Source organism: Blennius ocellaris (genome assembly GCF_963422515.1).
Source record: "Blennius ocellaris genome assembly, chromosome: 18".
Lineage (NCBI taxonomy): Eukaryota > Metazoa > Chordata > Actinopteri > Blenniiformes > Blenniidae > Blennius > Blennius ocellaris.
Genome location: NC_137667.1, coordinates 13,991,730 through 14,113,625, shown reverse-complemented (window position 1 = coordinate 14,113,625; position 121,896 = coordinate 13,991,730). Strand labels below are relative to the sequence as shown.

Genomic DNA, 121,896 nt, shown 5'->3' with positions numbered 1-121,896 from the left:
TGCCAATTTTAGAGAATGTGGTTGCACACATCAATCCCCCACCAGGCTGCTATCCCTCCTCATCTTTTTAAAGAAATCTTCCCCAGTATAGGGCAGCTCGTCCTCACTATTTGAAACTGCAGCCTCTCCTCTGCTGTCATTCCTGTGCATGTTAAACAAGCGGTAGTGCAACTCCTTAAGAAATGTGGCTTTGATCGGGCCGTCCTGGCTGATTTTAGGCACATCTCCAAACTGCATTTCATTTCAAAAATGTTGGAGAACATTTTCTACTTGCAGCTTGAGAATTCCAAAGAGGAACATCACATTTAGGAAGTTTTCCTGCCATTTTAAACCCCTGCACAGCTCCAAGTAAGCCTTGCTCAAGGTTTTTAATTACACCCTCCTGGCTCACAATTGTGGTGATTACGTGGTTCATGTTCGGCTGGACCCAATTGCCCCATTTGACATAGTAGATCATGGCAGCTTGATATCCTGGCTGCAGCACCTGTTGGGCATTGGCAGTCAGCCTCTTGCATGGTTTAGGTTCTATCTGGCAGACAGGACCACGTGTGTTAGACTTGCTAGCTTTGAATCCTCCTCCACTCCTCTCACATATGGTGTTCCACAGGGTGCATTTTTAGGCCCCCTGCTTTGTTCTCTTTACTTATTGCCACTGGGTTCTATTCTTAGAAGGCATCTCATAAAACACAAAGCCCTTGTTCTGGCTTCCTTCCACTGGCCACTCGTGTATTTTAAATCCCGGAATGGTCTCGCGCGTCCTTAACTCTCCTGAGCTGCTTCACTCCTCAGGCCAGCTGATCAGCTGCTTCTGGAAGTATCAAGGTCCAATCAGAAGTTTCGAGGGGACAGAGCATTTTCTGAGCATTTTCAGCTGAGGAATGAGCTACCACTGCTCGCCAGACAAACCCCTTGACTGTCCACGTTGAAAATTAATTTTCAGACCCATTTTCTTTCCTTGGTTATTAACTTTGCCTCTATTTTTACTGTTGCCTTTTTATTGTTTTTACTGTGTTTTATTATTCTATTGCTTGCACTTCAAGTTTTTAGGTTCCTACTTCTATTTTTGTACAGGACTTTGGTTTCAGGTGTAGTTGTTCTGAACAAGTGCTTATAACAAATAAAGGTGACTTGACCCGAAATGTGCTCAGAATGTGAATTAAAGAATAGTTTTCTTTTGGCTGCACATATGTGTGCTGATTGTCTTCACCACATTCATCTAAAACAATGGGCTCATTATTAATAGGCAGTGACTTCATACCAGTCTTAATAATGTTTCTATTGATACACACTGCCATTTAACTTTTTTTTTTTTTTTTTTTTGGTTAATATTTTTATTAGGAGGTAAGGCACAAATTAGAACAGAAACCAATGTTGTAATTACATTGAGTATCGCAACATAACTATCACAATTGAAAATGTAAACATATCGATACAGTAGAAATACTGTGCATCATGATGAAGAGCAAGACATACAGTCTGCCTCCTAGGGTGTTTTCTTGTTTGGTATTTATAGCCCAACAAGAACATGTTCGGGCAACAAACAAACAGTGTACAAAACAAACAACAAAAAATAATAATAGTATAATAATAAAATATATAAAATAAAATAAACAAATAAATAATAATAATGATAAGATAAGAAGAAAAAGAAAGAAAGGAGGTTGGGGTCCATCAATCAGGAGATATAGCCTGAAGAGAGCGAAAGAATGTTAAAAAGGGAAGCCACTTGTTATAAAATTTATCAGAGTTACCTTGCACTGAATATCTAATCTTCTCCAGCTTTAGAAAAGACATGGTGTCATTGAGCCACTGAGTGTTAGATGGAGCTTTAGTTGACTTCCAATGAAGAAGAAGCTGGCGCCTTGCCAGTAAGGAGGTAAAGGCTAAAATATCTAATTGGTTAACGGTAAGCCGGTTGTGGTCTTCTGGGAGCCCGAATATGGCGACATGGGGAGAGACTTTTATAGTCTTTAAAAATATTTTTGACATGGTATCAAAATAATTCTGCCAGAAACGAGAAAGTGACGAACAAGAGTAAAACATATGAGTTAAGTTGCAAGATGAAGCATGGCATTTGTCGCAATTGTCGGTGATACTGGGATAGATTTGTGACAGTCGAGTTTTGGAATAATGGACTCTAAACAATACTTTAAACTGTATAAGTGTGAGACGAGCGCAGACTGAGCTAGTGTAAATTTTCTTAAGAGCAGAGTCCCACCAGTCATCTCCCAGATGTAGACCCAGTTCTTGTTCCCAATCAGTCTTGACTTTGGTAACTGGTGAACAATCAAAAGACAGAATTTCATTATAAACTTTAGAGATGAGTGACTTCTGAAGTGGATCGTGGGATAGAAGGTCCTCCCACTGTAGACTTGGTGGTAAAGAGGGAAAAACTGGAAACAAAGCATTAGCACTGTGTCTAACTTGAAAGTAACGAAAGAGATGAGAGGGTGGGAGATGAAATTCCCCTGAGAGATCTGAAAAACTGCAAAAAATACCATCCTTGTAAAGGTCTTTAAAGCATTTCAGGCCCTTATTATGCCATGCAAAAAAGGTTGAGTCTGTAAATGCAGGTTTAAATAAATGATTTCTCAATAAAGGAGCTAAGGTAGATGCTGACTTAAACTTGAAGTGCCTTCTGAATTGATACCAAATTTTAAGCGTGGAGCGAACCACTTGGTTATTTGTAAAGCCAGAGGGGTTGGATGGAATAGAAGAGGTAAGTAAAGCAGTTAGGGAGGATGAAACACATGACTGCGCCTCCAGATCACACCATGGCAGATCCACTGATTTGAACCAAAATTAAATCTTGTGGATATGTGCTGCCCAATAATACAATTGAAAATTTGGAAGTGACAATCCACCATTGAATTTACATCTCTGAAGTGTGGATTTGGGGATCCTGGGTGCCTTTCCACACCATAGGAAGTGAGAGATAGTTTGATCAATTGTTTTAAAGAACTGCTTTGGGAGAAAAAGTGGGAGACAGTGGAACAAAAATAGAAATTTGGGCAAAATGTTCATTTTGACTGCATTAATTCTTCCGATTAATGAGAGAGGTAAGCTTCCCCATCTTTGGAGGTCAGATTTCATTTTAGACATTAAAGGCAGGAAACTAGCAGAAAAAAGAGAGTTTAGCGTTCTGGTTACATTGATCCCTAGATACTTAAAGCCAGACAGGCTAAATTTAAAAGGAATATCAGACTGTTTGAGCTGTGATGCTGAAGCATTGACAGGGTAGCATTCAGTTTTAGAGATATTTACTTTGTAGCCTGAAAATGATCCAAATCTCTGAAAGGTAGATAAAATTGTTGGGATGGAAAGAACAGGATCGGAGACATACAGCAATAAATCATCAGCATAAAGAGACAATTTAAATTCTGTGCCCAATCGTGAAATTCCAGTAAAAGTAGAAGAGGACCTCAAAAAGATTGACAAGGGCTCTATAGTTAGTGCAAACAGTAGGGGAGATAGAGGACACCCCTGCCTGGTGCCACGGGCGAGAGTGAAAAAACTGGATTGAATGTTATTGGTGGAGATACTAGCTTGTGGAGATGTATAGAGGAGACGTATCCACGAAATGAACACATTTCCCAGCCCAAACTTCTTTAGTACAGTGAATAAATAGTCCCATTCAACCCTGTCGAATGCTTTTTCAGCGTCGACCGAGATCACTACTTCAGGTGTTGCTGTGTTAGTTTTAGAGTAGACAATATTTAGGAGAGTACGGACATTAAAGAACAGCTGCCGCCCCTTAACAAATCCAGTCTGCTCAGGTGAAACAATAGTTGGTACAATATTTTCCAGGCGATAGGCCAAAGCTTTCGCAAGGATCTTAGCATCCACATTTATTAAAGAGAGAGGTCTGTAGGAGCTGCAGAGAACCGGATCTTTATCTTTTTTTAAGAGGAGACTAATGGAGGCTTGTCTTAAAGTAGGAGGGAGAGTACCCTGTTGTAGCGATTCCTTATATACAGCATGTAGTAATGGGGACAGTTTATCCTGAAATTTTTTTAAAAACTCAACTGGGAATCCGTCCAGGCCAGGAGCTTTGTTATTTTGCATGTTTCTCATAGCAAGAATAATTTCTTCTACCGTTAACGGCGAGTCAAGTTCTTTAGCAGAATCTGGGTTTATCAAAGGGAAATTGAGGTTATCTAGGAATGAGTTCATTTCAGTAGTGTCGGGTGGAGATTCAGACTTATATAAAGAGGAATAGAATGAGTGAAAAACAGAATTAATGGTGGTGGGATCTCTATGCAATATGCCTGAAGAATCTTTTACCTGGGGAATCATACGTGAGGCTTCCTGGCGACGTAGCTGATGAGCTAGAAGCCGGCTTGCCTTACCACCATGTTCATAATATGTGGCGCGTGATCGTAAGAGAAGTCGCTCTGCATCATTAGTGGTGATAAGATCAAATTCAGTCTGTAGCTCAACACGTTGTTTAAGTAAACTGGGAGAGGGGCAGGTAGCAAGTTGTTGGTCTAATTTAGTGATATTAATAGAGAGTTCTTGCAATTTGGCTTTACGGGACTTGTTCAAATGGGCAGAGTACGAGATTATTTGTCCCCGTAGGTATGCTTTTAACGTTTCCCAGAGCAATGAGCATGAGACTGGGTCTGTGTCATTTTTATTTATAGCGATAAAGTCATCAATTTTAGCTGCAATAAATTTATTAAACTTATCATCTGAAAGAAGTAGTGTATTGAACCTCCAAGGTGTAGGGTACCGGGGTTGTGATGAAAACTGAATGTCTAAAGAAAGAGGGGCATGGTCAGAAATAACAATAGGGTGGTAATTAACAGTAAGTACATTGGTAATTAGTTTAGAATCAATAAAGTAATAATCAATCCGAGAGAAAGACTAATGCATCTGTGAAAAGAAGGAATATTCCTTGGTGTTAGGGTTGTAAAATCTCCAAGGATCAATGCAACCATTTTTGGACATGAAATCAGAAAGAGACCTCGACATTAATGATGGAGTCAGAGTTCGCGGGTTAGAGCGATCTAAATTGGGATCGATTACACAATTCATGTCCCCACCAATTATAAGGAGATTGTTATTCAATGAGGGAAGACATTCAAAAAGTTTATTCATAAATTGCGGATCGTCGAAATTGGGGGCATATGTGTTAACTAATAAAATGGGAACATGGAATAATGTACCTGAAACAATTAAGTATCTGCCGTTTTTGTCTGATATAACCTTAGAAGCTGAAAACTCAATTGACTTACCAATTAAAATAGCAACCCCCCTGGCTTTAGAATTGAAATTTGAGTGAAATACCTCAGAAACCCAAGGACATTTAAGTCTGACCTGGTCTTTGGTGTGCATATGGGTTTCTTGTAGAAACACTAGATCAACTTTAAGACGCTTCAAGTGTGCAAATATCCTAGATCTCTTAATTGGACTCCCCATGCCTTTAATATTCCAGCTCAAAAATCTCACAGAAGACCCAATATATGGGATAGCAGAAGTACTAGGATTTGAGGCCATTTTTTAAGTTCTTAGACATAAAAATAAACTGAATGTGGGCCCCCAAAAAGAAGAAAAAGGAAGAAAGAGAGAAAAAAAAAAAAAAAAAAAAAAGAGACACAAAGACACTTATAGAACACAGCCCCCCCCCCCCCCCCCCCCCCCCCCCCCCACCCCACCCCATAGCACTTACCATGACCCCATCCCCAAACAATGGGGAACCCAGTGCTAACTCCACAAGGAGTTAGATCCCTAAAACAAATGCTTAAGGCTTTAAGACCAATAGTAACAGTCAGGCTTCGGTTTGAGCTCCTGCAAACCTAGCAACATTTGGTAAACAAGGCACTAATCAAGTCCAAGTTAAACTGAGAACCACTGACGAGTGAAAAGAAAGAAGATAAAAAGGAAAAGAAAAAAAAAAAAGAGAACGGGACACAGCCCGTTGAAGACGTGAAACACGTCCATATGAATTGAAAAAATTGTTACTGTCAGTATTAATTGTGAAGAGTCACTACATCAGTGTTATCTTATTTCCCTTACGTGTCCAGCGACCTGATGAATGCACTGGCTTCTTGAGGTGATTTAAACTCCTTCTCTGCACCGTTGTGCGTGACCCGGAGGCGCGCCGGGTAGAGCAGCCCATAACGTATCCCTGGTATCTCACGGAGCTGGCGCCGGACATCATTAAAGGAGTGTGGTCGGGGAAGATAGAGAAGCTCATGTCTCCAATCTTGATCCGTTGCTGAGCCCTGGCTCAGCGCAGTATGTCTACACAGTCCATATGATAGTGTAGACGAGCGACTATGGGGCGAGGGCGCTCACCAGGTTTCGGCTTCGGCTGGAGAGTGCGATGAGAGAGGCTCCTTCTCGAGCTTCAGTGCCTCCTTGAGCAGAGAGGAGATAGCTGTGGCAGTAGAAGAGGTGGAAAAATCCTCAGGAATTCCCACCAACCGTATGTTATTGCGCCGGGATCTCGCCTCCAAATCCTCGCATTTATTGTCCAATCTTGTCAGCTCTGTTGACAGATGCTCCACTTTAGCTTGTAAGGTAGTGACGTCGTCAGTGCAGGAGGAAAGCGATGTTTCCATTTCTCCAACGGTGCCCTTCAGAGCGCACACCTCCGACTGGATGTTTGTAATACTGTCAGATAACTCCGACTTCACTGCCCGTAGTTCAGTCTTGATGTTTGACAAATTCTCGGTCAAGGCCGCTTGGAGCTCGGTTTTGAAAATAGCCATCATCTCGACGCGGAGTGACGAGAGCAACTCGGCCTTAAAGTCGGGGCGAAGAGGGGTGCCGCCGCCACACGCGGCTGCGTCCGAGCAGGAGAGGGAGCCACTGCGAGGCGGGGATGCAGCGGGCGGGGTCGGCCGCTGTGGTTGTGTAGCTGGTTTGGCTTTAGGAGGCATTTTGATCAAAAAGAAGTCGCCGTTGAGTTGAGATTATGGTGGTGGGAGAAACACACACCGAAAAAAGACGGGAAAAAGATACAAAAGTGTGCCTACGATAGAATTTGCGAAAGTTGCTGCAGGAGCTCAGAGAGGCGCATCCTACTCCATTAGTCGCTACACCGGAAGTCCCCGCCATTTAACATTTTTATATGAGAAATTTAACGGTACCGTGGGGTTAATTGCACTGTGTTACACTAACGGTTTAATATAGATATTTCTGGTTATGTTTGGTTTTGCTATCTTTTGTTGCACAAATAATTTAAAGATGCCTTTCTGTTTGTAATGCTGCTTGTTGAAAGATAATTACTTTCACCCCTCACTTGCCTGAAGGGTTTTCAAGGCTCTCAAACTCCGGTCCTCGAGGGCCGCAGCCCTGAATGTTTTCCACGTCTCCTTCCCCTGAATGTCCTGATGGTTCATCACCACATTCAGCACAAAGCCAGATAACGAGCTGCTCATTGCAATGAGCTGTGTGGACGCAGGGAGACATGCAAATCGTGCAGGGATGCGGCCCTCGAGGACTGGAATTTGAAACCCCTGGTTTACACAGTACACTAAACAGGCAAATTTACACAGTCTTCATCAAATGAATTATCTGATATGTTTACAGCCGTTTAATCATGTGAGTGTTGCTGGAATGTAAACAAAGCTCTTTTCCACTTCTGCAGAAGTGGAAAAGTGGCTTCTGAAAGGGTTCAATGGAATTAAACAAGGAATGGGCTATAAAAGCAGGGAAGGTGGAAAACAATTTAGTCAGACAAGGAAGATCTGTGCCACTACAGCGAAACAGAGGTAGGTGCAGCCTCAATGCGTCTGATTGAAGTGTAAACTATCTTAACGACTTATCTCTTCTTTTGCAACGCCAGTAATTTAACTTTGGGGTTCTTATTTTTTTGTATCTTTCCAATACAGTGTCTGAGACAGCAACCATGGCTTTTCAATACATCTTAGATGTGACAACAGGGCCCATGCTTGATGCAGGGACCTACGATAACGTCTATGCCACCCTCATTGGAACTGATGGGGAAAGCGAGAAAACTAAGCTGTCAACCTTTGGACCAAACTTCATATTTGGGGTGACAAGTTGGATTTAGCATACATTTTTAATACAGAGATATTCCAAAAAGAGTGATAGATAATATTCACGCAAGGTCCCATTTGTCCCTTTGTAATTTGACATAGAAGTCATGTGATACTGTATTAAAAAAATGAGCAAAACACAGATTATGGTGATCTGTTTATTTAAGTCCTCCGATTCCCCTGTCTGGCAACGAGAACATAAAATATATCTCTTTAAACCACATTTCTGAGAAATTAATGAAGTACAGAGAAAAAAAGTATATGCCTGAAAACAAAGGTTCACAGAAAGCAGGATTTCAGTCAAAAAAGAAACGTGAATCAAAGATATTGTCACGCACTCTAATTGTGGGCATAGGAGGCAAAAGCTAAGACAGATATGCTATTGAAACAATTAATATTTTGTTACTCAAATTTGCATTTTAGCATGTGCTACCTGTGATGGGCAGATTTGAAAGAAAAATAAATGTTCATTATTCTGATTATTACTGGTTCCCAGACGAGGACCTATACCATCGATACCAACTGTTTTCTGGGGGACATCCTGCTGCTCAGACTGGAGAAAGACAAACACCGTTTCCTGCCAGATAAACAGTGGTTCTGCTCCAAGATATGGGTGACGACTCCACAGGGCGGAAAAATTCTCTTCCCCTGCTACCGATGGATTTCTCATGGAGAAGTGGTGGAACTGGAAGGAGGGAATGGTCTGTGGCTCATAGATAATGCTTTCTATTTGGAATAGTAATAATAATAATAAAAATAATAATAATAATAATAATAATAATAATGATGATTATTATTATTATTATTAGTTGTTGTTGTTGTTTTTACTAATGATTAGTTATTTTAAATTATCTTATCATTTCAATCTCAGCCAAAAGGAGTACTGAACAAACCCCTCCGCTGTTGGTTCAACACCGGATTGAGGAGCTCAAAAAAAGAAAGGAGACATTCCAGTAAGTTTGTGTGCTGTATCATACTAAGGAAGCTTTTTTGGACACATCTTTGTGATTGTTACTTTTATTTCAATTTTAGATGGGAAGAGGTCGTCAAAGGAATATGCCATATGAGCAATTTTAATGACCCGTCTCAGATCCCAGATGAACTGAAATTTTCTGATCTCAGATTACTTGATCTGGACACGGTGAAAAGGTGAGTTCGTTAATCAAATCCATGCATTAATTGTAAGTACAGAAAAAAAAATATCATCTTTTTGTTTCTTTCACAGTGCTGTTACTTCACTGGTTGATTACGTTACACCGGGTAAAGAATGGAAAGACTTTGATGACATGAAACCACTTTTCCCGACAGTCATGTCAGGTATAACAATGCTGGTATTTTTGCTGTTTGTTGTTCCTTGTTCATTTTCCACCTATTTGCTGCCCCCTGACCCCAATCATCCACACACTGTGGTGTCGTGGTTAGCACGGTCTCCTCACAGCAATAATGGGCGTGGAGGGTTTCTTTTTTCCTGGAACTCAGTTTTTTTCCTATACTGTAGTCAAGAAACATGTTTGAGGTTAATTTGCCACTAAGTGTTAATGTGAGTGTCTGTGACGGTTGGTTTGCTCTGTGATGACCTGGTGACTTGTCCTGGGTGATCCCTGCCTTTTCCTGTGATCGGGGACTAGTTCCAGAACACCACAACCATGAGTTGATAAATTGTTACACAAGACCGACCGACAGACAGATTCAGTCAATCCAGACGGGGCACTGCCCCCCAAGTCTATTTTGAGTATTTTCTTCCCTCCACTGTTGCTTATGTTTTATTATCTAGCAGAGTTTCTTTTTTCCTTATGTGATGAAAGTGCAATGTATTTGGTGCTGAATAAGTAATATTGAATTGAACAAAGCAAATCTGGCAACAAAATAACTGCAATTCTAAATGTGGTAAAGCAAAATATCACAGACAATTACATAAAAGAAAATAAAAGAAAGTACTAATTTAGCATTGTATCACTTCATGAGTAGCAATAATATTTTTTTTGCATCTTTTTATCGCAACAGATACTCATAAGAAGATTCTGTTTAGAAATGTACATTTGTATATTTCATCTCACCGATGACATATTTTATATATATTATATTTTCCATGTCTTCTCTCCCAGCCTACGTGGCAGAAAACTGGAAGAACGATGAATTCTTTGGTTACCAGATTCTGAATGGAATAAACCCCAATGTGATCAAGAAGTGCAATGAACTTCCCGATAAGTTTCCCGTCACAGACGATATGGTGAAGTCGTCCCTGGAGGGAAAGTCTCTTAAGGACGAAATGAAGGTATGAAAGTTGAAAAGCTTTTCAAATGATTAGTTATTTTTGAAATTATTATGTGAATTAGAAAACACTGTGCTCCTCTTTGAGGTTCCCTACAATCCTTCTCTCAACATGTATTCCCTAAACAGAACGGCAACATATTCCTCTGTGACCAGAAGATGATGCATGGAATAAATTCAAGGAAGTACAATGAAGATGTAGAGCTGAAGATGACTGCTGCTCTGTGCTTGTTCTACTTGAAACCCACAGACAAACTGATACCAATTGCAATACAGGTATTTGACAGAGCAAATGACAATCAATGATTTTGTGTCAATGCATATGATGAAATGTCCTGCTGCACTTCTTCTTCTCAGTTTCACTCACAAATCCCTCTTGTCAGCAGAATAAAAATTAATATTTTTATTGTTAATATTGTTACTGAGGAAGAATCACCTGAAGTCTTCATTGCCTGTGTAATTGAAGCATAATGGCAACATCCAAGACACTGAAAGGCATACAACTAAATAAATAAGTGGGAATACACTGAGATCTGATTTGAAAAAAAATCTGACCTCAGAGCACATTAAGCCTAATATAGGAGCCACATACAAATTCTTAAATGTACCAGACCAGTTAAATCATTGTCTCATAACTCTTTAGCACAAATTATTTTAAAATTTAGCGAACAGGATTATGAATTTACTTAATGAGCTTTGTTATGTTGGGGGCCGCTCAACCTCATGGAAGGGGGAGGGGAGACCACGTTTTGAGAACAAAGGACCACATGCCTACAACTGAAAAAGTCTGCCATTGGTCACGTGATCACCCCCTGGACCCCCCCTTCCAAGGTGCAATACTAGAGGCCAACGGCAGGGGGCGCACGAGAGCTCCCCCTCACCAGCTGGAAGGTCCAGGGCGGGCCCTCCGTCAGGATTGGTCCACATGACCCAGAGCCGACCGGTAACACGAAACCACAACAAGAGGTATAAAACACCCCCGCCGGGGTGATTTCTGCCTCTCCAATGTTGAAACCTGCGTAAAGACGGACGCATCCGTTTCGCACGGAGACGAAGTGCCACGTGTGCCCGCTGACCGGGCCCGGAGTTCCACACCCGGCCGGACGAGCCGAGAACCACCGTGGAACTACGTCTACTTTTCCCTTTTTCCTTTTTTCTTCTTCACCGGAGTCCGAGTGTGCAGCTGCCAGCGCACCGTCCTCCCGCCTGCAGACCTGAAGCCGCTTCTTCTCCCCCTCCTCAAAATAAGCGCTTGATCCTCCTCGGATCGTCCTGTGGACTTTTCCTGTCCACAGACCATTTGAGCTTGTTTTCCCTGGGACGCCAGAGAGAAAAACAATCTCCAGCCGGGAAATCAACGCACTTTCCCCGGCCGCCGGCAGCACGTTCACCCTCATCAAACTGAGTAAGGCTTAGAGTCTGGGCAGGCAATGAGAATAACGTGACTGTAATATTGCTGTGTGTTTTATTATTGTGTTGAAGTCAGGGACGCCGATCCCTGTTTCCACCAATCTGTGTCTGTGCGTTGGATTTACATCCACGCGAACCTCCTCTCTCTCTCTCTCTCGCTCGCTCTCTCAACCTGTACAGACCATTCCCAGACTGTGTAGTCCAAGACAGTGTGCAGAGCTGAACATATTCTGTCCACTGCCCTTCTCCCTCCCTCCTTTTCATTTTTCCTCTCCTCCTCATACACGATCGCGTAAAAGCAGCCGCGCGCTGCTGCACCCGCTTCTGTGACCGTGTGTAGTTCACTGTCCCTGGGATTTCTCAGCCACGAGCCCCCCAGGCGCGCTCCGAGCAGGCTCACGAGCCGTGCACGAGCACAGTGACGTCACGCTGTCCAGAAAGAGTACACTAAGCGCCTCTGGTGGCCGCGTTGGTGATTGCAATCTCTTGAAAGACCGCCACTCGGTGGACAAGTCGAGTCATTGCATTCTCCCTCCGTGCGCCGCCGCGCCCCTAGTGGTCGTTCCGGTTACTACCTCGAACTAGACGCCTGCCGCCATCTAGTGTCCGTTCGAGGTCATTACACCCACACACACTGACCCTCCAACGCCTGCCGCCACCTGGTGGACGTTCGTGGTCATTACACCCCACTCAGGCTTCCACACACTCACTCATACACACTCTCACACACACACACACACACACACCCTCTTTCTTTGTACATAGTGTTTGCTGTTTAATAGATTAGATCTTCGTGTTTGATTGTTTATTACGTAATTGTGTTGTTTTAATAAATGATTTATGAATTATTTTTGAATAAATACTTTTTGTTAATAAACGCATTTTAACTGAATTGATCGATTCTTGGTTATCATTGTGTATTTATTGTTGACAATTCACTGGTTTGTAACAGTCTGTGCTCGAATCTCACACCTTCCTTGTTATTTAACATTGTTATATTTACACAGAAATATTAACTTTACTTAAATAACCCTTTTTGACAAACGAGACTGAAATTTGGTATTAGCTATTTCCAGCTTAGCTGGTGGTGCCCCGATTTAATTATTATTTGATAAATAACCAATTTATGCAAATTAATAATTTTTATTAATAAATTATTTTTGATAATTTATTAACTTTTGAGTAATTACTCAATTACTCTAGGAGTTGCTGATGAGTAACTAACCGTTTACCTTATTAGTAATTCCAATTTTTCCTAAATTACTTTCAGTAATCTATTACTTTCAGTAATCCATTACTTACAGTAATTATTCATGCTAATTACCAACCATAAATCCCAACATAATGGTGCCGCCCGTGTGAGGCTGTTTTAAAACCAGTATTGTCACAATATCTGCATAATTTATCCAGAATTGTCTGTTTAGTTTTACAACCGATAACTTTGTTTTTCTCAGAACTTAGTTTTTCGAAGAACACGTTACAGCACTGCTAAGCAAAGTCAATTGTGTTTGTGAAGTGGTAAAGCCTTCTTTTTCTTGCATTTTCATGCATTCTTTTATTTCTGTCAGAGATAAATGTACACTAACCCGCTATTGCTCACCCAAGGTGCTAACACCACCCTGTTAACTTGAGAGAGGTTACAGTTAGAGCAATTAGCAACCCACAGAGTTGTAAGCTACAGGTGTAACCATCACCTGTGCATTAACAACATTTTGGCACTTTTCAAACACAGCTTTCGCGTGACTCCTACCATGAGTAGTCAGAGACACTGCGTGCTCGGAGCAGAGACTCCTCGGGAGCCACATGACCCAGCCCTGCAGACTGTGGTCGCTGGGCTCCTATGCCTCTCCACACAGGAGAGAAGAAACCTCAACAGCTACAGCTTAGAGACCTGTGAAGCAGAGATCAGGCAGCTGTTAAGCTATGTGAGGAACCCGGTTGGTCAGGTAGAGCTCACCATTCCGGATGTGTTAGGCCACATTGCACTGCTCTACCAGCGCAAGGCCGAGCTGCAAGCTCTCGAAGCTCAAGAGCAGCTCTCCCAGCTGCAACTTTACAGTTCGCAGCTGAGGATTAACACTGCCCAGCTGAAGCTGGAGAACTCCCGCCTGCGACAGGAGATCCAGGCCAGGGACGATCAGGCTCCTTATACGGAACCTATTGGGTTACTGACCCGAACTTCTGTGAAAGAAGTCAAAACAAACACATCATCTGATGATTCATCAGGCGATGAGTCAGGTTATGGCTCTCAGCACAATGAGCCAAACCACATTGGGGTAAAACCTGGTGCAGCTCTCAGCAGAGACGCAGCACATCTCCGCAGTCTGGAAAATGTCCACTTAGGTGGACAAATTACCCCAGTTATGCGCATTCTTGAAGCTGTCCAGTCAGGTGGACAGCCTCCTCCAGGTCTCTACAATCCTGAGGTGGTCCAGTCAGGTGGACCGACCACCACAGGTGAGTGTAGACTTGGACCTGTCCCGTCAGGGGGACAGACTGCATCAAGCTTCCCCGCAGCCATGGCGAGGGGGGGGCTTGACACACAGCCAGGGGGGCGTGGCACAAGACACCTGCCCAGTGTTGTGGGAGTTGACTGCATCCCACTGAACCGACACCCAGTCCCCCCAGCTTTTCACTTTAAGGACCGCAGGGTCCCGGTGTGCTATGACACACATCCATCGGTGCTTAGCCGCACCACAATGCGCTCTCACAGCTCTTTCACTCCTGTCCAGGAGAATGAAAAGAGTTATTCTCCAGCACCTCACCGTGCTATCAGCTTTGGTCCTCCACTCACTGGAGACCCTCTTGGTCAGCATGACCCTCACTCTCTCCACCGGAGAGAACCAGGGGGGTCCAGCTCAGATGACTCGGACCATTCCGGTCCCCCAAGGGAAAGTGGTCTTCGGACCCGCCAGCTTGAGTCCCTTGCAGAGGACATAGAGCAGTTCAACCCAAACAACCGGGAGGTTAGTATAGAAGACTACCTCCGGGAGGTTGAACGCTGCCTCCTCGACCTGCCTCATCCTTCGTCACGTGAGAAGCTGAAGCTTCTCTGGAAGACGACGTCCAGGAGCGTCCATGTTTACATGGAATCCCTCCCACCTGCCGTCAGAGACCATTACTCATCCCTCTGTCATGCACTTAGGGAAGAGTATTCTCTGTACAATGATCCTGCCTCTTCAACCTTTGGTGCACTTGCCATTACTCAGAAGGAGGCGGAGCCTCCCAGAGAGTACTATAGGCGCCTTAGGGCCGCCTACTTCCAAGGCCGCAGTGCACCGGGGTTGGATGAAGACCAGACTTTAAAGTCGCTCTTCATGAACAACCTCCATAACAGTGTGCGGTTCGATGTTGCTCTGTTCTGCAGGACTACAAACCCCACCATGAAAGACCTCCGCAAACACGCGCAGATGGTGTGGGAGCTGCGTCACAGTTCAGGTGAAAACCATGATGGTGACGCAGGTGTCCTGAGAACGCAGGCGACTGGAAACACGAACCTGTCACCTGTAGGTCACGAGGTCCCCTCCCCCACACCTGCTGTGGATGGGGGACCCGTTAGATGTCCACAACCTCGACCACGAGGTGGACAACGGCCTAGAGGTAAGAGATCAGGCAGACCGAGACCTCACCACTCCCAGCGGAGAGGTAAGTCTTACAACCGAGGCCGAGGTCAGACCCAAAACCACTGGGACGCAGACGTCCCACAGTGGATTAAAACCCGCCTCAAGGAGGTGATGCAGGACCTGAACCCGCCTGGTCAGAAGGGACCCGGCTCCCCTGAGGAACCGGACTCCCGGCCCCTGACCGCATGACTAGGCCGGTCGCCTCTCCCCTCCATACACAAAGTTTGCTTTGTTAGGAGGAGGAGGAGGAGATCCAGGAGGTCAAACAGGCCCTCAGAACCAATAGAGGAGCCCCCTTTGACATTCTTGGGTGATCTTGTACGCAATGGCACTGCCAACCGCGTATATACTTCAGTGATGGTAGGGGGTGTAGACACCCTCGCCCTGCTTGATACTGGGTCAGGAATCACCCTCATGTGTTCAGCCACCTTCACGCAGGTTGCTAGAACCATGCGTGCCCTAGGAAAGCCACTTCAGGTGGAAGAGTGTAGCATAAACATCAGAAGCTTCACTCAGGACGTGTCTCCCATCACTAAACGTGTCTGGGTCGACATAACTTTCCAGGACATGTCGGTGACACATCCCATCTATGTCACTGACCTGAACACAGAGGAACTTCTTATTGGTCAGGACCTCTTAAACCGACTGGCCGTGCTGATTGACTGCAACCAATGGCGCCTTTGGTCCCAAGTCACCAGCCCGACTCCCCTTGGCCCTGAACCAGGCCACCAAGCTTTAAACAGCAGAGTCGATGCCATCCAGTCCAGAGGTCCCCTACCAATACTTGGGTCTCTCCCAAAGTTTGACCCCAGCCAATCCACTTCAAGGCTCCCTGACAGTCAGCATCCGCTGCAGGTGACGAGCCGAGACCCAGTTCAAGCACACCACTCTTTACTCTTGTCACTGAAGGACGTGAGTTCTTCTTTGTACATGAGTACTTCTTTGCACGCCCACCACACCGTGGGGGGTGCACACATGGATGGAACCTCGGTTCCGGAGGCACCTTTGGCGCGCTGGTCCGAGAGATCGGCCACTGACGCCGGCCTGCTCAAAGTTCCGAGCCACCGCTCACTTTCAGCAGGGTCACTTCAGACCCTAACCAAGGTCCCTGGTTCATGTCCCTCCTCGACTCGCTGTCCAGATCCCGTGCCGGTGATCTGTGACACATCTCTTCTGGAGCTGAACAATCGTTCAGCCAACCCGCAGGTCCACAATCTGACACGCGGTCAGATTAAAGTGACCGCATTTCCACCGTTAGAGATGTCAACTGACAGTTCATTTCACAATCTTGAACTGATGGTGCATCTCACTGACAACCTGCCGTCGTCCCTCACCAGTGACGACACGCATGACACCGCTCTCCTCATTCCCACAACCAAAACCATCACCAGCGCTCACCATGTTAACCTTGAACAGGTTCTCCATGGAACAAAACCGAGCACTGAAGGTGACCTGGTTGTGCACGCTCCGATGACTCAACCAGAGAATACAGACACTTCAGGTAAACAGACCGCGTCTGTACCAGAAGAACCTTATTCAGGTTTCGAGTCAAAGACCGAGCCACACCCTGCTAAAGCTAGCGCTTTACACAGCAGAAACGAGGAGATGCATTCATTGAGGTCTTCCGCGATTATCACACGATCTTCGCGCGGGTCGCGCACGAAAGGGGGGTCACAGACCACCACCTGGCGTGCGTCCCCACTGACCTCGAGGCACCGCCATCTTCTGTACACCAGTACATACTCTTTCTAGCTGTATACGTGGTAAAGCGGCGCGGAACCACAAAGGTGGTCCCCGCTAACCAGTATCAGCTAGTTTTTTCCTTTGGCAACCGCCAGTCCGCCTGGAACCGGTGCCACTTCGGCTACTTAGACCCACCATCGGTGTCTGCCATCCTTCTCCACACCATGATGAGTAACATTGCTGCTCACGGCAACCCTCATCTATGTGGATGACTTCCTCATGCGTCACTGCACCTGTGAGGAACATTTAGCCGAGACACGACACGTCCTTTATCAACTTCTGGTAGCTCGAACCAAACTTGCTCTCAGCATAGTTTGGGAGGCCGCACCAAAGCTGAAGTCATTGGGTTCATAGGTGGCGCTGATGGGACTGAACCCCCAGCAGGGAGAGTTCACGCCAGTCAAAACCTCAGAGCCCGACTAACGTGTCATAACTTGGGAGCCTCCATCTTAACACAGCCATTCCGGCTGCTGCCCTCCTTCTGAACCAAGCGTTCAGCCACTGGAGCTTCCCATCTTTGGTCGACTCAGACAGGCACACATGCCACACGCAGTGTCATGGTTGCCCTGTACGACATTTTGGTAATGGAGGCCAACCTCCATTCACCATACCACTCCTAGTCATTTTCCCAGGTTGACCGAGTCAACCACAGCACCACCCACATACTCCGGTATGGTAACAGTGGTGGTGCAGATGGAGACGTGAGCCTCCAACGGGTGTTGGTGACCAATCGGTCCACCATACACCACTCCACAGGTTCCACTCCCTCCAAAGAATGACTGGTAGAGAAATGACCTTACACTGCACCTTCTGGACCAGCCAGAAGAGGTCAGTGTTGTCACGGCCTGCACTGCAGAGCCACTCAATCAAGTTACTCCCTCGGAGTAAGGTCAACTCCTCCCCTAGCGAGGGAGGAGAACCTCCATTCCAGGAGCAGAACAGATTTTAATCAGTAGGGTTTAGTGCCAGCATGCTCAGCTCCCAGCAGGTGCATGTACTAACCCCTGCCACCATCAGAAATCTAACCCTGCCTCCTTAGACAACGTGAGCAGTTACAAAGCTCGAGTTGAACCATTCAGGGAAATATAGTCACTGTGAACTCATATCCAGCTCTGTTAACACCACTTAGCATGCCTTAGACCAGTCAAGTATTGTTTAGGAGAAATAACCCCTGTGTATAGTCAGAAATCTCACACGAGATCGAAGGGAGATTAGCTCCTCCGTTAGCAGCTTCAGTACAGGTAGAACCACCTTACTTAGCTCCACTAACCCGAATTGAGCAATTTCTCAAGACTAACACCACCACGGTTATACAACCTTCACAGATACATCTGACAGTCTCGGCAGTGCTATTTTAACCTCTGTGAAACCACAGAGCCAAGAGTTGTGATTTCTTCAAAACTTAGCCATTATTAACAGAAATAATGTGTACAGTTTGAAGCCTCTGTAGTGAAAGTTGGGTTTTGGAAGGGAACACACACGTGCACCTCCACACACCACACTTCACTCTCACTCCAAACCGGAGCAGGTGCACCAAAAGCCCCAGACGGCTGGTGGCTTTTGGACACTTGCTCACTGGTGCAACCACATCCACAGTTTACAGGTCAGACTCTACTCCTTGTATCCGGTACCTCCGCTTTTGTAAACTTGTCCTCGAGCTGCCTACTAACCCATTTCCCTCCTGTTCTTCAACTTTCCTGCCCTTTCCTACCTCTTTCATTTTCACTGGTGATGCACTTGTAAGAAATGAAATGTATGAAGGCTTAGATAGTTAGAACAGGAATAGTAGGTCTGCCCAGACTAGCCTTACCCTGCCCAGACTAGCCTTGCCCTGCTCGGACAATAACCTCCTGTATGAACTGTTGGACAGAAAATGACCTTGTGTTCCACAGGACATTGGGACATTCACAGACTCATCGACGTTTCGGCCCAGGTTTGCTCCAAAGCCTGAGATCCGCATCCCACTCTTCGGACCAAAGGGGGGATGTTGGGGGCCGCTCAACCTCATGGAAGGGGGAGGGGAGACCACGTTTTGAGAACAAAGGACCACATGCCTACAACTGAAAAAGTCTGCCATTGGTCACGTGATCACCCCCTGGACCCCCCCTTCCAAGGTGCAATACTAGAGGCCAACGGCAGGGGGCGCACGAGAGCTCCCCCTCACCAGCTGGAAGGTCCAGGGCGGGCCCTCCGTCAGGATTGGTCCACATGACCCAGAGCCGACCGGTAACACGAAACCACAACAAGAGGTATAAAACACCCCCGCCGGGGTGATTTCTGCCTCTCCAATGTTGAAACCTGCGTAAAGACGGACGCATCCGTTTCGCACGGAGACGAAGTGCCACGTGTGCCCGCTGACCGGGCCCGGAGTTCCACACCCGGCCGGACGAGCCGAGAACCACCGTGGAACTACGTCTACTTTTCCCTTTTTCCTTTTTTCTTCTTCACCGGAGTCCGAGTGTGCAGCTGCCAGCGCACCGTCCTCCCGCCTGCAGACCTGAAGCCGCTTCTTCTCCCCCTCCTCAAAATAAGCGCTTGATCCTCCTCGGATCGTCCTGTGGACTTTTCCTGTCCACAGACCATTTGAGCTTGTTTTCCCTGGGACGCCAGAGAGAAAAACAATCTCCAGCCGGGAAATCAACGCACTTTCCCCGGCCGCCGGCAGCACGTTCACCCTCATCAAACTGAGTAAGGCTTAGAGTCTGGGCAGGCAATGAGAATAACGTGACTGTAATATTGCTGTGTGTTTTATTATTGTGTTGAAGTCAGGGACGCCGATCCCTGTTTCCACCAATCTGTGTCTGTGCGTTGGATTTACATCCACGCGAACCTCCTCTCTCTCTCTCTCTCGCTCGCTCTCTCAACCTGTACAGACCATTCCCAGACTGTGTAGTCCAAGACAGTGTGCAGAGCTGAACATATTCTGTCCACTGCCCTTCTCCCTCCCTCCTTTTCATTTTTCCTCTCCTCCTCATACACGATCGCGTAAAAGCAGCCGCGCGCTGCTGCACCCGCTTCTGTGACCGTGTGTAGTTCACTGTCCCTGGGATTTCTCAGCCACGAGCCCCCCAGGCGCGCTCCGAGCAGGCTCACGAGCCGTGCACGAGCACAGTGACGTCACGCTGTCCAGAAAGAGTACACTAAGCGCCTCTGGTGGCCGCGTTGGTGATTGCAATCTCTTGAAAGACCGCCACTCGGTGGACAAGTCGAGTCATTGCATTCTCCCTCCGTGCGCCGCCGCGCCCCTAGTGGTCGTTCCGGTTACTACCTCGAACTAGACGCCTGCCGCCATCTAGTGTCCGTTCGAGGTCATTACACCCACACACACTGACCCTCCAACGCCTGCCGCCACCTGGTGGACGTTCGTGGTCATTACACCCCACTCAGGCTTCCACACACTCACTCATACACACTCTCACACACACACACACACACACACCCTCTTTCTTTGTACATAGTGTTTGCTGTTTAATAGATTAGATCTTCGTGTTTGATTGTTTATTACGTAATTGTGTTGTTTTAATAAATGATTTATGAATTATTTTTGAATAAATACTTTTTGTTAATAAACGCATTTTAACTGAATTGATCGATTCTTGGTTATCATTGTGTATTTATTGTTGACAATTCACTGGTTTGTAACAGTCTGTGCTCGAATCTCACACCTTCCTTGTTATTTAACATTGTTATATTTACACAGAAATATTAACTTTACTTAAATAACCCTTTTTGACAAACGAGACTGAAATTTGGTATTAGCTATTTCCAGCTTAGCTGGTGGTGCCCCGATTTAATTATTATTTGATAAATAACCAATTTATGCAAATTAATAATTTTTATTAATAAATTATTTTTGATAATTTATTAACTTTTGAGTAATTACTCAATTACTCTAGGAGTTGCTGATGAGTAACTAACCGTTTACCTTATTAGTAATTCCAATTTTTCCTAAATTACTTTCAGTAATCTATTACTTTCAGTAATCCATTACTTACAGTAATTATTCATGCTAATTACCAACCATAAATCCCAACAGTTATAATACCAGGATTATCAATTTCGGAATGCAGGCTGTTTGTTTGGCACCCTCACATAAACAGCCAAACTCTACAGTACTATATGCCACCTGTATGTGGAAGATGTCAGATACAGCACATTCGTTTCAGTTTCTTAATTTAATCAATCATTCATGCAACACATTCATCCATCCATGTATTTTGTATTCCAGTTGTATCAAGAGCCTTCTGAGACGAACCCCATCTTTCTGCCCAGTGACCGGGAGGAAGACTGGCTGCTGGCCAAGATTTTCTTCAAAAATGGTCACCTAGTGCAACATGAGGCCATCTATCACCTCTTGACTACTCACTTCCTGGAAGAATCCTTTGCTGTTGCTACTTTCCGCAACCTTCCTGCAATCCATCCCATCTACAAGGTACAATTATATAATTTACTCAGCAGGACTGTTAAATTGACAATTTCTTAGGACAGAACATTTAGAAGAAGAAGAAAAAAAAAACCTCTGTGATGCCCATATCATAATAAAAAAAGGTTTATTTCTTAAATTACCAATTTATACATCAATATTCCCATTAACATTTTTTATTTCCCTCTCTTCTCTCTGTACAGCTGCTGATACCACATTTCCGTTACACTATGCATGTGAACACTATTGGCCGCACTCTACTTTTAGGACCTACAGGAATTTTCAACCAAGTATGTTTTTTTAATTCATTAATCATTTTTTTAATCATTCTTGAATGATTTTAAATATTGTAAATCACCATTTTATATGGTCTACATTGTGACAAACCTATTTTTATAAATATGTCTTTCAGAGCACAACTGGAATTTGTGGCACGCAAGCCTTGATGGCAAACGGCTTCTCTGAAATGACAAAATCTGCCATGAAACCCGAAACTTCTTGCAAATAGGTGAAATATGAGTCCACTCTGCCACAGACTGACATGGGCAGAAGCCTGTTCATTCTCAGCCTGCATGATTTCAGCATGTTTTAACAAACATTATAGATTTGATGCAAATAGAATTTGCAAGCAACAAGCTGTGTCGTGTCCCTTGACACCTCAAATTGATACCAAGATATTGATACTTCTGATATAATGTATGTTTGATTTTTTTAAGATTGATTCAAGTCTTATGATATTGACATTTGCATTGTAGTCTCTATTTCCAGTCAACTGTGTGTTTTATTTATTTATTTATTTATGACTGGTAATGCTAATACGACCCTATAAATGCCCCACGAATTCTAATGATGCCTTACCACTAACGGTCATATTTGTAGCAGAGAACAGAATAAGAAAGAACACCGTTTGCCTTGTCTTTTTTCATAATTATAATTTTTTAATGAAATACCGCTCATTCTTTCTTTTCACCATGTGAATATACACTTATACACACTCATTAGGCTTTTGCAAGTATGTGTAAAACATTAATGGTGATGCCAACTATGTTTTTACTTGAATGGTCAGTTTAGAGTCTCAATGTTGGATGATGCCTTTTTAATCTTACAAAATACAACAACCTCGAGTGAGCAAATTAGATAAAATGTACATTTAGTTCAAAATATTTGTGGAAATAATTCCATCCAATTTGTAGACCACTTTATCCAACTCCTGGTGGGTGGGTGAACTCAATCTTAGCCGACTGTCTGTGAAAGGCATCATGCAACCTGGACTATTCACCAATCCATCACAGGGCAAACACAGAAAGACATGCGGTCTCATAAATACACTTGCATTCAAACCTAACAACAATTTACGATTTTCAATTAACCCAACAAATGTTCTGGAAATGGTACTTGAAGAAAAGACGAATCAACCAGGAGAACATGAAAACGCTGCATAGAAAGGACCATAACACACAACTCCAAATCTTTGATATTCTCACCGTGAGGCAAGAATACTAATCACTATCTTGTTAGTAGTATCGCCTTTGTAAAATTTACTCTTTGCAATCTGTTTTCACCAGCTTTGTGAGGAAAGTAGTGATGCACTACTATGGCACAGACCGAGATGTGGCTGGAGACCGCGAGCTCCAACATTGGATCAAGGAGATTTTCACAAATTCCTTCTTGAGCAAACCAGGTCGGTCTTAGAAAAGTTTTGTTTTTTTCTGACAAAATCTTATCCTAATATCACTGTCTATTATCGTTCGTCCCCATCAATTGTGACCAGTGTCCTCATTTGAGACGCCGCACTCTTTAATGTAAAATACTGTTCTGTCTGCAATATACAGTGATTTATTTTGTGCAATAATAACTTCCAGTCCAATCGCAACCAACATTTTAAAAATACTTTCACTGTTATCTAACCTCTATATTATTGCTACTGTTACTGTTTTCGTATGTATTATTAGTGTTAGTATTTTTTTATTACTGTACACTGCTGGTGTAATGATCAGAATTTCCTCATTGTGGGACAAAATCTAATCTAATCTAATCTAATCTAATCTAATCTAATGTATGTGATGCTAACAGGGTTTCCAGAGAGCTTTGATCAAGTCGAGCACGTGGTCAAGTTCATCACCATGATCATCTTTACATCAACAGCTCAACATGCTGCAGTTAACAATGGGCAGGTGAGGCTGCAATAGATTATTTCAGGATGTCGGATCTTGCCAAAAAAAACAACCAAAAAAAACCAGAACACTGCCATTTTGTTTTAATATTTAAAATGCATTAAACATTCAGCAGGGTCTCTTCCTATAGCTGTGATGTTAGCTGAGCATCAAAGATAATAAAGGTTGCATTGAATTACCAGTTCAACATCACAAGTTATGATAAAAAATTATAAATTATTAATTGTTTAAACTAATGTTACTGATTATATTTTAGGCCGACTTCATCCTCTTCATCGCCAATGCCCCACTTCTGGTGCGAAAAAGTCCTCCAACCACCAAGGGGCAGTCAAGCAAGAGCACAATCTTGACAACTCTCCCAAACAAATCAGAGGCCACAGAGTTTCAAAATCTGGCTCGACTGCTGTCTGGAAAATATAGCGACATAGTAAGTTTTATTCATAAAAATTTATATAAGTCTCTAAGTAATACAAGGACAAAAACGAAAAGAAAAGAAACAACCATGTGTTTTTTCAGGAATTCGCAAGAAATGTAACTTTTTTTTCATATAATTTTACAGGTTATGGTTGGTGAAATGCCCAAAGAGCGGTTCCAGGAGGAAATTGTGAGTGTCTTCATTGAGCAATTTCAGGAAGATCTGTCCAATCTGAGTGACATCATCAATAAAAGAACACCTAATCCGTTCCCACCATACACATATATGAACCCAGCTCAGACAGAGAACAGCATAACTATCTAAGAAATCCTGATGGAGTTCAGTGATTACTGCAAAACAACATGACCTTCCTCACTGTCTTATACAGTGAAAGGAGAGCTTGTCATGTATGAAAACACAGAGTTGCTGAGGTGTTGCATGCTGGGAAAAGAAGATGATACTTTCTAACATTTTCTAGGTGGGTGTGATAAGATAACAAAAAGCCTTGTATGTCTTTTTTGTTGATTTTTTGTACCAAAGAAAATGTACCACATCCAAAGTAAACCATTTGTAAACCACCTGGCTCATTGGAAGATAGAATTTGAGAAAGATAGATTTATTTATGTTGCATTTATTACAAATACATTTGGAAGGTGGTTTATGCAACAGTTGAAAGAAAATAAAAGTGGGATCTGCATGAGTAAATGAAAAAGACACATGAAAAGAACAAAAAACTTCTGCAAGACACAGCACAATTCCAAATAACATGTCCATTATAAGAATAGATTATAAATAAATAGCATATCAATCACGTCGTGAAACACAGTTTTATTCTTTCATTTGAAGTGCTGTTTTCAGTATGCAGAACTGTTATTTAATGAAAAGGGTTTCTTTAATTAATTGGTATTTCTTCCCGCTGGTTGCCTCAGGTATTTACATGAAATCCATATGGTGTTCAGTTGTTTGGTAAACTTTGGGTCAACTTTTGTTTGGAGTGTTTGGGAAGTTTTGTTTGCAGTGCATGGGAAATAAACTATTCAAAACCAGTAAAAATAAGTGTTTGTGTTATTGCTCATATTGCCTGTCTTCTGCTTCATATTCAGGTCTGTTTGCAGTTGTTCAGCTCTGCAATGATTTTTTCCCCCCCAGAAAAAGTACAATGGAGTACTGAATCTAAATACAGTTGTACAATTTCTTTCTTATATTTCAGTACAATTATACTTTTGTTTATATTGCATAAAATATGACACAATCATCTCAAGGTACTTTTACAGAGGAAATTCCAATTCTTCCACATGAATGATCATAGGTGATATTTTCTCTCAATCTTTTTTTTTTCATTTAGCCTTTATTCTAATAACTTATGTTATATCTAAGAATAGAACCTAATACAGGATATTTTGGAACTCCGTGTTTGACCGGTTTGAGGAGCTGAAGAGTCATAATTAACATGAATAAAGTAGAATATGTCTGATAAATATGATCAAAACCAATTCAGTACCTATAATCCTGATGATGTGTTCCGGTCTCTGGAGTAGGACGTTATGATCAATAGTGTCAAATGCAGCACTGAGATCGAACAGGACAAGACCAGAGACAAGTCCTTGTTCTGAGGTCAAAAGAAGATCATTAGTAACTTTGTCCAACTTTTAGATTAACTCTAAAACCCGACTGAAAAGATGCAATTAGTCCTTAAATGGTCACATATTGACTTGCTTCAACCTTTTCTAGAATTTTAGAAAATATAAATAACATTAATTGATAGTAGGATCATTTCCCCCACACCAAGTGAGGACCGTCATTGATGCAAAAAAAAAAAAAAAACCAGCTTCACCAGAATAGGTAGAAGTATTTAGATAAGGAGCAGTATTCAGTTTTGATTATTTAGCCATATGCACTCAAACCCTCTTTTTTCAGTTAGTCATCAAAATAGTAAATAGCCAATGGTGACACCACTCTCGGCCAATATTTGATGACTTCTCAGCATAAAAGAACACTGCAGCTAGAAAAGCACATATGCTTTCTACTCTGTGAAATGGTGGACTGGCAAACTGACAAGTCAGATAGAAGTGATATAAAAGATTTATTTAAAAAATAAATTAAAAATCACATGTTTTATTTAGTAATTAACCAGGCAACAAATTATAATCTTCACACAAAAAAAATTCTAAATAAACCATTGAAAAAAAAAAACATTTCTTGGAGGTGCTTTGGCTATCACCGAGCCGCTCCCTCAAGTTAATAACACAAGGGAACGAGATCATTTAATCTGCGATCGAGGAGCCGTGGCTCTCGAGATGCTGCAGAGCTCTTCCACTGGCAGTCAGCTACATCAAAATATAATTTAGAAGCAGTTTTCCATTGTCATTTTTTTTTTCACGGTAACATCATTGTAACTAACTTCACTTTCACATCTATGAGATGCCCCACTATTATTTTCTGTCCCACAGAACTTCTTTATCATGAAGCCATACTTTTGATTCATCAGCAACTAAAAAACAAACAATACACTACTTTTAATGGCGCTTCATGTGAAAGAGAACTTTATTCAGCATGTGTTTACGCAGGTTGCCATTATAAACGGCTGTAGAGCTGCGTTCTATCATTCTACACCTCCATTCCTCCTGATGTTGAAGCATTTGATTAAGACATGTCCACAAATAGTGAAAGGAGCAGAAATTCGCAATGTAATGCCCAAATGTTGAAAAATAAGCCCAAAGCTCATTCATATGTTTCTTTTTTTCTCTCTCGGGCCTCTCCGGGGCTCCGGACAAAAACAAGACGGACATGAATGAACACCAATCGAGCGACAAGCGACAATGTTTTCTGGCTCTTTGGTCTGAATCTGACGACTCTGACGTGGCTCTCACTTGGATCCATTAATGATGGAAAAAGAACCGGTTTGGCGGTGCTCATTTAAGAACTGGTTCTGAACGAGAACCTGGTTCTTTCTGGTGGAAAAGCCCTATTAGAAGAGTTTAGTATAATGAAATTTCTCAAATTTTTTGGTTGTGAAAATATTTTTTTTCTGTCATAAGGTTTACTCTTGTGCTCATCTGGACATGGACTTGAGACTCGGACCTTTGTGACTCGGACTTGTCTTGGACTCGACAAACCCTGACTTGGACTTGTCTTGGACTCGATAGAGGTGGACTTGACTACAGCCCTGCCAGGATGTTCTGTTCACACTGACAGCTGGTGAAACCTGTCTGGCTTCACAGGCGGTTTTTAACTCCACCCTCAATGTTATCTACTCTCCCCACCTGCAGAGGTGAAACTCAGTCCTTAAATATACTGGCACATCACAGCATCTGCAACATTCCTGTTTTCTTTTCCAAAAGTATTTGAGGTCTTTGACTTTATTGTCTGTTGTCATGGCTGAATACAAACTAGAGGTGACCACAGGTGACATGAAATATGGCGGCACACTGGATTACATATACGCCACCTTGTTTGGAACAGAGGGGGAGAGCGAACGAACTGAACTGGACAACTTCGGCTTTGATGCTCTCAGAGGGATGGTAGGTTCAAGACACATTTTTAACTGTGATTTCTCAAGTTAGGTCCATAACGCTTGCTTGTGAGAGTACTATTTATCTCTGTGATGAGTCAGATAGATTTTACTATCATCACTACAGAAAGGAAATGTGAAGAAAAGTAGCAAATAACATACAGAGCTTAAAAATCAAAAATACTGTATCAAGGTAAAAAGCAGCTTTGAAAGTAACTTGCATAAGTGTTTGGATTCTATTGTAAAATTACTTCATAAGAAATTATATCCAGCTTGCACCATCTAATTTATCAGCTCTAAATGGATAAAACAAAAAAGGATTGGGTAAGTTGCTTGGCTAGCACATTGGGGATCTTTACTCATTCTGTGTGGCCAGAAAGCTAATCGAAGTCAGTAATTTTTTTAATTTTAAGTTTGATACCAATTGTGAATACTCTGTAAGTAATGAACTATTAAAACATTTTCAAGATGAAAATATCTAAAAACGTGCCTGTTGATTCATTTAACCTAATTTAGTGGCATATAGTTGTGTTTGGATTTGTTTGTTTTCCATTTCCCAAACATTCACTCAGTCACAATGTGGCCCTCTGGGGTGGACATTCAAGAGAGTTTCACAATGACCAAGGCTGCCCATCCCTTCACAGGTTAATTGCATGACTCTATCGGTGCTTTACAGGATTTCATAATTTCTGACATTAATTGATGGGTGAGCTCATCAGGGGCATCCTCTTCCTGGTGTGTTTGTCTGTGTGTTTCTCAACCCTGGTGCTCTTATTCATGTCTTCCTGCTCCAGCACTTAAGATTTAATTTGATAGGTCATTGTGAAACTCCATAGAGGCCTTACCAGCCCATTCATATGAACCATCATTACATATAATTGGACAACTTTGCATATTGTTTTGCCACACCTGTGAGGTGGGTGGATTATCTTGGCAAAGGAGGAGTGCTCACAAACACAGATTTAAACAAATTTATTAACAATTTTTGAGAGAAATTGGCTTTTTGTGCACTTAGAAAACATCCTAGCTCTTTGAATTCAGGTCAAGAAAAAACGGAGCAAAAACAACATTTCATATTTTTGTTCAGTGTAGGATGGTATCTCCCCAGAGCTTCCACTTGTAACAGACCCTTAATTCTATAACTCAACCACCTCTTTAAAAAAAAAAAAAAAAAGTTCTTATAAAGTAGCTGGGATTTTATTTTATTTTTTTATTCATATGCGTGTTAATTTTGATTTCCAGACGAGGACCTATACCATTAAAACTGCCGCGCCTCTGGGAAAACTTCTGCTGCTCAAAGTGGAAAAAGATCCTTTTTTCATTCTGCCTGAAGATCAGTGGTACTGCTCCAAAATAGTGGTGGCCACCCCAGAAGGAGAAGCCATTCTGTTCCCCTGCTACAGATGGATCTCCAGGGGGGAACTGGTGGAGCTGAGAGGAGGGAAAGGTGGGCTTCAACTTCAACATTGCATCATTTGTCTGACAATTTCAAATATTTATACATCATTTTGTTCATTTCATTCTAAATTTGGGGGGGTTGCTTCCTCTCCAGCCATTAAGGTTTTTGAGGAGGACCACCCCTTGCTGACTGACCACCGGAAAAAAGAGTTAATCACTAAAAAGAACTTGTACCAGTGAGTTTACATGTGTGCAGTGTATCACACACACACACACACACACACATCTAGCTGTGGTTGGTCTCAGACGCTCAGACGACAGATGTTCATGTGGTGTTCTTCTTTTCAGATGGGCGATTACTGATGAGAAAATACCACATCACATCCACTACACGGACATCGCTGAGCTCCCGGCAGAGGTGCAGTTCTCTCTGTCCCGAAAACATGAGTTTGACTTCGCAAAAGGCTTAGCGTGAGTCAGTAATTACAATATGACCTCTGTGTTAACTTGCAAGAGCAAAATCTTCTTCTGAACCACGATTATCTGGACTTTTGTTTTTACTGAATGTATATTTATTTGCAATGTCCTTCCTTCCTTCCTCAGCGGCGTTGAATTGCTCTTTAAAGGGATGGCTGGATCTACTGAACAATGGAGCAGCTTTGAAAACATAAAGGACATCTTCTGCTGTCAGAAGACTCCAATGTCAGGTAGAAAGCAATTAACATACGAGTGAACATATTACTGGCTGGTTTATGTTGGTTCAAGGTAGATCAGCAGCTTCTTCTCAGCCTACAGCTTCTGGATTTCTTCGTCTTCCCTTTTTGGACGGCGCTAAAGTCAAAGTCAATATCCCATTTGTATACTCACTAAAAATGTGAAGGCATGCAAACACATGTTGTAGTTTCTTTTACACCGACAAAGTAGAGAAGGAGGTTTTTACTTTGCCGACATGTTTCGGCTGCATTTTGCAGTTTTCCTCAGAACATCATCTGACATGTGATGACATCTTAATCTTTATCAGGTGAACAGCCTGACACATCGGTCAGGGAAAACAAACTATGACGTTTAATTTAGTGTTACATGCTTCTACCGATAAATCTGATTGTGATGCTGTGCAAAAGATAGTTACTGTTTTTGTCTTTTTAAACTTGGATACAGAAAATGAAATACTGTGAAAAACAGCGTTCTTAATTACTGCAATAACAGATTACAAAATCTATTGTTCTTTTTCTTCCATCCAGAGTACGTCGCAGAGCACTGGATGGAAGATGACTTTTTTGGTTACCAGTTTCTGAATGGAACGAATCCCAGGGAAATCAAGAGGTGCTCTGAGCTCCCTCCAAACTTCCCCGTCACAGAGGAGATGGTGAAGCCGTCCCTGCAGGAGGGAAGCTCCCTTAAGAAGGAAATGGAGGTATGAAAGATGAGCAGCTTTCAGTATGAAAGCTCTTTGTAGGTTTATTTTTTTTACTCCCTAACACTGAATTTTATTATCTGATAAAAGTATGTCTTATATTCTTCATAAATGACTGTTGTTCAACATTGAAATTTAAATATGCTGTTTCCTGACATCTGATTGGCTGCATTTCTCTGTGTTTTTGCAAAAAAAAATAGAAAGGAAATATATTCCTCTGTGACCAGAAGATAATGGACAAAATACTCACAAGGGAGTATGAGGGGGAACATCTGCAGACAGCTTCTGGTTTTTGTTTGTTCTACATGAACCCAGAGAACAAATTGATGCCCATCGCCATACAGGTACTTCACTGATTGTACATGTGTCCATATATTCTTCTGCTTCCTGAACTACAACTCTGCACCATTGACCTGGAAGCTTTTGCACTTGCACTGCACTTAATGCATATTTTTCTGTATTATATCTTTGTCCAGTTGCATCAACAGCCCTCAAAGCAGAACCCCATCTTCCTGCCCAGTGACTCAGAGACAGACTGGCTGCTGGCCAAGATATTTGTCAAAAGTACCGATACATTGGTATATCAGGCAGTCTGTCACCTCATGGGAACCCATTTTCTGGCAGAAGTCTTTGGTGTTGCTGCACTCCGCAGCTTTCCTGTCATCCATCCCCTCTACAAGGTACAATTATACAGGTTACAGCAGAGCTGTTTAACATACACTGAAAGAAAACCAGTTCAGGCCATTTTGAATCTTTGTCTGATTTTGGCATTTATTTGGTAACTATCTGATTCCTTCCTCTGTCCCTACAGTTCCTGATCCCACACTTTCGGTACACTCTGCACATCAACACTCTGAGTCGTACCATCCTGTTTGGACCGAAGGGAGTTTTGAATACTGTATGAACGCATGAATACATGTTGCAGAAAATGACCATTGAAACATGGATTGCATCACAGTTTTTAGCATTGTTTTTATTCATGTATTCATTTATTTTATTTTTTTCAGTCGACACTCGGATATGAGGGGATAACAGAGCTTATCCGGAGAGGTCTGTCCGAAATGACCTACAGTTCCCTCTGTCTGCCAGACAACATCACTGCACGAGGACTGGACTCAGTCGCAAACTTCTACTACAGAGATGACGGACTGAAGCTGTGGAACATCATCAAGAGGTCTCAATAATTGAATTAGCTCATTAAAATAACGTTGCCACAAAGCACCTTTGAGATACTCCACACTATTTGGCACGTGTACCAATTGTTACGGTCGCAATGAGATTATGTACTATCTTCAAAGAATTGTGTTATCCCGTTTGGGAAAAAGAAAAGACATTTGTGGAATGCCTAGAATAGTAGTCTAAAATTAAACGGATCTGTTTGTACCAGCTTCGTGAGAAAAGTAGTGGAGCACTACTATCCCGCTGACAGTGATGTGGTAAAAGACACCGAGCTGCAGGATTGGATCAATGAGATATTCACACATGGCTTCCTGGCAAATGAACTCGCAGGTCAGTTCTACAAATGGCCTCATTTTGACAATGAAACCCGAAAATGTCACTGTGGTGTTCAGTTATTTCTTGCGAAACATAATTGAATTAACGATGACTGTGCTGTCAACAGGGTTTCCAACAGCGTTTAAAACTGTTGAGGAAGTTGTCAAGTTCATCACCATGCTCCTCTTCACTGTGACGGCTCAGCATGCTGCACTCAACAATGGGCAGGTGGGAACAATAGTGGAGCAGAACTGCTTCATTCATTATCTTCTGATACACTTCTGATATACTGTACCATGCTATACTTACATGGCTCAAAAATGAATATTCAGTCTTACACACTAACAAAGGTTTAAATTATATTCTAGTTTGACTTCCTTTCCTGGATGCCCAATGGCTCGTTCCTGACACGCAAACCTCCTCCAACCACCAAGGGCCAGTCGAGCATCCAGACAATTTTGGAGACTTTCCCAAACGTCGGAGAGACCGTCACCTTTGCAGCACTGGTTGTGGTGCTCTCAGAGAAGTACTCCGACATGGTCAGTGACGGATGAACATACTTTACAAAGCTGGCTGATTATGACAGAGACAAATGCAGAATGTTGATGTGCTGCTGGGGGAAAATGCTTGTATTTGTTCTTGAATACCTTTACAGGTTCTCTTGGGTGCTTACACTGAGGACATGTTCCATGAGACGGCCCTGAAGCAGACGATCAAGGAATTTCAAGCAGATCTGTGCAGCTTGACTGACACTATCGCAGCAAGAAACACTAAACTTGAACTCCCTTACACATATCTGAGCCCAACTGAGATCGAAAATAGTGTCACTATCTAAGAAGCTTCGGAGGAGCCCACATTAACGGTTCAACCGACAGTTTACAGATTAATTTGGTTGTTGTTGTGTTTTGTTCAAAGAGGTGTGTGGACTTATTTTAGATACATGTAAAGGGCTTGAAACTCATAGTACTAGTTGAACGTAGATTAAAAGGTTGCCTGACTCATGCAGAGTGTATCTATCCATTTTCTATCCTGCATTACCCTGTTCGGAGTCGCTGGAGCCGTTCCCAGCTAACTATGGACAAGGCTATGGTTTACCCTGCAGTGGTCACCAGTCCATCACAACACATGGACTGATATCTCAGGACATTATTGAGAAATACGCTAATCTAGTTTCTTAATTAAGGTGGCATAGTGGGCTGAGGGGCCTTTCTATGTTGGAGTTTGCATATAAAGGTGAGAGTGTTCTCTGGATATTACGGCTTCCGCCTGTAGTCCATTTTGACACTCATTCTTCAACTAGGATGAAGCGGTACAAACGTTGATTGTTTCGTATCACTTGTTGGGCAATCTCTTTATAGGAGTCGTCTTTCCGGTTGCAGCTCCCTGTTGCTTCTCTGGGAACTTTCTTCTCTGTAAGGTATAATTATGCATTTAAAATGACAGAACTGATGAATCAGTAGGAATGTACCTTTTACTCATCGATTGGCTCTCTTATGTAAAACCGTTTTTTTCCCCCAGAAAGGTTGTCATACCTACAATTAAAAGATGATGCATTACTCTAATTATAACTTTGCCTTGAATTTATTGTACTTTTTACTTGTGTGTTCACTCTCTGTCAGTACAGATGCTCAGCCCACACTTCACTTATAATGCCCATAAACACTTTTATGTATTTAGATTTTTTTGTGTGTGTGAAGATTAGAATTTGTTGCATGGCTAATTAATAAATACACCAATAAAGCATGTATTTTTTAAACTAAAAAGTAGTGTGATTCAGCCAATTGCTGCATTAACCTTTTAACTTACAACTTCCTGCATCTTTCCTGGTGATTGAATAACTGACTAATAGTAATGAAACATGGAGTGCTTTTTGCCCCCCCCCCCCAAAAAAGTGACAAAATCACTGATGCCTTCACTCTCAACCACAACAATTACTTTTGCTTTTGCTTTTTAAGAAACTGTTAGCCCTCCTCACTCCTTTTAGCGGTTTTCCACCTTCAAAGCTCTCTTAGGGTTTAAGATGATTTGTGAATTACTTTTAACTTGGTAAGGGAAAATTCGAAGCGAAATGTTAAAATTCTAAGATTTTTTTAAGAGTGACGTCACTCAGAGCGACTTTTAGCCTCCGGATAATTTGTGAATACGGACATGGGACTGTAAATCTGCCACATGTGCAAATAGTTTCATGTCTCGAGTCATAATGGGAAATCTGAGATTTGGGAGGTTCACAGGAGCATTTTGTGTCGACGCCACAGCGGCGAGCGAACCCTGCAGGAGCACCGCAGACACAAGTTTGTTCCCTTAATAACATTTCATATGGAACATGCAGCTTCAGAAGGAAAACAAATATGCCTGGCTTCTCTGTACTTATCTTGTCTGCCTGCGTTCCAACTGCACGCTTCAGTGGGTCAACAGGAAATGGTCAGAGTCTTACCGAACCTTCGTAGGAATCCCAGCAAAGACGAGAAACGACTGGAGCTCCGTTAGGTCCAGAGAAGTCCAGAGGGGCCCCCGCAGACTGCTCCCACCAGGTATTATCACAAGGCACACTGGAACAATGCAGAAAATGAAGGAATTCGGCATTTAAAGAGCCATTACATTTAAAATCACCCAATTCACCTGCAGTTATATAAAGGACAAGTCCCAATGTCTATTCAGTCTTGTTAAATTGCCTTTTTAGTTTTGCCATTCATGTTTGAGGAGGCCTTCTTGTGCTCTTAACGAATTAAAATTATCCCAGTAAAAGTGGTTATCTCCTAATCTCCACTCTCATTTGCCTCACTATGGCAGCAGTGTAATGTCTCCCCAATCATCATGGAGAGACTTTCTTTTCAATCACCTCACTTTTGTTCAGCTAAAGATTACAATTAAACATGGATTAATGGGATAGCTGGGCATTCAGTTTGTCCACCAGAGTTAGAAAAAGGTTAGGTTCTGAGCTGCTTCCACAAAAAGTCCAATTCTGTAGGATCATAACAAAGTTTCACCAGACTTTGGCCAAATGGTAAATCTTTATTGGATTGAAAACTTTCACAACCAAGTTTAAAACCCATATTAAACATGTCTAACAAGATGACAAAACTAGTACCAAATATGTTGAAACCAGTCTCATTAATGTCTAAACCCAATTGTAAATATGTTTAAAACATGTTTGAAATGATACACAGGAAGGCCGCAGAGAAGAGCGCTCCAAGACCTTCCAGTGCCATAACATACGAGAAGAACAACAGCGGAGCGTTCCTCCGGCATATGTACAGAGGTACAGTTTGAGATTTATGAAGGAACAGTCTTTTCTCATTCATCAGATTATCGTTGAACACAAAAAAAAAAATGCTTGCATTATTGTCATATTAGCTTAATTTTGGCTACATAATTTGGAGCCTCTTGTGAGCCGGTTCTGGCCACAGACCTCATGTTTGGCACCCCTGGTTTGATCCATCCCATTCAAAATGACCTTTCATCACAACACTGATACCTTTATGACCCCCGATGGCATTTGTCACACGATAGACATCATTGTTAACGGCTGTTGGGATTTGGCTTTAGCTGGATTCCCATCATGGAACTGAAGGACACTCAGACCTCGGGTCGCCAACTCCATGAAAAAAAACAAAAAACAAGGGACACCTCACAGGCTGACCCGATAGCGTTCACCATCCCTGGCGTGGTGAAATTGTTTTACTATCTGACTTGAATGCGAATTTTAGTAGATGCATATTATTTGTGATATGAACACATTGCAAACAAATTGTTTAGCAATTTATTTTTATTGCAAAATACCAATATTTACAGAACAAAATCTGTAATTCTTTCTTAAATAGAAACCTGTCTTGCTTCACAGAATAAAAATATATATTTGTGTAACAGAACATCGTCCGGTGTAAATTACAACAGAATCAATAAAAATTTACTAAAAATTGTATAAATTAATAGAAAAAATAAAAAGTAGAACGTTCCTGTAATAATGCACATTTAGTGCAATAAGAAACGTGCAAACAGTCTGTGGAAAAGGTCTAACATTAAATGTCTGTCCCTCCAAGTGAACGACAATAGACTACAGTTAAAGTAACAAAGAAAACAAATATTGAACTCATGAACTCAAAACTCAATGCTGATTCATGTAAAGATGTCTATTTTTTCCATTTGTATTTCTGTTGAACTCTTGGTGCAGTGAGGAGTTGCTGGTCTGTCAGTGTTAGAGTAAAACTCTGAGCAAGACGCTTCATCATTTAAGGCTGAAAATGAGCTCACTTCTAATTAATTCAACCTTTGTTTTGCACATCAATCTACTTATTCTTCATGAAAGAAGAAATCCTGTCCGCAGACACAACAGCCTGGATGTTGCGGAGGAACTGGCATCACTTCGCTGCTGTTCTCTGGGACTGTTTCCTTCTCCTGAGGTTCTGTAGTGAGCTTGTGTAGTGAGGTTCTGCTGAAGGCTGTTTGCAGTCATACACAGCTTTTAAACACAAACTGCACTCATTTTAAAACATTTTCAATTTCAATTACCATAAATATCTTGATATTACACTTGTCTTACATATTGTCTTACTTCCCATTTCACTCTCTTGTGTTGTGATATCTTGTTAAATGCTTCTCTTTCTGGTTTTATTGATTTCTTATGTTCTGACATTTCCCTATGTTGCCGATTCCTGACAGATTGAATAAGTCATTGGTCATCACCAATGCATGGATGTGAATGTACAACTGGGAACTACAAATGAATTGCCCCTTGTGGGATAAATAAAGGTGTCTGAATCTAAATCTGAAACACTCCTCATGAAGCTCATCCATAGATATGTTTATTCGGCCAATAGAGACTCGAAGTTGACCTGAGTCATAACTAGCACAGAGGTCATTTATAGTGATGAATAAAAGGGGACAAATCATATTGGTTATTATTTATAATTTTGTATAGTATTTTGACTACCTGCATAGTTTATTTATTATTTACTTATCCATTCATATATTATGTATATGAACTGTTTGAGTTTGTAAAATGTTGTATAAAAGAATATATATATATATATATATATATACTATGTATGTGTGTGTGCATATGCTGTATAGTAAGTTTATGATTATGTATTTCTTTGTTGCATATATTATCTATCAGTTGTATTTATTAGTTTCCAACAATCAATAATGATAAACGTGATTTATCACGACCCTGGCAGTTGTTTCCTTCTTACCTGCCAACCAGGCGAAGTTGCTCAATGATCTTCTCCATGTCATTGAAGGAGATCTTCCCAGATGCAGAGAGCGGGGTGCCTGAAAAACTGCGCCGGCACAGAGTGCAGTGTTATCACGCAATTTTTCCTCCCTGATATAGAGTTTTTCTCATCCCTCCCTGTATTTCTGCAGCTTTTTTATGTTTTTACGGAGAAGCATTACTGGTCAAAGGTGTACTATGAGTCTGTCACCATGCTGCTCTGGAGGCTCGTCTGTTGTCTTCTGGTATTTTGTTCACGAGCGCCTGTACTTCAACCAATGAGATACGCGGGATTCTGTGTTGTCATACTGATGTGTGAGTATGCTGTCAGCTCATTGGTTAGAGCCGGCGGAACAAGTTTACAGTAAACTTTGGTATAAAGCGGCCTGTTTGTCTGTATATGTACCCAATTTATATAGAGTGAGATAGAGTCAATAGAGTGAGATGGTGTTTAGGGAGCCTTGGTTTGTCAAACTATAACGGGGAGATTCCTAATCCTTTAGATTTTCCTTTGATGGCTTCACATTTTAAAATTAAAAAGCTCATTTTGAGCCACTTGGCCAGTTAAACTGATGAAATAAACTATAATACATGGAAAAACAACATTCCTTCATACCTCAATAAATAAAACAGATACTGAGTGTTTTTAAGACTTTAAATCAGATGTTGCTTTTATTTTATGACAAGTATTAAAGTGCAACAATGAAAACCTGCCAACACTAAAAACCAGTCTCAAACACCATAGAACTTAATATATTTAGTCACATCATGAATAAACACATTTTCATTTAAAGTCACAATGTATTGCCTTCAAAATGTCTGCTGCCAGGCTTTTGTACTTGCAGTCATCAATGATGTCCTCATATGCCAGACATCTCATGGTTGATGCTGATTATTGCAGGTCCAGTGAAGCAACCCTGTCCCTGGATGACCTCTGACCTCTGACAGGTCCTGATGAGCTTCAGCTTTGAGAAAAAGTTGGCGCGTTTTTATTTTACTTTTTTTATTTTACCTCATACTGGTTGCACCAAAAACAGGCCACTGACCTTGTAAATCTGCAGATGAAGACGGTCCTACTGCTTCCTGGTCAGGAGAAGGTCCTGAATAATGGGATGGTCCATGAAGCTGGAAAGATCCTTCTGGTTCAATGCCTGGAGCTCCAAAATATTTAAGAATTGCTCCTGTAAAGAAAAAGTTCTTTAGGTTTTCAAGAAAAAATTGTCATCAGCACATATTCCTATTTCATAATTGCAGTGATGTTGCAGTAATACACAAAATTTTAATTAAGCCACTATTATCTTAAACATTGTAATGTCCAGTGTCCCATTTAAAGCATGTACACATTTTTTAAATTCTTGTCTTTAAGGGGTATCCTGTATTAATCAACACATTGTACAAGTTCAAATAACAAAACTAAGATAATTGAGCTACCAGAATAGTATAAAATAAACATCAATAGGCCAAATAGTTAACATTCACTTCAAAATAAAGCTTTACACTTCACACGTGTAATTGCAGATCTATATAATACACACTACAATTGTTACAGTACTACTAAATATTGACAAAATAATGTTAAGCGTCAAAATACTGAGAGACAATTTACAGTGAACAATGGAAGAGTATCAACTACCCCCCAGGCAGGCAGCCAGTCGGTCTCATGGCCACAGGCTGTCTATTCATGTGACATATTCATTTTCAATCAGCCAACTTCCATTAATCAAACCAATCCAACCATCCAGACATGTATACAAGGCAAGCAGGACAAACTAATTTGCTGAAAACTCAGTGTTAAACCTCCTCTTATCCAGCCAACATCACCAGCAACGGTCTTACCTTTGTCTGTCTTCCTTCCTCCGTTTAATTTTACTTTTGTTTTCCCACCGATAGGGATGAATAATTTTGAGCTCATTGACAGGAACAACGTGTCGCTGTAGCTGGTTCAGCCGCGCTTGTCGCCGGTGTTTCGGAATATCTGGCGTCCCTGTTAACTAGTGACCTACTACTTTTAGTCGCGATTTCTCGTAACTGCAGATGTTAAAAGAAGAGTCACTTCAAAACTTTATTGTAAATGTGGTTAAACAGTGATGGCCATGACAGTCACCAGTTTACACGGGAACCAGTAGACCCGAAACACCAGGCCGCCGCGTGGCTTTACGGGACAGAGCGATCTTGTAAATATGGCCTAATAATAATTATATACAATGAATTAACATAATAACATATTATTAATATAAATAATATAATTATCAATATAGACATATATATCAACAGACTTTTAAAAAATTGCGTTGTTTTTTTTATTGTTTCCATTTTTAAACGAACATTAAAATGGCAGAAATATAAATTATTCAAAGTGTAATTTTCCCGAAATAAGATTGACTTTGCAGTTACAGAAAACCAATGTTTTTGACACATTCACTGTCGAGACATCGTTGCTGATGGAGCTTCCGGAAGCTACCGGAAGCTGCCGCCAGGTAAGCGACAGTTACTCTGTACTTGACGTTCAAATGCGTCGCTGCTAGCCGTTAGCCCCGCTCACGTTTAGTGTCGCAGGAGCCAGCAGAGCGTGAGGTGAAGGACATTGGAGACCATCGTTTCCAGACTTTGGTTTCTCAGCACTGGTTTTTTTGCTCCATCCTTCAACAACCAAAGTAAGTGATGACCCACTGAGTTTTTCACAGTTTATTTTATATTAAATTGTCTCATTAACTTATGTCACTTATTGCAAATGTTGCTCCGTTGCCATATGAGATCGCGTTGCTTTGGAATTATGCTGCATGCTTTTGGTTAATCTTACACTTTGACTTCAGTTTACAGTTCTTTTTTAGTTGTTTTGATGGCTTAACAGTAACAAGAGTTACACTCTGGAAACACTCTAAGTACATCCAAGTTTTAACTAAGAAAGTGGGAAAAGTAACATTTCACACTATAAAACTGATGTAAGTTAAAAAGTCTTTAAAAAAACTTTAAGTCACTGGACTATCTAATAATTATTTGTTTGAGAATACAAATCCATCAATGCTTTATGCTAGCTTCTAAAGCTAACATGCTATGGGAGGCCATCTCCATGACAACGTGCATAAACACCTGTAGTTTTACGTCTACTTTCTCACTATTACTGCTATTTTTTCCACAAATATTGTTATTATTACACACATATATGTATCACCTCTCTCTCTCAGACACATACAAACAATTAAGAGATATTGCTATTTTAACTCACTGGGCAGTGTCCCTATGGAGGGTATGCTAACCAGCACCATTATGCTTAATCTCCTTTGTTATCTGTGTTTAAACACTCAGCTACATCTGTCTATTAAAAGTGGAGTACAGATTGAGTATTTTTCGAAGGTTTTGTGCTGCTGTCTGGCGTGTGACCACTTTTACAAACAATTGAGATTAGAAGTGACCCGGATGGATTGTTGACATGTTTTTGGGCCTGTGAGCAGGTTGAACTGTTATAAGGTGTCAGAGGAAGTTTATACACAAGGAGCTTTACGGAGTTTTGTTTGACTTATCTGACTAATTCTTGTCAGTTTATCTTAATGTGGCTCCATGTTTTCATGAGGTTCTGTTTTTAATTCAACACTGAAATGCCAAATACAATCTAGTTTCAACTGGCAGAGTTGGAAAAGCAACATTTCATACTGTTTTCACTCAGAAGCTTTCGACAGTTCATTTTGTTGCAATTCAGTATATTTTAAACATTTATCTTCCTGTGAATTCTCTTTAATTAGTATTAATTAAGTATACTTATTTTAGTTATCACTATACACTAGTCAAGTATTAATTAGCATTAGTCTAATTGCCATTAGTTGTTGCCACAGCTATTGAATTGTGGTTTATGTTCATTAGAAGTGTGATCAGTTGTGTTTATATACTGTATACTGCTGTGAAATAATAAATTCAGTCATTTCTGAAGTTAAAAACTATTAGTGTTCATATTATTCTTTTAACATGTTTAGCGTTAAAGTGACTGTGAAACTCATCCTAATGTTCAACTCTCTTTCCATCTCCAGAATGTACCTGAACCACACATGCACAGCTGTTGTGGAGGAACCCTTCCCGGACGAACTGCTTGACTTGGTCTTGGGTGGAGGAGGAGATCAGATGGAGGTCTGTCTCCAGCCTCCTGAGGCGACACCCGGACCATTCCCTCCAGTCGTCTTTCGTCCGGTAAGTGGCCTGATTTGACGTCCTGAGTGACATGGAGTCAAGATGAGCAGAGATCTGGGTGTAGTTCTGGACTGTAATTTCAGTTGTTAAGATGTTAAAGATGTAGAGCAATGTGGGACTGTTCAGGAGATGAAATCTAAATTAAATGTCCACAACTGATGGTTGATCATTGAGTTTTAAACGTTTATTGTGATCGATGAAATACATCTTTCAATTACACAACAAAATATGCTTTAAAAAGACACTTTTGATCCAAATTACATTGAATTTAATACAAGGGATTCTTTAACCCTTTAATCAGTCGACAAAAACTAACCTTTCCTCCTTCAATTAGCCTTTAAATATCACCTCACTACACGTGTGTGTTGCCTCATAATCAATCAAAGTGATCTGGTGTCTCCTGGTGTTGATCTTAACAGTCTCTCAACTTGTGGAACTTGTGCATTTAACACTTTTCCTTTGTCTACAGTGGATTGTGGACCTCACGCACAGCGTGGCTCCCGTCCCCCCTGCTGCTCCTCCTGCTCCTGCTGTCAGCGGCCCTTCAAGGTGAGTTCACTGTCCACTTCTGGCTCTAAATACACTTCTGGCTGTTTGTACCTACATGAACATCATGACATGTTGGGTGTGACGCCATAACATCCTATTACATGTCGATTTATGTTTGAAATCTTCCTGAATGCTTGTTTTTGGTGCCTGCAGAAAACGAAAGCGTGGCAACGACGATGGCGATGGGGGGCTGTACGCAATTAAACCATCAACTGCGTGCATGCTCTTCCTGAAAGACCAGAGGCCCGTCGTTGCCACACAGCTGGGCATGCTAAGGGTAAGTTGTCTGCTCCTACATTTTAGAGATACAAATTCATTACTCATGTTTAGAAGCTGGCTTGTCTTTGTGTGTCTGTGTGTGTGTGCTGACAATGTGTTGTCGTCTGTCCTCAGTGGAGGTTGTTGTCGCGCCGTAGGCAGAGAACATATTATGAGCGAGCCAGGGCCGATGCGTGGATCCACGAGGCCAAATCCCCGGGCTGGTCTACCGCCTACAACAACGTATGAACTCTCTCCTCACCTTAAACTCATTAATGTTCACAAGACGTCACTAAAACTGCTCAAGAGTTTGTTTTAAAAAAAAAATCAACTTAGTTATTCATGTGTTTTCTGTTTTTAGGGCAGGAAAAGACCACGGGGGCGAGGTCCGAGCAGGAGTGGGGGTCAGCACATTCCACGGGCACCAAGCCCTATGGTTGACCCCACCCGCTGTCATCGTGACCTCGTTGGCCGGATCCAACGTTACCAGCCTCAAGTCGGCTCCTGGTTCCTCAAATCGTAGTTGCCTGCTACCGTCTCATAAACCCCACCTGTAAATAAATATATATTACAAAAACAAAAATCACTCTCATGCCATCATTTTTTTTAGTTACCATATGAGTAGTAGCATTATTTTATATTTTATTGTGGTGGGCACCTGGACGGAGGTTCCTGCAATGGAGTGGGTGTGTCGGTGACGGGGAGGTGTTAAAAGAGGACGTCCAGTCACGCAGGTGAAAATGTTTGACAGGTGAACTGTCCTGCCGCTGGAGGCAATAAAGGAAAGCAGACTGGACTCCTTCCTTCCTCCTTGTTTTCTCATCTACTTTCCTATTTTAATTTGAATGCAGCATCATTTCTGCTTGGTAAACAACCTTCAATAGGTATGGGATAAACCTTGTTTCAGCAGGAAGTGAATTTGAATTCTTTGAATCTCAATTGGAATGGTCTAATTTGAAATTGAATCTATTGAATGGGTGTCACAATAAAGTCATGATGACTCCTGGTATTTGTACCGGGATGCCAGCTGGCCAGTTGACCACCGGGAACATCGTATTTCCAGTTAATATTTGCATCGGAGGAGTTTATGCCAGGTAAAAGTCGTAAGTACTGTGATAAAAGCCATTTCTTATCATCTGCGTTCGACTTGTTTAGCCTCGTGCAGAGTCCACTATGTGTGGCACAAAACATTGAATCGTAAAACTGAATTTTAATGGAGAGAAGTGAATCTGAAAAGTGAATGAATTTATTTATTTATTTAATGTAATACATATAGTTATTAGTTATTAACCTTGCTTCTGCATGCTTATAGTAAACAAATATTGTGGAGGGACAGGTTGTGGTCAGAGCTAAATGCTTCAGGTCCATGAGAAACAATGAGGAACCTCACAGACTGCAGGTTTCAAACAGTCAGAGTCTTTTGGCTCATGTTCATTAGTTTGAGTTCCTGTTGATGCAGCTGAAGAACCTTCATGTACAATGGACTACTCCTGTATGACTGAGAGCTTACTATTTCTCTTCTGCTGCGGTGGCAGTTCATCTTCAAACATGATTATATTACTTAATTAAAGCTAATTATACTTTAACAAGTATCAATTTATATACCGTATGTGCTAAAAACAGAGGAGTCTTCTGATGAGTCATCTGAAGAAGAAATGGATATTGTTAATATCCAGGAAAAGGCCAACAACTCAGCCTTGTCAACACCCAGTCAGATTAAAACAGATACCTGTGTCTGACTGGCCTTGTTCAGTGGGGGACGACAGTCGGGGTCCTCGACATCTGAGATGTCACATTCTGAGTCAATGCCTCTGATGGGCTCTTCATCCAATCTGTCCTGGATCATTTGTATGGCAAAGTCCACAGGGATCCTCACTGGTGTCCTAGCAGCCATGTTACTTTAGATAAATTAAAAAAAAAACATTAGAAAGGAAAATGAATGCACAGAAAACTATAAATTATATAGATACAGCTAACAATACTGTTGGCTACCGTTAACGAACACACTACTGAGTAGAGTAGAGAGCTTTATTCCTCCCCAGGGGGAAACACAAACTTACAACAGCTCAAGGTAAAAGGTGCAGAACTTATAAAATTAAGGAATTAAAATATGTAAACATATGTAAATATTTAAACAAGAGCAACAAAAAAAAAAGAGCACAAAAAATAGAATATGTAAAAATAACAATAAAAAATAAAACAATCCAGTACAAAGAAAAATCCTAAATTGCCAGGATTGCTATACACACAGTGTAGATAGGTAGAGAGCTGGACTCAGTGCAGGTGTAACGGTACATGTAGGACATTTACAGTGCGTTGTTAAATATCCTAACAGCTGTTGGGATGAATGACTTCCGGCAGCGTTCTGTTTTACACTGCGGGTGTCGGAGCCTGCCGCTGAAGGAGCTGCTGAGCTCCTCCACTGTCGGGTCAGTGGAGTCCAAAAGAGCCGTTCACAAGACTCCACTCGTTCACGAATCTTCCACCACCAGTATGACGAAAAGGTAAACAGCTGCGCGTGCTGCTGCGCCATTGGAGGCATAGAAGTGAGTCCTGCACGCAGCGATGTTGTTCCGATTCGGCGTCATTCTCACGCCGGAGTCCTCCGACGTGGAGGTGTTTGTTTTGGGCTCACGGGATGAAATGGGTCACTGGGACCCGAGCGGGGCGGTTCCGATGAAAGCGTCTCGGACTCTGCCGTCTGCGGAGGAGCCGTGTCTGTGGACCGGGGACGTGCGGCTGGCGGTGCCGTTCACCGACACGCTGTGGTTCAAGTTCATCCAGAGAGTCCCGGGAGGAGATTTCATCTGGGAAGGTACCCTTTTATTTTACACCCCGTGCGCGAGGGCAGTGTTTTTATTTGTTTGTTTTTGTTTTTTTAAATAGATTGGGTCCACCATGTTTGGTTTGCACAATGTACCGCGGCTCCACCGCCACACGAGGGCGCGCAAGCCACGTGGTATACTCATATAGGGACATTATCATTACAGTGACGTACCTCACATGCTTTCGTCTCTCTCTCTGTGTGTCGTCAGAAATACTAATTAACAGCACGTAAGATCACCACTACTTGTTATTGCATCTTGTTTCCCTAAACACAATATATATTTAATATATTAACTGAAATCATGACACCCCAGTCATTGAACTGCTCTGTTATTATATTTTATTTTATATTTTATTTTTTTATTCCATTTTCTTGTGTATATACTTATTTATTTATTTATGTATGTCGGCACCAGGGTAAAACCTGGCTTTTACTGTTGAAATGACAAATAAAACACCTTGAACCTTGAACCTTAAAAAAAACAAACTTTAAGCCTCAGCCAGCTGTTGTTGATAGTGGCCCTTTCTATCTATCCCCAATTTTTGAGTTTTTTTCTAATACATTTTTTTATATTTCATAAAGATTGCCATACACGTGTAATTTTTTGATATGATGCAGGTTTGGATTAATTTGAAAGACTAAGCAGATTCTAGTGTGTGTTTGATGTATGCAAGGAAGCTGAAGGAGTCGGTGTGTATATGATAGGTCGTATCAATACACACACGTACATTTAGGAAAATAGCTTCTTGTTTCTCGTGCCCACTATTTTTCATGTGGTGACAGAGGCCGTTGGCAAAAGGAAACTCTCTCTGCATGCTGTTTTCCAACATAATGTGAAATGTAAATCTGCCTACTCACCTGGAGTAAAGTTGTGTCTGCTCTCCACCATGCAGGGAGCGGTCCCAGCCATGACAGATGCTGTTCGTATGACGAGAAGAACGTGGTGGAGGGAGTTTACTGCCACCCGATCGGACACTGGATTGAAGAAAAGGGACACACGGATGAGATGAAGCACACGACCAACTTTTACTTGGGTGTGGCTGGTCAGAAGGCCATACATTTCTCCAGGTAACGCGTCGCAATCGTAACAAAAGTTGTATGGCGCGTGACGATGTTTCCAGCATTTAAATCTAAACTGCATGAAAATAACCTGGACATGATCGTCACTCAAGACATATTCAAGCCAATTAAAGTTAAACAAAGATGGCGTATTGTTATTTATGACGATATCAGGACTGAGATATATTTATTGCTCCATGGCTACAATTTTCCAAGTTGCTCCAGCAGTCTTGTTTACTACAAGCAGCAACACAAACAGATTATCCCTCTCCCTTGACGATCATGAAATGGTACATTTTGTAGACACATGTCTACAATAAAGTGTAATAATAATCATACTAAAAAATTAACAGGCTTCTGGAGCCAGTAAAGAGTCCACGTTGTAGTGAGAGGTGTGACGGGCCTCCCACCGGCAAAGCTGAACCTTGAATATTGTAATTCAGTGGCCACAGAGCAACAAAGCGCAGTTGTTTCTTGAACCTTGAACCTTCAAAATGAATGAAAGTTTTAGACTGCCATCATGGGATTCTTCCTATCATCCAATCAAGCTTTATTAATAACACTGCATAGGAATATCTACTCATCCCCACTACGAGAGGGGACATCTGCCACAATGACTTATTGGACTTACAGCAGTATGTTCTCAATTTTAATCAACTTGAAAGCTTTTGATATTTTTTTCCCTTGAAATACACACCCATACAGTGATTTCAGCCAACCATACCAATGAATACTAGCCTTTTGATTACATAGTGTATTTTCACCACTCCCAACAGTCCAAAAATTTGTTTTCCCTTCTTTCTTTATTAAGGTGTATGAATTGATCTGTGCTCCACATAAAAGGTTAATTTCCATTTTGTTGTGATGTATTTGTCAAAGATGTGCTCCTTCACACTCCTCGCTGTCCTTTTCCTGATGAAAGTCGTTCATTTTAAACCTCGCCTCTCGGACAAAGCCTCGGTCACCTCTCTTCGCTCCTTTGTTTTTCAACCTTGCAGTTCCCAGTTCAGTTGTAATTGCTCTCCGTCACTTTGAAAATGATTGTCCTTTCGAAAAAATAGACCTTCCCGACCTCCCCGAGAGAAAGGACGGGACCTCATTCAAAATTCACTCTTTATTTTACTCTTACAGTTCAAAGCTTGAGACAGTCATAGTAACCGTGTGTGAAGGAAACATTTTTTTGTTGTCCTCCATGACGGCTCATTTTCATGAACAAGTGCACCAGAAAGAATAGGGGCTATTTGTGGCAACTCGGACCATCTTTAACAGCTTCTCAGCCAAATAGCTGCAAGAAAGGTCGCCCATACCTAAATGCACATGCATTCAAGCTTTTATCATATTTTGCACCTAGTTCTGAGGTGTTTTGTCGATTTTGGTATTTACAACAGATTGTTTCAGATGGTGTGTGTAATTTCTCATTGTCTTTTTAAAATATCTATGTAGAACGACATTATTTCACCTTACTTCGATTGATGCTGTACATTCTTGTCTGGATAAAGTTGCATCTTTGACTCCTTGAAATGTTGCAGTCGTCCACTGAGACTTTATTTGTTTGGTTTATGAGCTCCTTTCAGGCAGGAGACGGTCCCCAGCAGAGGATTGTAAGAAGAGTGGAAAGGCACATCATTCTGTAACAACCCTGCCGGCCGTACAGAAGCCACGGTTAAACCTCTTCAAGCAGATCGAATCATTTAATTTTATCATTTTGGGTCGCTTTTCTTTTTTAATAGGCTATATGAAACCAGGTGACATCAGCTGTGATGTGGGATTGATCAGTATGAAACACTACTGGACATCTCCCATCTAATGCTGCTCATCTAATGTTGTGGTTTCAACTACCAAGAACTGTTGGTTTATGGAATTCATTTTATAGAAATGTGCACTTTTCTGTCCCGACAACACTCCTTCCTTTACTTCACTGACTTTTTAGTCATATCAAATTGAATTTCCCATAAATCACAACAGCTAAATGATGGTCTCATTCTTTCATCAAAACCCAGTAAAAAAAAACAACCAAAGTGGTTGTTTGAGAGAAATATATCATTTTGGTGCCCAGATGGTGACCAACTACCTTCAGATCAACCATTTACTCGGGGGGAAAAAAATAAACACAATGTTTTTGCTGTTTTCTGTAATTCTGCAATGCATTCTGATGTTCCTGTTACACTCACTTTAAATAGACATTTGACAGGACCTTTGGCAGGAGACAGCTGCAGGATGAGCAGCAGTGATGGACATGATTGATTCAAAGTAAAAGTTACCCCTGATGAAGATGATTCACACCAAATGTACCTTCATGATAGAAACTGAATCAGTCCAGGCAGCATGCTCTACCCATGCATGCCCTCCTTTTTTTTAAGGGGCAGGCTTGGTGCCATGGTATACCAGGCACAGCAGAAATTAGCCCCAGGACCCGTGAGGCAGTCGGCACATAACTTGCATGAAAATGAGCTGCTGCCACCAGGCTTTAATTTGTGTCCAAGGACCTTACAAGGCTTATGTCAAGGACCCGTGTTCAGTAGGAAGCACTGTGTCTTGTGTATTAATAGCTTTTTAAATTAGTCTACCAAACCTTGAAACCGCGTGGCCCCAAGTTTCACACAAACTCTCTGCAGTAACTCATTAAACGATTCAGAGAGACCTTTATGCCCTTACTTTCAGGTATTAAGAGGAAAAGAGGCGTGATATTTAGTTGTTTTTGTAATGCCTTTCTAAAACTGTTCGCCTTGACAAATTAAGATGTTTTAGGTTAATGTTTTTGCATGAGACTAACTCCAATGGTGGAGCAGTAACTTGGAAGTCTTATTCATGAGTGACGGGAGGTCACAGGTTCAGGCAAGCGGAGGCAATGATGCTGGCAGGTGGGATGAAAAGCCATCTGAGCTGGAAGTCGAAGCTCTCCGTTTACTGGTGGATCGACACCAATATGCAGGAGTGAATCAAACCCCCCACTGCACCACCATGTGGCCCCAAAACAAAGTATAATTTTCATTAAAACTTTTAGAATAGATTTAACTCGCTCATCAATCTGCCAGTTTAATGGGCCTGATAATAAGAACGTGTGGCGTTTAATTTTCAGGTTTTATGCAGTCCATGAAGTACATATTGACACTGGGTGAGACATTAAGATGAGACCAGAGTTTCCCTGCAGTGCCACTATGGGACAGCACAGATTTTACTGCGTTCTGTCTTTTACGTGTCACCTCCTCTGGATGGTGACTTTAAGCATACTGATGAACACCAAATTGAGTGTGCTTCAAACCATAGTGGTCAGGAAGAAAATTAAAGGAAGAGGTCAATAAAACTTTACTGCTCTGTGAGTGGAGGAGTCAGGGAAAAAAAAGACACGGCAGTGAAACCTTTTGTTTATTAGTGACCTACAAAGGTCAGATTTCCATCGCTATGTTTGCAAGACCATTTAAAAGCACCTTTCTGCACAGAGCAACCTAAAATTCTGTGATTCTGCCCATTTACCTTTTTTTTTTTCTTCTTTTTTTTTCAGCCTATATTGTTCCTGATATCATTTTTCCATTTAGGTGAGATTTAGTTCATACCTTTGAAAACATCTTTTCCCATAATACAGCTCCAATACAGTTGCAATCCATCACCACTTTCTTTTATTCCACATCTCCGCTGTGAATTCTTTTCACTTTTATCTAAACATTACTCAAATAAAACAGTCCTATTTGGACCTTGCAGAGTGTGATAGTATTCACCAGGACCTTATCAATGTTCTGAGCGGCTGACGGCCGGGCGTCACCACGTGTACAGGATAGTAAAAACGGAAGCGTACAAATAAAAGATTAATGCAGCTCCTATTTATTTCCTTCAGGGTGCTGCCGCGTGTTTGGCTGGGGAGCTGCCCTCGACAGGTGGAACATGTGACAATAAAGATGAAGCGGGAACTGGGCGTCACGGCGGTGATGAACTTCCAGACCGAGTGGGACGTGGTGAACAACTCCCATGGCTGCAGGCGCGACCCCGAGGAAGCGATGACCCCAGAGACCATGATGGATTTATACAAAGACTGTGGCCTTGTGTACGTGTGGATGCCCACGCCCGACATGAGCACCGCCGGTAATGCTTTGTGTGACAACGTCTTGACTTTTGTTTCTTGCGATAAACAAGAAGACTAACGTCTCACCTGCAGACAGGTGAAATGAATAACATTATCTGGTTAGAATTGCATCTTCTAGTGGGTGGATGTTACACGTCAAGTGAGCATTTTCTTCTGTTGATGTGTTGGAAAGAGACAAAATAGGCAGGTGTCTGACGGGTGTCGTGAAGTGATGGCTTCGGGCGTCTCCAAAATTGCAGCTCTTGTGGGATGCGTTCCTGCTCCTGCAATTGGCAGCGCGTTTCTTCAATTTGAGTGACGACATGCAATTTCTTGTAAATGGTCACAAAAGGAGCAAACATGTTAACAGCTGAAAATATTTCTATGAAAATATCCTGTTTCTTCTGCTTGACTTCCTCGTGAATAGAATACCTGGATGTGTTTTCATTGTGGAGCTGGAGAAATTTCCAAAACGCGACTGAGTGCGGCCTTGTTTTTCCAAGACAGCTTCAACTCGCCGTGCCAAATCCTGTAAGCAGCAGGAGAACTGAGTGATAATATAAACTAAAATGCCAGCAGTGGTAGATCATTAGAAATGATTCAGCTGAAATCACTCGGCTTGACTTCGTCAGTCGCAGGTAAAATACCTTAATCAGAAAGTGAGAGCTAAACTAACAAAATGTTTATTTCATAGGTAAAGCATAGCGTATCTCCTTTGTATTTATGTGTCATCTTCTGCTGCAGGTCGGACCAGGATGCTCCCGCAGGCTGTGTTCTTACTTCACGGCCTCCTGGAGAACGGGCACACCGTCTATGTCCACTGTAACGCAGGAGTCGGCCGGTCCACTGCAGCCGTGTGCGGCCTGCTCATGTACATCCATCGCTGGACCCTGAGGAAAGTGCAGTACTTCGTAGCAGCCAGGAGACCTGCAGTGTACATCGACGAGGAAGCTTTAATTCAAGCTCAAGGAGACTTCATCCAGAAGTTTGGACAGCTTCGAGCTTCCATATCCTCTCCAGAAACATGAAGCCTTTGTATTTCAAGCAGAATACTGAAAATCCAGTGGAAACTATTTCAGAGGGTGAAATGACCTGTCACTAGTAAATTACTTATTTTTTCTACTTTACTGTAATGTCTACATTAATAACCAACTTCAAAAGACTGTGGTTGGTGTCCAACTACCTGGAGAGAGTCGCGCTTGCACAAGTCTGAAAAGTAATGAATCTTACTGTGACACTTTAGCTTTCAGTTCTCTGCCATTTAGTTCAACCTGCCACTTGGAGTCAACTGAGGATACTGTGAGTAATTTTCACTGTGTGTTCATAGGGTTGTTTGAACAGACCTTTTCTTTTAGCCTTTTTAGCGTTAATCAATAAATATAGTTGACATTTTCAAAAGGCAACTTTTACTTGATGCAGTAAAGTGCAATGAATGAAGCAAAGATGCAGAAAAACAAACACCACCATGACAAAAAAAAAGCGATCGCAAGGTGAGATTTATCATTTCAAGTCATTTATCAGGAAAAGCATGAACTCTGTTTCGTGGGCTGCACAGTGGGGTAGTGCTGAGTGCTGTTGTTTTACAGCGAGGATATCCACAGGTCCAGTTTGTGCTTTGGGGCTTTAATTTCTGGTACTTGCATGTTCTAATAGAGTCATCCTCAAACTTAGACATGCCAACATTTCTGTGGCACAACATCCAGGTATACACACAAACATTTTTACATTCAAGCTCTGCTGCACTTCTTTTTACTGAACGTTTCATACAAACTGCGAATGTAACATTGAAGAGTTTTTTTGTGTGTTTTTAAATTACGTCAACAATGAAGCTCTGATGGAGGGAAAAAATATGAAACAAAACACCAAACCTGAACATTCATTTTGTGAAATCAGCTGTGTGGTCAGAGCCCATAGACAAACATTTTAACACATTTTTAATTAAGTTTACTGGAACACGAGAGTAGAATAACTTTTGATTGCTCTCATATGCAACTAATGTACAGTAAATTTTGAGAGAATGAGGTTGCTACCACATATTTATATGCGTCATGCCATTCTTCTCAATGAAAGGAAACAGGTCTTCATTGAAAGTAGACATCATGCAAGGCTAAAAATCAATTCCTAAAACCAATACATCAGCAGTGCCTCTCCTTCCCTGTCAGAGATATTTGGTTCCCGTCGAAGGATCCGGCTCCACCCCGTCTCTTCTACGGAGCCTTTTGGCGTTTTATCTTTATTTATTCATCTGACAGATGCTATTGAGATCTGTCTCCTAAATAGCAAAACATTTCTGCCAGACTGTCTGAATGCATTCATAATAACCCATTGAAGCATCAAACATTGTTATTAGTTTTCAGTTTTGAACTTTTGTATAGAAGAGAGGATATATTGTTTTCACTTTGACTTGGTTTATTGTATCTGTTCCCCTATTAGGAACATTATTGAATTCGATAATCAATCATATTGTCATAGAAATGTACCGATCTGATGAGGATGTCATTGTGAATGAGGGGCCGGTAGAACCATCTACTATGCTCATTAATAAAGTGGATTGCGAAACTGTTTGAAACAAAAGTGAGTGTGTGTATAATGTGCATATTGTGACTGACCAATGAGCTGCTTTTAAAGCTACAGTGAAGTCATTTATGTTGTGTTTTTACTCCAGTATTTTTGCACCTCATTAATTTGCACTCAAGCTGTGAATCAGAAGTTCTACAATTTAAACCTGTAACAGAGATTAAGAAGAACATCAGTAACCTCAACCCTTCCTCACAATGAGAATACACTACGTACGTGACAACTGCTACGGCCTTGCCTGTACAAACACATTCATTCTGTCATCTAGGAACTGCAGCCTCACTGCATCGAAGATGTTGTAAGGCTCTAAAATCTCATGATTGAAAATGATGTATGATGCATCTTTCTTTCGCCCACAATCAGCTGGGACGGGTCTCAGCCCCTTGCAACCCAGAATTTGATAAAGCCTTATGGATGATGGATGAATTAAGATAGTTTGCAAAATCCACATCCTCCATACGAGGTACACAGCTGTATGCAGGTTACAAACAAATAATGGCAATATAAACAACGCCACTCTTCACTTGGCATTAAGCAATGAGTACAAAAAGTCTTTAGCAAATGGATATTACCAGAAATGTTCTTAATTGTTCTAAAATGCAGTTTATAATGTTTTACCTATCAGTATATTTTCGTCACTGTTTTAGTGGCAGTGATCTTCACCTACTTTACCTTTGAAATGTAACAAGTCAACAACAAGAATGGATTTCAGTGACTGTAATGTAATCTGTGTCCTCAACCCCTTATCTGACCTGAACAAAGAAAGAAAGCTTACTTTATGAATCCTTCTGAAGTAATTTATGCATTTAACCCATTCTGTTTACAGTTAACCTTCACTATGCCCATTAGGAGCAGTGCAGCCACAGTGCAACACTTGGAGATTCAGTGGTCTTACTCACGGACTCACAGTGATGACCTGTCTGTTGTGGGATTCAGACCTGCAAAGTTACAACTCTAGGTGCACTTCTCTCGCCTTGAGGCCAACACTGAGTGTTCATGTTTAAAACTGAGAAACAAAAACAACGGAGCTACATAGCCTCAAGCCCTAAGCTTATATTTGGACAGCTTTGAAACTTTAAGAACCGTTGCATTATAACAACAAGAAATTGTTTTGGGTTGTTTTGTTTTTTTTACAGCCAATACATGAGTTCTGCACTGACAGCAGTTTTGATTTCACTGTGTCTGCAACTTTTTCACATCATAAAATCAGTCTGTTTTTTTTGTAAGTATTACTGACAATATTGAAATGGAAAGCCTGAAGCACATCATTACTACAACCAATATTGATAAAAATATCAAAGAGAGCAATTATCTCGAGCCTATGACACTACAGAATGTCATCAAACACCGACTTTAACTGCAGACGAAAACTAAAGACTGAGTTCATTTGGTAAATGAAAATGATGTGAGCTGTGCTCCTGCTGGACAATGAAATATAAATGGAAACCAAACGATTCTAGATAAACAAACTTCTCCAAAAGAATCAATGAAATCCCCTATAAAACATGTTCCTGCAAAAATTGCATTTGGATCGTCACTGCATGCAGATTATCCATATTCTATGTGACAGATCAAACTGCATTTAGGGCCTTTATTCCTCTTAGCTCAAGCTTCAGCTTAAAGACTTGTCACATAGCCCTTTCTTTCTAAACAGATCCTTCAAATGTTTTGCTATGCATATGACGATCATAGCCAGAAAAGCCATTGAAGTGCACGCAAAAGTGATCTGTTCAAATTTCACATTTGTCATAGATGCTATTATAAAAAGTCATGCGATCTGGTTCCTCTCAATTCTATTTTGTCCAATGAGACTTACATCCTTGAAGATGCATCATCGTCTGAACAGGAACTTTGGTCTTTCAAATATTTGTCATTCATCTTTAATGCAGTTTATATAGCTTTGTGCATTCGTCCAGCATTAATAGATTAAGCTTTTTCACATGCACAGGCAATCCCACAGGTCACACGGCCACAAATGATTTATATTCATCACATCAGTCTGTATTTTCTCGGTCAATTGACTTAATAGATTCTAAAACCAGCCATATCACTTGCTTCGTCTGAGTTCACAGAGCCATCGAGAGCAATGATGGTGCTGCGCTTAACTTTGTCTGAGGGCAAGACTCTGTCTTTATTGACTGTATGCATCCTGTGGCATGGAGATCACCAGAAGAGAACAGTGTTTACCTGCAGGTTGTGATGAAAGAGTAAACACAATGAAGTTTATTTGGGGGTCAGACACTTCAATTTCCGTGTGCCCTCAGCTGAACTGTCGATGGGTTTATGCTGATGAGACAGTTTAACTTTTTGAAAGTGGAAGTCATGTGAGATTTGAACCCAGCTACCAAATCCAAAAGCAAAGATCCCCCCAGTAGTTTATATCACTTCAATTGGGGTGCAAGACTGGCCATCTGAACTTTAATGCATTATTTGCAGTCTGAGTCCTTTCACAAACAGCTTGGGGCAGTACCCTACTGACATTCAGTAATATCGAGCCTTTGTCCCAGGGGGACCATAACAATGGCCGTGCTGATGTATGCAGACTCGACATTTCCCATACAGACTTGTGTGAATGCAATCTGAAAATTGTTTATTGCTTTAACGCATAAACTATGCAACCAATTAATTTTCCAATCAGTTGGTGGGCTTCTTGCCTTTGCTCAGGGTGTACTTAATTTCCTCTCTCTAGAGAACCTTGGTGAGATTTATGAGGAGCCCTCTATGCCACAGTTTCAATTATACATTTCTTTTCATAGCTGTATTATGCTACCAAAATGTGTCTTTTTACAAGCAAAGTTGGGACAATTTGTCTGTCACTCATCATAGTTTTACCTTCAATGAGGGGCTGCAGTAGTGTCGCGGTTCGTGCCGGCACCTCTTCGTAAGGAAGTCCTAGTTGACTTGAGAGTCTTTGAGTGCGGAGTTGTCACACTCTCCTGCAGTCTTTGGTCTCTCAGTCAACGGAAATCAGAAGCTGCAGGCAGCAAACACCACTAGACACATGGGCTTGCAGGAACAATGGTGCAGATTAATTTCTTAAACCAATCAGATGACCAAGACTCAGACTGCTCGTCTGTGCAAAAGAACGAACATTCTCAATGCGTCAGTTGAGAAACTGTAGCCTAGTGAGTTTTGACAACTCGTTTTGTTGCATAAATGTTACTAATTTCTGTAATCACATGCATGTCTGAGGTCATTTGAGATAATGTCAGCAGGCTGAGCCTCACTGCTGCTGTGAAGCAAAGACAATTTTTAATTTCCAGCCGCGACTGCAGTTGTAATTATTACCTCCATTATTGGAACCCAAGCACGGCTCTCAATTTAGGAATATTACTGTTCATCACAGAGGAGGGAAGAGTGTGGGATGAAGAAAAAGTGGTAGTCGTTTGCTTTGACATGTCCCCACCATCAAGTTGGTACCAACTGGCTTCCTGTAAAATCTATTCTCTCTTGTCAAGATGCCTGATCTCTCCATCTTCGCCACAGCTACTGTAATTGATCAATGTCAGCAAGGCCGACTCTGATGAGACCAAGGGAGGGGGATACATTCCTGTTGTGCCACGATGACAAACAAGTGGTGGTGTGTGACTAGAGAGAGAGAGAGAGAAAAAAAGGAGCTCTGCACAGCCCGCTAATCAAAATACTGCTGTTTTATGTATATTCTGTCAGGGAATATCACACCAGTGTGTCATATTCTGCAAGACAATATCGAAATGGTATCATTCATCATGCTCAGTGAAGACTGACAGCTCTTTGACGGCAGACACAGGCTGTGACCTTGGCTGTGGTTAATAGAGATATATCCCAAATCAATAAATCCTATCTGTTACCTGCAGCTCAGCTCGGGGTCAGACTCTGGAGTCCGTCCAAGCCTGTGAAAGAGAGCTTTCTTCTCAAAAATGAAATGACGAGCAGATATCTAGTCCTGCTGCTGTATTGCTTCATTTTGTAGGAACTGATGCTGTTTATGTTGCAATAGGTGAGGAAATCAAAACATCTGGGACATCTTTGCATTATTACGACTTTAGTTACAACTTCTTTATGACATTTGGTTTTTGCTTCTTTGGCTTCTCCTCCTATTTCAGGCTCCACCACTTCCTTCCGCTCACTGTTTGTTGGTTTGCTAAACCTTGTTCTCCATAGTATTTATATTAAATTTGAATTTATCAGTTTTGTCAGCATAGGAGGCTCAGTGGTGAGAATATGGTGAGACTGAATGAGAGACTCTCCACTGCACCTTGTAAATCTCCCTGCTGGAGGCAAATGCTGGTACATCCTTTGATCAGGGAATGAGAAGGAGGGCAGGATGATCTGTTAGCAGTTTGGATCTGCAAGGGGTCTCGTTCTCGTAAATGTTAGTTCTTCCATTAATACTAATACTAATAATGCAATGGGGTTTCTCTGTATTTAAGTTGAATGTAATATGGAATGCTATATTTTAAATGGCACGGCATGACAACACTGTTGCATTTGGATCATATACAGTCATTTCTTTATTAAAAAAAAAAGTCAATTATAATTGATCAAATCATCATAGGTACTGAAAAGTACCTATGATGATTTTAGCAATTATACGAATTATATGTATAAACAAAGGCAAAAATTTGTAAAAACGATTTCAATCTGTGTTATTGCAGAAAAAACTTTCATTTAAAAATAAGAAAGGCTTTAAAGAACTTTTGAATTTGTTGTGGTTTGCTTATCAAATACGAACCATGCATGCACCCCCCCCCCCCTCCCATTTCAATAAAACGAAAATAGTTTTTTGAATAATGAAATATGGAGCCTTGAAACTATTTTCATCTAAATGATATACGAGTCAAGCTGTGTGCAAGAAGAAAACACAGTTTTGCTTTTTCAATGCTGTGATGTAAATTTACAGCACAATAAATCTAATCCCCAGTTTTCCTGAGATAGCATCATTAAGACATTGTTGATGGTTATATTCAAGGCTCTCTCTTCATCTGATCCTTGAGCTGGATATACATGCCTGACAGCCTGACAAAACAATAACTCTATTGTTTATGCTCTTCAAATCATGTCTAATGCATTTCATTTTTTCAAATCGTGCTTCTGATCCACTGATCTATCATTCTGCTTAGCTACAATGACATGTCCCAAATATGAGCACAAGTGCGTGTGTATGTGTGTGTGCACCTTTACAAACCATACCATGCATATTTGTCATCCTGTTCCAATCAAACAAGAGTGGACAGGTATACATTACCTTGTGAAAGGAGCATGTTTGAAAACCTTTTTTTTTTTTTAAGCACATAATTAAGCTGGCCAGCCCTCACAGAAGGAGAATAGAGATTGTGTGGCCATGCATGATAAGTGGACCTGCATCCTACTTTTACTTCTCCCTGCTGAAACAGTAATGCCAGATGCTGAAGCTGACAGCTCAGTTAACGTGGCAATCATGAGATCAATGAACGCTAAAGGATCCAGTCGAAGAAGTGCCCGTCATTTGAGCATGATTGCAGGAAACAAGCCACCATGTGATATACAACCATAGGTGACTCTCTGCCTTTGAGAATGAATTCTCATTTCATGCTTTGACAACGGGAACACAAACCAGGAACTGTACAATGTAGAAAAATTAGCCTGGGTTTTTTGTAAAACATTGGCACATTCGCTCCCTTAAATTGTCTTTTGGTTTTATATTTGGACAATGATTATTTTCATCCATTGGCACACTTATTTTAAGCTCTTGTGAATTAATGTTTCACACAACGCTGTTTTGATTTGTCCCAGTGAAAATACTAGCAACCCAGGCAATATTTTGGCACTATTCTGCGGATTAAAACAATGGTGTTAGATTGCATCAGCTTTTGCAAATGTTCTGCCTCCAAAGGTAGCCTATGATAATGTTCTGACAAGGTCAGAAACATAATATACTTAGAGCAGTTTCTATCTTCGCCGACCCACAGAAACACATCGTGGAGTTATGCAACTATTAATGCTACATTGGCACTAAAACGCCAGAGTGGCTCCACATTCTACATTCAGATACTCCAGTTTCCTCCCACAGTAAAACCTCTCAATAGCCTGTAGGTGTGAATGTGAATAAGCTTGACTGTCTCTAAGTATTTGTCCTGTGATGGACTGGTGACCTGTCCAGGATGTAGCCCGTCCTGTTGGAGTCGATCCCAGCTGACGGTGGGTGAAGGAAAAGTACAACTTGTACAGGATGCAGGTCCTTTACAGAGCAAATACAGAGGGACCAAAACATTCACATGTGCAATAGAGTCAACAGTTAAACCCAAATGAATACTTTTGGCCTGTAAAAAGCAAACCAGATCATCCAAAGAAAATCCATGTGTGCACACAAGGAGAACAACCAAATTCAACACAGGAAAGCCCCAGAACCGACATGAACCAGGGACATTCTTGCTGTGAGCCAGACAGCTAACCACTGCGGCACACCAAAAGAATTCACTTTCTTTGACCAATTTGTATTTAATGTAAGCTGAGCAAAAGTGGATCTGGTACAGCAAAACTAAATACTTTCTCTAAATGACCTTTTTTTTAATAAAAGTTTAAACTTTTTTAACTGGTATGAGAGAAACTAAAACAAAGACTTACAATATTGTCAGTTGAAGCTGCCTAGTGGGATCAAAAAAGAGGAGCCAAGTTCCTCTTTTCGACCAGTACAGCAGGCAAGTCATTAGAATGGGCGCTTCTGTCCTGCAGCACCTGGGCCGTGCGTTGAAAGACAGCTTTTTGCTTCCCTGAGGCTGGCAGTATAAAATACCTTTTGTGAGTACAAAGACTCTTTTGTACCTTCTGCTATCATTCTGCAAAACAGACCATTTTAGGATTTTACTTGTTCCCATGCTGTGTTATTGGTTAAGGTAGACAAATTTAATTGTAAAAGTGTCTTTATCTATTCGCAAATTGACTATATAGAAAACCTGTACTTGATGCATCTTGCACTGACCTATGACGGTAGATTATTTCTGGGATTTAAAATTTTTTTTTAAACATCTATCATCATGTCAATGTAACGCTCATGTTTGGCTTGAGGGAATTACACCAAAAAGCTGTGAAGCAGCCTGCACATATTGGCCAATGCACAACATGCAAACAATGGTTATTTTGGGCAAAACATCAAACACTTATCCAAATCAAAAAATCACAAGTATGATATATAAATCCTTATTAAAGTTGATTTACGGTACACTATTATATTAACACAATCCTCAGGGTATCTCCTTTGTACTTCAGGTTTTACCTCAAGTACCGCAGTCACTCCTACTCTTAAAGTTATCTTAAATGGTGTGATGCTTGATTGGCTCCAAAATGTGTGCCCCACATTGTGAAAAATACAAGACGACATACACAGACGTTCTCTGATCTCTTTTCATCATGATGGCTTTTTTCAATGTGTGAGTAATTACTGAAAACGGTCTCTGGCTCAGTAACACTATCCAGTTATTTAAAAGAAAGTCTCTTCAGTGACCAGGTCTTTGAAATTAGCATTTACACTGTGGTGTCTGCACGATTTTAAGCAAATTGATTGTATATAGTACGTGGGAGGATTTGCTGTGCTGCAAGCTGATGATGTTCACCTTATCATTTACATGGTATTAAGGCACTAACCGGATAATGACTCACGCCACACAATGAGACGTCAAGTCAGATCCATCAGCTAATGGACCGTCTATAGGAGCTCTTCTATTTTCCCCTGTTCAATCTCATGCTATGCCAGCTGATTAGTAATTGAAATCGGGTAGTTTCTCTATTCAAGTCTGGCAACAACACACCCTGCAGTGCAAACCCCTTTTTTTGTTGCCTGTATCAATGTTTGCCGTTATGCTTGGTGGGCGCAGCTGGGAAGAACGGCTTTAGAGCTGTCAATACCATTAAAAGTTCACTCAGTGTGTTGATTGCATATTTGGATGATGAATCTCAGCATCATTACCAGGACAGTCCTGTGTGTGAAGGCATGAGGAGACATATGGCTGCCAGTACGCAGGATCGCCAGACGCATAAATCACCAGTGACAACAGATAATGAATGCAGACCTATCAGAGAAGATTGGTTTTCCCATCACCATATCAACTCTGCAAAGTGATGGTGGAATTTATATTAACGAGAAACCTGTGTGCAATGTGGACTATATGGGAAAACAAATAAGGTAAGAGAAAACACTTCGCCTGCACTTGACGAGGCCTTCAAACTCAAAAGAATCAAACCTGTCTTGTTTGAAATGTTCTGAAGAAGATTTATATTCAGTATCAACTCTACAAAAAATTGACATCTCAGTCTTTGCACTTTACTCACCTTTGTAGCAAACTTTGTCCCTCTCCGTCTTCTCATTATTACTGCTATTCGTCAACGCATCTGGGCCCTACAGCCTGACAGATGGAGAGTAGATGAGGCCTGCCTTCAATCAGGGGATTTAGCCAGATGTTCCATATTCACCTCAGAAATATATTAGTTTGATTAAATCCCAAAAGCATTGGGTAAGAGCCTTAGAGGCCTCAATGTGAGGTTGCTGGGGTCTAATACGGTTGAAAAGCCTTGAGGCAATATTCAAAGGAAATTTAGCCCTTCAAAAAAAGAGTCATATCATACTGTGAGTTGTCATAAACTGTTAAAATGTGCATACATTTGGAGGGAAATGTTGGTGAAGCTCATATCCTAGTTAATGAAGTGTTTGAATTTGCATCCGCTGTGAAATCAAATGCGTTGAAACTGATCTATGATGACTTTGTAAATGAAGCTGTAGCAGAAAGAAGTTTACGCTGTTGGACCTCACCTATCCATCTTTATCTCCACAAAAGAAAGTTCCATTCCCTTCAATGTCAATCTTTCAACCTGAGTAAACGAGTTATCTCTTTCTCATTCCCGCTGTCTCTCACACACATACTTGCATGCAGATGCACACACGCACACACATTTTCTCTTGAAATGCCTCCCTAAATTACCCCGCAACTCTGGGGGCCTGTGAAGCTGCCAAGTTGATGGGAGGGCAGGAGGGGATTGTGGGTAATTTCATGTCACATTTCCAGCAAACTGATGCCTCTTTGGACAGATAATAGCCTACAGCACACTGTGACAGGAAAGGCACAGTCATGGTGCACAATTTCTTCAAATACTCCACTTCTCGAGTAACCGTTATTTGCAGATTTTTCCTAAAGTGAATATACACTTTTCCCCCACATAGAATAATTTGGAGAGGCATGTGAAAACGGGTTGCTTCCATGAATATTGCCTCTGCACTTTCATCGAATTTGCTTGAACACAACACTGTCAGAATGAAGGAACACCAGAGATAATTTAAACACTTATCAGAGTAACTGTTATGTGATGTGGAGAATACATTTTACCATTAAATTTGACTTTAAAAAAGTTTTTTTTATTATTATTATTATTTTTTTTTTAAATCGTCAGTGATGAGGCTGCCCTCAAAACCCCTCAAAATTCTATTTCCTTTTAAAAATGAATTAGAATGCATAAAAGTGTCAAAATTAATCATTTGTCAACTTGTTTTTGTGATATTGAGTTGTTGGCCACATGGTGCTGGAGCGGTGAGCACTTTAACGTCACAGCAAGGCCTTTCATTGTGATGTTTTGCATATTTTCCCCGTGCATATGTGGGTCTGCTACAAGTACTTTTGTTTCCTTTCATTTCCAGTTCACATTTGACCTGCGAGTTCAGTTATAGTTCAGATATATTCATAACTATCATCTCAATTTCTCTGATTAAAACACATCATTGATTTACTGTACTTTAATTTTTGCCTCGCTGGCTTCTCAACAGTCATGTTCAGATTCAGCTTCTTTGCAAATACCTATAGGGAAAACTTTGTACATCATGTTAAAAATCTGTTATGTGTGCAACATTTTCCTCAGTGACACATTTCACCTGTCCCAGGTAAGCATGTGTATAAAAAACTTCTCCAAATATGAAATGTATTATTGTTTATTATGGCTTTATATGAGTCTGTGTCACAAAACTGGCAAAGAATACGTGTTTCATTATTCAGTGCTGCAGTAATAATAAAGGCTGTGTGCTTATGGGTACACCCATCAACAAGCACTAAAACACTGAAGATCATAATATTAATAAGGCAGGGACAAAAGTCTGTTGAATTCTCACCTGACTTCTTCAGGATATCCTCTTGATCGACAAGTAAATCAAATATCCTTTGTAATTAGGGGCTGTCCTTAAAGGTCAGTGTGAGAGAATAAATGTCAGCCTTGGCACCCCATGCAGTAACTTCTACGACCTGCACTTTGTCCTCACACAGAACTTCATTATTTTAAGTTTCCCGTTGCCCTTCATTATGCCCAATGCCTGGTTTCTGGCCTTTTGATGAAATTGCTTAGGTAAAACAGAAAGTTTGTTGTCTACATTCTGACAGGAAACCTCTTATGCTATACTATTTTTTGTTTATTTTCTCAGACTATTTTTTTTCCAAGGAGTCATCTGTCATCGCTGTTTTTAAGCTTCTTCTTTTCTTCCCCACGTCTCAGACTCACCAGTTAGTTTGCTCTTGTCATCTTTAATAGAACACTTGACTCATAAACCTTTTGAAACTGAAAATTCACAAAACCTGTGAGGAAAAACAAACACAGCATGTTAACACAATAGGATCATTGTGCTCTATTGGATGGCTTCTCATTGTTTTGTTCATTTAGTTTGATGACTCCGGGCATTGGAAAATTGGAAACATTTGAGTCTCTGCTCCAGGGGACACAGTAAAAAGCTGCATCTTCTTTCACAAGCAGATAGGGTCAAACATAAACGTTACCATCTCGCAAACACACCCAGGTTTTTCTTTGCAGGCAAACATTCACTCTTTTGCATTAAGGTTGTTGTGGTATTTACAACATTTTGTTTTGCCAAGGAAACTGGAAAGTTTTGCAATTTGCTCAACAGTGTGGAAAAGATGAAGATTAATTGTGAATTCAAAGACTTTCAAACAATGGCTAAAATCCACTTGGCAAAAAAACTAATAATCCAGGCAAAATGTAAATGCTTCGAGTTTTGAGTTTACAAAAATCTACTGTTTTGAGAAACCAACAACCATGTTAGTCTGAATATAAGACATGTATAGGATATTCTCCTCTGGGTGTTGAGCAGAGTTCTGCATACCAATACTATGGGGGATAAAATAAGATGGATAAGCTGAATGTTATCCACAGACATTCAGTGGTGTGTGCAATGAACACTGACTTGGTGAAAATATAAGGATGATAACAAACCAGCCCCAGATGCTGGACATTTTTAACAAGCAGTTATATTCTAATCTATTGCGATATTATCATTATATGACTTAGATAATCTTGTATTTTACATTTCAAGGCAGAAAGCACCATTTCTCATCCACAGTACTTGTCTTTCAAGAGATCTGCCCACACACACTTTTTGATTTGCACTCTGCAAGAGCATCACCTGTCTCATTTGTATGATTTGTTATTATGTTGGTACCAAAACAACAAGCAGGTATATATCCTGAACGCCCGCCAGTGCTGACGGATTTCAACTGACTACCAAGCATCTATCACTGTAAGGACCGATGGGCATAACACAGGGTGGGTCGACTTTTAAAAGCCTGGGGTCGCCTCCAGCCCACACATTGTGCTGTCACTTGGCCCTGGCACTCACTCTCACTAACAGCCACTGAAAAGGCAGCTTTTTGCTACTTCAGCACACGCTTTGCCTTGACATGTCCATCCCGCCACTCGTCCGTCACCCACCTCCGTGCCAAAATTCTCCCCACTTCAACAGCTTTCCTTCCACCGTGAAGAAAAATCTCTCTGGCTTGAAAATAAGAAAATAAAAGAGTTCAGTGAGCTGACAGAGCTTAGGTATTCAGTGTGGTCTTCACACTGGTGACCCTATTCATGATCCTTTGTCAGGGCATTTCCATCAATTTCCAAAACTGTCAGTTATAATAACTTGGAAACAGCACCAGACAGATGTCTGTTGCATGGCAATGTTTCACTACAATCCACTAAAAAAAACAACCCACCGTAGGCATGTAAACAGCTCCAGAGCTACACACTGTTATGCAACAATCCTCATTGGCCTCATGCTTCATTTAATAAACAGCCTTGTGTGGCTGTGCTCAAAATATCCTGCGGGCAGAATAGCAAGTTGAATGAATTTCCCTAAGTAGTTGTCGTTCTGGTATTCTCAAAGAACAACAAAGAGCTGTTCCGTGTGGTGAGGCTGGTCATTAATCAGAACGGCTCCACATCAAGTAAGACAAAGACAAGACCGCAGCGCGAGACAACAACACGACAGTTTCACACATGATGAAATGCAATAAAAGGTTGCATGAATCTGAATTAATTCACATCAAGACTTTCTTGTTTGAGTCGCAGGGTCAGGAGGAGAGATATACAGTGTAGCGGTGGTTGTGTTGACTAAATAGCTTCCATCAGCGACTGATTTTTCTCAGCAGTGACAAATAAATTGAACGCCTGTCACTCACTTTGAGAAAATGGATTACAGTGGGCAGATCCTTTCAGAGCTGCAGCTACAACACAGTGATGAATAAATCTATCCTTAAAAGCTCAGAGTAATTAAAAAACAGGACAGAACAAGAACAGATCCGTGTCAAAACTGGATTTTTGACAACAAAACTTTACACATTAGATTCTGTAATGATATTGATGTTTTAACATGCAATTTCTTTTCCTGTAATAGTTTTGTTATTCTTGGTGCACTTTTTGCCAGTTGCACTTTCTACTTTGGCAAAGTTGTGCTTGAGTAAACAATTATAAAAGCAATAATTAAAAAAAAAAAGAAATATAGCCAATAAAATATTTGCACATACATTCCGTAGACCTGTCAGTGTCATAGTTATCAAATATTTTGATTTAAATAATCTGAAATAAAATACTGGATTGATATCCTTTTTTGGGTTTCTGTTATGGTATAAATATAACTAATAAAAAAGTGCGCCTGTAACCTTTAGGTCAGTGATTCCCAACCACATTGGGTGGAACCAAAGATTATTGGTTATAAGGTGTTTAGTTTGTTTAGTTTATGTTAAAGTGTATTATTTAATTAAATATATATATTTTAAAATTACTTGAAAAATTTTTTTCATGATTCCAAAAGTATGGGCGTGTTGAACCTGAACAGCCTATCTGCGATTTACAAACAGGTGAACTCTCACAGTCATCAGCAGGAGAAAAATTATGGAGTGTCAGGCTAAAGAGGAAGATGAATCTGTAAAAAAAACCCAAAGTGAGATGGAATAGGGTTTTATTGAAGAAATGGACAAAATTAGAGCTGAATGCATCTTTTGTGCTGAAAAACTATGAAATGAAAGTTTGAAACAGTACAAGCTGAAGCAGTACCAAAACAACAAACACCCTGAAATGAGATGTGTGAACCCAAAGAGTTCATCTTCAGAAAGAGGAACTCATCGTTACAGAATATAATAAAGAAACTGAATTTCACAGTGTGTTATGAGATTCCTTTAAATTTGTTTTGTAATTGTGCAGGGTGTGGTGGAGTTGAAAAAGTTTACAATGGTAAGAATTTGGGTCCCTCAAGATTAAAGTTGTGAATCTCTGACCTACAATGTGAAAATGTCCCCTTTGGGATTAGATTTGGTTGTATGTACAGGTTGATTCACATTTTGCCACGTCCTCAAGATTGCATTCCCTCATGTCTCCTAATGTGTCTGTCTTCGGTATATTGTTCACTGCCTTCATGTCCTCCACTGTGCCGTCTCTCCTCCTCTGATTATCCTGGATCACGACTGCTGCGTCTCATCAAGCCCAGTGTTTCAATTTATGCCCTCAGTCCAGCTCAGGTTTTTTTTTTTTTTTTTTTTTTTGATCTGTCTGTATTTCTTTTTTCAGCCTCAGCTTCTCGTTCGGATCCCTTGAGTTTAATTATTTTTCCCTTGTTGACTAACAACAAACTTTGCTTTAATTTGAGGTGGTTGTGAGTTTGGGTCTTGTTTCAATGTTGTCTGACAACATGTGGCAATGGCACACACACAATTTCACGAGATGAATGACTGTTAAATAGTAATTAATGGTGTAGATGTGACATTGTTTAATAAGATCAAGATTAAAAACCAAGAAATTACACCTTCAGAAAATACCTTGATGTAACTATGATTCTCAAATCAGCACCCAGCATTCATTGATCACAACTTTTTCAAAGTACTTAATTGTGCACTCTAAAAGTTCAGTGTGCTTCTGTAGTATGAAGGACGTGCAAAGACACAAGGCCTTCAGGGAAAATTGTACAAAAGATGAGACAGACGGCTTTGATTAAAGCGAAGAGGGACAACTATCAAACACATTTCAGTGATGCTGACAAAAAGTGATTAGGAGTTGATAGCCATTAAAGAGATGGAATAGAAATTCAATACTGTTCTATAGAGGTGATGAATATAAGAGTGCTTTTATATATTTGCATGGTGCTTGAAAAGCTAAATCCACTCGGAGCTCACCACAAAAGTGTCCCTGGTGTGGTTGTAATTTGAGGAGCAGCAGAGAAGATCTTGGGCTGTGATTGCTGGGAGGCATGGAGACAAAAGAGCGAGAAGAAGGAAATGAAGAGATGAGAGAACGAGGCGAGAGGGTTGATTTAGTTGTGATTGTGCCTGGTCCCAAAGCTACTGGCCAATTCTATCAAAGAGAAGATACTGCTGACTGATGAGCCCAAGTTTTAAAACGGAAAGAGAAGAAGATGGAGATAAATTTGGGTGGCAAAGGGTAAGAAGGGACACGATCATATAAGGAGAAAGAATCTTCTCTCTTTATCAATCAGAAGACTGTGAATGCTGTCGAAACAAGGATTTTTCTAACCTATTCAGTAAAAATAAACCACGAGTTCGATGGCAGATTACGCCTGTTTTTGGAAATACAGTATCTAAACATGTTCTGAATAACAACTAAAGATCCAAATCAATGGACTGTTGGTATTTGAATGTCTCATTACAGCTTGATGGCAGAGCGAATTGTGAGAAAACAGCAGCAATAATGAACAGATAATACATAGTATATAAATAAGGCAAAACACTTTGTTTTTTTCTAAATTCCTGCTCTCACGTATGTTTAAGCTTTGGGTAATAAAAGAACTACAGATCACAGATACAAGCTGCCAAAGAGAATTTTCTTTGTGGAGTAGCAGGTCTCACTCTGTGATTGGATAAAGAGTTTGGCCGTTTGTACGGCGCGGGGAGTGGAACTGATTGAGGTGCCTGGGGAACCTGATTAGGAATCTTGGTGGTTGCTTTCAGCAGGAGGGGTGCTGGTTACAGCCAGATGAGACCAAGTCCCAGGTTTGGCTCAGGATAAGGTGGAGAGATTATATCTCTCGGTATGTCTGACAGTGATGTGTCTCTTTCCTCCATTTTGCCATTGGGCAAAGAGTTCAGCTTGCAGAAAGCAACAGAAAGTGGTATCGGGTGGGATGCCTGGGGTACCTGATTAAAAATCCTTGTTGTCCTCAGTTTGAAGTGTGCCAAGTATCAAAAACTAGAACAAGACACAGGCTTGCTTCAAAATGGTGACTTTGCTTCTTTTTTGCCCTCTAATTTTCCATTGAAACCTCTGGAGAGACTGCATATAAAACCGCCAACTAATGAACTTTTCAGACTTTTTTTTCAAACCAATTTCTTTTTCGTTGATGCTAATGAGGTAAAATACATGACTTATTGGCATCAGAGCATGGTTGCGTTGGCAGTTGCATTCTCGAGGACTGGTTGGCGGCTCATGCAGCATGAAGGACTCTCATCAGAAAACAATGGCAACATTTCTTGTCCTTCATTTATGTTGCCCCAACTTTGGCTCGAGTCACAGCTGAGAGATGTTGGAATGGGAACAAAGGTGTTATGAGCCTGTATTAAATGTAAAATATTTTCATTGGAGGATGAAACCCTTCAAATATTTCCGAGTGTTTTTGCGATCTCATCTTTCCTGGCGACCAGTGTGATTGGGCCTGTCAGTTTTGAAGCCATAATTGGCTGTATTTGTGGGACGTTTTTCACTGCAGAGGTTATTTTAACATTTTAAAAAGGCAAAGTTAGTCATTGAGATGTGAACATTTCTGTGAAATGATTGTGGTTCAGCTACAACAAAATAACTCAAGAGAAAGCTCTGTTGTTTTCACGTGATCTCCTCCAAGGCTGACTTGATGCGAGGGGGATAAAAATGTTGGTCCCACATTGTCCACATGCCAGTACAAACAGAGGAGGCTGGTTTTAATGAGTCTCTCTCTGACAAGCACCACAGTCCCTGAAAGACTGATGACTGAAAACCACCCGCCTCACGCTGCTCTTTGTAACAACTACATTATTATTCCTTTTTTTCATTATTCTTTCTACCTGTGTGGCTTTCTATGTCCAGCCCACTTAGAGTATGAGATGGCCGAGGTTCTTTATGATTGCATCAGATTTTAATATCTGTCTGGTGGTTGTTCTCACAGAGAACAACATGGATGAGAGAGGGAGAATATTGAGTGTGCTGGGAGCGGAAGCATCTGTCCCATTCGCTCCCAAAATGTCAATGCCCAGTTCCCATAACTAACACACACACACCCACAGTCCAAAATTCCCCGTATTAACTGCAAGACTGTGTTTATATGGGTTATCGATGAGCATGAGGGACAGTGAGGAGAAATGAGCCAACAGGCCCCACAGCTGATGCAATGTGAATTAGGAAGCACGATACTGGTGATACATCTTTGTCAGTTTGTGTACCAGAGCAGCTGGTGGCCCACACTGTGTTATAATGTCAATGACTTTGCACAGAAACATCCACATTGCTGCATGCTGATGTATTAAGGTGCAGACATATTGTTACTTCAATGTGTGCTTTGTTGTAAAAGGTAAATACAACATCTTCACTTCCTCCTGGAATATAAAGATGCTGTAAGTCAAACTATTCAAACTGAAAATGAGACACTCTGAAGCACTGTGGTCTCCAAGCTGACTGGCTGTTGCATGTTGGCATGAGGTCTAATCCTTAATTTATTTCAATGGAAAATGTTTTTGGGGTTAAATTTGGAATGAGAAGTGTCATGCACAGGCTACTAAGGTGAAAATTATCCCAATGATTTCTAGTTGACGATTTTATGTCAAACAGTAGGTGGTAAGAGCTGCAGTGGTGAAATCTAATCTATGGTGAATCTATTATAAAAGTATAAACTGTGATGAACAAACAGCACATATAACTGAGTCTCCAATTCAGTCATCCAATGATAAAAATTTGTCCTGTGACAAAATTGATTTTTACAAGATTTTACTTTGGCTCATTGGTCCTGAGTCCAACACGCGCGATGCAACAACAGAGAGTTAACTCATCCACTGATGCTTCCCAGAGTTTGACATGATTGCCTAATTATAATCACTATAATTAGTGGACACTGGAAGACAGAAATATGAGGAACTAATACAGAAAATTACACCTTGAGAATGAAACATTAGCCCTGTGGAGTGTGGCGTGTACCCCCAAGCACTGTTTTACAAATGATAGACCAATACTGGAAAGGGCCTCATTTTGCTGCCTGCGCCTCAAAATGCAAACTCAGAAATTGCTATTTGATTAAAAACCGAAAGAAATCCTGTCAAAACTGATGCCACTGTCAGGAGAACTCAATAAGTGCCTTTCTGCCTTGTGTGTAAAAGAAAAATCCCAGGAGAGCCACAGTCTCAGGAATACCCGGTAAGATCAGATTGTTAGCCCATGCCGATATCCGATGTGAATATTAATGGGAGTTCCAAGCCCCATATCTAAAGGATTTTATGCATTACTCTGCTGCCACAACACTGACTAATTGAATAACACCAAGAATAAGCAGGTGTGTAGGTTTTCCTAATGATAGGCTTGGTGAGTCAACACAAGACATGCTGAGAAACTACAAAGCGTGAAGCTCATTACTCAGAGGGCCCAAGGGACTAAACTTGTTATAAGCATTTATATTTAATAATCTCTTATTTTATGGGATGTTTTCAGGAAGTTAACTAACAATGATCATTAAAAAAAAAAATACAGAGGCAGATTGACTGCTCTGCATGAACATGTTAAAGATAAGAGTTGTTAATTTCCAGCAAGTAATCAATAAGAACTAAATATCATTGACACTGAATATTTTGTTTTGGATCGCTCTAATATAATTTACCTTTGGCTTGTACAGTTGGCATGTCTACAGAGGAAACCCAGTATAAAAAGTGAGAGGGGATTAGAAAGCACAGAGCTGCGTTATGACAAAGACAAAATGGATTACAATACAGGAACAGAGACTTTTTCCCCAAAAAGCTGGCACCAGAGGTTGTCTACAGCTTGGATGAAGTCTTAACCGCAAACTTGATGTCATGAGCTGCTGTGCAATGAAGCTGACATATCATCTGAGTTAGAGTGACGCAGTGAGGACGGGACACGGTGCTTGAACAATAATTGAGTCTATAGAAGAGCTAAACCACAATGGGAAAGAATTCAGGGAAACTTCCCGAGAAAATATTTAGAAATAATAAAGAAAATAAATAAATCGTTGTGCAGCAGTTCTTCATTAAAGCCCAGAGCTCAAATATTTATATACCAGCATTCTTCACAAAAAGAATGAAGGCCATCATTTCACATGGAGGTCTTGTTTTGCAAACGCCAAATGATAAGAAGGATTATCTACGGACTATTAAGATATGCTTCTGATTTGGATGTTTCCATAGTTCATATTTTCACCTGTGTCTAAAGGAGATGGCAAGGTAATGTGTTTTGGCAGGCAGTCCAAATCTTGGCATTGACAACAAATCACCCGCCGGTGCATCCTATGAGTCCGAGCTCTGCAGCAATGCATATTCCTGATGTCTTTGTCAAGCCTGATGTTTATCCCCGAGCTCCAGAAATACTCAATCATGGTCTGCAGCAACCGGGGTGGAAAAGGGAAAAAATAGATATGGGAAATCGTATTTGACGAGTTCCAGGGAGAAAATCAACCCCAATTCTGATTCTATTCCAGGAATCGACATTGGATGCTGCTGAATAACAGACAGCTATACTGGCAGCGTATCTTCCCATTTAATGAGCAGACACAAGCCCCTGCAATACAGAGAAAGCAAATACTTGTAACACCAAGAATCTTCAGTGAGGCACTGATCTGGCAATTGTGAAACTCGACTAATGGTTGCTTATCTTCACTGTCCACAAGGGTAAATTATGAAAGCTATATCAATCTCACACCATCCCTGACTCAATATAGCATTTATCACATTCTCAAGGTGTGCAAGAGCAGCGTTTGCGAAAAGTGCCGGCATTCAATGTAAACTTGAATTAAAATCAACATCAACAAGCTTGAGAAAGTCTGTCAGCTCATCGCTCCACTGTATAAAAACAATTCCTCGACAAAAGGCAGGTTGGGAAGTGACTTCGGTTCAGGTTCGACAGTTCGAATCCCACAGTAGTTCACTCCTGTGGATATGAGGATATGTGATCTCTCATGCTCATCTCTGATGCTGCATCAGGAAGGGCAATTGGCATGAAACTTGTTCCAAATCAAACATGTAGATCGCATAATCTGCTGTGGCGATGCAACCAAAACGCACCTCCCAATAAAAATCACCATCCCTTCTACCATCAAGGTCTCATATCTAGATCACACTCAGTGAATGTATCACAGCCAAGCAAATCTCCATCACTCAAGAGTATATGTGGGTTTGTGAGAAATGTCTGTTCTGGTTTAATTAATGCTCCAGAACAAAGGTGGAAAGCACACGGCTAATGCAATCTGCATTGTATGAAATTCACAAAAGCGACGTCGTCTATGGACTCTGCTATTAAACACAGAGACTGAATAAATAAACTAACAGTGGAGAAAGTCTCTTTGATGAACATGTTGATGATTAGAATAGATTATGGTAAAATTATATAATAAAGGAGTATTATGTTCACACATAATTTACAATTTTTGTCATCCTTGAACCCTCGTAAAAGTTGTTTGGATTTCAACTTTTTACTTTATTTCACCAAAATGATAAACCTATGCCTGAGTGAGTGCATTTCATCTTCAGTAAGAATGCCTAATCACAGTAGATGATTATGGTGTTAATAATTTTAAAAGAATGTACTCCAAATTCCAATAATTCAGGTGAAAAATACAAATGTTTCATGGTCTTAGAGTCAAAGTTGTTCAATGTTTACTCTCAGCGTTATATTATTCAGTTATTTTGCATGCTTAAGACGATTTTGATACTCATGCTTATAGTCATCTGTTTAATACAAGTATAATTATAGTTCCCTGTCAGGGGTGCAGCCTCCTTCTATGATATGTCAAATGTGAACTAATATGCCGACGGATGCAGTGGTTCAGCTGAGCTCATAGTAAAATACATAATGCTAAATGTCTGTGAAGTCCCCCAGCAAATTATAATTTACTTACACACTACCCTAAAGTGTCTGATGTGATTTGGGAAACATTAATTTCCATCACACTACTGCCACTTCTGATTCAGTTGTGCACTTTGTAATTAATACATTTTTATGTTGGCTTATCAAATTCTGCAATTCTGTAATTTTGTACCATCCAGATCAAAGAGTGCAAAAAAGAGGCAAGTGTGTAGATTTTCATGGCAACAAGTGGTAAACCTATGAGGGAATAATCTTACAGATTAGAACCTCTGTCAGTAGGGATATGTCCATGCACGACTTATTCTGATTAAAGACTGTTTTTTAAAAATGCCAAAGCCTCAGTTTGATAGGAGGTCAATTCAAGCTCCAACTTTGACAGCTTACAGAAATAAAGGCTGCACTTCACAGCAATGGGAAGCCCCGAATAAGAATGCAATTTTCTCCTCCTCAATGTGAAAAACAGCCTACTCTAATGTAATTTATGAAAGCTACCTGGCATCAGACACTGAGTGCAAATGCATCACTCATAAAAAGAGATGAGTACCTTGATGGTGCCAACTCGTTAGCATCAATTTAAAGTCTGATAGTCGCTGCTGCTTTTCTGTAGTTTGAGTGTGAAACACATGAAAGGCAGAGAAACAGATATGTCAGAGGCAGTAGAATAGAAGCTCGTCAAAGCAGATAGTATTATCAGAAGCAAAGCAAATCATGTCGCTCATCATCTCTTGGGCATCTTAATGTCCATGGATCTAACCCCTCTTTTCACCCGTGGAGTAAATGTATGAAAGTATGAAAGCACGAGTCGGTGTGCCAGTGTCCTCACAGTGCCTCTCCGTTTCAGGCTTTGCTCTCGTCCTCAGGCGCTGAGCAGGATCTCTTTATTCCGCTTGGATCTTCCTCTCTTTGCAGCCAGCTGCTGCCCTACTTGGATTTCTCATCTTGTGCCCACAATTGCCCTCGCTGCTTAAAGCTTGTGCCACTTTCATCAGCGGGCTATTTGAATCCATTCCACCTCGGATAATTGTACAGGTCGAAGCTCTGTTTGCAGGCCCACGGTTTGAAAATGGTTTGACATGCTGGTTTGACTTCAGTTTCAAGCATCAAGGTAAATTGGTTCATTTGGAAAAGCTGCATATGGCAGAGAGCGTCTCAGTCTGGAGATAAATGACAGACATTGATTTTTCGTTCTCACAAAGCATTTTTCGTTCAGCTCGTGAATAAGCCGTCTGGTTTGTATTCAGTGTGAGTTCCTCATGCAGTAATTGAACCTGTATTACCCGGTTACATCAGCACGGCCCATTTAACATTACTCAAGCAGGCATGAACTCATTATTGTAGGCAGAGGAAAGAATGTCTAAAAAGAAATCACAGGAGGACGAACACTGGATTCATCATGAATACGATCGATCGGAACCAAGAAAGTCAGAAAATTTGACTTGCTATGAATTCTGTAGTGTGAAGGATGTCAAGACATCCCTCATTAAAGCTTTCTGGCCATCATCAGCTGGGTGGATTTGTGATTTAAAAAAAAAAATGTCTCTGTGGTTAGGCAACCAGGTCATTAGGCAACCAAGCATCAATGAACAAATAGTTTGTGGGGGAGCAATGCTGCTGTGAAGTCAACCAATGCTGCTACAGGTTATCACATTCATACATCCATACAAGCTGATGAGATGATTGAGAGATGTGAGACAAGTGTGTGAGGGTCTTTTTTACCCTCAGTTTCACTCCAAAGTGACATTTGTTCACATGTTGAGGAGGTTGTTGAGATTTACTGTGACAGCCTTCGTGATGAGTCAGATGAGAGAAAGAATAGACAGAAAGATAAAATAAATCTGTTTGCTCATGTGGATTCGTTGAGTTTTTCTCTTTTCTCTGTTAAAAGCACCTAGTGATGACTGTGTTGTGTTTGGTGCTATATAAATAAAGTTGAGTTGAGTATAATTGAATTGAAAGAGCAGTCTTGAATAAACAGCCATTCTTGGACAGTCAGTTCCTCCAGTCCGATATTGTCAAAGTCAGCCAGTGACTGAGTCAAAGTTCCTCTCTCCTGTATAATCAGCAAGTTTGGACACTCTGTAGAAACTGTTTTTCTTGCTTTTCTCATTTTGTACTTGTCATAGTTTACATCTTTGGTTGTATCTGCCCTCTTCACACCCACCCAGGCTGCTGCTTGTTCATCAGCAGCAGCAGAACCAAGAGCCAATGCCTTTTGTATTTTATTTTTTTTATCTTGCACCTTCTTGCGTTGACATTTCTCTTGCTGACTGTGGTGTGGACTTGTTCCAGATGTGACTGCAGAGGACCGAATGTGTTGATGTTTGTACTACCTATGTGTGAGAGTGTATTTTGTTTTGTTCGCTGTGGGATGGAGAGTGGACAAGGAAAAGGGTAAAGTTCAGTAAAACTCAATAACTTTGAGGATAGGAAATGACCTTTACAATAAATGCATTCCATTTTCAGGTGAGGGAGGAATAAGCAATTCATCCAGTCAGTCGCAATGAAGCAAACCTATACTTTGGTTGTGACTCCAAGTCTACTTTTACCCTGCAGGACAACTTGAACTTGGGACAAAAATTATTTTCTCTGGCGCCAAGTCAAAATGTAATGCAAATACGCACAAGAACACCTAATGCAACTCTGGCCTAAAATGCAAAAATATACAATGTTGTCATTTAACATGACATTGCTTGTATTTTCTAAACATAAGAATAGCAGCCTGTGTTTTCTAGATATAGGAACTACCTGCCTCGCGTTACTCATGTAACAATATGGAGCTTGACCTGACATAACTTGATACAATAATTGGACTCCATTGAGATCACCTCCATACCAGCAAATAATAAAACCAAGTGTCAAATCAAAGGGTAATTGCAAGGACACGGGTGGAAAAGCCCACTTGCTTGATTTGTAAGCAAGAGCTCTGCTCATGTAGCAACATGATGTATTTCTCCACTGGGGGTCTTGTTGGACCGATCCTGAATACTAAGGACCCTAAAGGTTTAAAATGCAGCCAAAGCTGATCACGTGTGTCATGGTTGCAACAGCTTGAGAACCTTTTAGACAGGTGGTCAGCCAGCTCTGCACTCCCACAACAGAGCAGGGCTAAAAGGGCAAAGGAAGCAAACACTCATCCTACTTCACTTGATCCTGACTTGACACCAAGTGGCCAATGTACATGCAACACACAGAGTGAGAGCGAGAGCGAGAGAGAATCCCTGAATCATATTCATAGACTTTAGTGTTTGTGTCAGTGTGTGTTATTATGAAGTCCAACAGCACAGTAACAGCTGCAAACAGAAAATCCTTGAGTTACCATCCCAAAATAAATGCAGTGCACTCAAAACAGGCAGGCGTGATGATGAAACTCGTTTTAAAGACAGCAACTTTTTTGCTTTGAATTTTGAGTGTTGGGCTTCAACCAACCTAAACATTATTGGATTTTCTCGTCTTTATTGACACCTGAGTTTCAGATGTCCTTCAAAGAAGTCCAGAATGCAGTCAGTGGCCAAACTGTTGTTGCGCATGCAGGTCCGTCAACCAATGAAACTTCGACTATATGCTCTTGATACTGCGTGTTCATATCCATGTTCTGACTTAGCCGTTGGAATACAAACAAGGGTTGTTTTCATGTGCAAGCAAATAGGTATATTCTCTTGGAAAATGTTGAAAGATCTGCTTGAAAGATGCTTTAACAGCTATAATATTGTTCCCAATTTGTTACAAAGGGAATATTAGGCCAAGAGACAAACCGCATCATATATCAGGTCAAACAAGTTGTACCCACCTGCCTTTAAACTTCAACTAAATAAAACATCCCTGCAGTGACTATTCATTCACCCAGTAATTTATCTTCAGAAAATCATTAGGTTTTACAAGGATTTATAATAAATAAATAAAAAATTGGTTAGATTTACATTGACAAGGAATTCCGGGCAAGTCAACGGCAAAAATAGTCTGTTCATTGCTTAGCTCATCAATGACTCAAACACTTTTGCCAACTGCACCAGCTGCTCTTCTGTGTTTTGTTCCTCTCCCATCATTTCACAGAAGACTGTTTTCCCCTGATATGGACCAGTGAGTGTGAAAGCATCCCCACAAAGATTCACACTGTGGGTGGAACTGACTTCATTTGCAATAGGACGGACGAGAGGACTTCTGGGAGAAGAGCAGATTTTGGCATCGTTATTTAGTCGTGTGGTCCAAAATGGCTCCAGTTTGCAGTAAAAATGTGTCATTCTATTTGTGTGAAACCTTTACTAGCCATCACATCAGCATCACCATCGTAATAGAGACACGAGAAGAGGGACTGAATGGTTGGTCCCACTCTTACAAAATCTCATTAAATTGTCCAAAAGTGGCATTAGGAAGCTATTTGTGGCCATTAATGTTGTGGAGGCAGGATAGTGTTTATATCCAGGCATCAGTGAAGCTGTTAGTGGTTTGAGGAATGTGTACTTCGAGTACTTCATGAAGGGGTAATTATTTACTCTTTCTTGTCTTTAGCCTGCTGGGTCTATTTGATACAATCTGTCACATTTATTTACTGCATTGATGAAGCCCAGCATGAGTGTTGGATGCTTGAGAAACACTGCATTTGTCTGTGTGTAGGGATGGGCCTGATCCGATCCAGTATCGGTATTGGGTTCCGATATGAACGTAATTCATGGATTGGAAATTTCTGATCCAACCTGTGGAGATTCCCGATCCATGAAGCTTCATCTGTGCTTCTGCCTAAATGAGTCCACATGTGTTTCCCTGCCAGCTGCTCCACTTGCTGGCTGCAAAATGTGGATTGGATTTCCTGAACAGAGGCGGGTCTCAATGAGATGCGGAGTAATGACTCAGGAAATCCATTCCACAGTTTGCAGCCAGTTTAGCATGCTTGGGAAGTCGCAATTTTCATGACATGTCGCTGTTTGGATGGATTTTATACTCAAAACACCACAAAGTATCAGCGTGAATGTTTGTGAAGCCATTGCACAGCGAGGAGGACGCCAGCTAACAATAATGATAATAATAATAGTAAAGTAAACAGAGCTCTGGTATCAGAATAATATTGGTATCAGCAGATATTCAAATTCAGGTATCGGGATCGAATCGGAAGTTAAAAAACCTGGATCGGTGCTTCCCTAGTTGTGAGCTAATCTAATTTCAACGCCTCATAGTCTAGACACAACAATAAAGCTTCAAACTACTTATTCATGACATTCATTGGAAGCACCTGTTCCGACTTTCCATGGATGAAATACATTTCGAACAAAATTTTGATTGTGTTCGTCATATTGTCACTTGTCTTTCTTTTTTTACTAGTTTTTTTACTAGGTCCCCTCCTCACAGGTTCTACTCTATATGGCAGCTGATTTGTGGAACCTAACTTAGTCATCGCAAACCACATTTAAGTCCTACTTATGATACAAGCATGCATATATTCAGTGTAATGGGAGTACTGATGGGGCAGAGACGAAGCGGTGAAAGTATATTAAATTTAGGACACACAAGTTGTTTTTTTAGTGTGTATACTGTATCTTTCCATGTAAAATATGTCAAAGATGCAACCAGCCGCCATATAGACTAGAGAGAAGTAATTCATATGAAGCGCAAGTGTATATAAATTGTGAAAAGCAAATGCTTTAAGGCCTGTTCCTCTTCACAACAAGGTCAATTAATGTTGAACCTGACCTCCTTAACAGTAACGCTGTAAAGAAAAGCAACTAGAACCTGTCTGACATCCATCTCAGTCAGTAGCTACTCTGATCTACTGCAGAAAAGATATCCTTTGCATTGTGTGTTACATCAGCCACTAAGATCTATAAAAGCTCAGGCCATGGCACAGGTTCTCAGTGTGCTTAAGTGCAGTGTTTAACCGCCTCAAAGGAGAAATAAAGCTTTTCATGCTGCACTCTCTGTAGCCTTGTATATGAGCTTTGCAACATTAGTGGATTTATCATGATCACCAATCTGAAATCCCACGGCGTTCGGAAATGTGACAAATCAAAGGCCCTTCAACTGGAAGAAATATTCTTTATTTCACTGAAACGAGCCACCACAGCTTGCTGATAGACTGGAGCCAATCCTGCGCTGAGCCCAATATTCACATGCAATCACATTGGTAATGATTAGCAGATGATTATAACGTAGTCATAAAGGCTGGACTTAACTTACTGGTTCGGACCATTTTTATTCTCAGTGATATTACCAGTTCTATCTATCTTACACCGATTAGAAACTCTGTAGTGTTGTGAGGTGCGTTTATTGGTATAACTTGGATTGTGGGGTTTCTCCTCGCCACAAAAATGAGTTGAATGGTGTTTTTTTTTAAATGTCATTATTTTATTTGAAATGTTTTATTTTTTATCTATATCACTGTATTTGGGCAGTGTGATATGTTTTTAACTGTTTAATGCTACATTTGCACCATCCGTTTCTATTACAATCCCATTTTGCAAATTATGCTTTCCATGTTTTGTGTGGAATGAAATTGTACACTAACGTGCAGACACACTCCTGGAAATAGTTTTTTTTATTCACTTTAACTATTCTGATAATGAGACCATTTTAATTGAATAAAAGTTTTCTAATTGATGTTGAGTCCTGTATTATTACACAATGTGGATTATTTTTGGTAAAGGTTCTCCGTAAAGAAGATTAAGGTTAATATTGGTCAACGTTGTGACTGTCTTTACAAAAATGTAATAAAGTTTGTGTGGATAAATGGAAAATTACTGACAAAATATACCTTTTTTAATTAAAATTTTAAGAGGGTTGAAATGTTATTATAGTCTATGATGCAAACATCATTATTACTTTTGTTCTTCCAATTTCAAATGATAAAAAGTTATTGTTCAGAAGGAAAGTAGGTGACACTAATTGTGTTCAGGGTGTATATTGGATTATAGAGTATGTATGACAAGGCAGTTAGTGGGATATAATAATAAATTAGGCAATTTAAGGATCGACTTTTAATTGTCATTTTTATCATGATACAAGTTAAGGTATTACCCATTCATAAAACAGGTGAACACATTTTTTGGAGAAAAATAAATATTGATCTTTATAATTTCATTGCATGTACAGTACTGGTTTTAACAGAACATTAGAAATGAATACTAAAAAGAGATACAAAAGTTCACATAGTTTGAATTGATTATCTTTTCGCAAGCGTTAATCTTGTATCAAGAAATCTGGACACTCCTACCAGTTGGAGAACTGTTCATTAGGAAAAATACGAGCAATCCAAATAAAAAGCCCTCACAGACCAGGCAATACAAGTGGCATTGATATAGTGTATCTCGCTCTCATGAAGGTAGATTGGGCTGTTAAGCAAAGCCATAGCTGTGGGCTTTGTCTACAATGAAGCCACTCTTATGCACATTTGTACTCACAAATGGGTGATTTGCTTTTTGTAGTTATCCAGACAATAGTCTGAAGTCGCTGGTGGGTGAACATCCTGATCCGGTTTTTTTTTCTTTTTACTATAAAACTGTTGTAGAACGAAACTAACTTTCAGACAGAGAAGAAAAGATCCTGTTTCTCTCCACATAAATGCACCATTTGAGTTTCTCCTCATCTAGTTCTTTGTTCCATCATCATATTTATTCAATGGGGCAACACAAAACAGGTAGGGCAATGTCAAGTGCTTCTGTCATGCTCCCTCTAAAAAAGTGAGCTTCGGCTGAAGTGATAATGCCTCAGGAAACTGAACGTGGTGCACGGCTAAAGCACAGCTTTTCTTTTCGCTGAATATTTAAACCATCCCCTGTTCAAGAGGTTTCTCTTGTTCCTTGTGTTTTCGAGCATGGAGGAGACAATGTCTGGTTTCAGGGATAAACAGAAGGGGAATCTCGTCTCGCACAAAGCCCACAAGCTGCCGCGCTTTGCTTCTCGGTCAGGACTTATTGTGGCAGGATCGGATCTATTCATGCTTTGTAACCAAGAGGGCTCTGAGGCACATGTCTGAAGATATAGATAAAGAATGCCACCAAGCCATGATTGCTGTGGTGAATGAATACACACACACACACACACACACACACACACACACACACACACACACACACACACACACACACACACACACACACACACACACACACACACACACACACACACACACACACACACACACACACACACACACACACACACACACACACACACACACACACAGAAACCAAGAATTGAAACAATATTGGCATCAGCCAGCCATGACGAGGCTGACAGGTAATCTTGAGAGAGCAAAGAAAAGGGCATTCACTACGTCTCTGCTTCGACTGTGTGTATAAATATGAAGATGAGAAATGGATTTAGTGATGCCAGCGTGTGGAAGACCCAAAGGTCTGGCTTAGTGTGGAGATCTCCACAACGGAGAGCAGTCTGCAGTGAAAAACTGGAGTAAAGATGCTGCCGATACTCACAAACATTTCAGGATAAGCTTCACGTTTAAAAAAAAAAAAAGAAAGAAAAGAAAAACATCCTGCAGGCATGAAACAGGATAAAAATTTCATATTTCTGTGATCGATAACATCTCAGCATTGCTGATATGAGCTGTAAATGTTTTAAAAGTACAGATAAAGACAGATTATTTTAAAATTTCGACTTGCGTACTGAAACTCAGAAAATCAGCAGCACTTGTGCTAATCTTCTTTTACTTAACCTGAGTCTACAGAGGGCCGACTGGGCTGAGACAGGTTCACATAACACAGAAGAAGGTGATGCATAGAGCAATATTTTGGAGATTACCGGTTTAACCACATGATTATGAAAAAAATAATAAAATTTTGATGCTGCAAGTTTTCAGACTATTAAATAGAAAAGCAGCAACAAGCTACAAAAATGCCAATTTTGTGCTTTTACAAAGTATGAACTTGGAAACAGAAATCATTCTCACAAAGGTCGAGAAACAACGGGTGCAAACGTGGGCACGCCTCTTTGCGAAATAATTCAGTACTAATGCAGGAGTGAGAGTGTGAGATGTGCCCCTGCGACAACAGAAAGAAGAAAAAAAAAATCACACAACGAGCTCATTTGCTCATTTGTTTTGTTTTTACCCACAGGTAGAAATATATTGGTTGAGCAATCATACATGGCCTGGCTAGTATCTAGTGTTTCATTTATTTATCTTTAAAAAAAAACATTTTTTTTAAGAACTAGCAAGACATTGCTTTAACTTGCACAACATTTTATTATCCACACCGAAAAATGTAAATAAAGTTAAATCATAAATATAAAGGGGATACCAAGGGCTGCATTTTACCGTACAAGTCATGATGGCTTATCTTTGTCCTCTTAAACTGATGCAACAAGTCAGTTTTTACAAAAACTAAAATAAATGAGCTAATTAAAGAATATTTGATATTTAAAGTAAATATATCAAGTCACAATTAATGTAGGTGTTTTTTCAGTCAAAACATTACTGAGGCCATTGCATTAGTTTAGTGACTTGGTAAAGTTTATTTTCATTTTGCATTTTATGTTGAGTAAAGTTTATGCATATTTTGCTTCCAGACATTATTTTAAGTTGAATTTTGAAAACTTTCATAAGGCCAGACGTGACAGAATACCAAACTGCTGTAAAGATGTTTTAAAGCCATACCCATAAAGATTCCAAACAATTATGTGAAGTCCACAAGTTTTTACAATACAACAAATCTCTTGAATAGATTAAAGAAAAAGGCAATCAAGCTGAAAGCAGTCACAACTAAATCACTCTCAGACTATTGGGTAGTGCACTTTGCAGTTTTGATATACAAATTTAACAAGAAATTAGATTTCTTATAAATTAGCAATAATTTCCTTGTGTAGGCAGAGAGTGATTCTATTAATTCCACTGCAGCACATCTACCACGTCATTAGACAGAGACGCTGTCATATAATTATGAAAAATGGAGCTCTGCATGCAGATTATTAACTCCCACATAAACAAATGTGGGAGTTACAAAGAGAAGGAAAAAAATCACAATGATTTCACATAGCATTCAGTGCTCATAACCGCACACATACATTAGCTCATAACCCAGCAGGCATCGATCGGCTCGGGCAGAATATCTTCCAACAGCACAATCGTAAAGAATCGGAAGCTCAGTCAAGAGTAATTGGTTTGCTGAGACATCGGAGGATTGAAAAACATCAGTTTATTGTTTCTCAATGAAATGTGCAGGAGGTCTGAGCCCATTACATTAGCATGAAACAGTTGTACACAAAAAACATCCAAATAAAACAGTGGTTTACCCAGCGTCCCAGCACACGCTACACGCATGCTGGGGTTATTCCCCTGCTCGTCAACAACCCGGCTGGAAAACAATGAACGGTATCGACAGGGTTGTGCAGGTTTTCACACCACAGTGCATTTGAACAATTCGTCGTGTAAACACCTGGGTAAAGAAAACACCTTCACTGGCAAGAGTGACACAGATGACAGTGGTCTGAACAGACACACATACACACGCACAAACACACAGACACGCACACACCAGTTACACTGGAATACTAAACCTTCCCTTTTCCTCCTCCACCAAGCCCAGGAAGAAACCACAACACTGAATACAACACAAAATGGGCTAAAATCTTATCAGCGCACAGTTGGCCAAAACAAATCTATTCTTTCCATCCCAAAATATGTTTGTCACTACGACAGCTCCAGCAGATATGTTACTGGGTGGATTAGTAGGGATCAGCGATAGCTGCTGCTCTGACTGAATTCACCTGGGCTTTCTGATGCATTCTGTTGTCTTCAGTAAACAGTAGTTTGTATAGTGTCCAACAGTGGTAATCCAGTACATGGAGAGGGATTAGTTTAAATCAATAAAGACCCCCCACTGTGAGCATGTTGTGGTAATTGGTATCTTCCTTACTGAGGTGCCCCGGTTCAACTACCTACGTTTCGGTCCATACAAGGGAGATAATCAACTTCCAGGACAGAGAGGTAAATCTGTGGATTTTTACATAATAAATGTGGAGATTAGCAACAAAAGCCCACATTTTATGTGAAACCAATTCAACCAAGGTGAGATTTCACTCCTCTTCCATTTGGGGTGAATTGAATTGATTGTCATTCACAAGTATCTCAGTAATTAAATCTATAATTAGGCTGCAAATGTGACATTTAAAAAAGCCAGCTAATGTATGCAGACCAGATTTGTGTGCAGTGAAAAAAAATCCCTCTCATTTAGTCAACACTAAAGCCCTATAGGCAAGTCTCTATTCTCCAATGTCAACCCGACTAATCAATAAACCTGTCAGTCAAGACTTTTGCATCAGACGAGCAGCAGTGAGGGTATGGAGGCTGCTCCACATGAGACGCCTCACTCACTCCCACACTACAGTAACAAGAAAGCTGGAGGAAATCTACACAATGGCAAAGGAGAAAAACACAAAGGGTTGTTTGAGCCGATTCCAAGAATACAGTGCCTAACCACACTTCCAAGAAAATATCTCTCCTATTTACCATAACTGTCAGGGGTGTGTGTGTGTGTGTGTGTGTGTGTGTGTGTGTGTGTGTGTGTGTGTGTGTGTGTGTGTGTGTGTGTGTGTGTGTGTGTGTGTGTGTGTGTGTGTGTGTGTGTGTGTGTGTGTGTGTGTGTGTGTGTGTGTGTGTGTTTTGTTAACCTGTATATGAAGGGAAAATCATTTAAATGCGTTCTGAGGGAATTGTTTAATTCTATGTGAAACAAAAAGACAAACTGAAGCCAGAATAATTGCTTGCTGGAAACATAAGATGCAATTGTGCAAAGATACAAATGACGTGAATAAGAGAGTCATAGCAGAGAAGTTGTGGGTTAATCATTAATGTCATGGTGCTGGTATTTTTCTGCTTGTTATGTGTCTCTTTTAATGTTTTGTATCGCCTCGTGTTTCCTGATGTCTTTGTACACATGTTGTTCTGGTTTGAGTTTTTACCAGATGTCTGGTTTCACCTTTAATTGCCTGTGCTTAGTTTAATGTCTTTTACATAACCTCCCTCTTCTGTGCACCTTCTCCTCCCCTAATTGCTATAGTTGATATTGTTGCATTGCTTCTCTGTATGTATACATGTGACCAGGTTGGTCATTTGTTAGTTCATCTGTTCAGTTTGTCTGTGATGCCCCATTGATGTTTCTGATTTATATTTTTGCTTTTTTTCCAGGGGATTTAAATATTTTTGTATTTTTATATGCATTCCTTCATTGTGAGAAGTATTGCTTTATTTACTTACATTACTTTTATTAAAGAGTGATTTTTCGTGTTGGTCCCTGGTTATTCATTTGAGTTCTCTACGAAGCACGAGGACTAGAAGGACTTTGACAATTAACGGTATATATCTATTGTCTTGTGTACTACAGCTAAGACGGGTTTGTGGTTATTCAATAATTTTCTGACAATATCAGAACAACCAACAGAGCCAACTCACTACATCACACAGCTACTCACCAAATGCAGCAGAATACAACCTTGCAGAGCTGTGGTAGCAGAAGCCTTCTTCACACAATACATCTTACAGCTCCGACAATGATTGTGACATTGTGGTGTTGCTTATCGTCACATATATCAACTCTGATTCAGTGGATGATCACATCATTCTGTGAAACATGTTTCTGTACCCAAGTTTGTGATTTTGCACTGGTCAAGTCATAAACTAATAAAACGATTTCAATCGTTCAGTGTGTACAAGACTTAATAAGAAAAGTTATTAAGGTCTTGAAAGCACTAAACTTTTTCTCGGAATGATTTCAGTGGCTGGATTGTCATTGTGCCCATTGTGGTGTTTTCTGTCCCTGTGGCCACATTATCTGGTGTGTAGTTTATAATAATGACAGCTAAAAATAAATCCATAAATCGAAGTCCAACGTGTCAGAGAGAAGACAAAAGAGCAAACAATACCCATCAACACTCACCAGCAACTTTCATGGTCTGGCTGATATGCTCCAACAAACAATCTAATCTGTTTTATTGCAATTTCCAGCAAAGTGGTGAACACTGTGATGTGATAGACTGCTCAAGGTAGACCGTGCCAATCCCCACAATTTAAACAGGGATGGGATCTGGCAGAAGTCATTTTCTGTTTTGGCGCTTCTCCACTAGTACCAACTCGGCCCAAGTCGACTTGGCTGGCCTCACCTCTGCTCGACTCAGTTTCATTCGTTTTCCATTAAAATAAAGTACCACCAAGGCGTGGGCGGAGTGATCTGAGCTTTTCCCAGTCATGCACATGTAATAACCCCCAATAGAATCTCCATCTCCTGATGTGAAACCAACATGCATTGGATATCAGCTCAAATAATAAAATAAATAGGATATATTTTTATATATTTATTAATAATATTACAAGCAGCTGAGGTTAAAATAAGAAACAAATGGTACGATATTTAAAATTTTAATGGAAACGCGGTTCAACGTCATTCGCCAGGACAGCTATGGATTTTGGTTGGGTTTTTAACATCTGCTGTGACAAGGGACGCTCGAGCTCCCGCTGAATCCTGTGATCGGCCACCAGACAAAGGAATGTCTGCACCTCGTCGTTGCTCCACAAAGTTTGTTTCTGTGCATCTATTTGTTTGTGGGCATTTTTGTTCTGATCGGGTTTTTAAAAAAAAGCCTATCAGCGGCCTGCCGTCTGCTGACATCACATTGCCAAAAGTGTCAGAGGTCAGTCGAGTTAAGTAGGGCTGAGTAGGTACAAGTGTCAAGGCGCCTTTAGTGTGACTGACTTTGTAAGAATGCAGTTGTAATAACCTTGTTTCTTTTCTCAAACATAAAAACCATTTCAACAGAAAGTGCTTAAATTTCCACAAAAGGATCCTGAATGGGGTGCAGCACATGCTTACTCCCAACAAAATGGCAAAAAAACATCAACAATAACACTGGCACTTAGAAAACACAAAGCTTTAGAAACTCAAGGATATTGGACATTGGCCCATGAAGCAATAAATTTAAGCATGATCCGAGGGCAAATAAAGTACATTTAAGACAATAAAAAGGAGGTTAGAGAACTTTTGCATGGGAGTGATTCAAGTAATATAATTCATTTGACATTCCCTTGAGAAATGATGACCGTCATGATGTGTGACCATGTGCTGGTCTCCATATTCATTTGAGTGGGTGGCAGGCGTATGCCGATCTGTGCATCACTGCGAAAAACATCAATTATTTGGATCGCATTATGGCAGTATATACACTCCTCCAGTTTCTGAAACATGGAGAGCAACATCTTCTTCCAGATATTTCTGTCACTGCTTTGTGCACACATGAGAGTCGCTCAGTGATTGAGTACGAGAGAACAGGAGGATCCCTGCAGGAAAGAAAGAGAAATACGGCAGAGGTATTATTCACACTATTTCAACAGAAGTCTTGCAAGTCATGAAGGTAGTGGAGGGAGTGAAAAAAACGGTATGGTAATGTTTACCAGTAGGAACTATTGTGTGTATGAGTGAAGGTAAAGCCTTCTGCAGAAACATATATGCATCATAGATTAAACAGTGGAGACACTTTTTGTTAATATCTTGCTTGCAGTTTTTCAAAAGTGCACTGTCATAATAGCTCAAGGTCAATAACAATTATTGTTTCCTTCCTGCTGTGTCACTGCCGTTAATCCACGTGCTTATAATTAACAATTAACCTTTAATCGAAAATGCTTGTCACAGCTCACACTTAACGTGTTCATTAGTTTCATGTCAACGCACAGCCAATATTAGCCACAGCAGCGGCACAGCGCACCGAGTATCACACACAATCCAAAATACACAAAGTCTGACCTTCTAGCTATTGAACAGATGATTAACCTTTATGCTCATTTAGCCTTTGGTACGCTTCATAACTTGATGAAATTTTAATTACAAAGCTGAAATCATGTTCGAAGAGCCCTCCCTAGAAATCCATAACTAAGCGCTCCCTTGAAGACTATCAGCTAATGTGCAAATTGAATCAATCCACCATTTTTTTTTTCTTTAGTTTTTTTTTTTTTAGTTTTCGGTTTGCTACCAGGGACATCAAAAGTTGGAGTTTCACCAGGGTTTAAAAGTTTGTCAGATCAAACTTGTGTCTGGAAAGTCTCTTGACACTGAGAAAACATGTCAGGAAAACATTTTGCCTTCAGTTTTTATCAATGCTACTAAATTAGCAATGCCAAAAGCTGTGCATAATCTCTGTTAAATCGCAGCGCATGCACATAATAAATGGCTCTTCAAACCTCGGCTACTTCAAGTTTCAGGGCTTGACAAGGAATTCTCTGAAGCAGATGTTGTTGTCCATTATTAATGGGAAGACTGAACACAAAACCCCAAAGCTATAGACGTGCACCCAAACAATATTCAGGCCCACAGCTGCACACAACCAAACAAAGCTTCCACATCAGAGAACACAGCATACAAACAGACTCAAGTCGACCCCACTCTATTTACAAATGCATTAAATCAAGCACAGATATCGATCTGCACTCATTCACAGACACAGTGTGGTTCGCTGGCCAGTAAAACAGCTTTTTACTATATTTAGCCATTTGCTCCACTTTTGAGTTTGACATGTTGGCCCTCAGCAGAAAACGAGGCTGGCAGCTTGTTTTCAGCCGATGCCAGTGAACAGCTTCCATTGTTCACCTGCGGATTTGGGAACAAAAGCAAGGTGTTGTGGCGTGTCATGCACAGCGTCTTCCAATGGAAGGATAACCTGCTTTCCAGCAGCAATCTGCATCGCACAGAGCTTCCAGGCTCCCAGCTAATTCTCATCATGACTACAGCAGTGGAAATGGGCTACATGGAAACACAGACAGGGCCTTGGGCTGAGTTGGTTTCATTTTCACTTCAATGTATTAGAAGAGAAGGGGAAAAGGGAAAAGTGGGGCAACACGTTCCTTGGCAACTCTGTCATCCATGAATAATGGAATATAGACATGTAGAGGGAGCAAAGGGGTGAAATTGGAAAGCTGATATTCAAGCCATGAGATTTCTATTATATTTTAAAAGGCTGTCATCCAACAGCTTCTCCTTGGCTTCTTTTAATGAGAATGGCCAGCACGTAGTAAGGTAAAAGGAAGATATTTCAATACCTTCTTCAAACCTTAAGGCAAAACTAATATGGCATAATATCAATTTGCTGAAGTTTTTACAAAGTTGGTCCAACCAAAATAACTTGAGGTAAAAGCTACTTTCAAAGTGGATCCAGACTATGTAAAGTGCAATATTCTTTCATACAATCACTAAAATTCCATTAATAACGGTTTAAAGTAAGTGATAGAAGAAAAACAGCGTACTTGTACTGGTAAACCAAAAGGATGCGAGGAGGCAAAATATTCAACCTGATCAAGGAGAACAGGTGGTGGTGTCGTGGTTAGAAGAACTCTCACCTCACAGCAACACATCTCCGGTTTGAATCTGGGCTTTGGAGCCTTTTAATTGGTGTTTGCATTTATGTATATGTACAAAAAGGATCGAACAATGGATTCACCAAGACGTCAATCCATCGTCCAATGAGGTGTGTAATATATACAAATATCTCAGGATATTCACATCAATGTTAAGCATAATTTAAAAGCAGACTAGTGTTTGAAACGACAAATATGCATAGGCAGTTTGGCTGTGCATTGCAATTTTCCAAGATGTGGTTATTATCCCAAGTTCCTCTGTAATTAAATACAATAAGTGAAGTCATCCTGAAAATGTGTTAACCAATGAGGTGCAAAGACAGGCTAACAAAACAATTTCAAATCAGACGCCAACAGTGACAAATGATCTGTAAAGGAGACCAGCAAGTAGCCGGACACATTACTTCAGGCTAAGATCCTTTGAACCGTTTGCATTCATTTGCCGTCGGTGACACAATATATAAAAAAGCTCTGCACTGCTGTGTTCACCCACCGTCGACTCCGTTCCAGTTCACGGTCTCACCATCTCCTGCAATCTTTCTCATTCACTCAGACACATCCTGTTCACACATCACTGCACACTTTCTTCCTCTGCTCATGCGGATTATTAGCTGTAAAACACTTGGGTGTGATTTCAATGAGCTACATGGATTGAGGGAAATTCTTAATATTATAACGTTAGTATGTTTAATGTGGTCCCACTCTACCCGGTCCCAAATATGCAAACTTGCTTTGAATTGAGTTTGGCATTCAAATGCTTAACCCTATATAGAGCCTCAGGTTTTATTTGAAGTCATGGTGGATTTGGTTTTATTTCAGGATGCACCGATGCCGATAGTACTCGTACTTGGAAAAGATCCCCAATACAACTCGGCGGCATTAAGTGACGTAACGTATCAGCAGCGTTGCCTTCAGATGCACAACAGATCATTGCTTGAGCGATATCCAGAGTTGGGAGATTCTTTCATATCAATGAGAATGACAAACGTAAGACAGACTGCAAATTATGTTCTGCCAAAATATCAAGAGGAGAAAGATAGTTAGAACACCACCAGCAACGAAATCACCAGACATTTGTTCATCAGTTATCCCATGATGTCGCTCATTAGATTAACTGCTCAACATGTAACACCGAGCCGTGCTACATACAGCATGCTAAAGAGTTTCAGCTCACACACCAGCGACACTACACTACACTAATCGGTTATGTTGGTATTCTGCATCAAGTAGCTAAATGTTAGTACTTGTATTTGTCATCTAAAATAGTGGTATCGTGTGTCCATAGTTTTACCCCATATGTGACAATGTAAAGTACAATTTCAAGCACTTAATGTATAATAAAAAGCAGTAGAAAAAAAACAAGTGAAACCCGCTTGATGGATAATTAATAATATGACAATACATCAAATTGGCACTGACCACAGGCCTGCTGAGCAGCTGCTGACATCCTCATTGAGTACAGCTGTTATGATAAGATGCATCAAACTGCATGCAAACTGGCAAGCAAACCTAACAGTTTGGGATCGTTTCATGAGGAGACACCAGGGTTCTGTTTACTAAGAGGAAGAAAAATCAAAGAGGAGTCAGAGCAGGCTAAGAAAAATCAAGAGGGCAGATTCAAAAGCAAAACAGCAGGGACGGCACTAATTGGGAAGCCAAATTAGCAGCCGACACACAGGAAAGGTTTTTGTGTGTGCGTACGAGCAACAAGGTGAATTTCAATAACGGGCTAATCAGTACAATAAACAGGGTAAAACTTTGAGTAATGTAGCCGTCGGGGAAAACATCAAAACAAATATAGAAAAGTTAACAAATGGCATCAACATGGCTGTTGACAACTTCCTTGTAAACTGGCACACTTGGCTTCAGGTAGGAATTTAATTATGAGCAAATTAAAGTAGCAATCAGCTACAGAGAGAATGGTAAAGAGGAGAACGAGACAAAAATGGGATGTCAGACTATAAAGCAGAACGAACCTGCAAGAAAAGAGACATGATCATTTCTGACTGGTCAAAAAGCCAATTTGAGAAAACAAAAACAAGGAGGGTCGACGAAGATGAGAGCAGCTGCACTCTTTGGTTTAGTTTCAGTGATCATTCAACTCGAGCGGAAGACGATCTCCGTATCGGTCACAGAGTACCATCAAAAAGAAGAGGAATCACTAGAAACAATCTAACGTATTCTTAAGAAAGGCTGAATCAAACATGGCCATCATCAGATAATTTCTCTCACCTTTATTTTCTCTTTGACTTCTTTGGATCTGTTGATTTGGACTCTACTATTCTTTAGAGCTGCAGTTGGAAAAAACTTGAAACTGTATAGTTTTTTTCATAATGTGCTTGAATTTCCTCACAAGAGCTTTTCTATAAATGGCTATTCCGGCGAAAGGTAGAAAAACAAGTAACAAATGCACCTTTGAGGTTTCGTACATGAAGACTGAAATCATAACAAGCTCTTAAGTGACAACTCACACGAGCATAGCAACTAGTCTCATGCATATCTGCTGCCAGCATGAGTCACCAACACATTCTCCTTATTCTCTCAGGTGGCAGTGTAGTTACCCGTCTTTGACACATGACAACTCCCTCTCCTCACATCAACTTGCCTGCTGAATTTGACAGGCTGTTTAAAAGCCCTCTGAGCTGTTATTTGATCACCGGCAGCCCAATTGTCAAAAAGAATATGCATATTCGAAACAAAACTCAGTCTTTTTTCTGCTTTCGTCTTTCCTGCCCTCATTTGGAAACCGAATAGTACCACCATCAGTTTTAAAACATACTGCCAATGTCATCCATGTTTTGTGAAGTTTGCATTCTGGCCTCTGTTCGGCTATCGAGGTTTAAAACCCGATCACATACTGCAGTTCCCCACGCTGAGCCGAACACATGAGCTGTGAAGAGATCGTGACTACTCATTTGCGTTGATTCACTGCCGAGGACGTAATTAAGTGCATCACACTTTGAGAACATAATGCAATAACCTGTAAGAGATTTAAAAAAAAAAAAAAAAGTAGTCTCTGCTCTCTGTCCTGAGATATGCTTTCTGTGTGGGTACCTTTGCATATCCTCCAGCTCAAACTGTCAATCAGATCTCGCTGCTCTCCACTGGTGCCAAATGTTGAAAAGTCCTATTTTAAGAGTGGGATCTGTGAAGAAGGCAGAAATAAAGCTATGAATGTAATGGTAACCAACAGTAATCAACAGTAAATAGGAGAAAGTAGACCTGTTAATGGGGTGAAGGCACTTTGTCATTAATATCTATTTCGAGCAACTTCAAACTTGACATCACTCGTGTGGGCCAAGGATTTAAGAAATGCTGAAAAATGAGTGACTATAAGAATAAAAGAAAGCCATACTCATTTCCCTGTGTTATTTCTTGAAAATATTTACTTTCTTGTCCAATATATATAGAAAGGAAAATATAGTCAATGACATCCACAATAAAGTATAAATTTTGCCATTATTTATAATAGAATTATTTCTTTGACAACTAGAGTGAAAAGTGAAATACATGAAACTGCAGAGGCAGTGTAGGTGGAAACTGAATGAATGACGTCTTAGCCTTCAATATGAATGAATCTCTTGTGTCGTTTATCTTCTCCATACGATCATTGTGTTAACATTTCTGAATAGTATATAATAGTCTTATCAATGTTTTCTGTTGTTATGACTGTCAAAGAAAAAAAACAAACTATACAACAGGATTAATAATGAACGTGACTTAAAAGAGTTTTCCTGCCATTCCCTTATCAGCTGAAAGTCTTCACCTTCTTTGGTGTCTTTTCGGATGTGCTCACATCTTCATACAAAATGAATGCGTGTTTGAATGAAATGGAAATCTGTAGATCTGTGTGTGAAAATGTGAAAAAGCATTTTATTATAGTGGCTCAACTATCCTGGCATTGCAAGATCAGGACTTGATATCTCCATTTTATTAGATATGCCAGTAAAAAATATAAAAAACCTCCTACATGATAAATGTCATATTTTTACTTTCTTTTTTTTAATATCTATGTAGGTTGAGCGATTGAGCTATCACGTCTTAAGTAAAGGAGGTGTACAGGGAGAAAACGTTTCATTTGGATGGACTGGATGTATGTGCACATGTGTGCAGGTAATTGGTTATGTATATGTGCATTACAATATATCCACATGAGGATATTGTAGTAGTGATTGGACAGCTTGAATCTATCTTCTGATGAATATTCCTTTTATTTGCAGCCTGAGTGAATATGTTATTTCTTCCATCTGAACACATTCCCAGATATTTCAGTTGCTTCCTTTTTAGCCATTCGACTGTTGTACACTTGATTGCTGCCGTTTGAATTTGTAAGAAACTAGAATTCTATTTGAGAAAAAGGTTGTTTTTTTTTTAAATTGTTGTATTTTGGCCTGCTGCTGCGTCACATAGCTGCGTCACTCGGACCAGATGACAACTGGTCTTTGACCCGGAGTGGCTTCGCAGCTGAGCTCCAGAGCCCCCGATCAGTACAGATCACAGTACAGTAATGACAATTAATATTGGCAGAACAATCTGTATACACACTGGGTAAATGCAGATTGTACCAATCTAACCTGTAATCTACATTATTCATCAGTTTTCTCCTCTTTTCTGTTTAAAGAGTGTTTAAACTATCCGTCACTTCATGATTTAACTCGACACTATTGGGCTGACTACAGAGAGTTATTACAGACAAAATGTCATTTCATGTACACATCCTCGGGCCGATTTGGAGCTTGTAAGTGCTCCTGTACAGCATGACAGCATAATCATGATTGGATTTGCTGCTGGCAGACTTATTTTGTTCAACAAACACGAGAAACGCTGTAAAGCCGCGGTTTTAGTCACTCTCGTTCCAGGCATTTTACGAACGGGGCAATGAGCAAAACATCAATGAGAGCATCAAGTGTGCCAAAGCTTCAGCCCCATGTAAACATGAGATCATCACCATCTGCATATCAAACAACCACCTCTGTGCAAAACTGATAAACGATCGAAGTGCCTGCGGAAGCTTTTTGCAATTTCACAAGACCTCCTCCAGTCTGGTTTCTCCTCAATTCCTCATCGCAAACTCTCCCAGTTGTACTATAACGTTCAGTATTGCTTCTATCAACATGCTGACGTTGATGCCGGGCGAGCGCAATGACCAAGAGCCATCTTTTAATAATTCAGACTGCTTCTCAATCACAATCTGCAGGACTGTGGCAAAGTGTTGTGTTGAATCATCCAGTCAGACACGGAGGTGTGATGAACATTAGATTTGCCTCCAGCAGACGGATGTTCTGAAAGTCAAGGGAAGAAAAAAAAAGCACCAGGAATACATAATTTTTTTTCAAGCTTAGCTCTGACTCCCTCGCACACAAATATACACATCAGCATGGGTTCTAACATTCTTTTTTTTTTTCTCATTCGCAAAGGTCCAGCATATATTGTGTTTTTTACAAGGCCCTTTAAAAGTAATTGAAAGAGTCCGTCATGTTTTATCAGAGCCTGGTGTTCTGTGTTTACAAGTGCACTGTTTGGATCTTACTCATGTGGCGACAGTGAAGCCCTAAACTCTGCAAGCAGGAGTGTCAATGGCCTGCCTGCAGCTAATGATCCGTGCTGTAATAAAAGTGGGAAGACACTGACTGATTCTGCACACTCCTCCCACTGCTCCCATTTCAGACGCACCACATCCAGTTTGTCTTGTTTCATTAGTCCGTGGCCTTGACCGGGCATCATGAACGAGCCCGTTACGATGAAGCGTTGGACTTTTAATAGTCTCAGAAAGCTTGTTAGAGCACAATATCTGTATCTATCCATCTATTAAAGTCACACAAGTGTAAAGAGGAATTTAATGACTTTGTTGAAATATGAACGTCACTGAGGCAGGTGAATGATGAGAAACAGGTTATTGCTATCCAGTAGAAGACTGAAAGAAATTGAAGATTGGTGTAAATTAATGTAAGGGCAAATTTTTAAAAGTGGAATCCAACCATTTTAATTAATAAAGAAGAGCAGCATAAGGTCACACCTGCAGTTCATTCTTAATTGAGTATATAAAAGTGACATGAGGTATACTTGATATATAAGGTTATGCTTTCCATTTTGTCCTCTCTTAAAGGCCACCAAGGAAAATTGCTGAATATAGAAAATAAAAAGTCCAGCAGCCTTCAATAATGCAAACTCACAGATGATGCTTTGAAAGTAGGTTCACTCCTGTTCCCACTTAAAATGCATTGTCAAGGAAGACGCTAATATGCTGCTAATGCTAACACACAACATCCACTCAGCACATTTTGGAGATTTGCGGCGCACAGAGGACAATAAACTTCAGCAGATAAGCACTGCGAGGGAACTGTTAAAGGGAGGAGGTTCATTAGGAGGCAAGTTTAACTCAGGTCTGTGTAAGCCGGGGTATTTGCATCCAGGACCACTGTGTCAGCATTATGAGGAATTCAACTGCTGACATAACAGCAAAAACATAAACAGACACTAGATTTTCTCCTGATCCGATGGCGTGTGGCCCGTCTTGGGTTGCCTGCTTTGCACTCCCTGGACTCCCATTTCTCCAGGGCCCAGCTTATATCCGATATTCCTCACAGGTCCTGCAGAGTCCTGCCTCCCCCCCCCTCCAACATCTGTTCCACGTCTTTGCCTTGTGCCAGGGGCAGCTACCCACCAAGACACCCATACTATCGGCACCAGCTCTGTCGCTGGCTGCCAAGCCCCTGATCAAAGAGGACAGCTGCCCAATGGATTTGCATGCCAGCCAGCACTGCGGCTGCATGAATGAGAGATGGGCACACGAAGTGGGGTAAAAAAAATTAAAAGACAAAAAGCACCCAGCTCACTCAGCACCCCCATTTCAATGAAAAAGGAAAAAAAACAACAAACAGGCTGTTTGGTCGGTGAATAGCTGAAGACATACGGTCAAAGCCTGGAGGTATCACTGTAGCCACAGCAAGCATCCTTGACAGATCACAGTGTGGCTCAGGGACAGCAGTACAAGGAAACTAAATAGGTTAGATAGTGTCCTGCGAGGGGCTCTAATTTACAGGATAAGAGCAAAGTTACCTGTGGGTTTGGGGGTGAGATGTGTTGGATCGAAATCCTATCGGTTCCAGAGTTGAATGATCCCTGGTGCTGAATACCAACAGAAACAGATGAATAAAACACATTAATTGGGGAATGCTCTTCGTGAGGACAATACATTTTTCTATTTGTGCCAATTACATGGAAACTGTGAGGCTCATTCCTTTATTTACCTTTGTTTACACTCAGTTAGTCTGGCCTTTAACTCCTTCCCAGAAACGCTTGTATTTGAAGTTTGTTGATTAGAAGACATCACTGTGTTTATTCTAAAAGCTAAAGAAAATACAGCCATTTGAACACTTTTACAGCAAAGTAGTGGGTCGAAAGAGTATTTGGTTTGTAGCACAGCTCTCAAATTATATAAAGTTGGTTCACAACAAGAACATACATTTAAGACAGGATGTGGAGGGTCCTAAATTGTCCACTGGCTGCAGTCTCCCAGTGCTCATCTGTTCCCTGTGTCTCTTCCTCCTTTGACAGCCTTGCCTGCCTCACCTGTTGCTCATCAGTTAATTGCATAACTGCGTTGCTTTCATGGACTCTGGGAAATAACAATACTGCATACAAAAAAAGCTATTGAATAATTCTTAAACATTTGGTCTAAAAACACAGTGCCTTAAAACAATGAATAGACTAAAACAAAATATGGAGCAAAATCTTCCAAACATACATGAAAACTCTCACACATGTGTTTACAAACTCTGGTAAGAGCTGTATCTGTGTTTGGCTTCCAAAAACATTTATTAGAGTTATCAAAATTTGGTTGAAATATGTTTTGAAGGGGCGATTAATCATAACGTTTCTATTGATACAGAGGAGGGATACTTTCAATATATTGAAAAGATTAAACGTCAATTACAATTTAAGTGTCCTCCTTTTGAAATCAAAGAATTGTTATGTGGATATGGGCATGCTGGCATTCAACACATTCAAAGGAAAAAAAACAGAAACCTGATTACTTCAGTTGTGCTTTAGGGTAGTGTAGTGCTTTAATATTTACACAGAGTTTCACAGGGCTCTCAGTACTAAATGGATAAATGATGAAATACTTACAAAGGAGCTGCTGCTCGTCTTCAAACTAACGTGTTAAAACCAAAAGCTGAAACTCAATAACACGTTTTCAATGTTGCTTCAGCACATTTATACATTGACTTTGGGTTTTGGCACCATTTCTCTAAATGTGTGGACCTTACATCATTAATTAATGGAGAAAAAAAAAACATGTGGTTGCAGCAGGGAGAAGACGGTGGCTGCTTGCAGTACCTCAGAGCCTGAAGTTATAGTGAGGCTTTCTAAACTCAACTGTTTAAGACTTTACAGGTTACTTGAAGCCACAATTTGTGATGCACATGTTGCTAAAATTACATAGTTTTCTTTAATTATTCAATGTTTTTTTTTTTCTTTCCAGTTTTAATTATTAAGTATCACACTGTACACACCAGACGACCTGTGTTTTATTGTGTCAGCCGGGTTCAATGACAAGAAAGCTGAATCTTACTCTGCACCTTTAAAGCTGACACAACATTAAAGTTGTCCTTCCCTTCCTTGTGTATTTTAAAGTTTTCTGGGTGTGTAATCAGCATCGCAGCCACATGAGGCTGTTCAGGCAATGAGCCCGGAGTCATTCTGATTAAATACAGTCTTAATAGATGGTTGGATGCTCAAATCCTCTGAGCTTTGGGCTAAACTTTAACCTCAACTTTGGGAACTAAAAAGTATCAATTACATTGTTATCATATAATTATTTAAATATCAGCTTAGTGAGATGTGTTTCTGCTGAAGTGGAGAATACTAATCTGGTCCAGTTAGAAGAATGTTCCTCAGTGGGACTCGACAGTTTAATGCACAAGAAGAAGCTGCATCTGTGCACAGTGAAATAACCTAATCAGGATTTCTTATAGCTCATTCAATCTTATTTCTTTTCACTAAGTTGCACATGAGCTCATTAGATTGTTGAAGTAATTAAACCAAATCCACCTCAACAGCAATATTATCACATTGAAATTAATAACAATAATCTCTTTAAGACTGGACACAATTGTGGATAAGTACCCCTTCTCTCCAGTGTAAGGTACTTTGTTACTTACGAACGTCCTTTCCTCTTATGAGCAGATTCTTGCAGCGCGTTACAGAAACAGAAGTGGTGGACTAATTAAAACATCTCGGGGAGTCTAGAGGATGTGCACACAATGTCCGTACAGAGCCAAAAATTGTACAGTAGCCCCAGATCCAATTACGGTGCACCACCATTTGGCTACTGTTGCATTAATAAAGAGTGCTATGGATTTATTAGACCATAGATGATAAAATATAATGGTAAACAAAGGGGAAAACTGCAAACGCATCCAAACATGGACTATTTCTATCACTGTTTTTTGCAGATTTAAAATAACCAAAAAAAAACATTTGGAATTATGGTCGGTGGGCTCACCGGGAACCCCGTCATCTGGGTTAGAGGGATTACATCTCTTTTTATAGTACAATACAAATGTATTGTGGACAATCTGTGATGAGGAAAGAAAGGGGAATAAACAAGGTTGATTCAGTGTATGAAAAAGCTGCAGATTTTAAACATAATTTAAATGGAGCAGGCAGTTAAAAAGAGCCAGTTTCACACATTAAAGTCAGTCATGGGCTGATATTTGATCGTGTGAAAATCACCTCATTTTCTGAGAAAAGCTTACATGTTCTCCCCGTCCTCTCAAAATCCCATATTTAAGAAATAGTTTGAAATTAATAATCCTTTGGGTTTGTATTGGTATTTCTTGGGAACATGATTAATGTGGGATTATTATTTTTTTCACAATTTGAATTTGTTACTTCCACCAATATATCAGAAAACCGTTTCCACTTTCCTGGATGTAAATGAAATTTTGAATCATTTTGACGGCTGGATTATCCTTGTGAGGGATCTGTTCATGCCAATCTGAAAGAAAGCTGAAATACTGATTTCATTGTTGCTCGGAATGAAAAACCAGCGTCTCAAGCGAAAGGTTAAAAAGCTAATTGACTTTCATCATTCGTTCATTTGGATTCCTCGGCTCCCGCTCAGCATGCCGACTGCGGAACCTGTAATAATGATACAACTTCTCACGGCGTGATCAATTCCTTTGATAAACAGTAATGATCCTGGCTGGATGACAGCTGAGGAGTGAGCAGTAATGAGGTTTATATTCCTTAAAGCAGGTGCAGCAGCAGAAGCAACGTGATGAATTTCTGACGCACGTTAATGAAATCAATGATTAATGCCTGTACTTTTGAATGTTTACTGTATCAATCCACTATTGCTTTTCCAACGACCACTCGGCACAGCAGAGACATTGACAGCAGAGTGGGGGTGTGTACTTGTTATAAAAATGTTTATTTAGAATAAAACAACGTAGCCATAGTACATGTAGTGTGGTCAATCTATTTTACATACCTCAGGAGGGACGACACAGTTCTGCTGTGGTACGGTTCATCATGATTGTAATCATTAAAAATCATCACCAGCATCTTCATGGTCATGAGTCTACAGCCAGAGAGGGTTATAGTAGTGTTGTTCAGTCTCACAAGTTTTACAGGATAGCATATAGCACGACGACACGACGCGGTGAGGGACCAGTGCTAGAAGGCCAGTGGAGAAACCAACAAGTGACACTCATCAGAGCGGGAGGCGAGCTTCAGCAGGCCACAGACCCATTGTGATACAGTAACAGTAACGTCTAGTTTTCTTTTTACTTGGTAACTCCTCAATTGCAGTGTACACACCAATACAGTGAGCTAAAGCTTAGGATGCTTAACCGGGTTGCTCCTGTTGTTTCAAACAACCGCAAAAACAAAACTGTGTCTATGAGTCTGAGGTAGCAAGGCAATCATGGCTTTCCTCTGATTTCTCAACATATAACTCTTTAGAAAAAAAAAAAAAAAAGCTAATCTACACGATGACGGCAGGTCTCTTACAAACCAAACTTCAGGACAACTTTAAATCTATATTTTCCAAAATTTCTCTTTATACACAATCCCGCTGTAATTCATCATCTCTCCACTCTGTCTTCCACACGCGGAATGACAAACTGTATAGGCACAGAAGGGGTAAAGTTTACATTAACAAATTGCGGTTGAGACAAACTCTGCCGGCATGTCGACACTTTAAAGGGGAACTTGACATCAAGCATGCTACGAGATAAGAGATGGAAACAGAACAGACGGGTCACATTTCTGCCCCTCATAAAGATCCTCTCATCCATTGATAAATGTTGTTACTGCGCCCCGGTTAAGTCTGTGGCAACTTAGAGCAACGTGGGGCTGGTCGGTACAAAGCAGTGGAATGACACAAATGTAACAGTTTGATTCCCAGTGAAGGCCGAATCTCAAAACAAAACACAAATACCAAACCACCCTCTGAAAAGAAGAAGCATATTTTACTATACAAAGCCCCGTGTCCATATACTCATCTCCGTATCTAAATAAATCACTGACAAATGTTCAATCAGATACAATCTACAGTTTATAAAATGTACAGTTTGCATAGTACAAGACAAGGTGGTAAAAGTAGTGAAGTTGTCTGCTCCTGTGCGTCTTTGGGATCTGGGGCCGGGGGTGGTGGTGGTTGTTGTTGTTGTTTGCTCGGGAACGGGCACACAAACACACACTCTCCACCTCTGGAAACGGTCCTCACATCACCTGCAGAGAGACACAGAAATGTTGGATCAACAGCGAGCATAACAATGTGTGTGGTAACCGGGAGCCGTCACATCATTGCAATAATCAAATCGGATGATCGACATGGTTCAGAATGGTGACGATCCCCAAAAAAACAACATGTTACACACTCAAAGATTGTCATTTCTCAAACAACTGGTTGTCATAGCTTTATTGAGAGTTTTCATTTAATTTGGCATGAAATTTGTTTTCTTTCTCACTCCAGAAGTGAGTATTTGTTTATTCTCTGTCATTGACCTTCAGTCATGTTGTGACTTTATTCCTTCAAAATAAATCATATAAATGGATAGATGTGTGCGTAGCGTTGAAGCATTTGGAAATAAATATATAGCAGCTGGTTCACTGACCACTTGAATAATTCAATAACTCAAACAAATTTGTACAGTGATCAGATTTTCATCTGCATGTAAAAGGACTCAGTGTAATGTTATGCAGGTCTGAGATGACAAGCGTTTGATAAAAGCTGTTTCGCTGTTAGTCTAAGTGCACGTCTGCTCATCAAGACATCACTGTGCGGGAAGCGTCACGAGTTTGAATGCTGCTAAATGGACTACGGTCCCTCTGGCCAGTTATAGTCCATTAGCATCGCAGAGGGAAGCAGGAAAAAAATAAAAAAGGTGGAGTTTGGTGTCGACGTTTCAAGGAGGATTGTTACAAAACATGTCTGTCCTCTCAGAGGAGAAATTACGCACTCACAGGCCCATTCACCCATGCTTTTGTTTGAAAGAAAGTGGGCAGTGCGCCGCTCGCCAAGGACAATAAAAACAAAGTAGGGAGCGAAAGGACGCGTGGGGAAATGAAAAATATTCCATCTGATTGTTCGTTGGTGTGCTGTTGTATAACTCTGACGCAGGACGGGAATCGGATGAGATTAAGTGATTGTGAAGAAGGCCGACGCTCTTGAAAACACGGGTGGGGGTGGATAAACAACGCGTCATCAACAACAAATGTGGCTACGTGGAAATCAGTTAGTCGATTATCTCTTCATGTTTTCATCAGCGGGTGATTTTCCTTTTTCTTGTTTACATGACGGTGGATGAGGCAAGGTACAGTGAAGGTCCTTTCAGACGATCAATATGTTTAGTGTCCTTCTGCCTGTGCTGCATGGACTAAAACTGATACACACAAGATGGATTTCCATGGCAAACGAGTCAGATAAATACAAGTAAAAGAACAGGGGAGCGCCATGGATGGCTGTGAGGACTGAATACAAAGCATGTGTTAGGAGAATCCCACAGAGTCACAATCAGCTTGATCTGACCCAAATTAAATTTACAGGTGGGAATTGCTCAAAATGATGAGTTAAAGTCGGAATGTCAGCCTCGAGCAGAGTGGAAATGAATTCAAAGTAAATAGGCAGTTTAGTCGGCCTGTAAAAAGTATTACTTGTGTGCAGAGGGAGATGAGCAGCTGAAAAAGACACAGAGGAAGGAGAGATGCGGGGTAAATAATTACAGCAGGAAGAGGTCAGTGGCAACAGCTTTCACAATACCTCTGTCCCAAAATGCACCTTGGCCCCAGACCGGGCAGACTGTGAGGAGCCGCTAATGGCACTCCCCAGAGATCCATTAGCCGCCTCTTTCTCACAGGCCACCAAATGTAAGGGACCGAGGCAGGTGAAGGCTGCATGGAAAAGACTACTTCTGCACCGGCAGCTGTAATTACCTCGAAAAGGTGCTCTGTTCTAACTTCTCTCACCTTCACCAATGACGGAAGTGCCGACCTACCTCCGCGCGGCAAGACAGTGAGGAGGAAACACAGCCTTCTCGTCCTCCACAATAACTCCTATTACTTTGCATGTGGAAGTGTGAAAAATCCATGTCTTACCTGGGGTCTTGGAGAGAGGCTTGAGGCTGTGGGAGACAAAGCAAAGAAGAGAGATTTGTAGTTTAACACTTGAACTCCTCAGTTCATCTCTGTTTTTATAAGTCTTCACTAAATTATCAGCCCCTGGGCCCCTCCCACGTATCCATGCACACACTCGGCTCTGTGCTGCCTTGGAGCTACGGGGTAACCAAAGTCTAATAATGCTGCCAGATAAGAATGGATTTTTAACTAAAGCCCTCATAGGAGATTCAACTCTGAAAAGAATGAATGCAATTTGAAGTCAGTGAGCTCTTCTTCGATATTCAAACATTTAATGGTTTTTATTTCTTTTTGATTAAAAACCCCAGAGGCCAAAACAGGTTCAGATTCACTTATTAGGATCATCTAAAGCTTTATTCTGTCTGGAAGTTGCAGATAGCACCCCAGTGAACACCACACTAAAGCAAAGGCATTAACACCTTTTCGTATTCAAGACCAGCTGTGGCAAACACGCTCCAAAAACTGGGCTTTGCGTAATATATAAATTATGAAGAAGAAGACAACACCATGAGGGTGAGTTGGTGAACACATGCACAGTGAGGACAGACATTTTTCAAAAGTAATCTCAAGTTGTTCATATTGGGTTTTGTGAAAAAGAGTTCATTATATCTTAACACTGTCATGATGTACTCAGAAACCTTTTTTTATATTTCAGTTGTTATTATGTTGTGTGTCTGTGCTGCTTCAGAATGATTTTAGATCAAACTGAACTGTAGAATGCTTCTGAACTAAAATGAGTTGGACTTCCCATTTTAAACTATTACCTACACAATGTAGGTTCAATAGGAGACATATATGTGAAAGTTAAACAAGTTGAAAAAATAAATAAAGACAACAACAACAACAACAAAAGCCCTAAACACCATTAAACGTTGTGATTAGACTCCCATGTACAATATACTACCTCATATAAAATTTCCATTATATGATTTTCTTTATAATCCGAGGATGCAAGGTTTTTCCAAATTAAAATAATGATGGAAAAAACAACCTTGGGGGCTACATCTAAAATCTGTGCATCAAACAGTACACATGAAAGCAAAAACATGAAGCCACAATGCAGATGAACCTCTACACACTCCACAACTTGTTCTGGATTTCATTTAAAAAAACAAAACAAAAACAAACAGTAAACAAGAGCCTTTGAATTCATGACAATTGATGAGTCCACTTAAAACGAGCCACTTCACTGTGCACAAACATGCAACGTGCTCAAACAGAGCTGGGACGACTGCAAGAGGCAAACAGGACTGTGGGAGACGGTGAAACATGAAAGTGAAACAGAAACAGCGGTGGGAGGGGAGGGAGTGTGTGTGGGGCGGGGGGGGGGGGGTCAGAGGGGGGGGTGATGAGATTAGATTATGACGACTTTATCAGAGAAGTTCCACCGTTTTCCCCCTGCCTCAATCTTCTGCTCATTTTTCAGATATTGCTATGATTTATGGTTTTTTAAACAATTGTGCATTCCTTAAGTGAGACAAGATTCTGCTGAATTATCTGAAACACACTAAAGATTTTCATGTTATACCGCTGAAAGTTTAGGGGTAATACATTCTTTTTTGGTCTTGTTTTTCTAACAATTTCACTATTGCATTGTTTGAGGTCTGCATGGAAACACAGATAAACGTGGAAAAGGCTGAAGCTTAAAATACATTTTCAGCTGAATTGCACAGGCCACTCATTAATTACTGCAGTCATTTATTTTGGAGCTACTTTAAAAACCCATTAATCACACGAGTCATGTTCCAATGAAACATGCCAAACTTTTCTTTTACTCAAGTGTTTCAACTGTGAGTGCTTTCCCAAACAAATGCTATGTATGAACGAGCGACTTTAAAGGAGTCAAGTAGTATTTCAGAGAGTTGGTGGATGAGAATAATGTTGATTTTCCGCCATCTGTAATCTGTGTGGGCCGAGTATTGAAAGATTAAAGAGGCTTAATTGTCATAGTAAGACACAGCAATCTGGAGCAGAGCATTTGAAATATAAACAAATAGTATTTACAAATGAACAAAATGCAAACTGTCACCCACTTCCAGGTTACCCAGTCGTTGCCCACGTGGCCACAGAAAAACTCCTCTCGTCCTTTTTTGCAACTTACTTCAAACATACCCTTTCTACCAATACAGCCTGCCACACGTGAGGCTGAACAAACAGATGTGCTGATTTACTGCCGTCGTGCGGCTTCGTGCCTAAAGACAAATCTGCCGTCTGAGGGCGGGAAAAGGCGGTGGGAGAGAGGAGGCGGGAAGATTTAGAAACTTACGACTGCATGCAGGGAAGGAGTTGTTAATCTGCTCCATTACATCTGCCAGGTCAGAGCTGCTGTTGTGGGAGTCCAGCAGCTCATCTGAAAACAACACACACACACACACACACACACACACACACACACACACACACACACACACACACACACACACACACACACACACACACAGAAAGGTTTATTTTCAGTTACACACTTTGATTTGCCTCCAAACGTAAGCAGCAAGTTTCCCGATGCTTTCCTGTGCTGCAATCAAACTTTCAGTGTCTGTTTCTCGATGTATCGAAGGGAACTTAACTGGTGATTTGAGGACAGGCCATATACCTGATACCAGTGATAGAAGGAGTGCTTAGGTCTGAAGACAATAAACATCAAGCGTCTCACCTAAATTTTCATTAAGAGGCCCTCGATCTTGCACGGTGGGAGAGGACACTCCATTCACCCTGGTGTCCATGTCCGGCTGGTAGAGTGACACAGAGAGATGGAAACATATATATTTAAAAAAACATCAACGGGTCTCAGAGGGAGGGGTCGAGCAAGAAGGGTTTTAAGTTAGGGGGTCCCGTTTCCTGTTCATTTTGATTTTATGTTATTTGTATTGTTGTGTTCATTGTTGTAAATCAAAAATGGCCATTGTATATTTTTATACTGCATTGTTGTGTATTCCATGGTCCAATAAATAAAAGTTATTGACAAAAAAACATCAACGACAATAAAGCTCAGTTATAGTAATAATTATTCCACTTGCCATCGCTTGACAACTTGACAATTAGCTGTGCGTCGCAGCATCAGCAGACAACAAAGGAATAACAGAGAGTGGCACAAAGAGTCCGATGACATGTGAATAAAACCATCTGTCAAACGGCTGTTTGGTACGTCACAGAGTGAAGCGCGTTCAAAGACCATAAAGGACATTTGCATAGTTTCAGACAAAAACCTTGCACTGACAAAATGAATGAAAGAACAAATTCAAGTTCTAACATTAGTTACAATACTATCATTACTGAGACATCATATTAAACAATACAGACGATGCGCGTGTTTGCAAGGCAATGTGAATATTTGTCTTAAGTTTCCACTTTGGCAAATATATCATAGTGTTTCTAATGTGTGCCACTGCCTTTTCAAACCAGACATACTGATTTATTTGGTTACCTTTCTTTGTACATAGACATATCAAAATAGAACACATATATCTCATTTTTACACTTTTGCTTTATACTCTGATATATAGGTCATTCATTTGAAAATCCATAGATGCTGAAGCACCAGATGGTAAAGAGTGAGTGTCTATTCAAGATGGTCCTTTCACTGTGTTTAGGGAACATAAAGTCCTTGTAGTAACAAAGATTTCTGTAGGGAAATGTTCCTGCTCTGTAGAGAGCAGCTGTGCTTTGATGTCAACACTGCAGTACAGGGCTGACATCACTGTTCATTCATTCATCTTCTATACTGCTTGACTCGACTCACAGTTGAGGGCTGCTGGAGGGCACCCCGGAAGGGTACACTCTGGACCAGTCGTCATGACCACCACAGGACATATGCTCATATGTACTTCATTTTACACTGAAAAAAAGTATTCCACATTCAAGCTACGACTGAGACGTAAACTCTGAGCAAACAGCCCATTTATCTGATGCACAGAAGCAAATCCATGATGTCCAGTGACATTCACGGCAGGAGCTCGCATTTCCTTCAGCTTTACAGCAGCAAGAGACTAAATCAATGCTTCCCTCTCCTCAAACCCCCTCTTCATCTCTTCTCCCTTCATCGCCAGGTGCCCCTGGCACTAGTAAAGGCTAACATGTTGGAAACGTCTCCGGAGTACAACCAGTGTCTGGAGGCGTGTCTCAGAATAACTAAGGTCGGGGCTTTGGTCAGGCTTCAGGAAGTGTGAGTTTGATGCTCGCCGTCAAGCTGGCAGGCTTCATTATTCTGTAGCTTGGCAGTAACGCTGCAGCTGACCTCAAGATATGTGGACATATCAGCGGGGCATCAGAGACTTAAATGTCAAGACGAAAGAAGATCTTATTTAGAGTGGTAAAGTCTCTGCATGGGCGGAGAGCGCGTGTGTGCTGTATTATGTTTACATTTCTTTGTCAGAATTTGGATCAACATCGATTTTTCATCAAATCCTCCAATGGAAAACGTGGCAGCCACACAGGAATCCAAAACATTATTGTTTGCACTGCGACAAAGCACCATGCAATAAATCACATTTTTACTGCATAAACTCAGAATGGGTGTTTTAATGAACAACATACACAAACTTTTGCATAGTTTTCTCTGGGTACTCTGATCTACTCTCAGAGTCCAAAAACATGCAATTAAGGTCAATTGGTAACTCCAGCTTGAATCAGCTGCAACTGGTATTAAATATACTACAATGCTATGTTTGATATAATGCAGGTGGGTTTATGTTGCCATATATATATATGTATAAATTGTTGATCAATAACTATACATCTGCAGTCCAAAACAGAAGAAAATATCAATGTGGTGCATTGACACACAATACTATTTCAGTCACAATGCTGATTTTCATCAATTAATTGCTGAGTCAAGTCGGCTGCTGCCTATCTGATGTGAGTTAAAACCATAATTCCAGCTCCATAGTGTCAATATGTGTTTGCGCAGCCTAATTCCTCAGGATTGCTGCTTGTTTGACTTGAGTGTTGTGCATTTCTCAATCGGCAGAAAGAATGCAAACTCAATGAGCAATTAGGTCCAACGTAAACAAATCTGGAAGTTATTGACGAAGGGAGCGGAGACGGATGCCGGATTGAATGATAATGATGTGATTCAGATGTAATCTGGGAGTTTATCATTCACAAGCACAGCAATCTAAGAATACATGTTGAAGAGGTTATCACAGATACACAGACATGTAGAAATGAAGGGTTTATAATTGAAATGCCCATTTTTTTTTCTTATTTTTTTGGGACGAATGACTTTGAAAGAATCCTGTTACTTTATTTGATGCATTTTGTTTCGGTGTTTAAATGAGTAGGGTTTTTTTCTTTTTTTCTTTTTGTATTTTATGAGTCTGCCAGCTGGTGTGTGTGAGTGAGTCTGTGAACTGTGATTACTGCCCTGCTGCTCCACAGCAACAAACCTAATGAACTGAAAGGAAAGACAACTTATGGAGCAAACAAACTTTAAATCACAGCTGTGTGTGCGATATGCTCAGAGGAGACTTCATGATGAGGGAAATCATAATTCCTCTGGAAGAACTGTATTAACTAATTCATTTTTGAAAAACACCAGCAAAGGTTTAGGTAGAAGCACAGTGGAAACTGGTGTTGCATACGAGTTTCATTAGGCTGTAATTATCAAGACCATTATAAAAGCAGGTCATTTATGAAAATTACGTTAACAACATTAGGAAACCCAGAGAACCCTGTGGTACTTCATATTTCAATATATTTCACATTATCAAGACATAAAATAACTTGTCTGATGTTATGTGTGTGCAAAGCATCGAACCTGCAGCCATTACTCTGCTGGAAATAGCTTCTCCACTGCTGCACTTTGAATCTCTTTTGAAACCACGTATTTGTTGTCAGCAAGATATAAATCAACGTTTTGTCTCAGAGGGACGGCTCCTTTTGTAAAAGTGCGTCTATATGTCCGTGTCAGTTCTCGGCTGTAACCTGTGGATTCTCACGATAAACCAGCTTTGTGTCACCTGGTGCAGGAGCTGTCGGAGGCGATGAAGCTGAGACTCCAGCTGCTTGTTGTGTTCCTCCAGGATGTGCATGCGCGCCTCCAGCCGTCCTTTGTGTTGCCTCAGAAGCTTGGCTTCGGCCAGAAGATCAGCCTCATCGGGGTGGGCAGAGGGGCCCTCCAACTCCCAGTGGCCTGCAGGAGATGCCCCTCGCTGCTCCTTCAGCTGCTCGTATTCCTTCTGCAGGGTCCTACGAAGAAGAAACGATTGGTAATAAGAAAAAAAAAAAAGTAGAATGAATAAAAGAGGAAACAACAAATTCAAATGCTTCCGAACATGCCGGAGTAAGTGGATGGTTTGATGGGAAGGGAAATCATGGGAGTTATATTCTCGCCAAATTAGAACCCTGCTGAACACCTGGGAGACAGCTGCCTATATCATCGTCAAAGCATCATATGAGGTATAATCTCTTTCTTCCTGTGCAGCGTTTTCTATGCTTAATGATTATAAGTATAACACTGTTAGTGCTTTCCCTGAAAGACTATCAAAAAGCTGTTAAAGCCTCTCTATGAACCCCCACAGCGGGGTGCCACACAAAAAGTACCACCCTCATGTTTACCTTTGCTTTCAGCATTCTCAGTGAAATCCTATTTGAAGTGAGTATACAAACATAAAGGACCCCCCCCCCCCCCGCCCCGCCAAATCTCCCACCTCATTCCCTCCTCGCCTCCCTTCTCCCAGTGCAGAACCATAAGCTGCAATGCTTTACTTAAGATGGCATTTATGAACCCGACAATAAAGCTCTCCTCCTCCTTGCTCCCTGCTCTCCCAGAGTGCCCGTCTGTGTGTGTAATCAGAGCTAAATCACTCCAGTCGAGCCTCTGGCAGTGCATAACATCTCCACCACAATAGATTGTACAGTCACTCTCAGTCTCAAAGCCATCTCCATTTACAAATCAAACTGGGGAAGGACTTGGCGAGTGAGCCCCACGGAAAGTACGGGAAGTGTGTGTACGTGTACTATATTTTGCACTTGAGTGAGGCCATGAGCACATCCACTCAGATGACACTGAATCAATAAACGCAGGTACCTAATTTGAATGCATTGGATGAAAAACTTTTTTTCCCCCCTATCAAACTCTTAGTCCTCTTAGTTCAAATTATGTACTAAATGATTTATCCATCATAATCATATCATGAGAGCACGAGTATTCTCCAACTGTAACTTCTTACCTCTGCTCCTCCTCAAGCCGAGCGATGATCCGCTCCAGCTCGCCTCTCTCCTCCCTCTCCACTGCCTGCAGGATCTGAGCCGGGCTCTGGGGCTGGCTGCACGGGGAGCCCTCCCCTCCCAGCGTCTGGCAGTACTGAATGATCAGAGCGTGCTCGTCATCCCTGCAGAAAGAGCACAAGTTGCGTGATGAGTGTGAAGCTCCGACATCTTGTCTCGCCTCGTCAGTTCAATCCACCGTCTGTTCTGCGAGACAGGCCCGACTTAATTCACCATGTGTACAGTGTATAACTGGAAAAAAAAAAAAAAAAAAGAGCTGTCACTTAGAAGAATCATGGCGCAAACAAATCAGGAGAAATAACTTGGAGTAGATCCCGGGAAAGCACCAAAGCATGCAGTAGAGAGAACGACACCGATGGTTTACAGTATTTAGGGCAGCAGGCAAACTAACATTTGACAAGGGTGCAATACTTTCATTTTATTTCAGATCAGGCCGATTTCAGTATATTATTTATTATATCATTTCGAACTTTTATAAAATAAATGTGTAAATTACTTACAACTTAAGCCGAAGTTATTGTTATATATTCATAGGTTACATGGCAAATGTACATTAAAAACTCTAAGATGAGTATCACTGTCCATTTTACAAAATACTAAATGTGACTTACTCAGCTTATTTGGTGTGTTTTCAAAATAGTGTGATTTCAGTCTGTTTCTATGTACAATACTAATGTTCAAGCACAGTTCTAACAACAATGCATCCATGAGGTGTTTTCCCTGGAAAAATAAGTCAGACAATATAGTTTATAAGAGACATTACAAAATAAGCTCTACTTCGACAATGAGAAAAAAAATGCGCAAAGAATATGGTCACTTCTGTAATAAATACTGTACACACAATTTTCTGCTCTGGGTTGACTGCAATGCTGCAAATTCCCCGGTGAACCACATTTACAGTGTCTCGAGTGATGTGTCAGTCTGTACCATCTGATAAGTGGAATAGGGCAAGGCTGCTGATGGGAGGAGATGGAGGGAGCAGGAGAGAAAGAGCTTGGCGGGGAGATGAGAAGATGTGGAGGGAAAGAGGCAGTAATGGCTGCCGTCTTATAATTGTATGTGTGTGGTTATATGTCCCATCTCTTTGTGTGCACACACACGCAGAAAAAAAAAAAGAAATGCAGATACTTGTAAGTCATACCCTTTGCTCGCGTCACTGTCATTTCCGGTGCCAGTTTGACAACCTGGAATAGAGTTTGGCTGAGAAAGCTCAATGGCAGGAGAGCCCCACATGTGGTTCTCTACGCTCTACTAACTGCACTGTATCCGGCCCGTTCAAATGCCTACCAGTGCTCCGGCTGTCATCCTGCAATGTTAATAGGTTCCTCTTGCAGCCATGTGCTGTAACAGCCTTCCCAGGTCGATGGCTATTATGATGAACGAAAGACCAACAGCTAAACTATCATTGTTAGAAAACAAAACAAAACAGCCACCTCATTAATAAGCGACAAATATTTACTCCCACGTCTGTGAAATCCAGCCATCTTGAAATGATATGATCCATAATTCCTCCAGCCATTCACCCTGGAACTGCTCCAAGCTCACAATGGAAAAGAAGCAGAATACACCCTGGGTAGATTACCAGTCCACCACAGAGCAAAACACAAAGAGACAGCCACACACACTCACTGTCAATTACAACTAATCGCCATTTGGCGAAACCAAAAGTAGTTACTCCCTGTAGCTGCAGTCGTCCCTCAATGCTTGTTGGGTGCACACTGAGATTCCTCTTGTGGCTCTGACATGATATGAAACAATGCGCATACTCCTACAGGACTGGGTATGTTAAATATATAAAAGTCGGTGAACTGAAATACCTTAAGTTGTATAAAACACCCTTGAATTTACCTGACTGAGTAAATATTCAAAAATGTCATTATCGTCACAGACTACTCAAGAGTGGTTACAAGTAAGAAGTCTTTTTTTCTCAGATATGACAATAATTATAGTATTTCATGACCAAGGACTGGGTGCAGTGGCTTGCTAATGAAAGGTACACAGAGTGAGGCTGTCACCGCTTTTCACACAAAAGAAACAATATACAGAGCCGGCAGCTTTCCATGTACGCTGAGGAGGGGAAAAAAAGCTTTTCACCATTAACCAGGCAAAGCTGCTCGTGTGATGTGACTCACAAGTGCTTCTTTCTTTAAAAACTGGACATGAGCCAAGTTTAAAACGATCTTTCATGCATTTTGTTACAAATAAAGCCACCAATAATAAAGCTGACAAGAAATGCAATTTTCAATCAATGAATTCAAAACATTTTCAATATTTCTGCAAACAGAAGAAGGAAAACATGCCAGAGCATTTTTTTTAATCTCCTGTAACCAGGATCCTTTGCATTTTCCTTTATACAGTTTCTTTCAAACATTGTTTATGCAGTTGCTACTTTTTGTTTTTCTAGACATTTTATAAAACTCTTGCATAGATGCACGCATATGCTCAACTCATCATCTGTTTTACCCAAACACAAGGGCGTCAAGCTCACTTTAGTGCAGGTGCCACAAATAGCCTCTTTTAATCTATGTCTCCAAAGTTTTCTTTGAGTTTTAGTGCAATATTAGGGCAAAAATGTGCATTCTGACAATGGTCACATTTTATCTCCTTCAGACATAAAAACACAAACAAACAAACACAAAAACGCAATCTGATATTTTTCCTGCTACTGCGTTTCATTTCAAGCCAACGTCAAAAGAAATCCTGCTCTCAAAACACAGGCAGATCTGCACACTTTAATGAAATTCACCCTTTCGTAAGCAATTAGGAAGGAAGCCAAGTGTAATATCTCTCAGCTAGAATCATCACTGCCATCTATAGTTTGGCCTCTACTCTGTTTCATCAGGCACACTGGATTGGACCTCTTGTAGGCTGAGTGACACCTCTGCTCTCATGTAAAACCAGAAAGTGCTGAAATGTCTGAGTTATTGAAAAACAACAAACACTCAGAGGTTTATTTTAAATATACTACGAAGGGGTGGACAGGGGTAGTGAAAAACAGCGCCGTTCTCATGGAAAAACCTGGCTGGTCATGTCCGCTGGGGCCGAGGACAAGGGGTTCAGCAGACACTGAGTGACCAATTAGGTCGGTCCCTGTCAACAGGGAGCTGCAGCAGGACATTATGGCAGACAGAGAGGGCCCAGAGGACACGTGGAAGAGGATCATTATGTGTGAAAATGAAGACTACAGGGGGTAGAGCTGTCTCACAAACCACCTGCATTGAAATCCTGGGAGAAAGAGGAAGCTCAGTGAAAGGAGTGGAGGACTAAGACTCTGTGGAGAGGATGAGCAGACAGAAGAAGGGAGCATCAGTGTGGTGGTGGATTTAAATGTGAAGAAACGGTGATGAATGTGAGGACATTGGCTCGGCGTCGCTGCGGCGTATTGTTAATATGAGCGCCGTGTGCCGGGTGAGAGTGAGAATAAGACAGCCCGAGGGGACTTTTACAGTTTTTACTCGACAACAATGGTCTTCTGGGCCTGATGTCTGGCTAACATATCACAAAGTAAAGCCTCTCCGGATGAATGGTGCTATCAGCTGCAGAGGCGAAGCTCAGGGAGAAGAAGCAGGAGATAAAGATGAAGGGAAACAGGAGAAAGAAACAAGAAAACCGCAACCACCAAAGAAAACAAAGGAAGACGATGACAGAAGCAAAGACAACAGACGTGTTTTTTTCACTCTTCCCCTATGGTGAGATATTCTGCAACCTTGCTTTCTTTGTAGAAAGTCTGGCCTCACTTACTTGGGGGTGTACCACTTTGAATGCAGGGCCACTGAAATAAGTGTTTCACTGTTTACCTATGTGCAGCATTCAATCTGAAGGTTGCCTGGGCTTAAAGGTAAATCATGATTAGACTAGAAAAAAAAATGATGAAAGGTGTAAAGCAAAAACAGAGGACAGGTTGGGATGAAAGGTAAGTTTAAAAAGTAAAGGGCTCCTGAATTTAGTCCAGAATAAAGGGCAAAATATGAAAGAGGAGGGAAAAAAGGGGACCGCACTAAGGGAAAGACTGGAAAGGGAAAGATAAAAAAACAAACAAAATCCTGGCAAATACAAAGAGAGCAGAGTGTCGCTTCTCGGTGATGTCCCGAGGCATCGATGACAACACGGTGCTTTGGCTGGAGGTCAAAGAAAGCGGGCAACACAAACTTAGTAATTAAGGATTCCTTTTTAGATAACAGCTATGCAAAACAAGAAAGACAAAGGCATGAAACACACACACACACACACACTCTCCCACATACAAATTATTGATATCACTGCACAGCTGGCGGTGGCTCCAAATCGGTGTTTGCGGGATTTCAACGATCAGAAAACAGAAGCCAGAAGCCAAACACGCGTGTAATTGGCAAAAGCACTTAGCCATGCAATTCAATACATGTTTTCGTGAGCTCAAACGATGCAACCTTCATCACACATGGGGATAATTTCTGTACGCAAGAGTCCACATACACGACCAGGCAGACTGTTGGAAAACACTAAGAATCCCGAATGAAATTGGCCGTAGGTGGACAAAATGGTGAAAAGAGGTGACACAATCATCTAAAAGCATTATCAGATGAGAGGGCCGACTTACCCTTGTGGGAAATATAAACATTATGTTCACTATAAATTACAAGGTCCTGACTGCATTCAGAAATGTGAAACATTTGGACAAGCATTCATAAGGTAGCCTGAATTCTTTCCATAGAGCTGGAAGAGGACGAATAGCTGCAATCTCAAAGTAGTTTAGTTTAGGGACACTGAGCTGGTTACTATCATGATACCAATTCTTTAACATAAGACAGTTTGAGAAAGTTTAGCTCTTTGTTAGCAGAATGGTCAAACTATATGAAATGGTATTTCTTCCTGGAAATAAGTCTAGAAAAAGTAGGGTGGTCTTATATTTAGGGTTTAATATCCAGCTCCCATTTACGGCAGTTTCTTGCATAATAACAGTACGAGGGCCACAAAAGCGAGAGGAACATATCAGATGTCATCCAGCGACACTCGCCTGAGCCAGGAAACCTCAAATCGGGGCAATGAAGAGCAGATACAGGCACTGGAAGTTGTTGCTAAAGAGCCGTTTCAAGACTTTATAATGCTGCATCTCAAATGCATTTGGATGCTGTGAAGGAGCAGCCGGAACCAGGAAGAGAATGACGACAGCTGGAGTGAAACGACACGAGGCAGGAGATCTGTGCAAGGAAAAGTCTGAAGACACAGGAGACTATATATACTGTAAAACTGTATGTGATGAGGAAACATTGGAGAAGTTAGGCACAGTTCCGTGTCTGTGTGTGTGTGTGTGTGTGTGTACGTGCTCATGTGTCCTTGCGTGTGCTCATGTCCCCAGTTTTTAAAAATATCAACAGCTGTTTAAAAAAAACAAAAATAGAAGAAAGAAAATAAGCGTTATGCTTACATAAGAACAAGATTCTGTTTGCAAAACATTTTGCAGAATAGGAGCCTTGTAAAGGGGGATTTAAAATCAGGACAAATATGATGTATATAAGAGGACAAATTGTTTTTATTTTTTTGTCAATCATGATGCCAGTCATCTTGCAAGAGATTTAAAAACAACAAATTTGGGTTTTCTGTTGTTGAGGAACGAATTTCAGTGCATGGTGTGAATGGATAATAGCACAAAATGTGAGTGCAAAGTACGGTGCGTGACTCACAGGCGCTGCGCTCGGCCACTTAAATATTAATAGACGTGAAATGGGCATAAAACCAAAAAAGTAACAACAAACTGCATTATTGACTTTTTTTTTTTGCAAATCTCGGAACGCTGGCCTCTTGTCGCATTGCTAGTATGGGGGTGCATTTGAAAAACTGAAGACACAGGCCTTATACTGCAAAGGAAAAGGATTTACTTGTAGACAGAGTGAAAGTGACAGGTGTTAAAGGGCTCAGGACTGATGATGACCCCTCAGTAACCAGCTCCGATTGTGCCACAGCTCATCTGTCTGAAGTGGAGCGCGCAATATCATCTACCGCGAGAGCCTGACACACTGTGTTTCTGTGTGGGATCATTTCAACGTATACAATGAAGTTCCTGCAGTTGAGCTGTGCCAATCAGTGCTCACAGCTCTCTCCTGTTTTTGAGGTGGCGCTTCTGTAAGGCTGCAAGCAAAGCGGCATTGTAGCAGTGACACAGAAACCTGCACTGCCTATTTATCAAAAGAATCTGTTTTTAATTGGGCAATTGCGCAGTCATTTTTCCTTAAAAAGCAACAAGACACCAATGCATGTTGATTTTTTTTAAGACACACAAACTGGCTGTATTTATGTCTGCAGGTCATCATGTATTACATTGTTCATAGGTTTTCTAAAGGAAGCAGTTTTGTGGGGCAAAACTGTGTAGAACTTGGTCTTGCATTAAAAAAAAAAAAAAGTACATGCTGTAAATGAATGAACTTTTTCTTCTTGAACACAGGAATAATATTGTAGCTCTCATCATTTAAAGGCAATAATATGCAATCATTGGCATTTAAATAATCTTTTGTTGAATCACTTTGCTCCAGTATCTCCAGTTACATCGGCGCTGTTGCTCCAGAGCATATTTGAATAGAAATACAACAGAAATGACACATAATGATGCAAAAGGGAGTGAAATACCAGGAACTGTTCGTTACAAAGGTTGTTTATTTATTAATTTTTTACCCCATTCTCTCTTGTTGTTTAAACCATTAACCTTCATCAAACCATCATCCTCCTCATCTCATTAGTGCTCTTCACAATTGTCTGAGCGTCAACGTTGTTTTCAGTGCTGGCAAAGATAATGGCTTCTTCTTTTAAAATAAGCCGGAGCACAAAGCACAAAAGAGAGTGAGGAGGAGTGGCGATAATGTGTTTTGTCCTGTATTATGAAAGCTTGGCGAGGAAAATAAATCCACCTCGGTTTGCAACCTTCCCCTGCTCACCGACACCTTTTTTTGTCTTTCTATTCTTCTGTCCTCCTATTGATGAGCCGGAAAGCAATAGGACTGCACAACGCAGTATCTGGCAGTCCCAAATTGAACAATGTCTCTCTGTCTTTGCTATTCCAGGCTGCAAGGTTGGAGGAAGGTGAGGTGTGGGAGAAGCGGTCCTCATGTTGCAGGCACATCAGCAGGGGATGAAAGCTACAGCACAATAAGGTTCAACGCTTTCCTTCATCTTCGCTCAAGATCCTCGAAGGCTTTAACCATCCTTCCCATGTGTCTCTCCATTGCTATGCTGTAAACACTCCTTATTTTAAGCCTTTCCTCTTTAAAAGTCCCAAGACTTTCTTTCCTTCTTCTCTCGTGGAGTTCTGGGAATCTCCGCTCTCCCGGTGCAAATCTTTTCCTCACTTCTGAAATGCACTCGTGTTTCCGTTTTCTCTGCTACTTAGAATAGTTGTTGAGATAAAAGCAGAAAATATATCTTTTGAATCCTTGCGTGCATAAATTCATTTCACACATGCACACACTCACCCAGATCTATCATGATGATTTCGGGATTTGGGAAATCTTAGAGATCTACAAGTGTCTTATCAAAACAGGCTGGTGAAACGAAAAGTAATTCCCTCCGGAGACGCGGCTGCGGAGACGTGTGAGGAGAGTGTGCCTATCTGGGAGTGCATGAACACACTTTTGTGTGCCAATGAACTCTGAGGGCATTTGAACCTCAAGAGCTCATTTCCCAGATTAGGATCTTAGTTGGAAAAATGGACTAATATGTCCTTCAACTTGAACAAATGCACTCGTTTTCACACACGCAGACCCAAAGCACAGACTCCATCTCTCACTTTTCTCATCAGCCTTTTGCTTCTTTCCTTTTCATGGTTTGCCATGTTCTCATCCCCTCTGATCAAAGATAACGCTGGTCTTATCAGAGATCCTGAAAGCACTCAGTCCTACTTTGTCAGCACTCTAATTCAGTACTTTCCCTCAGAAATCCATCTTCTGCTCACTGTATTCAGCCACACCCCCCTTTGTGTTTCCACCCATTCCCATTTTGCCTGAAACTCGATTCTTCTCGCTCCTGGTCTTGTGAAACGTGGAACGCCAACATGTTATTTTCTGGGCTGACATTTACACTTTTATATAAAGGAAAGTTAGTGTCACTACTGTGACAAATAAACAATACGCTTGGAACAATCTTTGAATTTGAGGGATATCGAATGACAACAAATAGCAATGGGAAATGTTCACCTGTGTTAGACGTCATTGATTGTCTGGTGCTGTTCCTCCTGGAATTTTTGATACAGTCGATCCAAAGTCATCCATGTAAATGCTAGCCTATTAAAACCGATTCTAATTGCATCATGTAAACATTTCTTTGTAATTAAATTGGCCCAATCAGATAAGGTAGTGTAACCCAGTTCTGAATTAATCAGGTCAGAGTCCAGGAAAAAGAAACGCTGGTTTCCTTTCCTTTGTCTATTTTGTACCGACACCATGTGACACTTCATGCAGAATGTTCGGAGAAGATTACGAGCTAGATCCACTGCCTTAATCGGATGATATTCTTGGGGTATATAAACTCTAACGTCAATCTGATCACTTTATTTAGTGTTCAAGTAAACAGGAGAATCTGATCTGAAGATTTTCTGATTGATAGAGAACGAGGCAGAAATTTTCAGTCAGACAAACACTGACCACGTACTATAGTTATTATTTAATATTGTGTAAAAATAACTCTATAAATTGTGTTTTACAGTGATTAGAAACAGACATTTGTAAAGCAGTATATGTTGTGCAGTAATGTGAAAACTGAGAAAAAGTCATCACTCACATGCTTCCTGTGGCTGAGCTGCTGTCTGTGGGCAGAGAGCCGTTGGAGCGCTCCATCTGTGCCAACCTGAGGAGTACAGTTGGTGAAATCACTCGTAAAAACATTCTCAAAGCCGTGAGCGTCTCTATGAAATGCATCAGAGTCAACAAATGAGGATATCAAGGCTCCAGCTGTACACCCAATTAAAATTCCAAAGCAAGACATGAGGACTCCAAGTGTGTTGCATGACAAAGGCTCAAATGTGAAAAGAAAGGATTACAGTGGGAAAATGAGATAATTCTGTGCATGTAGTCTATGCTGTAATATATGCATGAACAACCATCTTGTTTGAGACACCCTTAAGTGTGATGTTGGTCTATTTGTACCATATGTGGTTGTTTTCCTGATCACTGATTCAGCCGAAGTGGCCAAGCTAATGAGGCTGGTTCCTCCAGATCAAAGCCCGCAATCACTAAACTCTGTAATAAACAGGGTGCAAGGCTGTCCAGCAGATTAGGAATATGGTCCGTGCGCTATCCTTAATTATGAAAATAAGCTATGAAAGAAGATGCATGAAGGAAGAGGTCACAACTCTCAGTCAAGTCTCATCTTTTTATTAATGCGCACCTATAAGCTGCAGTATAAGCGCCAATGTCAGGAAATTATATTTCATTTAAAGTTGAAACTCATGCAGCTCGAGTCAATGCTGATCAGAGAATGCAGCTCAACACGCTGAGCAAATGATGCGATTCCTGCTTTGTGAAAAAAATACAAAGGCCACTGCGTTTCCGCAACAATTCTGGACTAACTTAAAAGCCATTCAAGGGCAGATGAGATTCACGGACCTTAAAATTCAGAATGATCCTAAAATGAAACAAGGCAGGACGTCAGTCACTGCAGCAGCGCATTAGTCTGTTGATGTGGTTGGTGATTAACTGCAGCTCGCACACTGTGCACATGGGTGTGCTGATGTACGCAACGCGATCATTTGAAGCGGGTGCCGAAAAACAGCCGTTGGGCCAATCTGGTGCGACTGTGATCTCAGCAGTAAATCTATAATGTTACCAGCTGGAGGGGTGGGGGGGGGGGCTGCATGTCTTTTAAGTTCACTCAACAAGCCAACTTTGACAGTAACTTTGTCAGTACCACCTAACTTACATGCGTCTCAACACTCGTCGATACAAAACAAAGTGCAGATACACTAAAATTTCAGTGTGGAATGTTGAAGGTTTTCTTACGTTCTCAGTACAGGTTGTACGATGCATTTCCAACAGCCATTGGCATGAGGCACTTTTTGAAGTTTGAATATTTTAATAGTTATTCATCTCTGCATCAGCTGGTGCAACATTTGTATGCTGTGATGCTTCTCCATTTAAAAATGCATTCCATGTTATTTCACCTGCTTCTTCATACTATTTAATAAAATGTTGAATGTGAAATACAAGATACAAATGTACACAGTTGTAAAGAATAATACGTTAAACAGTGTTAATAGGTTAACGTAACAATGAGCTTGTAGGACAAAAGGTACTTCCTGCTTTTACTTTTGATCATACCTCAGCTCAAAAGAGCCAATTAAGTTTTCAGGAATAAGCCAAAGAATTCTTTCATAAATATCTCTACTTCTGTTGTGTTTGTTTCTGAGCTTGTACTGGCTTTTGCTATATTTGAGTAAAACAAAGAAACAGCAGGAGAAAATAAGACCATTAAGTTACATACAGATGTATGGGCTTCATAAGCAGCTTGTGATGCTAAATAACTATATAGCCTGAAAAGCATTTCACTGTATTTACTACAGATTTACTACATTTATTGACTTCACAATTTCGCTTTCTTGTCTGCTGCTACCTGCTGTCGCCATTTTATTGCTTTTACTTTACAGAAATTTGGTTTGGTCGTCAAATCTGCTCTTATTACCGGTCACATCATACGACTGCTGCATAAAAATGCACTTTAAAAGTCAATCTGGTGGGTAGCACTTCCTGAATGATGGGATAATTGCACCCTGAAAGCTATGACATTCTTTAGAGAAATGTCTGCTATAACAAGGATTCATTATGGATGCGGAACCTATTAAAAAAAAAAGCCTGTGAAAGTTTATTTTGCTGTAATGAAGCTTTTTAGCACCTATATGCAACATTTAAGTGAAGACACTCTTCACACATGAGCTCTGTGGCATACGACATGATGACACGGTGAGTGGCGGCGGATGCGGTGCGTACCTGCTGGCGTACTGCTCTATCCTGGAATGGGTGTCATCATGAGAGAGCTGAGGTGATTGGGACAGCCTGGAAATGAATGAGGTAATGGAGATGAATGAGATTCATGCTCACACAGCCTCATTAACACGCATACATTTAGAGGCAGGTATATACACACACACACACACACGCCAGCATTCACAGAGAACCTAATGGCCCCGCACAACTTCACCTAGAAAAACAAATGTGATGATCCTAGAAAGAGAAACAGGAGAGCAGGATGATCTACGTAGCGGCCGGGTGGTTTTATTTGACAGCCCTGCTGGGATGAGTGACTGATTACTGGTTGGATGCTTTAACAGGGGGAAAGAAGTGAGAGGGTGAGGATGTTCAGCCAATGGGTCAGGCAGGCAGGCAGCATGCAGTGCAGTCATGCCTTCGTCAGTGTGAGGATGAGTGTGCCGAGGACAGGTAAAGAGGGGGTGAAGGGAGTGAAGGAGGTGTATTCAAAGGCATTCTAGTCTGGAGACGACGTGCCGTCGCTGCTGGCGTCGATACTCACTCATACTGCTCCGGACACATGCTGATGAGGGTGACGGGACTGTAAGAGAACCGGAGGAAGGGGAGGAATCGAGGGAGGGGAGGGGAGGGGGAGTAAAGGTACCACAAAACATTTCAGGGTCAAAATCTCTCAGTGGGTCAGAGACGGAAAAAACACTGCAGGTGATGGAGGAAGTGGGAGGAAAAGTGTCAGACTGCTGACGGGCTGGGTTCAACACACAAGGAAGGAATGTAAAACAGTCACCAATATATGCAGCGCATGTGGCGGTGAT

General features: G+C 40.9%; 4 protein-coding genes across 5 annotated transcripts in view; 3 read left to right on the top strand and 1 right to left on the bottom strand.

The window, feature by feature from the left end:
* Positions 1 to 7,696: 7,696 nt before the first annotated feature.
* Positions 7,697 to 25,087, top strand: LOC308143309 (hydroperoxide isomerase ALOXE3-like). Its single transcript, XM_080514048.1, has 16 exons — positions 7,697 to 7,721; positions 7,842 to 8,005; positions 8,506 to 8,710; positions 8,881 to 8,962; positions 9,042 to 9,158; positions 9,235 to 9,326; positions 10,115 to 10,284; positions 10,410 to 10,556; positions 21,285 to 21,488; positions 21,683 to 21,769; positions 21,892 to 21,979; positions 22,154 to 22,175; positions 23,045 to 23,160; positions 23,553 to 23,653; positions 23,910 to 24,080; positions 24,213 to 25,087. Exons 2-16 carry the CDS (start codon positions 7,859 to 7,861, stop codon positions 24,390 to 24,392), a joined length of 1,929 nt encoding a protein of 642 aa, XP_080370174.1. The 5' UTR covers positions 7,697 to 7,721; positions 7,842 to 7,858; the 3' UTR covers positions 24,393 to 25,087.
* Positions 25,088 to 27,442: 2,355 nt separating this feature from the next.
* On the top strand, positions 27,443 to 33,223 carry LOC308143308 (hydroperoxide isomerase ALOXE3-like; the record flags this gene model as incomplete). Its single annotated transcript, XM_080514047.1, has 14 exons — positions 27,443 to 27,589; positions 28,822 to 29,026; positions 29,132 to 29,213; positions 29,326 to 29,448; positions 29,581 to 29,684; positions 30,219 to 30,391; positions 30,592 to 30,735; positions 30,868 to 31,071; positions 31,203 to 31,289; positions 31,399 to 31,565; positions 31,779 to 31,900; positions 32,013 to 32,113; positions 32,254 to 32,424; positions 32,541 to 33,223. 14 exons carry the CDS (start codon positions 27,443 to 27,445, stop codon positions 32,718 to 32,720), a joined length of 2,010 nt encoding a protein of 669 aa, XP_080370173.1. The 3' UTR covers positions 32,721 to 33,223.
* Positions 33,224 to 44,648: 11,425 nt separating this feature from the next.
* Positions 44,649 to 52,530, top strand: epm2a (EPM2A glucan phosphatase, laforin; the record flags this gene model as incomplete). The annotated part of the gene is made up of 4 exons (XM_080513598.1): positions 44,649 to 44,898; positions 45,804 to 45,978; positions 49,802 to 50,046; positions 50,771 to 52,530. The coding sequence occupies 4 exons, from the start codon at positions 44,649 to 44,651 to the stop codon at positions 51,052 to 51,054; spliced, it is 954 nt and encodes a 317-aa protein (XP_080369724.1). The 3' UTR covers positions 51,055 to 52,530.
* A 47,154-nt stretch (positions 52,531 to 99,684) lies between these two features.
* The window catches only part of utrn (utrophin), a gene marked incomplete at its 3' end in the record, with an annotated part of 189,877 nt that continues 167,665 nt past the window's right edge, over positions 99,685 to 121,896 (bottom strand). Inside the window, exons 71-79 of one of the 2 annotated variants that reach the window (XM_080514402.1) lie at positions 121,626 to 121,664; positions 121,085 to 121,150; positions 118,884 to 118,949; positions 110,084 to 110,245; positions 108,872 to 109,100; positions 105,568 to 105,643; positions 105,181 to 105,264; positions 102,876 to 102,901; positions 99,685 to 101,009 (exon numbers count right to left, since the gene is read on the bottom strand). In XM_080514402.1, coding sequence (XP_080370528.1) covers positions 101,001 to 101,009; positions 102,876 to 102,901; positions 105,181 to 105,264; positions 105,568 to 105,643; positions 108,872 to 109,100; positions 110,084 to 110,245; positions 118,884 to 118,949; positions 121,085 to 121,150; positions 121,626 to 121,664 — 757 coding nt within the window. The remainder of the gene's footprint in view (positions 101,010 to 102,875; positions 102,902 to 105,180; positions 105,265 to 105,567; positions 105,644 to 108,871; positions 109,101 to 110,083; positions 110,246 to 118,883; positions 118,950 to 121,084; positions 121,151 to 121,625; positions 121,665 to 121,896) is intronic. The other variant, XM_080514403.1, reaches the window with a different exon arrangement.

Bases quoted from the DNA above. Each gene is read 5' to 3' on its own strand.
- LOC308143309 (XM_080514048.1), top strand. From the start codon at position 7,859: ATGGCTTTTCAATACATCTTAGATGTGACAACAGGGCCCATGCTTGAT. The intron at 9,159-9,234 runs GTGAGTTCGTTA...TTTCTTTCACAG, and splicing joins GATCTGGACACGGTGAAAAG to TGCTGTTACTTCACTGGTTG. The intron at 10,557-21,284 runs GTATTTGACAGA...TTTGTATTCCAG, and splicing joins TGATACCAATTGCAATACAG to TTGTATCAAGAGCCTTCTGA.